The sequence below is a fragment of the Phodopus roborovskii genome, unplaced genomic scaffold (genome assembly GCF_943737965.1).
Source record: "Phodopus roborovskii unplaced genomic scaffold, PHOROB, whole genome shotgun sequence".
NCBI classification, from domain to species: domain Eukaryota; kingdom Metazoa; phylum Chordata; class Mammalia; order Rodentia; family Cricetidae; genus Phodopus; species Phodopus roborovskii.
Genome location: NW_026126480.1, coordinates 41,064,860 through 41,209,038, shown reverse-complemented (window position 1 = coordinate 41,209,038; position 144,179 = coordinate 41,064,860). Strand labels below are relative to the sequence as shown.

The 144,179-nt window shown below is 42.6% G+C and overlaps 2 protein-coding genes and 1 non-coding gene across 3 annotated transcripts; 2 read left to right on the top strand and 1 right to left on the bottom strand.

Annotated features, from left to right (window-relative positions):
- Positions 1–38,622: 38,622 nt before the first annotated feature.
- Ctbp2 (C-terminal binding protein 2) lies at positions 38,623–63,882 on the top strand. The gene is made up of 9 exons (XM_051193212.1): positions 38,623–40,321; positions 52,769–52,923; positions 53,151–53,295; positions 55,861–56,067; positions 59,391–59,605; positions 59,933–60,063; positions 60,540–60,667; positions 61,042–61,159; positions 62,535–63,882. Exons 1-9 carry the CDS (start codon positions 38,638–38,640, stop codon positions 62,713–62,715), a joined length of 2,964 nt encoding a protein of 987 aa, XP_051049169.1. The 5' UTR covers positions 38,623–38,637; the 3' UTR covers positions 62,716–63,882.
- A 1,881-nt stretch (positions 63,883–65,763) lies between these two features.
- Zranb1 (zinc finger RANBP2-type containing 1) lies at positions 65,764–125,665 on the bottom strand. Its single transcript, XM_051192128.1, has 10 exons — positions 125,222–125,665; positions 125,051–125,171; positions 84,582–84,769; positions 81,156–81,309; positions 78,482–78,553; positions 77,262–77,460; positions 68,986–69,106; positions 68,434–68,563; positions 68,023–68,252; positions 65,764–67,022 (listed from the first exon to the last, which is right to left on the bottom strand). Exons 1-10 carry the CDS (start codon positions 125,663–125,665, stop codon positions 66,804–66,806), a joined length of 1,878 nt encoding a protein of 625 aa, XP_051048085.1. The 3' UTR covers positions 65,764–66,803.
- Positions 104,474–104,576, top strand: LOC127228996 (U6 spliceosomal RNA). Its single transcript, XR_007835087.1, has one exon. It is a non-coding gene; the product is annotated as a U6 spliceosomal RNA (small nuclear RNA).
- Positions 125,666–144,179: the final 18,514 nt, after the last annotated feature.

Genomic DNA, 144,179 nt, shown 5'->3' with positions numbered 1-144,179 from the left:
CATAGATGGCAGTGAATTCACAGGTTCTTGGCTCCTCAGACCGGAGCCCCTGCTGTCGACCTTTGGGCCACAGCTTGAGATCCACATCAGGTTCTTCCAGATGGGCCATGGCTAGCATTCCCTCATTCTGTAAATAATTTATGACTTCAGCTGCTGGGGGCATGAATGTCTTCTTTTGCCTTCTTTCCCCTTTTTATATTGCTTGTGTGCATCTGGGGACCTTTTGGCTTTAGGGCATTGAGTTCACTTTAGAAAAAGCCAGAGGGATTGTGTTTCCAAATGGGATGGACACTCAAGACAGCCCAGATGTCACCCCTAGGTGATGCTGGAACATCTACGGGCCCCTGTGATCAATTGGTCCCCATTATTCTGTAGTGAGGAGGATGGTACCCAGAGGTATAGTAGAGAGGTGTACTGTGAAGACCCAGGCTCTCTCCCCACTACCCTAGTCCTGCTGGCATGTTCTGTGCTTGTTAAAAGAGTTAGTTAGACCTTGGTGGAGGGTGTAGGCACATGTTTGCTCCCAAGTCCACAGAGACTGGTATATTTCTCTGTAAGTTTTGACTTCTGTTTCCTTAAGTAGACTTATGGAAGCCTGATTTACCTGTCCCTTAGTGAAGTTAAGCAGAGTGTAAAATGCCTTCATGGTAGTTGGATTTACACTCTGTTAAAATGATTTGTGCACTTTGCAGGAAGCTGTGACATTAGATGCATAAATATTCAGCAGTGTTAACTCGGGAAAAGATTTTATTTGACGGGATCACGGCAAGTGCTGAGGTACAGGCAGGTTCGGAGCTGTTTAGCAGTGGTGCCCAGTAATAGACATAGAGAGTGCCAGCTCGGGCTTTAAAATTCTACCTAAGACATTCGCCATCAACAGGAAAGGGTGTAAGCGCTTCTCCACTGGTGCCTCGTGGTGGAAGTGGTTTTCGGCAAAGAAGAGCTTGTGGTTTCCATGTTGGTCTCACTGTTTCATCTGAGAGGATGCCTGCTTAATAAAATCACAGCCGAGGTAATCCCTTGCTCTGACTTTGGAGCTGATTCTATGAAATGACTAGCCCTGACAATTATTTGGATCTTTTGTCAGTCTTCTGGGAATGGGCTGGTTAGTCCATACATTTCAGGATAATTAATAGTTAATAGACTGCTGTTCTTAACCCATCATGGTGTTCATGGCAAAATGTTGATTACATTTACACACACACACACACACACACACACACACACACACACACACACAAAATGTTTCAAAATGACATTTTTCCATTTCTTTGTTTTCGAGTAAAGTTAGTCACTGTGTTTCTCAGTCTGTGTAAATATAACCTGATGGCATAGGGTCCCAGTACTGAGGGGACTATAGCTTTAAGCCAGGAAGGTTACCCAAGTAAATCATAGACCACGTAACCCCTCTGTCCTGCTGGAGGTATACATGCCCTACCAGCCTGAGTTGAAAGGTGTGCAAAATTTACTGCAGTTACTGCAGCCGGGTGGCCTGATGAACCAGGACCTGCCCACAGAGCCAGGTGACATCATACTGGCCCCTGAATCCCAGGGAAGGAAGTTTGAGAGGGCTTGGCCATTGAAGGCAGGTGATAAGTGTGTGTTGTCTTCCCCTTTGTCTGTAAGATACACAGTTTCCATGATTGGGAAACAGGTGTAAAGAGACAGTTCCATTGATGGTGTTGAGATGAAGATTCAGGGGAGAGTCAGGAACACCCTTAGGTATCTAAAGATCCTCATGAATGTGCCTATCTTTGCAACATCCACTGTGGGCTCTGCTTGCCTTTGCCTCTCAGTTATCTCCTAGCCTGGCCTGCCTTGGACACTCCATCAACTCAAAGCAGAATGTTCCTGGAGTCAGAGGTTGGAGGTATGCTTTGAGTTTAAAATGCTGTAGGAGTTAGGAGAATCTATCTTGCCCTGGTCGTAGGGCCAGTAGCTCTCAGAATTGGGGTGGCTTTGAGAGTAGACTGGTCAGTGGAGTTCACTTGAAAAGAATGTGTGTGATAATTGGTAAAACAGCTCCAGAGGCTAAGAGTGCTTACAGTAGACCTGGTTTGGTTTCCAGCCACCCACATGGTGACTCAGTCAGTAACTCTAGTTCAGAGCACCCAGTGTCCTCTTTTGGCCCCCTCTGGCACCAGGGATGTACACAGGGCACAAATAAACATACTGGCAAGATGCTCACACAAATAAAACAAATTATTAAATAAAAATTATAAAAAGATAAATGGTACCAAGATCTGGGTCCTGGATTTAAAAAACCAACCAAGCAAACAAACACAGTCTTCTCAGGCATATTAGAAATCCATGGTCCCATGGGAGCAGTTCCCTCTAATGTCAGTCTCTATATCTTGAGGCACCTTCCTGAGAAGGGAGAGCTCTGCTTGTATCTGGAGGAGTTGTGATGACTTCACTGCATAGTTTTAGGATTGGGCTGGAGAATCAATGGTGGCAGCAGAATGTTCTTTCCATCCCTGCTAGTGCCTGTTTCCAAAGTGAGGCTTGGTGTTTGATTCTCATTGGCCAAGATGGCTGATATCGGGAGACTCCAAGCTGTAGCCCTCTTTGGATTAACCGCTTGGGACGAGTAAGTCTATGGTACACAGTTTCCAGCCTCACCAGTCTTTTCAAGGTAAATTTTATCAGCTAACCTGGGTTTCTTCTATTCTTCTGGGCGAGTTCCTGTTTGTCTGCTGCAGAGAAAGCCTTTTTTGTTGAAACTCCCAAGCATAGAATTTTCCAGAACATGTTATTGGGCACAGCTTTATTTTTTGATCCCTTCAGAAGATTAAACTCTGGTTGGTAGTGGCAGCCAGGTCAGGTGAAGGTGGGGGAAGCTGAGTAAAAGCTATTGTTTGAGCCCAGGCAGCTTGGAGCCTGGCCTCGGTCCTTGTGTCTAGCTCCTCCTCTTACTCTAGGAACATGGGCAAAAGAAAGAAACCCCTGACTTTATGTGTCCTTGTCACCCATAGCTGCCACTGTGCCCTGCAGGGGAAGGGGCTTCTTCAGCTTCCCAGGAGCCCCATGTGCCCATCTCCACATCATCAGTGTCCTCCTTTGTGGTGCATGTGAGTGCACGTGTCTATGGAGACCACCTGATTACCTCATCACTCTACCTTTTGGGTACGTGTGTCATATGTGTGCTTACTGAAAAGGCACAGTAGCCCAGTGGGTCTCAGCCTTCCTAATGCTATGACCTTTTAATACAGTCCCTCATGCTGTGGTGACCCCAACCAGAAAGTTATTTTCCTTGCTACTTCATAATTATAATTTTGCTATTGTTATGAATTGTAATGCAAATATCTGATATCCAACCCCTGTGAAAGAATTGTTCAGCCACCCCAAGGGGTTACAACCTACAGGTTTGGAACAAAAGAGGATGAGTGTCTTACTCTATACTTTCCACTTTATTCCCTTGAAGTAGGGTGTCATTGAACTTAAAGCTAGGCTGTCAGCATACCCCAGTGATCCAGTCCTATGGTTTTACACACACACCTTTGCAGAGTGCTGGATATTCAAACTCAGGACCTCAAACTTGGACTGCAAGCACTTTACCAAATGAGCCATTACCCAATCCTGCACACCTCATTTTCTGTGTGACTTAGAAAACTGTCAGAATGCCTCTGTAAACAGAGCTTTCATGGCATATTCAAGTCTGCATTTTGGTTTCCTTCCAAAATGGAGGCATGATGCATTCTGGGCATGGCCGTTGGCCCAACCTATTCATTCATTCTCTACAGGAAGTGAAAGTTTGCATGACATCACCATGGGGTTATTTCTCATTGTTGTAATTAGTAGGCTAGCAGGAAGTCTCTGGACAGATGATTCTTGGCAGAACAGACCATTTAGAGGGGGAAGGCCAAGAAGGAGGTCTGGGGAGGAAACAGCACTTTTACAAGTTTACACTTTTCAGGGGAAGAAATCTGGAGGGTCACAGACATTCCTGGAAACAGAGCTAGCTGCCTCTTGCCTGCATGAGCATAACCCTCTTAACCTTCTTCCTATGGTCACTCCAAAGCCATACTGCCCTGACTGGCATTGGTGTCAGATGTGTCAGTACCTCACCGTCGTTCAGTGAGCTGTGCTTTGGGAGCAGGCTCTGCCTCTCAAGTCCCAGGGCCTGATGTGGGTGAGGGAAGAGGCATGACAGAGTGAGGTATTCTTACAAAAGTTCTTGGAAGAATCCGAGGCTTCCAAGACCAAAAATGTAGCATTGGCCCATCTTATAGGTCAAGGTGCAGAGGTTGTGTGGGCCCTGCGCTGCATGAGGAATCCTTGTTAGGGAAACCGAGGCTGCAACTCTGGTTAGCTGCCCCTTTTCTGCCTGTCCAGGGTTAATATGGTGGTTTCCCCACCCGAGTGGAAGGCAGTGTGCCTAGTGTCTGAATATACCTGCTTGAGAGGCAGATTCTGGTTTGGGCAAGATAGGAGGTGCCCAGGTTGGTGGGTTGTGTCCCTGTTCACGAGGTTGTCTGGTTTATGGGGCTCTGGGACGTGGGAACAGAAAGGGAGATGAGTAGGCTGTGTGTGGTCTGCTTGGTCAGGCATCTTGTATTTCCTTTGAACGAAAATAGAACGATCACCTGGCAGTGGAAGCGGAGGCAGGTGGATCTCTGTGAGTTCGAGGCTAGCCTGGTCTACAGAGAGTCCCAGGACAGCCAAGGCTACACAGAAACCGTGTACTACAAAAGTAGTAGTAGCAGTAGCAGCAGGAGTAGTAGCAACAGCAGCAGCAGCAGTAGTAAGGTTCAGCCGTCATTTTAATGGTGTTTCTGTGGCTGCGCTACCATCAGTATTTCCATTCTGTTCTGTGGAGTTGGCATTGAGGCACAAGTGACCAGCTCTAGAGAATTCTTCTGCCACTTTACACTCTTGCCACCTCCGCACGGGAGTTTCTGTTCACAGCCTCCCACTTCTTAGCCCTCTTCTGAGTCTTCTGCATTTGTAGTGGTGTTTGAAAGCATTTTCTGTTGTGCTTTCCTCGTGCTATTAGGCCCCATTTTATGGCCTAATTGGCTGTGTTGGCATTCTCCTGAGTAGAACCCGCCAAACTTCAGTCTGTGTTAGAAATCGGTTCGTTGAGATTTTTCTTACCGTGCCATCATTTGCTCTATGCTGTTAGGATCGAATGATGTGGGCTTATAACTATACAGTGAGTGAGATTCACTGGCCTGTAACTCTGAAGGATGAGAAGTCCAAGAACAAAAGGGCCCAGCATGACGAGGCTCTGTCTCATGCTCAGCCATCCCACATCAGATAAATAAACAGGGAAGGAAAACTGATTTAAAAAAGGGGGGCGGGGTTCTCCCCCCCCTTGTTTTCTTGACTTTTCCCTTCATTAGGATTCAAACTCTTCGTTAGGTTACAGCTCCTTGGCCTTATCTGTCCTTGGATCATCCTTCCCAACTCTTGGACTGTGGAGGACCCTCTCAACACTTGCACCTAGGAAGACATTCCAGTCTTACTGTACTAGAAATGTAGGAAATCCTGGCTGATTCTGGCTACAAGGCTTAGGTTAGATGCTTATGTTAAAATATGATTTTCTTCTCTGTTCTCTTTTCCATTCTCACTGCCTTAAAATTTGCTTTATTTTTAATGATGCATGTGTGTGGGTATAGGCTCCTGAGTACAGGTGTCCACAGAGCCATCAGGTCCCACTTGAACTGGTGGTTGTGAACCATCCAGTGTGGGTGCTGGGAACCAACTTAGGTCCTCAGGAAGAGCTGTACACACTGCTCTAAACCAGATGTTCTAAACCAAATCTGTTGTCACATTTTGTGGCCAGTGCCTTTACTCATGAGTTCAGTTCAGCAATTGGGGTCCCGCCCCCCCAGGTGAGAGAGTGGTGGGTCCAGGCTCTCATTTTCAGTTTCCTGGGCTCTGCAATTGGTGGTGGGCAAAGTCAGGCAATTTCGTGATTCTGTAGACAGCTGCCGTCCTTGGAGCTCACATGTATGTATAGACAGGCCTGTCATGTCTCAGCAGATACATCAGAAAGCAAGCCAGGGTTTGGGGGAGAGAATCCAGGTGTGGAAGGAAAGGGCAGACAGACTCAGCTTCAAGGCAGCATGTCATTCCCAGACAGAGGCTAGTCCGGTTTGGCTAACTCTAGCTGTGTGGCTGTGACATCTCCCCTACTTAGATCTCTCTATCTTGTTGAATCAGCAACTGTTGAGGAAGAACAGCCTCAGGGTGATATGTAATACCTGGTAGAAAGGCTAAGGCAGCAGGAAGTAACGTGCAAGGTTCTTAAAGGAACAGCAAGCAGTTTCTGGAGGGCGAGAAAGAATTTAGGGCTTTGCTTTCACATTGTACTGTGCGCCACAGTTATTTTAGTGTTGAAAGGGCAGTGGTTGCTGTAAAGGATAGCTTCCAGCGTGGTCTTTATGGCCTGACTAACATTGCCAGCAATGCCAGGTTGTGTACAGCGCATCCTGTGTTGCCCCAAGTCTCACACATGCACACCCTGAACTAGGATGACCTTAAACTTCTGATCACCTGTTGTTTTACATCCCCAAGTACAGGGGTTACAGGTGCACACCAGCAGAGTTGGGGCTGCTACTGGCATCTAGGGTGTGTAGCTCAGGAATGCTAACACACACCATTATACATAGAACAGTCTGCCACAAGGAATTGTCTAGCGCAGCTCTCTCAAGCTGAGAAAGTCTTTGTTACTCTAGTGCTTGGAAAGTTCCTCAGCATCTCAGCCACTGACTAGTTTGAGGATGGGGCCCAAGGGGTCCACATCTGTATGTAAAGAGCAGAACCTCCTGTCATTTGAGGCTCAATGAGATGGCATCACACAGCATCCAGCTCAGCCATGGACCACTCATCCATCCTCATGTGTGGATGCTTGCACCTTGCAGAAAGTCTGAACACAGGCCTTTTTTTTTTTAAATAGGTCGGTCCCAACAAAACCATATATCATCTATGAATGTTTTTGAAGAAATCTGCCAAGCCTTCTTTTTATATCTAAATCCCTATATGAATCCAGGTTGTTTGCTTTGCTTCCTAAAAAAAAGTGTTTGCTGGGATGAAGGAACAGCTCAGTAGATAAGCTACAGAAGTGTGAGGACCGGAGCTTGGATTCCCAAAACCCATATAAAGTGCCCTATCTCTAATCTCAGTGATCCTACAATGAGATGAGATACAGAGATGGAAGAATCCCAGGAAAATCCAGCCGGCTAGCAGCAAACAAGACCATCTCAAACAAGGGGGGAAAACAAGGAACAACTCCCTGGGTTATCCTCATGCATGCTTGCACTCACACAGGCGCACACTCATAAACACACACACACACACACACACACACACACACACACACACACACGTCACATGCCTGATTCTTTCATATGTCCATTTTGTGTGAAATGCTTATTGGTAAACAATGTGGATTCCGTAGAAGTCAGGTATGTTTAAGCTTTTCTAAAACATGGGCATCTCCAATATTAAGTAGAATTTGCAGTGGCCTCTGCAATTTTGCAATAAGGAGAAAAGTCTTGAGATTGATTTATCAATCATGATCCCCTTAAGGCTGTGGTGAGCCTGTTTTGGATCCACTATGGCCATGCTCCTTCCTTACAGCATGTTCTCTGAAGGTAGACTCTCAGCGGTTTGTCCTTCTGCTCTATCTAATCTGTCTGTCTGTCTACTATCTACCTCCTATCTATCCATCTTATCCATCAGTTTAAGTAATGACGTAAATAATGACTGTTAATGATTTGAAGCCTCGTAAGATAATTAGTTGTAAAGAGCAATGTGCTGCATAGGGGCAGGTGCATACTGAGGCTCATAACCTTTTCTCTGGTTAGCTTTTGCAGCAGTGCAGAGCTTGTTCCCTGTTGCCTTGGGCTTGTTCCTGTGCTTCTCCAGAAACTTGCTTGTGGTTGGGGGTGGGGCACACCTCCATTGCTAGTCCATAGCTTTGGTGGGAACAACCAGAAATTGGTGTCTGGTACTTTCTTGTCCTTGCTTGTTGCCTTTTTTATGTAGGCTGGATTGGGGCTCGTTGTGGCATATGGGATTGTATCCTCACGATTTGGGAGGAACACATCCTCACCTCTGGTCTATCTGCGCATAGGCCCTGCTGTCTCTGTCACAACCATGAGCTGCTGACTGCACTGACCCACCCCCGTGCATATGAAAGTCACCAGATTCCTCCTCCTGCTTTCTCATTCTGCTTCTGGCCTGGCAGCTCTCAGTGGCCGTCTATGCAGAGGAATTTGGAAACAAGTTTTGATACGGTGGTCTGCATCCCTGTGTAATTTGCAAAGTTGAGTTAGTTTGCCAATCTTTTCGTTCTTGGAAGGAAGGTTATTGGACTCTGTGTCTAAAGAGTTGTCTGTTGGCTAGAGGTTTTATTTGCCATCACTTTCCTCAACTACCATAGTGAGCCTGACTTTTGTCGTTTCCTCTTAAAACCTGGCCTACTTGTCCATTCTTGGGCTTGTTGGCCGGCTGTTGTGGCTGTTTGCTCCGTTTTCCTGGAGTCTTGGGATTTGTATTGCCCTCTCTCCACCTTGTTCCAACAGTTGGCATGCTGGATTGACTTCCTGTGCGCTTGGGCTGGCGCCAACCACACAAAAGACTGACTTTTGCTTACTGACTGCCCCTTCCTCGGACAGCAGTTCAGAGTGTGTAGTGTATATGTCCAGGTTTCTCCAGGGTGATCCAAATCCCTGGGCTTCTAGCGCCGTGCCCGAATTGCCAGCCCAGCTCTTCCCTCACACCAGGGCCTCTGCTGTGCCTACAAACCACCTGCAGGACTTACAGACCACTCCTGGGACCCTGAGTATTCAAGTGTGGAGGGAACAGCTCCTTCACAAAGTGAGCCTGAGGGGAGAAGTCACCACAGGACTGCAGTGGGAGGAAAACAGGCCACATTTTAAAAATTGAGACTAAAAATTATTTTAAAATAACCGTTTTTAGATCAGTTTGAGACTTAACAAGAAAAAAAAAATGAGAAAATGGTATGTGTCTCCTACCAAATTTTCTCATTATTAGCCTCTTAAGTTAGCATCATGTTTGTTAAAATTAATGAAACAGCATTCACCCACTGTTAATAACTAAAGTCTATATTTAGAGAGGGTGGCCTTCTCTGTCAGCATGGTTCAATTTCTCTGTGAGGAAAAGGAAATCATCTCACATCCTTGGTTTCTTTCTGTTCAGCTACCTGTTTGGGGGGGAGGGGTGGGAGCGAGTCAGAAGGCCGTGCAGGGTGATCGATCCTCCATGAACTTGGCATTGGCTAAAGTGATCAGAGTGCTGTCTTTACCCTAGGAATCTCACATAGGAAGTAAGTGGAAACTTTGGTTGTCTTAGATACTTTGTGGGCTAGACCACCCCGACTCAGATTTTAGAAAACCGAGAAATCTTGCGAAAGTTGGTTTGCAGCCATAATTTTAAATCAGCAGAAGGGGCTGTTAGCCACTGCCAACTGTCCTGAGGAGGGTGGGTATTGCCTTGGTGAGACTTGGTAAGGGGGGGGGAGGGTGGGAGTGACTAACCTTCAGGCTGTCCAGAGATGATGGTGTCCAGTGAGGGCACCTGCTTAGCCGCAGGCACTTCCTGCATATTGGTACATTCCTGTAAGTTTATCTCCCAGCTGTAGACCCAAGAGACAGAATGAATATTAAGTGTAATTGAGTTGCATAAGGTCACATGCAACGATCTACAAAACCTAAGAATTAAATGCCAAGGGAAGTGGATGCAGTACCATGCTGGGCAGGATTTGAGAGCTCACAGGGTCAGTTCCAGGTAAAGCTCGCAGGTACATGCTGCGTGCTGTGTTTCTTGTTCATTTGAAGCCCGTCTTTTTTGGGGAAGAACGTTGTTATTTTCATTGTCCACTAATCTAATATGGCAGTCCACCCAGGGCCTCTCCCTCACATGCCAGGCAAACACTACCACAGAGTCACTTCATATTTAAACTGTCCTTGTATTTGAGCAGACCTTGAAGTTACTGTTCTCCTGCTATAACCTCCCAGGTAGCTGGGATTACAGGCTTCCACCACCCTGCCCACCTTTTAGAGTGGTAACTAGAAACAGTCCATGTGGTCAGAGGAGACATGGCCTCTGCAGTTGAGGAAGGTCATTGGAGCAGAACTCTGGATCTACCATAACCCTTCCCAGAATCCTCTGGAGTTGGGGTCAGCAGGGCTTATTGCCTGGCAACAAAATTCACCTGCAGTGTTTCATCTTCCTCTCCTTGTGGCTTCTTCTTACTGAATATGCCCACTGAGGTGAGGACCTTCCAGTTATATGGGGTGGTGGTGCTTATCTAACGCTGCTTGCCACCACAAGATGAGCTTCTAAAGTGATGGGCCCTTCTAAAGTGATGAGTCAGATGAATGCCCACTTGGGAGATGGTTTCATAGGATGCACATTGGGCTCCTATCTGACAGGTATCTAGGACTTAAGGGGCTGTCCCTTTAAAGCAGCCACAGCTGTCTAGAGTTAGGGAGAACAAAACATCTTGGAACTTCATGTTAGATTCAGCATAGGGACAAGTCAGGGCCTTCTTTGAACTAAGCTTGCTAATGAGACATTGGCGGCCATCACAGCCAGAGCTAGATGGCAAGATCTGAATGGTTTGGGGATTGTAAAAGAGCTTAAGATTGTGCAATGAATAATTTTATTTCTCCTCATCCATTTTCCCTATAGGTAGCATTTCCCAGTAGTGTGCTACTTCTGTGAACATTGTTTATTCATGCAGGTCTGGAGTTCGGGTGATCTGGGTTTTAAGTATAATCATTTAGTCTCTGGGCTGTCCTGTAGTTTGAAGTCTCTCATGATTAGCCCGGGCAATAGTGTGAATTTTATAGGAGAGTTTTCCTATGAGAAAAAACTCATAGTGCTTGGCCAACTGATGCCAAGTTAGTTGTTGCCGCTGTAATAGGTAACATCTGGGAAGTTGTTACCATCCAGAGGGGTTGTACCTGCATTGAAGTCCTGTGGTCAGCCGAGCTTTGGGAAGTCGGGGGCCTCACCATTGGTCAGTTCTTGCTAGAGACACCAACGAAATCTGTGGGAGCAGATAGGGAGAAGTCATGTCCTGCTGTCCTGAGACCTGTTCACCTAAGGCATTAACCAAGAGACACTAGTACTAGTCTCTTGTTGGACCACATTTAGAAATCTTGATAGTTTAGATGACACCCAGCATCTTGTGGCCAGAGCACAGTCATGTATGTCTAACTGTTGCCCTCCTCCACTATCTAGACTCAATCTTTCCATTGCAAAGATGCTGCCCGGAGGCCATCATCAGCATTGCCCATCTGTCTTGCCAGTCTCTCTGTGCCTTCCATCCCCCTGGCTTCACATGCATGGCTGCATCACTTCATTTGTGACTCCACACATATCCCTCTACTATTAAGGGGTGTATACCTTCTATCGCCTGCCTGGTACATGTACAGAAGGGGCTCAGTAGAGGAGTGGCCTCTCTCTCCTCCACCATGCTAATAGATACTGAAGTGGGTGGAGCAAGTTCAGATATCCTTCCACCAGAGCCCTTGGTGGGAGGGGATGCCTTTCGCCTTTCCTCTCCTTTACTGTGGCCCTCAGGTAGCATGGCTTCTACTCTCCACTTTGTCTGGAGCCCTCACTTACTTCCCACTCCAAGACCCACCCACCTCCACAGGCACAAACCCTCCTAGGAGCCTGCTTGATTTAACCAGAAGTAGCTCTGCTTTGAGAGACTGTAAACAGCTGAATGAAGGAAGGCATTGCATTAACCATGATGGCTTTTCCTTGGATTCTTTGCAGTATTTAAAACCCTACCACACGTACCCAGAAACACACACCAATCACAAAGGGAACACAGCACACTGAATTATCACAGTATTAACAGGCCCTTATTGGGTAGGTTTCACAGCTTCCTTTGGGTTCTAGTGAGGCCTTCAACCTCCCTAGGGAGTTTGTCAGTCTGAAGCAGCCACCTGACCCTAAGCTGTGTTCACAGGACCCTGAGTGTGGGAGCAGCGAGGGAGAGCAGAGTGGATTTCCTAGAAGCAGGCAACCCATCACCCAACATCAGTTCTCTTGGGCATTTCTTGATCTATGCAAAGTGATGTTGGTTAGCTGCAGGTATACTGGAGACAATCATTCCAGAATAGTCTCTCTCTATTCATTAGGTAGTAAAACCAGTGGGGTGGAGAACCTTGGGAAGCAAATGTTAAAATGTAAAACTTCACCAAGAAAGAAGAACAAAACCGCCTTTGAGGTAAGGAACCAAACCAGAAAGGTCTCATTCTTTTATTCTTGCTTCCTATGGCCCCAGGCAGAGTACCTACCTCCGCATTCTAGGGGCAGAGAGGAGCTGAGGTTGACAAAGGGGCAAACAGAAGTGACTAGAGACGGGGAAAATCAGCACATGGTTAGTAGCCTGTGACCACAGGGAAGTTGAATTGTTCCCAGCACTACTTCAGAAGCCACTCACAGGGTCCTGGGCCAGTGGGATGGCCTGTAAGTGGAGGTGCCCACTGATGGGACTGTTGGCAGGGGTTCGATTCCTAGGACCCACGTGGTAGAAGTAGAAAGCTGACGGTGGCAAGTGACCTCCACGTGGGTGCATGTGCATCCCACTCAATAAATAAATGTAATAAAAACTTAAGTCAAAGACGGTGATTAGATGTTCAGTGGGAAAAGATGCTTGCCACCAAGTCTGCAAATCTTGAGTTTAATTCCCCCAGAACCCACATGAACGATGGGGAGAACCGACTCCCATGAGTTTTCTTCTGACTTCTACATGTAGACCAGCATGCATGGGTGCCTACTTCTTATACATAAATAGAGGTTTATCTCTTTTTTTTAAAAGAGGATGTGGGATGGGGGGGGCTCTTTTTTTTTTTTTTTTTTTTTTTGTAAATAGCATAATCACAGCAGAGATCTGAGCACCATGGACAGAATCTAAAGCAAGCATGACATCCATGACGCCACCTTCTCTCATGGGTCTTCAGTGTGAGATTATAAAAGCTGTTTAATTTGTATCATCCTTACTGAGGTCTGTGTTTCCAGAGGTTCTTGCAAAATCCTTTCTCTGAAGGCTTGCATTTGCTGAGCTGGGAATACGATGGTTGTTTTGTTCCAAGTGACAGAGTGGAGCTGCCTGGATCAGGTTCCTTTTCTCTCTGCCGATTAAAAGGCAGCAAAAGTCTGAACTGCAACAGGTAGCAGCAGAGAAATCTCAAACACTGCAAACAGAATCAGCTGCTGAAGAAGGGCATTTATTGGGAGTGAGGAGACACATGCAGCAGAAACAGACCCTCCACAAAGCACTATCTTCTTGGGCTGGGGGCCTCAGAAGAGACTTCCTCCCCTAATTTATTTAGTGTTGGTCAGTCTGAAGACACAAAGAGTGTTTGATTGGTCCGAAACTGTGTGGGACATGAACTGATCCAGCCTTGTCCTTAAGCCATTAAGAAGCTGGCCATCTTAGAGATTCACAGCATTCTCCCCCAACTCTCCCCACCACACACATCAGTCTGCCTACCAGGAAGTCTTTCACAATAACTGGGAATGGGGGAGGGGAATGGAACACATGTGCTCATGCTTGCCCTTGTTCACATTAGAACAGAGGACCGCATAAACGGAAATAGCCCAGGAAATGACAGTGAGGCTTCTACTTTCCAGCAGGTATATCTAGTAGAAATGGCCTCTGCCCCTTCTGCCCTTGTCTCTCTGTCTGTCTGCCCTGTTACTCGATGTCTAAACACCTCTCATTGTGTGAGATGTTTATAAATTCATTCCTCTTGCAGGAAATAAAACAAGCTATTGCAGTGATAGTAACTGGATTTCTATACCAGGGGGACAAGCAGGGAGCTATAGATTTCCAGTCACCGGAGGGCAGCATCGCTGTGCAGGGTGATGCTGGGTGATGCTGTCCCTTGGAAGTGACCAGTGGCTCTTGCATATTGCATATGAGCCCCGTCTGTCCTCCACCTTTGGGGGTTTTACCAGAGAAGGCTCTGAGAGGAATCTAGTTTTGAGAATCCAGTGTCCAAACTAGCTACCAACTTACTTTGTAAGTTTGTCCTACCTATCATGAATGAATTCACAAAACTTCTGTCGTAAAGTTGTCTACCACAGAAAACACCACACTATTTCAGGTGATGTAGTTGAATCACTACTGTTAATTTTGTGCTCTCCATGAGTTGATACATTACATGGCTTCAATTTGGCAGGAATCAGCAATTGTATTTGGCTTCTGCTGGACAGAAGCCAAAGGTTGAGAAATTTGTCTTATCTCTGTGCTTATTGGGAACTGAGAAGTCCTTCTGTGTAAGGAATGTCCTATGCATTGCTGTGGTGGCGGCCTCCCTGGTGGCCTGGTATGCTCCATGGTTTCTTCCTGTCAAAGAGCAGAGGCAGTGAATGAGTGAATGCTCACTCCTCTTTGAGATATGAAAGGCTTTGTGGCACATGTGTAGCCCTGTGGCTTGCAGATAAATCTAATCCAGACTTAAGGAAGATGTGCCCAGAATAACTTAATACCTCTCCATCAAGCTCTATGGAGCACAGTGTGGCTGTTAGTTCCTGGGTCTTTCTTGCTGGGTTGAGTGGCAGTTATGCAGTATAGTGGGCCATGACAGCCAAGGTCTGTCAGGACAGCTGTTCCAGGCTCCCCAGGGCATTGCTGAAGGGGCTGAGTGCACTCTGCAGAGCCCTGGTCCAGAAAGTTGATCTGAACTTAGCCAGCTTCTCAGAGGCAGTTGGTGCTCAGTATGCCCTTTCCTGAGGTTCAACACTCAGAGCCCACTAGAGCACTTGGCCCACTAAACTAGAAACTCCACTATGTGAAGAGAGTTGTGCCTGCTCCTAGCAAGTGCCCAAAGTAACGACACTCTCCCCATTTCACAGTTAGTTCCTGTTCATTCACGCTCTTCCATGAATGTGTGTTGTGCCAGAGGATACTTACAAAGTGTTTTGTTCCTCAAGCACCGCCCCTAGGCACCCCACCCCCTCCCCTAAGATAAGGTTTCTCATTGGCCCGAAACTTACCAAGCAGGCTGGGCTGGTCGACTGGCTGACCCAGGAATCTACAGGTTGTCCTGGGATTGCAAGGGCATGCCACCACACCTGGCTCCTCAGGGAATGTATTGGCCCTCCTGCTTACAAGGCAGGTGGGTCACCAACAGTCCCATCCCCAGCCCATAGACAGATAGTTTTGTTTGTTTATAGGAGCATTAAACACACCAAGGGCTACTCCATAGATTAGACTCCTCCTGCCCTGCGATAGTGTTACAAAGCAAATCTTACTCATCTCGCCATGGCAGCTGTTTTGCATTGTGAATTATTAAAGGACAAGGGCATCCTCCTTTGGTTAAGTAAACCCACAGTATGAGTTTGTGAGCACCTGTGTACTCCTCACCTCCCAGTTCAGGGAACCCCTCTTTGTAGTTCTCTAGAACTCAGGGCACAGAAGCCAGGCCTCAGCTGGCCCCGGAGCACAGACTTCCCCCTGAGTACAACTGCAGGGCCACTCACATTTGCCTCTGCAGTGGTGCAAGGCCTTTCCGTCTTTGCATTTAAAATAAATGAAGTGAAATGTATGGGAGTCTGGGTCCTATTAAGCCTGGAGCCTAGACACAGGCAGATCCCCTAGGTTCGAGGCCTCTCCCACTCCTAGGCTGTGTATCTGAGCAAGCTCTACCATGGTGAAAAGGATAACAATAGCTATTTATTAAGTTTCTAGAGAATGAATGAGTCCATTTGAGGGGCCCAGGACTCTCTGGGCTCTGGAATATTCTCATCAGCACACCTGTTGCCCTCAGGCTTAGGGTTGAGAAGCAGTATGGCTATTGAATGAGCTAGGGGTGAGAAATCACTTCTCTGCCCCCAGGGAGTGTCCCTGAGGCTGTGCTTGTTACCAGCTGCTCCAGCAGAGGGGGCAGCTCCACTCCTGAAGCCCTTTTCACAGCAGAGAAAAAGTTGTTGGGTGGTTTGTTTTTTTTTTTTTTTTTTTTTTTTTTTTTTCTTCCTTCTTCTTCCTGTAGTGAACTCTTGAGATTCCCCAAAGCGATCCCAGATACCGCCACTAGCCTTGTGCTCAGCTAGTTGGGTGAGCTCCAGGAAGGATGTTTTGAGTGCAAATAAAATGATACATACCAGGGCTGTTTGCCTCTGCAGGAATCCAGCAAGAGGCTAGCCTTGCAAGGCCAGGGCCTAATAGGGGCTGGCTGTGAGGTACCCTCAGGCATACCTCCTGGGCCAGCTAGAAGATTCCAGAACAGCATACAATCATGCACAGATGTAAGCCCTTCTTCCCTTTCCTTGGCTAGATTAATCCTGGACCAGGTTTTCTATCTCCTGTGGGAAAGTGGGTTACTTGGTTTATGTGACTTCATAAAACTAAGGTACCACTCTAAGACCCCCTCCTTGCAGCTTCCTGGCTGCTCCTGACCATGGTCTGCCCCCATGGTACCTCAGCATCTCTCCCTTGGAAGTGTCCTGTCGGCAGAGGGGAGATGGAGGCTCTGGAACATCCCTGCTGAAGCCTAAGCACAGCAGGTGGAGTATGATGCGGGCAGGGTGAGAACTGGTGTTTTCATTATTCAGTCCTCCCTTAGATTTCCGTGCCCAGTGACTTTGTTTGTGTGAGTGGTCCCTGAGACAAGGGAGCGGGTGGTGTGGCACGATTGAGTTGTTTAGTGGAAGTGTGAAGTGGAGTATCACAAGAGGCTACAGCCTTTGTTTTCCTGTGTTGTGGATTGCCTTGGCAGTGTTTCTGTGAAGGGTAAAAATAGTACCCCGTGCTTTAAAATAAGTGCTGTGGGGAATGCTTGTGTGGACCCACTGCATACATAGCCACTTATGTTCACTCAGAGAATGACTTGGATGGCGGGTTCCCACCCACCCTGCAAGCTGAGTCCAAAGAAGAAGCCTGGAGTGAGGCGATCCCAGGATGGGGCAGTGGGCCTTGCTTAGAGTGTGCTGAACTTACTACTGAACCGGGAGGTCCTGAAGCCAAGTCTGTTTTCTGTCCCAGCACCCAAAAGATAAGCAAAAGCCAAACCCTACACAAGTCCCCCAATACATGATCTGTCCTGTCCCTTCAGCAAATCAGACAAAGGCTGGCAAGGTGGCACCTGTGAGCCACCCCCTGGGGCTTCAACTCACATACATGTTTGTTCCCACGGTCATGGTTGAATATAAAGCTAAGGTTGTGGACTGTTGGTAGGGAAGGGTGTGATGGTGTCTAGCCCAGCATCTTCCTATGGATCCAGCGATGTAGGTGTGAGCCAGCATAAATGCTGACACTTCTTACAACCAAGCTAAGTTACATCCTACGGCCTGTTCACTCCCCTTTCTACATTTCTAGAAACAATTTTCCACTTGCCTGATAAGAAATTATACGTTACTCTTTGTAGCTTTCTTTCTGTAGCTATCCTCCTGTATATAATAATAAGCCAGCAGAACCCACTGGTATCTGGCAACATCTGGCATTGTACATGCGCTGTCTGTCCATCCATCTGTCTGTGCTCCCCCACTCTGTGTGTGTCTGTGTCCGTGTCCGTCCACCCACCCACCTACCTCATTCCTTTTTTATTTAAACCTTTGATACAAGAACAAAGTGTCTTATCCCCAGGTAGGTCACACTGTGAGCCTCTGTGTATAAAACCTCTTTCCATCTGCACGTCAGGCATTGACTTTGATGGCATCTAGTTTGGCCCCCTGGCCCCCAATGACTCTCCGTATATGTGGTACATCACTGAAAGGATGCACTGGACTTATAAAAAGATGGCAGGGCTGGCATAGTAGCTCAGTTGACAGGGTGCTTGCCTTGCATGCACTAAGCCCTGGGTTTGATCAAGTACTGCACACAGGCAGTGCAAGCCTGCAATCCCAGTTCAAGGTCTTGATTGGCAACAGATGGAGTTTGAGGCAGCCTAGCCTACCTGAGACTCTGCACCTCCCCACCTCTCCTCCAGAATTAAAGACCATTGATTGAGAAATGATTAGACAGTTGGGCTGCAGGCAGGAGTGCACACCAAGTGCTGCCCAGGAGCATCTTACAAGGATCCATTCACTGTATGTGTGCTGTTCAGGCCATCAGTGGAAGACTCTCAGTGCTTGCATCCCTTAAAGCTAGTACTGTTGGGGAGAAATAGATGCCATTCCTGTCTTCTTCCTGCGTAGCTTATCAGATGTACCCAGCTTTGCTGCACTGCATGTTAAGTTAAGGCCATGGAGACCTATTTCTTGTTTGATTCTGAGACAGGGTTTCTCTGTGTAGCCTTGGCCATGCTGGAACACAACTATGTAGACCAAACTGGGGCCTTGAACTCACAGAGATATATCTGCCTGCCTCTGCTTCCTGAGTGCTGGGATTAACTAAAGGTGTGTACCACCACTGCCCATTTGAGCCCTGTGTCACTGATAAACAAAAAAGGCCTGTGGTCATAAGATGCAAGCATGCCTCACATCCCTGTTAATGGAAAGCACCAGACATGATCCCTGCTGTGGGGCTGGCCTGACTTCCCACCAGGCTGTTTTGGGTCTTGTGAACAGAAAAGAAGAAGGGCCAGGTAACAAAGACCACTCCCCTGAGCCCTTGGTGGGGGGTGGGGGGATGGGGTGGGTGGGTCAGCCTGGGTCCCCTAAGGAGCACTGAGAGAGGTAAGCTGGCTCTGAGGATGCAGCTTTGTCAACAGATGAAATGAGCCCTATTTTAAGCCATGCTGTGTACCAGCACTTCCTGTTATTCCAAAGGAACCTCTTGTTTTGGTTTTCATGGGGATGGATTTATTGAAACAAGTGCTAGTGGAGTGGCCTGACCATGTTCTAGAACAAAATGAAGCTGGGGATGCTGGAGCCACACCCCAAAGACTTCTGCTTCAGAGGGCTTTAGTCCCAGTGGCCCTCTGTGGGTGAACAGAGACTGTGCCTGTCAGGGTCCCAGACAGGGGACCCCAGAGGCCAGGCTGGTCAGAGGACAATTGAAAATGGTTTTGTTGGCCCTCAAGGGCTAAGTTAAGCCATGTGTGTCTCTTTCCAGGAGTATCAGCCCAGCCAATCAGAGCCATGTAAACCCCACTCACTTCCTGCTGACCTTTTGACATCGCCAGATGTTTTTTCTTACAACCCTCATTAGGCCTCCATACTCGCTGACCTCATCAAATTGTATTGAAGCCATTTTCATCCATTTTGTTCTTAGAACCCATTTAACCCTTCCTGAGTTCCCTCTGGCTGCCTTGCCTTCTGAGTTATCAGCCCATGTTCCATAGTATTCCATTCCTCATGCTGAAGAGAGGGGATACCGGAGTTTTCTTAACTAGTGGGGTAGATTACAGGGTGGCAAACACAGAATATAATAAGGGCTAGAGAAAACCTCCCTGAACTCAACGAGTGGGGTGTGGCCTGGGATCTGGGGCTCTTGTGGCTGTTATCATGTGGTTCCTACAGGATTTGAGAATGACCATCTTAGAGGTTCTGAGCCCACAGGAGTTAGTTTGGTAGTACCTCTCATTCACTCGAGTCAGAACTTTAGAAGTCAGAGTTGGTTCTCAGCCTTTCTGTGAAATAAGCCACAAGGTTCATTAAGTAATTCTCTCCAACTTGCAGTAGCCTTTTCTTAGGACATCTGGCGTAGCGTTGGGATGCCTGTGCTTTTGCAAACACCTGAGATGTGTGGGGCTCAGCTATGAAGTGATAGTCACTGCATTGGGTGGTCTTCTGTGTGCCATGGATGCCTTAGATTTGGGGAGTGTCATGTTAGTGGCTGTGAGCTGCTACTGCACACATGTAAGTGAGCACCGGAACTATTCAGAACTGTATACACTAACTTTTAAAATACAATGCTTGCCTGGGTAAAGCGTTCCAACCACTGGGAGCTACCCCCTTTTACCACAGTCCTGTCCCTCAGAGAAACCTCCTGCCCACATCAGGTTGGTGTCCCCCTTTGTCTTCCTATGGAATGCCTTTTCAAACCAGTCTATAGGTTCTAGAGAGCATGGCCTTTGAGTGGTTCTAAGCCACAGGGTGGGGCTCCTTGGGAAGTAGCTGGTCACTGGGGCTGGATCTCACTCCCTGGATTGCTTCCAGGCCTTTTCACTAGTCAGCTTCTGCAGAGAGAGCTGTTCCTGTAGAGGTGGGGTCAGAAGAAAGCATGGACTCTGGGTAAGCTGGCCTTAAGAAGACTGGTTATTTGAAGGCAGCCAGCTTGTTAGGTTTGGTGACTTGTAAGGAGGAGCAGGCTTCAGGGATGCCATGCCCCCACGATGTTATGAAAGACCCCACAAGGGTTGAAGCCTGTGATTGTGTTACTTGGCACATGTTGACTCTTCTGCGTGTGTCTGTAACAGCCCTTTGGGCTTCTTTGTTCATCCTGGGTTTCAGGCATGGCTTTCAGCATCTCTAACCGTACACCTATGGTTTCCTATCACAAGAATGCTTGGCCATATTTGTTACTGCAAGTTTGCAGGCTGCCTAAAGTGTTTACCTGTATCTTAATGCCTCTGGGAGCTGACCACTTCCAAGGAAGTCAGAGAGCCTGTTTACCTAATACATTGTCATGCAGAGGAGGGCCTGGGAAATAAATTCTTAGGGTGGGGCCCAGGCTCTGATAGCTCTTGCTAATGTTCCCAGGTTTAAGGGTGTGCATGAGTCAATGCAGAGACCTCAGGGTGCCTTGGTACAAGTGGAGGTTAACCCTGGAATTAAAGTGTTTGGGGTAAGTGAAAATAGTAGCAGACACCCCACTCTTGGGGCCACTAGGTAGTGCTAATGTGATCAGAATAGAGTTTACCCCAGGAGTTCATGGAGTGGATATATTACAGACCTAATATCAGCGTAGGCAGCTGGGATTAGGTTTGTTCGTATTCTCCAGTCTGTAGATGCTTGGAGCTTGGTGTCAATATGTATTACGAATGGATCCAATGCTTTGTCTCTTCTGTTGAACTACACTGTATCAGTGACCATATATAGTACATTTATTTGATGGGCTGCATATTATTTATTTGTCTGTTGCTTTACCTATTGCTCTGTGACAAATTTACCTCAGAATGTAGAGATTTAAACCACAAAGCCATGATGTCCTTGAGTGAAAATCTGCACAGTTTATCTGGGTGCCTGTGGCTAGGGTGTTCTCCCTCCCTTCTCTCTCCCCCCCCACCCCACCCACCCCCACCCCCCACCCCCGGCTATGGCAGTCTGGATATTGACCATGGTTTCCCCACTAATGGTGATTGCTCAGGCCTCTCATCCATAGAACTTTTTTTTTTTTTTTTTTTTTTTTTAAATCCACAGAACATCTTAAAAGATAATTGCTGGTGACCCTGCAAGAGTGCCAGCAAGAGCCTGGCCGTGCTTGAAACCACAGTTGTCTTTCATCTTCTGTCTGAAGTGATGTGCGGACCTGAATCTTCTGCCCGTTATGAGCAGAGATTGCAAAAAGGATGTGGATGCCAGGCAGTGGGAGTCCCCAAGGGACCAGAGCCTCAGTGTTTCAGTGTTTTATTGAAAAGTTTTGTTTGTAAATTATTTGACATTCAGGACTTTGTTGTGGAAATTCACCATCCCACAGTACAGATCTCATAAATGGTAGTCCCGCAACAGTGCTTCGAATGTCTGTATTTTTAAAAGAGATTTATGTATGTGTGGACTTCTGGGTCTGGTAGAACCTGTAAGGAGCTGGATAAATTGGTAAGCCCTTGTCCTTGGAGACTCAGCAAGTTCCCCCAAAAGGGGGACTGCTGTCATGATGCAGCCTCTGGTCAGTGCCCAGCTGCCTCAAACCAAGGCCGAGTGTCTACTTCTCCACTTGACTGTTCCTCGTATCCAGCCCCCAGGCGGACTCCAGAGCCAGGTGGGGCTGACAGAGGTGCTCTCTTTGCCTTCTGTCCCCTCACAGGGTACCTTCTGAGATGCTCACCCACAGCACCCTGGGATGCTGGCAAATCCAACACTGGCCATTTCTTTGCTCCTTTCTGTCCTCTGAAGCAGAGACTTGATTTTCCTCAGGCCTTGGGATTTCGGCAGCCACACATGGCTCTGGACCCTGCCCTGGGTGAGACTTGGGAAGGTGACTGAAGAGGGCAGGAGTCTTTGATGGGAGTGACATTGTCACCAGGCAGACAGGCTGGGCAACAAAGATGAGGATTTCTCTCATTGTCCCTTTGGAATAAGGGGGAGAGCTGAGAAAAATAGACTCACCAAGTGCCTTTTCCTTTCTAAAGACCCTGCAGTAACAGAACTGTCATCCCAGCTGCACAGGAGGTTGAGGTGGGACAATTGCAAATCCTTGATGATTGAAATCATGCCACTTGGTCCCTTTTGTTTTGCTTTTTGAGACAGGGTTTCTCCTCTGTGTAGCCATGGTTGTCCTAGAACTCACTCTGTGGACCAGTCTGGCCTTGAATTTGGAGATCCACCCACCTTGCCTCCAAATCGAGTGCCTGGATAAAGGCGTGTGCCACCACACCTGTCCCACTTGATCCTTGCCTCCAGCAGCTTCTGTTATGTGAGAGCCACTGCAAAGGAGATGGGAATTCTTCCTTTGGAGGTTGCACTGAGATGAAACTGGGGCTCTTTGGGACTCCTTGGCATCTCCCACATTTTGGAACATTTCTTTCCAAGAACTAAGTCTGCTATAGCATATTAAGAAGCAGCTATGTGATCTAAGTGGCACCCCGTTGCCACAGCAACTGTTTGAAGTAATGGTCAGAGAAGGTGGTGGTTCTGTGGAGAGTGTGATGTTAGGTGAGGCTTGGTGTCCCTTTATAACATCATTGGACTAAGCAACCCTGCATCATTGGGGGCTCCTGACTAGAAAAGGTGGTGGGCAGGCAGGTGGAGGGAGACTCTGCTGGCCTCATCCCTCCCTATGTAAGACTGGGAAATGTAGGCCAATGAGGTAGTTGGGTACATAAGCTTGACATCTGGATGTTTAAACCCAGGCTGGTTGGGAGAACCCAACTCCCAAGCATTCTACACATACTCAGTGGTATATGCTTCCCCTCCGGATAAATAAACTAATAAAATACAATTATTTTAAAATGGGAAATCCTTTTTGCTTTTCCTTCCTCCACTTAATATCTGCCATTGGGGGGATGGGGATCTACTCTGAAGTCTTACAACAAAGGGGCCTTAGGGTCAAGGAACAATTGCTCAATTGTGCACACCCTCCTCCATCCCCAAGTTTCAGTTTGATGGGAACTCTTATCAGGATTTAGCAGAGCTGCAAAGCCCCACACCCCCACAGTTCTTCTATCTCGTAAACCCCATCACTGTCAGTTCCCTTCAACCATCACCATTGTTCACACATCTTTGGGTGAGAATTGCAAGCACAATGGAAAATCACCCCATAGGGCAGCCCATGCCCCTCTGTGGGCCAAACACACCGCCCACCCCAGTCAGGAACCTTGAACTATCTTTCCTCAGCTTGAGCTATGAAGTGGGGGGAGCACTTAGCTCCCAGTGCAAGTGTGAGATAATGGGGAGGGCTTGGCAGTGCTGCTCTCTTCTCTGCTAGTCACATTCCCACCAATCAGCATTCATGGCTAGAGGGAGGCCAGGTACCTTTGGTCTGGTCTCTCACGCTTCCCAAAACACGCAGTGGTCAGGCCTTTCCTTTCAGGATAGCTGATAACATTTTCTGTGGGGTCTCCTGCAGTCTGCATTGAGACCCAGGCAAAACTAGCTGTGTGCAGCCTGGGATGGCCAGGCAGGGTGAGCAGTGCCCTCTGCTGGCTGAAGAGACCCATTGCTGGCCACTATGTTTCCCCTAGGCTGATCTTGCTCCCAGCAAGACAGAGGATGGCCACAGGGCAGGGGTTGGATGGGGGCGTGTCTTGTCTCTGTTGCTTTTGTATAGATAGTAAGATGCAGGGACTATGAAATATGTTTTGGACCCCACATGTCAATAGGTAAGCCACTAGGATCTCTTAAGGGGGTCTCTGTGTACTCAAAACAAAATCAAAGTACAGATGTTTTTAAAATAAACTAACTCAGATATTTTAGTTTGCTTTCTAATGTTTTTATCATTATAATTTGTAAATGACCTTCTAATAGATACTTAAATAGACATAATTAATAAGAATTAATTTGAGCCAAATCAGAGTTACATTAGAACTCATAATTTCTACAGACAAATAGTCCAGGTTAACAATGAGCCCAAATATTTGGTTATAATGACTTGTGTCCACAATATATTTTAATATATAACATTGTTATCTAGTATGCTGTAATTTAGTGAAAGCCTCTCGTCAGTAGCCTGTAATCTCCTTGCTGTTTGTTCTCACTGTGGTCCGTCTCCTGGGTCAAGGTTGCTGGTGGCTACCCATCCCTTGCTTGCACACAGCAGGCCCCAGGAAAATACACCGTGTGCATGTATTTTTGTCACGGTCTGTCACTCTGCCCTCCGTTTCCTTTGGGTACAGGGTCACCATCCCCACCCAACAGCTGTGTGGTAACCCCTCTGCAAACATTCTGTTGGCACTTCCAAGATTGTGGATTCTGTCTCTTGATGGTGGCATCCTCTACTTGTTCAAATGAAAACATTTGGAACCACGTCTTGCACTGAATATGTCACCAGAGACAGCTATTCTGTCGCCTAGAGTACAAGATTGCCAGTCCCATTATATTGCTTAGCCAAGCTCCTGAGCTACAGAGCATTTATCCTGCGCCTGGGTGGGAGCAAGTTAGAGGCTCTTCAGACTAAGCCGCTGGAGCACAAGCCATCATTTCTGTGCCTCTTAATTTGAATAGACGTTTGTTTGTTTGCTTTTATCCCCTCTGTTCTGCCTCTATTATTAACTAAAATATTTGTTTTTCAAGGCATATTTGGAGGACAAGGGCTGTTTAAATGTGTGAAAATTCTAGAGAGCTTCTGGAGAATGGAAGACCCACGGTGGATTCCCAACATGACCCAAATACAACAACCAATTAGGAACATTGCTCTCTCTGCCCAATCTTCATGCTTTGGTTATCACTTTTAGCAAATGAAAATATTTAGAAGTCTTGAGGCTCACATTTAACACTGGGAAATGTATTTGTATGAACTGAGAATCCCAGCGCAAAGTAGCAATGTACTTGCTTATTCCAGGAAAATCATGGTTTTAAAGTTCATCCCTTCCCCCTGCACCGGGACGCCTCTGGCCTGGTGGATTCTTCATGGCACAACTATGTGACTTTTCCTCTCTTACACCACAGCTCAAACCCAGGCCACATAAAAGTTAATAGAGGCCAGCCTTCTGTCACCAAGGAGTACCCTCCAGATTCTATGAAATAGTGATAGAATCTGGGAGACCTGGCCTAAGTATTGACAGTTTGTTTTATTTTTGCAATCTGGATTAGTTTATCTACTTGAGTTGATATGATCACATGGTATGATATTTTGTCTTTATTTTTCTAGTATGGAATTATAGTTGTTGGCCTAGGGACAGGCAAGCAAGTAAAAGGTGATGAAAGTAATGTTACCTTTATAAATCCCCAACTCTTGTACGTTCTTCTGGAGCTACCCAGATTGGAAAGAGGCTGTGTGTACATTCCAGGGTAGGGGAGCTCAGAGGTTCACTTGAATGGTAGGTACCTCGTGAGGAACATGAAAGGATTTAGGGGACATACAAACGTTCTGTTCATAGCAATCATTTTAGAAATTGACTAGTAATTTCTTTGCAAACTAAGTAATTTTGTTAGCAGTCTTTGGTTGTACTTGGCTCCTGAAGCCCATGGAATAGCTTTGTTGAGGCATGAGCACCTTTTTCTGCCTCCAAACGAGTATTGCAGGTATTCTTGTTAGAACCATCATTGAGAGACACTTTGCCTGCACCTATGCCCACAACAGGGAGTCCTTTCTTCTCTTCGATAGGTATGCGTGCATGAGCACACTCCCGGATGCTGCCTTCTCTATGTTTGGACCCTTTTCTACTTGAATTAGATAGCCACAGCGCTGAGGTTTTTAAGTCTGCACCTGGTTTGTGATTAACAAGGAGGGGTGTCCACTTAACTACAATGTTGCAAGACTGGATCCTTTTTTTATTAACATGATGCATAAGGAGGTGGGAAGGGAAGCTGTCTGTGGTGTTAAACGGGTTAGAAGCATTTTCGTTTTGAGAGACAGTGTTGAAGAGGAACACTTGCTCTGCAGTTGACTTTCTCCATCTGGTCTTTGTAGAGTCTAAAGTAGAATGGAGACAGAGAACCCTCATTAAAAACAGATTTGTGAAGGCTGGGATTTTTGTGGTACAATTGCATGGTGGCTTGGCTTGGCCAAGAGGTAGCCGTTGGTGGTAATTGGTGGAAAATGCTTATCATCCCAAACAAGTGGTTTCTTTTTAGTTTAATGTCAAGGGTGGATAATTGTAAAATGTGTTGGTCTTTTTAATTTTTGAACTTTTCTTGAATCTCTTTGACACCGCCATGAAACAGTGTCCTGCAAAAGCTGTCTTATTTAAACATCTCTTTGGCTTACTTCTCTGCCTGCTTCTTCCAGGTCTGCTGAGTCTTAGGGCCTGCAGTAAATGCCTGAGGAGTAGAGAATACCGGTCTTTGTTTATCCTCAGCATCAACATTCCCCTTCCTGATCAAAGGAGGGACTTTTGGCTTTTGTTTGGCATAACCAAATTGCCAATGTTGTGATTCTTGCTGTTGATCATTAAGCAGATTCGTTGCTGAACACATGGGTTTCAGCAGATCAACTGGCTATCAAAATCTAGTTCCTGAGTAACTAATGGGGAAGTGGCATATACTGTGTGGATACACCAGACTGCAGGGAGTTTTACCATGCTGCTGCCCAGGACCATGTGTGGGAATAATAGCTTTATTATAAGTTAAATTTCACTTTGAGCAAATAGTTTTCAAGACATTTTTATCTCTGGGTTGGGATTTGGCCTGGTGTTCTCTGGTTCTCTGCTGTGAGGTGCCCCTCCATGAAAAGACACCCCGCACAGTCCTACAGCCATACTGAGTTTCTCTGTGTAACGGCCCTGGCTGTCCTGGAACTTACTACAGACCAGGCTGGCCTTGAACTCCCAGAGATCCACTTCCTCTTGACTTTGAACTTTACTGGCATTTGTTTCCTGCCTTAGGCCAGATGTACTATTGGCATTTTGTAGGAAGTGTCAACACCAAACCCAAGCAGGTAGAACAGATCCAATGTTTGTCTTATAGACTTGGTGGCATACTAGGAATGACTTCCCCGATCCACAAGCAAGGGAGCAGCTTCATCAGGTCATTCTGTAGCCCACCCATGGCTTTCCTCCTGCTAGGATTCAAGAACCACAGCACTTTTTCTTTCTTTATTCCTTATGCATACTTTTGTATTTTTGTTGAACATTTTGACTAATGATATCAATAGATGACTATTACAAATTCCTTTGGCTGGAAGATTATGACTTGGGAATGAGGACTGACTTAAAGGGCAAGCCTGGTTTTTTTTTTTTTTTTTTTTGTTTGTTTTTTTGTTTTTGTAACAACTCGAGATTTATTTGATATCTGTGTGTGATGCCTGGGAGCCCAGAGCCAGTATAACTGGTGCAGTGTGGGCATTTCTGGTGTGGACACACGCCTGAAGTCACTGTGCAGAGCTCCATTATAAGGCGTGTTTTGTGCCTGCCATTTGTACAGTGGCTGTGTTAGTCTTCATAAAATAGCTTCCTTCTTGGAAAGGAAAAGTGTCTTTCATATTTTTGGTCCCCCCCCCCCCCATTCTAAAGCAAAGTATTGTAGGAGGGGGTAGTAGCTATCTCTTGTCACTGCCCCCAGGCTGGGCAACACTACCACAAGTCTATATTCACTGCTGATGTGATGGGTGGTACCCCCACTCAGGGTTTGCCCTGGACCCCACAGAAGAGCCCCAGGAAAGCCAAACATGGGAATCGGTCACAGAAGTAAGACACAGACATTTGTGTAAGCTGTTGGCTGATCTCTGATTGCATGATCGAGATTCTGCTTATCAATTTTTCAAGAAGCCGTCTAATTATACAAATTAAAATTCAAAGGAAAGCAAAAAGAATGATTACGCCTCACTGGAGGAGGAGGGTGCAGAGCCCATCTTGCCGCTGATCATAATGCTGGCGGTTTCCCATCTCCATTGCACTTCACAATATTAACTTGGCCTTTGGATGAGGTAGACAACGAGGCTTGCATTTATGCTGGGAGGTTCTACACTGTAGTGTGGACATCAGAGCCTCAGCCTCAGCAAAGTAAAAGGGCTAGCCCAGGCTCTCTGATGTGCCTGTGGACTTGGGTGATGTTTCTGTGCATTTGTAGCTGGCATAGGTCTTGGTCCCTCTGTCCCACTCCATTTTCCTGGAGCTAGGGTCTCTCTCTCTCTCTCATACACACACACACACACACACACACACACACACACACACACACACACACACGGCTACCTTTGTGAAAGCCCACAACGACACTAAGAGTTCTGTGTCCATGTGGTGACAGGCTTGTTTTAGGCAGCTGCTTGTGTTAAGAGAGTCCTATAGCCTTTGGATACTGTGGTCATGATTTATATGGTTAGAAACTGCTTTTCCCTATCTCCCCCTCACCCTCAAATTCACATAATTATTGCTATAAATCTTTAAGATGCCTTACGAGCCTCATTGCTGGGAAATTAGCCATTAATTACCAAGAACCTGCCTACCTTTTACTAGTCAGACCTGTGCCTGGACCTTTGATAAAGTAACTCCTGGCATTCGGCATAATTGATGTCCATATGCCACCAGAGTTTCTCATTTTAACCCCTGGCCTTACTTTTCTGTCTTCTCCTTTCTCTGCATAATTCCCTGATAGTTGAGAACAGCCATGTGTGTTCAAGTGTGTGTGTGTGTGTGTGTGTGTGTGTGTGTGTGTGTGTGTGTGTACGTATTGCCATTAGATTTAAAACAACACTGGGTTTGATGTTTTGCAATGAAGAACAGAAAACCAGCGAATATGAGTCCCTGCTGTTCTGGCAGTGACTGACAGACTACAGTTCTGAAGGAGAGACTCCATAGTGCCTGGCTTACAGTTTTTGATCTGGTGCTTAAAGAGAAGGGGGTACTTCTTTCAGGGCAACTGTGATCTGTCCGGGTCTTCTGTTCTGATCCTGATTCATCACAGGATGCTTAGAAAGGCACAACAGCCCTGCTAATCCAGAACTACAGTCCAGGACCGTAGGGTTAAATGCAAGGTCAGTCATTGACAGTCCCCTCTGCATTTAAGGAAGGTTCTAGAAGATGGTGCGGGCCAGGCCGAGCCCATGTTGACACAGTGTAGCAGGGAGCTTGTGTTGTGCTGTGCTGCGCAGTGCTGCAGCATGTGGTTTTGGTGGCTGACCCCTTTGAGTCCATCATGGAAAGGAAGCACTTTTGAAAAGTGGCCTAGAGAGAGCCTCTGGGGACATAGTCACAGTGGCCATGGACCCCCTCCCCCCATGCAGTTATATAGTAGGACCCTCAGCCTAGTGTTCCAGAGCTGTCGGTGAGGCTATTTTCCTGGTGGTGTAGCATTTCCGTGGTTCAAAGCAATAAATGGCAGATCCAGCCAGCTGTGTCTTGGTCTCTGGCCTTGGAGTTGAAATAATAATAGAGGTTGGTCTGTAATTGGTGTCCATAGCCGAGAAGCCCATGCACTGCCATTTGCTGTTTTCAGCAACGTGTGTGGCAAATTTCCCCCTGCCTGCTTGCTTTCTGAAGGATCCAAGGTAGAGAACAGGCATTGGCTGAGGCTCACGTGGAGCAGCCCCCACCCATGTTTTTGGGGGGGGAGAGCAAGCACCGAATGCCAGAGCAGCAGGTTCCCTCTTAGAAAGTGTCAGGAAGTCACGAATGACCTTGTGTCCTGGAGGTCTCCAGAGAGTTAAGGATTCTTTTCTCCTTGTTTCAGGGTTCATAGTGGCGCAATGCACGCATACTCCTGCGAGTTCCCCTAAGTTCTTAGCGGACTGCTTTGCCTTTTGAATCAGAGAGTTGCAAAGTTCGATAAAGAATGGCCCTTGTGGATAAGCACAGAGTCAAGAGACAGCGATTGGACAGAATTTGTGAAGGTAAGAGCCAGCATGGCTGAAGGGTTTTCATGAAAGACACATAGCCCCTCATGCAGATCCCCTCCAACCTGCTCATTTGAGATAGCTGGACCTGGCTGTGTCACACTGACACTAGGGCCTCCAGATTCTCTTCCTGTGCCCTACCTTTTCAGGCACTGGCTACACTAAGTCCTTGGCTAATCCTTTTGACTTGACAGGGTTGGGCAGAAAGTGAGGGAGGGCTGAAGACTGTGAGGTCCCTTTCTTCCATATACCTAGGGTTATTTTGCATATGAAAGACACCACATATCAGGGCCAGCTTTTTTAACTTCCTGAAGTTTCAAGACTTTATCTGTTTTCCATTAAGGATATTTACAACAATGAATTCCAAGATATTTCTGAGGAGCCCAGTCCTGCCCCTCTTGGTGTTTTCAAGTCCTCGGTATCTTTGAAAATGTCTGGAAGTGTTTTATTCATGAAAGGGAAAATAAACATAATTAAAATCTAATGGAAACCTGGGGATAAAACTGAAACATTGATTAAGCACTGTCCTTTCCTAATTAGTACCAAAGAACCCTGGGCCTGCAACTTGTGGATTTATATGGATTGGGTCAGCCCAGAATCGGTGCTTCGGGGTTATCCTTGTCTAGGGGAGTTATTGGGAGTGTTTGCAGGGCTAGCCTTGGTTCTTGGTATGGTAGGTGCATTTCCTATTGAGTACACATGCAATGGCTGCCCTAGCAGCTCACAGGCAGGCATACACACCCCCACACTCTTCCCTGCAGCCACCCATATGGAATTGCTTGTCCTTTAAATAGATGTAGCTCAAGCCACATGGGATGGGGGGACATCAAAGCCATTCTGCTTGAGACAGCCCTTGAGCACTCTGTGCAAAGTATGCAAGAACCCCACCCCCTAGCCAACCATGTCCCTTGGGTTCTGCTATAGTTTAGTTTATGGAACTTGGCATTTAACTGGCTTTTAAAAGTAAACATTAAAAATATTAAACTTCTGCTATTGGTCTCTGACAACATGATTTAAACCCTATAGAAAGATTGATAGACTAGTGTCAATGAATGCCAGTATTTTTTTCAATTGTGTTTACTAACATAGTATTTTGATTGTTTTTTATGAGGGGTGTGTGTGTGTGTGTGTGTGTGTGTGTGTGTGTGTGTGTGTGTGGTTTGCTATGTGAACTGTTTCCAGAAACATCTGAAACAAGCTTGTAGATGGCAGTGGTTTCCTGTCACCACCCCATGGCATGTGTCTTCTGTTAGGATAGTTTCCTACATAACCACAATAGCATAATCATTCCCTAAGATACCATCCAATGCAGATTACATGTTTGTGTCTCCCATATGGGTCTGTTTGTAGCTATCTTGTTTTTATCGTGTCCATTTGTGTAGTAAACCAGGGTTGCGTATTGATTTGGGTGTCATATCTCCTTAGTCTGAAGAGAGTCTCATAATAACTTGGCCTTTGATAGACTTTAGGATCATTGTTGTGATAGAAGATTTGGGACTTAGTGTCTCACAGAGCAGTCTAACAGCCTGAACTCTCCTGATAGTAGAAATTGACTGATTTCTAGCAGAAAGCAGCTTCTTGGAGGGTAGTTGCTAAATCCTCTTTCCAGAAAGCCTTGGGGAGCCAACTTGGCAAGGTTAGCATCCGGGAAGACTCCTCCCATAACTCTCCCATTAAAGATGACAAATCAGAAACAAGAACAAGATCGAGGAGCTTTTATAACTCAGTGAACCAGATTTGGGCCAGCCATTGATCATGTCCTCTGTTCTGATGTCATTCACCAGCATTATTACTCATCCCCATAACTTTGACCGAGGTTGGTTTATAACGGAAAGTTCAGTCACACATTAGTCATCTAGAGGTGCATGGTCTTGCAGAATCAGGAGAAATTGTGTTTTCCAGGTTTGCCGGGTATAGCTCTTTTTCTGTGATCCCATTTACCCCATGTCTAAGGAAGTCACAGCTGTTGAGGTTGTGAACCGAATGTCCTTGCCATGCCGGCCATAGGTCTGGATGGGTAGGGCCCATTTTATTGATTAGCTGGTGATTTGTGCTGGTTCCCAAGACAGCTGTTTTTTCTTTAGCCATTCCCAGAGCTCAGCTCCCTGGACTGAAGGCCTTGTGCAGCTACCACACAGCACACACATAGCTTTGCACCATGTCTGTTGAGCATAGATTTCCAGAGAGCTTGTCCTGTTATTCTGCCCTTTCCTATAATACTTCACCCCAAGGATAATTCCTGTCTGTCTCTTAGGGGCATTGGGTGGGTGGGTGGGTGGGTTGTTAGTTGGTTTGTTATTTTTTTGAAATAAGGTTTTGCTGTGTATACCAGGCTGTCCTTGAGCAATCCTCTTGCCTTTAGTCTTGGGTTTATCGGTGTGTGCCACCGCATCTGCTTGGTTTTGTTTTTAATTGATTGAGTGCATACATATCCTGGGTTTTGGAAAGCTACCTTTTCTTCTGGTTTCAGACAGTGCTAACAACCCCTTAAATCTCTTTGATCACAAACCTGCTGACCACCTACCTATTTCTGGGATCCCTTGCCAGAGTTGGGCAAGACTCTCTCAGTGCCATGGGAGAGCTGGTCAGATAAAATCTTAGCTTTATCCCTATGAGAATCCTTCTCCCAGAACTCTCCACTGGAAGCCCTTAGCCCCTTCTAATCTCTTTCTGGGATGTCTGTGTGTTCTGCTCAGAGTTAATGCCAGGGACCATGTCCTGAAGCTCTGTCTTTCTTTATACTGGGACATGAAATGTGGGCCTACACACACATACATACACACACACACACACACACACACACACACACACACACAGAGAGAGAGAGAGAGAGAGAGAGAGAGAGAGATCTCCATCCAAATCAACTGGAATAATAAAATCTTTCAGGCCGACTTAAAAGCCAGATTTGAATGTGCTTTTGTAATCGACCCTTTTTGATATCTGTAATTTGTTCTCTGCTGGTTTTCTTGATGCCTGCTCTCAGACAATCCTGGAGTACGTTGTATGGAATAATTATGGAACAGCCTTTGATCACATGGCCTGTTCATCCCTAGATTGCAACCTGCTTTCCCTCTGATGTATAATTTAGGTACTGGCTTTCTTCTTTCTGGTTTATGACATAATTGACACAGTCCATTTGTAGATTTTACTAACGTGTGGGTTTGAATACCCTATTGGATCATGCCAGGACTAGTTTGGTTTTCTCCAAAAATTTGTGGTTGGGTCACAGACCAGGCATGCTGTCACCCAGCCTTGCAGAGTGGAGCCAGGGTTTGGGTTTGTAGAACTCCACTGCAGCTTTGCCCATGACCTTTTGTTAGGTCATCTTACAATGGATATGGACAGAATCACACATATCCTGGATACATTCTTTTCCTATAGTTGTTGAGGGTGTGATTTGGAAAATAATAAAACGAATTATGGATTTTACTTTACGGTGTTCAAGTATTTCTTTAGAAGTGTGGAAAAAACAGTTCCAAGAATGGTACCAGCTGAGTTATGATTAGCTAAACAAATGCATAAATAAATACAAGGAAGTGGTATGAACTGCCTTTATATAAAAGTTCTGAGCACAGAAGAAAAGAAAGAAGTATGGCTGTTCTATGTCTACTTGGTCACCAAGAAGGACACAGTGGGTGCTGTAGATGTGGGACAGCGTGCTTTTACAGGTAGTGTTTTCCACTCTTGAGTTGCATATGTTTGCCACTGTGTAGTACCTCAGCATATTTCTCAAGAAGGTACTTGTGTGGTCTTCCCATCCTTAAGATCCCTAAGCTGTTTCTGGTTTATTGAGGGAACCTGAGTAGCAAAGTGCCCAAATCCCCCTGAGGGTCACCTAATGGGGTTCTCTAGCAGGCCCATCAGAGCCCACTCCACCTGGACCAGGACCAGGAACAGAACCAGGATCATTTTGTTTGTGGTTAGTTTCCTTGTTTTGAATTTCTGTATCCAAGATGCTGTTTGGTTTCACCTGTCCTTTTTGTGATTGAATACATTATGCGTTTGTGTTTTGTTGGGTTTTGCATAGGAGCAGGCTTGAACCTTACTGTCCACAGATACCCCTGATCATTTTTTAATAAGCTGTCTTTTGAAGGCCCCCCAAACCTACAACTTAAAAATGGGATTCATAATGTTGCTATACATTTTAATTATATGTTGAGATCAGGCAATTATGCACATTTCCATAATTAAGTGATTAGCTGCAATTACTTTAGCTGTGTAAATAAATATACAATAGTCAACTAGATGTGGCTCCAAACTCTACAATACAAAAAAAGTCCCAGATAATGCTCATCATTGTAAAGAAATGCTCACATGGGAACACCAAAGCAATAATCTACATGTTATAAAAATACCATTTTGTCTTATTTGAGTCAATGAGTTGGAGCAGTGACCCTGCCTGTGGAAGTTCAGTCTTCCTATTCCCTGGCACCTGAGGAGTGGGGTCATAGTCTTGTCTGCTCCTGGCCAGGCCTTACTTGCAGCTAAGATTCTAGTTGCATGCTGAATTCACTCTCCCTCAATCATTGGTCCAATGCAAATGCAATTGTCTCTTTGCACTGACTTGTCAGTTTGCTTCTGGATGGTTGTCTGTGCTCATCATATCTCTAGTTGAATGTGGGCTGCTTAGGTTTTGTCTTGGGGCTCAAGGATGTATGGTGCCATTGGAGACCCTGGCTGTCTTCTGGTTTGGTCTTTGGTCATAGCCCACACTTTGGGGTGCTTTGTCAGGTCCAGCCAACTTTTCCAAGCAGTCCCTGAGAAGGGGAAGTGTGGTTTGAGGAAAGGAATAGGCAGAAGACAGATAAAGTCACAAGTATCTCCAGTGAATACTTGGAGGGGGGAGGAGTCAAGTTTATTACACAACAGTCTGTATATCCCAATCAAAAGTGAGGGAAGACAAAAAGACTTCCTTACCAAGATACAAAGAACAAGCAAGTATAATTAGCTTCCAAATACCCAAAGCATTTGGGACCCTCTGCTGCATCTTGCCCTGCTCCCCTTTCAGAAGCTGCAAATGTTACAGTGGACAGCGAAACCCCTGCAGCCCAGCTTAGGTCTTCTTGCTCAGACTGTTATGTGCTCTGGCCAGTGATTGGAGCTCTTGCTAAAGAGCTTACCTGCTTTGGCTGTGTTCCTGCTCTTTCTGTCTGCAGGGAGAATCCATGGTGTGCCTTTCTGTTTCTGTGGCTTCCTTTCTCTGTCCAGCAACACCCACCACTAGGCTTGGAAAGAACCCTCAAAGGTGGCCTGTGCTGGTGCACCGTGGCTCTCCACACCGCTGGCTTCTCTCCTCATGTGTCCCACTTCCTCAGAGTTTGGAGCATGTGTTGGTTCCATCCTCGATGTCCTCGTAGGAGTAGCATGTGTAAAACATGCTTCTTCCCCCTCCCCACTGGAGTCTGAGAAGTGGATTCTCCCAGGACCCACAAAGAGGGTGGATGCTCATGCTTCCAGGTCCCACGGAAGATCTTTGCAGCCTATGCCCTCCCCCGGGGAGCAGGGTATGTTCCCTGGCCTTAATGCTCCAGGCCCACAAATAGTGAGAGTACCGCTGTGTGCTTTACCATTGAAGAGTAAACCGGCACGGTCCACAATTCTGTTCATGTGCTCCTGTCACCTGAATAAAAGTGGCCTCCAACCCTTTCCTTAACCCCCCCCCCTTTTAAGTAAAGGGCATTATGTGCACAAGAAATAACCCCCACCCCCAAGTCAGAAAGCTGCACTCCAGCACAAATGCTAGATCACTGATCGTCACAGTAGAATAGGCTTTTTTTTTTTTTTTTAAGCCAAGCACAACCTGTCCACATTGAAAAGTAGGAAGTAGGCACAGCTTGGGCCTATTTTTTACTCTGTCTAGCCGGAAGGCAGTGTGTAACCCACTAACCTCCACAGCAACCCTAAGAAGCTGCTGGCTCTGGGGTGTCATGGCCCCACTCCCCCCAGCTACCACTACCCTTATTCTCAGAGCTTTGTTGGCCTCATGCATTCAAGAACAAGCTTCCAGCGAACGTTACCTGCAGCTCTGTATTGGCCATTTGGATCTTTTTTTTTTTTTTTTTTTTTTTTTTTTTTTTTTTTTCACAGTGAACTCTTTCTTATTTTCTGTCTTCAGAGCATGAGTTGTTTCTTACTTTAGACAAGCTTTGTGTGTTTTTACTTTATATCATCTTCTATGGAGGGGATTCTTGTAGGATTAAAAAGTTACATCCATGAAACTCATAGCCTTTCAGAAAGTGGGCCCATCCTGCCCTTTTTAGGCAGACAGTTCTCAGAAAATCAATACTTTCGCAAATGCTGGGGGTGGGGTGTTTGGAAAAGTCTGTGTCCAGATACAGGTGTTAGTCTAACAGAAGAAAACATCTGTCATAATATTTGGTGAGTTGTAGAGCTGAGGCTTCGTGAGTTTGGTTGGCTTCCAGGCAGAACCAGCTGGAGGCTGTTGTGAATGGAATCTGGGCCTCTTGGTTCTACTGCAGAGGGGACACCAGGCTGGAACCTGTGTCCTCCACCACTGCTCCACCCTTGTGATCATGCCTTCATAGTGCTTCAAGGGATGCCTAAGAGGCATTGCTGGTTTGTTGCAAGCTCTCCAGTTGGCAGTTTTCTGCATCGTTTTAGATTTGTGAACTTGGCCATTATAAAACTCCTTGCAGTAAATTGGTAAGGCACCTAGAGCCCCCTAGAGTGAGAGATAGTTCCCAGACAGCTACCAAATTAGTCTAGTTATATCTGGAGGGTCCTGTCCACATTACAAGTAGATCCTTTTGGAGCTGATGCTGTATCACAACAGAGGCTAATACCAAAGCACTGAGCAGTTGCTACCATTTGAAGGCAACAGATATCCGTGTGTGTGCTTTTCCCTGGACCCTACTAAGTAGTGAGCTGGAATGTATAGCTTTGCACTGTATGTTGTAGCTTTTTGGGGGGGTGGGGGTGTGTAATATTCTCAATGAACCTTCTTAGAGGTAGAGTTGTAAATTCGAGCTTGGGTGTGTCCTGGCCGGTCCCCTTGGTCTTCCTTACCTGGTCCTCTCTGCTTGTTATCCCCAGTGAGCTGGCCAAAGAAGGTATATTTCATGTGTGGGAATCTGAGCTATGCACAGGCTCTTCACCCTCTTGCTGAATCCTAGGAAATGGGTCTCTTTGTCAGGAATGGAGGCAGTGCTGTTATCACGATGGTCCCTCCTAGTCTTTGGGATCATGTGCTCAGGTCAATTGCACCGTGGTCCAGCATTGGTCGCAGCTGCACTTGGCAGGTGCCATCTGTCAGTGGAAAGCTGGTTCGGAGGGATAAGATCTCCTTAAGGCATATCAGCCGTTTACACAGTTCCTGTCCCAGAATTTGATATGAATTGTCCAGGACTGGGTGAAAGCATGGCATCTCCATAAACCCGCTCCACAGAAATGGTACTTCAAATTCCCACCCCACAGTATGTTTTCTATGCTTGTTACATTTAAATCTTTTCATGGCATCACCATAAACCCGCTCCACAGAAGAAATCGTACTTCAAATTCCCACCTCACAGTATTTTCCATACTTGTTATATTTAAATCTTTTCATTTAAATGGTTGGTATTTCTCTAGTTGAAGGTTCTAGTTAAATCTTAGGTTAAGAGGGAAGTAGGTGAAGGCACATGATTCTTTGGTCTCATGGCTTTATACAGTTATCTCATTTAAATATACTTCTTGATCGCCACCTTGGTTTATTTTGTGAAGTCTATGACGCAGGTGTGGGGCAGAGGCAAGGATGGTTGAGGCTCTCTGCACATGTCACACAGGGTGACATGGAAGCACAGGAGTCCCTGGGTTTCTTCCTTCGTGGCTGACCCTTGTTGACTGGGTCTTTTCCCCTGGACGTATACAAGAATTTGTCTTTCGATCATCTTAAGGTGGCGAGTCTCTTTAGATTAGAGCAGTGAAACCTGTTTAATCTCTAATAACCAGACTCTAAAAGCCAGGGACTGCAGTCTGCTTCTCAGAACACCTCACATTCGGGAAACAGCCGCAAGGCTCTCCTGTACACCTCCATTTGATGTTCTAGCTGTGTGTTTTCGGATTAATGTCTCATGGGTAGACAGCTAAGCAGTCCTGGTTTGCTTCTCTTGCCATCAGTGGACAGGGACTGGTCAGGGGCTCCCCCGAGAGGGATTTAAAAAAAAAAAAAAAAACTGGACAAGGGATTGGGGGGGGCCTCAAGCTCAGGGGGAGAACCCATGTGGGATCATTCCCAGCTGCCTGTTGTAGGCCTGGCTAAAGCAGGCGGCCAGTTTCATCAGTCTGAGATGTCACATGGAACAAAAGCTTTAGGGGTTTTATTTAGCTCCTAATCCTCACGCTGCAGGAGCTGCGGGCCATGTGAGCACAGACACCAGAAAGGGCCCGGAAGGCTGGAGTAGAGCCTCCTGCCTGGGCTAGAGTCACACAGGACAGACCTTGCAGGCTACCGTTGGCGAGTGAGGCAAAGTTACCGTGAGTCTGCTTTTTGCCTACTAAGGTTTCAGAGGATTAATAATTTAGGTCGTGCCTTGAAACAGAAACCCCCAGTTGGTTGTTCCTGCCGTCTCGGGAGGGCTTGCGTGCGGCCAGGTCTGGTTTTGATGTATGTAATTGAAGATTTATAAAGAAAGGCTTCCTCCCTGCCTTTGCCGTAGTCATTTGCTCTGCCAATGCCGGTTCCCAGCAGGCACATCAATATTGGCCGTTCTCAGAGCTGGGATGCTGCTGGCTGGTATGAGGTCCCCTGGGAGAATGCTGGGCCTCCAGGGAGGAGAAGTTCTCTGACGTGTGGTCCTGGAGAAGGGACCTGGTGTGAGCTGCTAAACCACTACGCACAGGACACTGAACCTTACCTACCCCGAGAAGCTTTCTATAACTCGCTGCCGTCAAGAAAGGGCTCTGTGCCTGACTTCGCCTTCTACGACAGCAGACAGGCAGTGATGTCTGGCCGTGGCTCCATGCTCCCACAAGACTATTATGGCGACCCATCCAGGGGCACCAGGGTACCCAAGGAGCCTCCCTTCTATCGGGACCCAGGAGCCGGCCGGCCGGTGCCCAGCTACGGAGTACTTGGCAGCAGAGTGCCGTGGGAGCAGGTACAAGGCCAGTTACCAGCTCTGCAGGATTCTGGCCAACTGTACCGGGAATCTGGGGGTAAAACCATCCCGCACGGGCAGAGGGCACATGGCAGGGCTCCATCTCCTGGGAGGTATGGAAGGGAACAGCCTGATACAAGGTTAGGGATGGAGGTCCCCACCCACTCCCCCACCCCCAGTCAAGTCTACAATGATGTCTGTGAAAGAACTGTTGATTCTACGCCTACCAGACAGGTGGCCCCAACATGCCTGGTTGTAGACCCCAACTCAGCTGCTCCTACCGAGAACAGCACAGGGGCAGCCCCAGGTTCCCTGAATAGAGGCTATGGGCCTACCCGGGAAAATGTCCACTCAAAGCTGACCTATGAGAATTATGAAGCTGACCTGTCTACGTTCCAGGGGCCTGGGGGCAAAAGGACAGTGTACCCCGAGTTTCTGGCCCTGCTTCGGGCAGAGGGTGTGGCCGAGGCCACCCTGGCTGCCCTATTACAGCAAGGTTTCGACTCCCCAGCCGTCTTGGCCACCCTGGAGGATGCTGACATCAAATCCGTTGCACCCAACCTGGGCCAGGCCCGGGTCCTGAGCCGCCTAGCCAGCAGCTGCAGGACAGAGATGCAATTTCGGAGACAGGACCGGACAGGCCCTCCATCTCGTACTCGGTCCAGTAGCTTCAGCCACCGAAGTGAACTGCTGCCCAATGATTTGGCCTCGCTGGGTACCACAGCCCTGCAGTTTCACCCTGCTGGGCCTTTGCAGGCACCAACTCCTCGAGCTGGAGATCTAGCTCGCCGCCCCTCCAGCGCACCTTCCCAGCACCTCCTGGAGACAGCAGCTACTTACTCTGCCCCAGTGGTGGGGGCCCAGCCCCCCTACGTACATTTGAACTCTGGGTACAGTTCTCCTACTCCTTGTGCCCTAACAGCACGGCTGGCTCCCTCATACCCTTCACAAGCTGGGGTAGCCTTGACTAACCCAGGCCCTTCTGTCCCCCTTCAATCGAGTCACAGAACAGCCTACTCCACTTCGTACACGGTGCCCATGGAACTGCTGAAGAGGGAGCGCAGTGTGACCACCCCTCCACTGCCCAGCCCTCATGGCAGCCCCCAGCTCCTGCGGAAACCTGCAACGGTCCCCATGGAGCTGTCTTCTCTGCCACCAGTCAGCCAAAGCCTCCACACACCTCATTCTCCGTACCAGAAGGTGGCTCGGCGGACAGGGGCCCCCATCATCGTGTCAACCATGCTGACTCCAGAACCAAGTAACTTAACCCTTCCCGACCGGGAGTTCAAGGGGTCAGGGGAGGGTACAGAGGGTTAGAAGGGAATGGTTTGTTGGCACTGGTGATACTTACAGAGTAGATAATGTGCCTCGCCCCCCCTGCCCCCCTTCCCCACCCTATCAGATAGATCATCACCAGGGTGAATGCTGGGGTCAGTTTCCTCCTCCCGTGGTCTGTTCTTGATCCTACAGATTTATGTAGCAGGTTAAGCTGCAGTTTGCTGATTTCCTCTCCTACTGCTGAAACATAGCCATTTTCAGCAGAGGATCAGAAGCCATTTGGAGAGACTGTCTCTCCGCCCCCCCCCCTTTTTTTTTTTTTTTTTTTTTTTTTTTTTAATGTGTGAGACAGGTGGTTCTCAGTTCCGTTGAGTAGATTTGGGAAAGCCAAGAGTATGTGGTGGAATGCCTACTATAAATTGTGCATGGATAATTTGCTGGTAAAAATGCCTGGCAATGTAGTCAGCACCCCTCTGCAAGTCCAGCACACATATCAAAGGGAAAGATTCCCCACTGCCGATAAGAACACGTCTGTTTCCACAGTTATGGGCTAAACAAAGCAACATGTTGAAATCCCTTAGAACTGTTTGAAAAAACAGATTTAGCCTCTCGTTTTAGAAAATACGGTTGGGAATTCTGCTTGTTTGTGAGGAAGATAATAATTCCACGTTGAAGGGGGAGGGAGGAATTCTAGGTGGTTTTCTTCCCAGCAAAAGCCGGGCGTGATTGATTCATTGCATGTTTTTCATTGGACACCATGGTTAAACTTCTTGGCGGGCGTCCTCTGAGCAGTCTTGACTGAAATAAAAGGTCAGTTCTCATCTCACCTTTGCCATCCAACATACATAATTTAGAAAATGACACCATTTTATATTAATTTTTGTTTTGGTTTGGTTTATGTGTATGCACGGGTGCCTGCGTATTTGTATATGTGTGACAGGGCTCCCGAAAGCCAGAAGAGGGCATTGAATGCCCTAGGACTAGAGTTAAAGGTGGATGTTAGCTGCCTGATCTAGGTGCTAGGAGTCGAACCCAGAGTCACTTAGCAAGTACTCTTAACTACCGAGCCCTCAAATACATCCTAAAATGCATTCTAAAACTATCTAGCATGGAGATGAGGAGTAGTGGAGTGGAAAATGCTGTACATTTTCTACAGTGTCCTTTAAAACGGTCTTGGAGGGACCTGGCCTTACAAGCCCTAAGATAGATTTTTCTATAAGGATGGCATAGAGTGACTGACATGTCAGGCACTTTGTTTTCATAAAGAGACTGGCTAACTGCTTGGGGGTGGTTTCCTACTCCACCCTGTGTATTTTTCCTTTTTTTCTTGTTTTTCTCTTGCTAGTGATTTTGTCTTTGCACCCCCGTCCCTTGCCTTTTTTTTTTTTTTTTTTTTTAAAGTCTGATTACATATTAACTTTGAAACCCATGTGAGCCAGGAGGGGAGTCGATAAGTTTGGAGGGCTTGAGCCTTCTTTCTGTCTCAATCCAACATTCTTTCTTTGCAACCAACTAATTTGCATGGCGATGACATTTGTTGCTCCAGTAATTTCATCTGATAATGGCTAGGCTTGCAAAGCGGATCTGAAAACATATTCCTTAATTATGTGTTGCTAAGCAACGGAAGGGTTTGGTCATAATCACAGAAAGATTATCTCCTCATTGAAGTCCTGGAAAGGTTTTGCTGAAGGAGGAGGTCCTGCAAAACTGCCTTGTCCCCCCCACCCCCTTTCTGTTTATTTTGTGCTGTGTTAGAACAAAAATACTCACTGCTATTCGGGTACAGGGTGAGGTATGTTATATAAGTTGTTTGGAGTGTGATTGTTGATACACTGTTTTACAGACCCAAGGATATTGATTTTTATTTCATTTGCATGGCAGCGAGCCAGTGCCGAGCAAGCCTGCAGTCGGAAGTCTGCCAGCAAATAAATTTCTCTGTCAAATGATCTATCCCAGAGCAGCAGTTGCCATCCTTGTTCCTTATCGTACACTCCGTGTGGCATTATGGCTCTACCCTGTCAGGGCTGGGGGCAGGGCCTTGGCTTCCTGGCTGCCTTTCAGCTGTATGAATGGCATTTGGGTGACAGGTTTGTTTCATGGAGTCTACAACCAGATCGGGGTGTGCCGAAGGCAGCAGGAGACTTCATGGAGTGTCTATAGGCATGCCTTCAGGCAGGGGGGTGCTAAGCCCCAGAGAGGTGAAAAGCACCTGAGACCCGAGGCACATTGCTGGGCAGCCTGACTTGCCTTTGGGCTCAGAGATGGCAACCTCTGATCTTGAAATGGAGTCGTCATGTATGTTACTCATTGTGGCAGGGTTAGTCAGCCTGACTGATTTGTTCATTTTGATTTCACCAAACTGTTTGTTTCCACCCATTATGGGAGATCCTGGAATGCCTGGAAGTTAACTCCTCCCCCCCCCCCCCTTTCTCCTGCCCTTATGGTGAGGTAATGTCAAATATTTGCAGCAGCAGAATTGTTTTGGGTGTTTTTTAAGGGTCTTGTCTGGCTCTTTAGACACAATGTGGATACTGGTGTTTTCTTTGTTTGGTATATATACACAATAGGCTTATTTGCCAGTCCTGTCCCAGCCCATCAACCAAGCAGTTCAAAACAGCAAGGCAAGGCAGGCAGATGCACAGGATTAGCTGATGGCACCTGGTGGGTCGGCTCTCCAGCCCACACTGACATGGCCCGCTGACACAGTGTCTTGTCACGTGTTGTCACCAGTGGCCAAGAGTCTGAGCCTCTCTATACTAGATGCCAAGGAGCATCAAGCAAAACACCAGTATGGCAGTGGCCGTTTTCCATCCCATCTTTCCTAGATCCTACAAAGCACATTTTGCCAGTGCTCAACCAAGGGCTACGCTCAGGGTTCAGTTTCTTTCCTGTGTGTGATGCAGTCACGCACGCACCTCCCTTATCCCCAGCTATTTTTCTTAATGTTAGCTGCACAAATGAAGTACCTGAAACCTACATTCTAGTTCTCTCGTTGCCAGGGCTGTTACTAAGGACTCTTTAAGTTCAGTTGGAAAAAAAAAAAATATATGGCTGTTTTTATCCAATGGTGTGGTGTACCATGTGAACACATGATCTGATTAGAAATGTTGCCTTGGTGCTATCAGAGTTATGATGTGGGCTGCTCCCACAGGGCCCCCGTGATTCCCTCAAATGTCTCTCTTTGAAGCGCTTTCTTCATGCTGAGGGTGGGCTTTTGGGTTTGTAAGGATGCAGGACATGGCGTCCTTGAAGTTTCGAAGCTCTGCACTGTATCCATTCACCACTCTAGGTATCTTGAGCCCAAGGAGGGCCTATGTGTGGCTCTGTCCCTATCTGCTGCCTGCATCAGGGCTACATTTGGTCCTGAGCTGCTCTGACCACATGACCAAACTCTTTGCTTTATAAGGAGTTGGGGAATTTCCTCCTTAGTGAAGAGCAGTCTCTTCATTAAATAGAAGGCAAGCTGTTCTTTGGTCCCTAGAGGACCAGGACCAAGCTATCAGCAACTACAACAAGGACACTATTAAATGGGCAAAGAAAAAAAAAAAAAAAATGAAACCAGGGAACCAGGACAGAACACAGATCATTCCTGGTGAGCCTGAACACAAGGAATAGATTATTCTTCTGGGACCAAACCCAAGAGTTTTTATTACGGGGGAACCTTCTCTTAATGACCTTGATGTGTCCTCTTGATTGGACACCTAGCTAACGAGTTGCTGGCTCTAGGGTTGAAGTTTACTTCCTTGAAGCATCTCTCCTGTGCATTTTTGGCCTTCCTTGTCTTACAGCAGGTGCCTGTGTTATTGTCTTTGCCATTCAGGCTCATCAAAGCCCCTCTCCAATTGAAGTTACTTGACTCTTCCTGGTAGTTTTGGGCCCTGGAGAGTGGCTGCTCCCTCTGTAGTTCCCCCACATCCAGGCTAGACTGGACAGTAGGAAATCTTGTCTAGACAATTGAGAGTTTAGTGGTCCATTTCCTGTATCTACACTGCTCAAAGCTGGCCTCCCTCCCTGCTTGAGGACTTCTCTGTCGGATGCCCTTAATACAGAGAGTGATAAATGTGACTTGGTACATTCTATCTAGTGTTTCCCTGTATGTGGGAATTTGAACCTAGAATACTTAGAAAAAGTGACTTTGGAAAGGAGTGGTAGAGCCCGACCAGCTGCCACACTTGGGAAAGTCAGCCTTCTGGCCTCACAGATGGTGAGCCTACAGAAGAGTCCTCAAGAGTCACCTTCTTTGTGGGTCTTAAAAACTCGTGCAGACGGGGCCTCTCCTCTCTCCTGCTGGCCCCCAGGGGCTGCCTTAGCTTCAGAATGACAGTAACATCTGTGCTTACTTTGGTGATATAGAGAGAGTACTGAGCCAGGTCTGCCGGGCACCGGCCCCCTTTGGAGGGGCAAGATAACATGTGTTCCATTCCCAGGGACGAGGCTGCCCACAGACAATCCTAGTCCTCGGGCATGAGTTAGCTGTGCCTCTCGCTGTGCCTTTGTGGGTGTGAGCACAGGGGGCTCCCAGGCCTTTGCCATCCCAGTTGCTGCTGCCTCCTGGTTTTTGCACAAAAGGCCCTGCAAGTGCCAAGAGAAACTGGCACATACATCCTCACAGATCCCTTGGGCTGGCCAAGGCTTCCCTTCCCCACTCTATACCCTAGCTTGTGTTTAAGCCCTGTGCTAGGTCCGGGACCCCAGGTACTTAAACATAGTGGGTGCTCTCAGCCTTCAGTAAGGACAGTCTGAGCACAATGACCTTGACATCAGGGTGAGATGCCAGGGTCCCCCCATGGGCTCTGCAAGTTCCTGTGTGGGTCCCATCCACTTCCAGATGCCTTGGGCAGGTTTCTTTTCTGTTCCAGTCTTCCATGGTGTTTATCTCTGGTGTTCTTCTGTGGCCATGGGCACAGTTTTAGCATTTAAGGGCTACTCACATCCTGTCACGATGCTCCTTCTTAGAAGCATCCAGGGCTGCACTGCAAGGCAGTGACTGGAGACCAGAAAAAGGCCTCCAGGTTTTAGCTACATGGGTGACGTGGGAGGTTGGAATTTTGTGTTCTTTAAAGCCAGGAAGGATGTGCCTCGGAACTAGCCAGGCCTTGCTCTGGGACCACACAGGGCATAGGCTGTACTCAGGGGGAAGGTATTTGTTTGGTGGTTCCTGCCTGCAGTCAGTCATGAGCAATGCTACTCTGTTGCGTTACTCTGTCCTGGCTTTGCAGAAGTGTGTGGCTCTTTCTGTCTGTTGGTCACGAGCTTGCAAGAATGGTTTCCCACTTGGCTGGCCTGTGCACAGTTCCAACAAAATCTGGTAAATGAGTCTCGTGACAGGAAAGGGGAGAGAGGTGTCTTGACACACATTCCAGGCTGCACTTTCTCTAGAAAACTCTGCTAGTGCATCAGAGGGAGGTGGAACACATCTTTCTTCTCTGGCCTGATTGAAAGTGGGAGAAACAGATGTGCAGTAAACGCCCCACGTGCCACATGGAATTACTAGCAGAAATACACAGGGAGCTTTGATTGGCAGGTACTTGATTTGGGTCCTATCCTTTGGAGCCTTCTCTTACAGTTTCTGTGTGGAAGGGTCACCTAGGCTACAATGAGTGGCTCTGGGAAGTCTCAGAGTGTGGCAGTCTGCACCCCTGCCCTCCCGATCTTGCTCATTATGGCAGAAGTGTGGTCCCTGAATTCTCTCTGCCTGAGGCTTTGTGGGAGGATGTGCCTTCTGAGTCAGTGCCTTGGCAGAAGCCCAGGAGTCCCCTTGCTATCTCAAGGTTTCATCACACCTTGTCTGGCCCATGGGCCAGTGGTGCATGCAAAGCTCAGGGCATCTGAGACACCAGCCACAGGCTGCCTCAAGGCTGTTCCTTCAGAGGAAGTCACACACAGCTTTGTGGAATCCTGTGTTTACTCTGGGCCAGGGTATATCTTATCTGGTGCGGCATCAGTACATGTTGAGTCACAGGCCACTGTGAACAGTGACCAGGTATCCCCAGTTCAAGCTTGGGGAGAAAGGGCACTAAATCATATATCTACAGCTCTGAGGACTCCAGGGACCAGCTCCTCAGGGGTGAACCTCAGAAGCCTTGTAAAATCAAAAGGAGTTTGAAGTATTTCTCTTCCTTGGTGCTACAGAATGATAGTTTTTCTCTTAGGGCTCAAAGCCTAAGACCCCACCTAGGGAAGAAACCTGCCTGGTGAGATCTTTGGCCCTGTGTGGTTCTGAACTGGGGACTCCTGTCTTTGATGGGTGGGTAGGTGGGTCTGCTCAATGAATGAGGAATCTGAAGACCAACCTGCCCCACTGAGGCAGCAATAGGAGGTGCTTTTGGTATTTTTTTCTAGAAGGCTTGATGTGTTTTCTTGGATGCATCCCTGGCATGAGGTTTAGGTCACTGTTCCAGTGCTTGTGAATGCTCCTGTGGGCCAGCCAGACAGCTTTACACCACTTCTCACTCAGGCTCTAGAGTAAAGTGGAATTGAGTCAAGCCCTCCTCTGTGACCTTGAGAGAATTCAGCATGCTCCTTGCCCTCACTTTCTTTTCTGTGTTGGAAAATTAGAACCTGCTTTTGAAAGAGTGATGTGGGAAGCAGTAAATTCCATCACTCGGCGTCTCACTCATTGAGGAACTGATTCATCTTCCCGCATAGAGATAACCAGACCCAGGACCTCATCCTTCCAACCCATCTTCTGTCCTTGGCGCTCAGGGACCACCCTGGTGAGGCAGGCCACCAGGGATGTAGGACATGCGGCCCATCTTAGCAAGAACACCAGCAGAGCCTATGTCCTTGGCTGAGAACTTTAACACGCCATTCCTGGTCAGTGCTCTTCAGGGACCCAATACTAGTCTGCAGTCAGCAGAGATGTGCTGTCTATGGGCTGGCTTCTGGTGACAAGGAAATTATTAGGAGTCATTTCATTTCTGAGTACCAGCAGCTGCTGGAGACTGGCAAGTGACAGAACCCCAGTACCAGAAAAGTGCAAGCATGGCTGTCATGGGAGGAGAAAGTACCTATCATTTTCCTGTCTGCGTGCTCTGGACAAGCTATGGAGATGTCTGTCTTGGGGTTCTGGGTGGAGCCAGATGAAGTAACAGCAGATGCTGGTCTCTTTGGGGTGGGAGAGTATTCTAAGTTTGCTTTCCTGTTACTGAGCCAGTGTAGGCTCCATATTCCCTCTGGAAGGCCTCCCACCCAAACATACAGGTGCACATACAGGAAGTCTGCAGGGCCTGAGTTAACTCCTGCCTTAAGAAGGCCTCAGCCTCTCTCCTGGAGAGGTCTAGTGACTAGCTAGCCCCTTGGGACTTATGCAGTAGCAGTGAGTCCTTTCTCAACCATCTCTGCCTGTTCCTGGGCCCAGCTACCTTGCCCTTCTGGGGTGCACCTAAAGTTTTTTGCTCCCTAGCTGATCATTCTAGAAATAATGGAGACCTCTCAGCCAGTGGTTCTTAATCCTAGGCATTCTTCTCAGAATCTGGCACAGCTTAGCGCTCGGGTTTGAGGGGATTATGGGATTTCTTAGCAGGTGTCTGCCCCACTGTGCAGCTGTTGCTGCCTTCCTCTTGTGTTGGTGGTCCCTGCCTCCTCCTCCTGTGCGGGTGTGTCCCCACATGGTTTCATTCCAGGCTCGTCTTGTTTCTGTGGTGGGTAAACACTGACTGACCTTGAGGCACCTTCCCTCCATTCAAGGTCACTAGTTCCTGGCTGGGAGTTCCCTTGCCCTGTGGTTGCACCCTGGTGCTGAGACACCAGATCCACAAGGTCTGCGAGCTCAGAGCTATGCCAACAAAAGCGGAGGCTCCTGATCCCTGTGGTGTCTTCTGACTTTTCAGCTGGTGTGACATAAAGAGGTGACTCTTAGCAAGATTTGCCATCTGAATGGCTGCCTCTAAGATTCTCCCAGGCTTCCTGGTGCAGAGCTGGGCTCCACTGCTGCATTTACTGCTCTGAGAACCTTCTTATATCCCTACACTGGCAGGACGGGTTCTATGATGTGCTTAAATGTGTTGGCAGAACAAAGGCACCTTCCTCTCCACATAGTCATATGCCGGGGTGCACTGAGGCTGAGCCACATGACCGCTGTGTCAGCATGGAGCCCCCACCCTGACCTGAGCCTCAATTTTGGGTTTGCATTGTGAAATCCAAGCCTTTGATATGTGTACATACATACATACACACACACACACACACGCATGTCACATCTCAGTTATGGTTTTCCACCTGACTTTCTAGAAATGAAGAAATTGTGCTCAGCCAGGAGGGTCAGGTCCCACTTGGAAAGTGACCATGTAATAGGGAAAAATCCATACCAATGGGGAGGCTGGTCTTAAGACACTGGGGGATTCCATTGGGCCTTGTGAGGGGTATACCTTGCAGATGGTAGCACCTCCTAGATCTCTATCACTGGTTCCGCCTTCTAGGCTCTGTAGCCCTGTGGATGAGTCTGGGAGCCACCCATATGACTCTGGTGCTTTACCAGTTATCTTGTGGGTCTCGGAGCTGGTAATGAATCATTTACAGACCTAACATCATGCCAGGCACATAGCACTCCATGGACGACACGTTTTCATCTTGAAATCTCTGTAGGGGCTGCTTAACTCCCTGTCAGCTTGACTGCCTTGACCTTGCCATTCCTGTGTGTATCCCTTAGGTTTTGCAGCACAGCAAGTTAGTTTAAAATCAATGGCCTCTAGGTAGCAATCTGATGCTACTCAGAAAGTGGAGAGCTGATGGGAAACATCTAAAGTTCCAGCAAACTCTCTTAAGCATATAAGAGGCTGTGCCTCAGTGCCACCCCTGAGTTCCTGGTCTTTGAATCCTGATTCCAGCTTGGCCAGTGTAAAGTGTTAGGGCTTCCAGAGTACATTGCCAGCTTCTGTCCCAACAGCAGATAACATCATGTGCAGAGTGTATACAGAAGATGGTGACAGTACCTGTAATGGGAAGCACAGGACTGGCTCACATATATAACATCCTCTGCAGAAACTCAGAAATCCTTACTCCCTTCCAAGAACACATACCCCCGCTGTACTAAGAACCAAGGACCAAAGTCCCAGAGAAGAACCCTTAGGGAACATGCTTACATTATGGCCCACGTCTCAAGTCCTACTTTGCTTTGGAGTGAGGTATTCAAATTCTTGGAATCCAAAGGCAGCCAGGTTTTTGTATGTATGGGTATTTTTGCTTGCATGTGTATGTGTATATGCCTCAGGTGCATGCAGTGCCCATGGAGGCCACAAGAGGGCAACACATCTTCTAGAACTGAAGTTACCAGATGTAACTTCACCATGTGGGAGCCAGGAATGGAGAGGCCTCTGTCCTCAACAAGAATATGTCCTCTTAACCACAGAATCTCATCCCTCCATCCCTTAAACCTAGGTTCTTAATCTGCAAGCAACAGAAACATATTCAGACAGTATTTTAGAAATGGATTCCTGTCTTTCTTCATCTTTATTCATACAATGTTCAAAAAAATGGAAAGTGGGTCTCAGAGATAACAGGGCGCAATTGTGGAACAGGATCACATTTCCCTTCTGGTACTGCTGCTTTGGGAAGCATGACAGCCACGGGTAGATCCCAAGCCAGGAGGTAACTCCAGCCTTTCCATCCTGGAGGGTCATTCTAATACTTTAAGGGATTTGATGGTGTTTTCTGCTCATAGATTTGGGTGTATGTTGGATGAGATCATGTGTTTCTGGACATGCAGTGTCATACAGTGCTTTTTCCATCTACAGTGACTCAGCGTCTGGTTGGCCAGAAGCTGCCTATGTCTCTTTTCTAGAGGTCACTTGGGGTCTGCAAGGCCTTTGAACCTGGTATTAGCCAGATGGCCAGTGTAAATGTGACCCGCTTGGCTTCATCTCCAAGCAGTATTACACCCAGGGATTTGTAGCTCTGTGGCTCCAGAGAGATAGAAGAGTAAGATCCATGTTGTATAGAGGCAGTCCTGGAGCTGGCTAGTAATTGACACCAAGGGAACTGAGTTCTCAGCACCACCCATCAGGCGGGCCACTGCCCCCATTCCCATAACAAGCCTAATTGTTGTTGGGCAGAACAAGTCTGTGGAGGGGATAGAGGGATATATCATCATTTTGTGTAATCACTGAACACTTTGTCATCAGGTGTCTCCCGAGTATGTGGGAGGTGGAGGATCATGGCGACTTCATTGCCAGGTCCTTGTCAGTCTCAGGGTTTGACTATGTGGAAAAGGCATGAGCAGTATCCTAGTAACTGGCATCCTAAACAACATTTTGGAAGGCATTCTCATTAGGTACTCTGCCTTGGGCTTCCTTCTCCCAAAAATTCCCCTGCCAATTGAAGAAACGAGCCATGGCTCCAGGCCAGGGGCCAACCAGAGGACAGATTCCCCACCTCTGAGGGCCATATGTGTGTCATTAATGTACTTTACCCTGGGATGTTCCCATGGCACCCTAGTCTGTAAAATGGGGCAGTTTGTCAGAAGTGTTGAAAGAGTTGGGAGGTGGGTCTGCTGGGAGTTGTATGCTAAGATCACCAGGGCTCTCTCTACCTCTGAGTTTGTGTCCCTGATATGAAGTGGACAGGTAGTCCTCAGCTCCTCTGCTAAGTTCCAAGGTATCATCCTTACCCAGCCAACAGGTCTCTGTCCCCCTCATTCTCCCACCCCACCCCGTTCAGAGTTTAATCCACAGGGATTCATAGTTCAGGCCTTGGCCAGGTGTCCTGAGGGTACTGTCACCCCTCCTCAGCCAAAGGAAAGAACAAAGGACAGGATTCACCAAAGAAAAAGGAGACCGAGTCAGGGAGGGAACTGATTGATTGCTAGGCAACCTGGAGTCTGTTACCCGGGTAACAGATAACATGCTCTGGTACTGTGGATGGACATTTTAGATGGTGGCTCTCAGCCACTCCAGATGTACTGGATGGCTCTGGTTTGTTCTTGGCACTGTCTTGCTCATTGACAAGGTAAGGTAAACTACTACTTAATTAATACCCAAACTTCTGACTTGTACAAGGAACCATCCTGGTAGCACTATCCAAAGCCAAGCATCTTGGGAGTCTGGGGAAGGTGTCAGCCCATGTTCTTAGAATTTGGCCATTTTACATGCTCCCTTAGTAAAAAGAAGGCAGGGTAGCATCAGAACCTTATATACTTCAGCTGCTCATCTGGTGACAGTAGGTATCTCCAGGAACCTCACCTGGACGTACTATGGACAGAGGGAGTACTGAGGCGATTGTTTTCTCTTAGTACCTACCAACCTGTCAGTTACCTGAGCCATGGGCCAGTGAGGACTTGGGGCGTGCCCTGCTCACTACTTTGCCATTGGCCATATGAAGGGATTGAAGAACTTGGGACTACTCATGCTTCAACATCAGGGTCTATCTGGCTGCCATTAGGACAGAGATGGCCTATGAGTCCCTTTTAATGAAGCTTGTTCTCCTGAGACTAGGACAAAGACACACTCTGCTCTGGGCTCACTGTCTGTTCTAATTGTGTGGGTATGGTGTGAGGATGTCTTGGCATGCAAAAACAGTGACAGTACCAGCGGAAGGTGGACACAGCTCTCGAGGAAACATATCTTTCCTCATTCTCACTGTAGTATGTGGCTAGCTCCATGAGCCTGTGTGATGCAAGAGGATCCCACATGCCCAGGCCCCTCCCAAGCAGTTCAAAGGCAGCCCAGGAGCTTTTGTTGGGAGGGTTGTATTAAGGGCTTCTATTGCTGTGATGAAAACTGAACTGTAAACAATTCCAGGAGGAAAGGGTTTGTTCTAGTTTACAACTCTCAGGTCATAATCCATTGCTAAGGGAAACCCAGGGCAGGAACTGAAGCGAAAGCCATAGAGGAATGCTGCTTGCTGGCTTGTTCACAAGAATTGTTGATGACTCCTTCTAGCATCCACGACCACCAGCCCAGCAGTGGTATACCCCGTAGTGAGCTGGGCCTGCTGTGTGGCCTCAGTCTAGGGGTCTTGGTTTTTTTTTTTTTTTTTTTTTTTTTTTTTAACTTCATATTTCTTGAAAGAAAGAGGGGTAGGGGTGTGTTGTGTGTGTGTCTGTGCATGTTCACATGTGGAAACCATAGGACAACTTGTAGGGGGTCAGTTCTCTTCTGCACTGTGGGAGTCAGTCACCCTGAGGCTGCATCAAGCTGGATGGCTAAGTGCCTTTACCCCCCTGAGCCATCTCACTGGCCCAGAGTTTTACTTCATGGAGCAACTTCATGGAGCAAGGGCAATTCAAGTGAGCTACACAATCGCCCCTCTGTGTCTTAGAGAGAAGCAAGTTCATACCAGAACCCTGTACTATTAACCTCTAGTTATTAAACCTGTGACCTAGGAACACCATCATCCCTCATTCCCACTCCATCCCCCCCACCCCCCACCGAGATGTCCCCTTACACCCTCCCCACAGTGTACTTACCACACTTTTCCTCTCTCCTTATAGGTATCCGCCCCCAGATCATGAACGGCCCCCTGCATCCCCGCCCCCTAGTGGCACTGCTAGATGGCAGAGACTGTACTGTGGAAATGCCCATCCTGAAGGACCTGGCCACTGTGGCCTTCTGCGATGCACAGTCCACTCAGGAAATCCATGAGAAGGTGGGTTGCACCCCACCCTACCTGGGCCCCTCCAGGCCAGCTGATGTCAGTAAGCACAGTAGTCATATACAGGAATGCCATGTTTGGAAATCCTGATATCCTTAGCCCGCTGTGCCGTCCTCAGGCACTTACTCCACTGTGTCTCCATCCTAGAATCCTAACAACAGCTCCGAGCCCTGTGTACCCAGGAACTCTGTCTGACCTGTGACTCATGTCCCTGCCCACAGGTGTTGAATGAGGCTGTGGGTGCCATGATGTACCACACTATCACCCTCACCAGGGAAGACCTGGAGAAGTTCAAGGCTCTGCGAGTGATCGTGCGAATTGGCAGTGGCTATGACAACGTGGACATCAAGGCTGCTGGTGAGCTCGGTGAGTCGGAGAGACATACTGGTTGCCTGGAAGCCATGCTTTGTGGACAGGGGAATGGACAGAACTCAGAATGCTGGGCAGTTGTCCTAGAGAGTCTTGTTTCCATTTTCCCATGCACCTTTGCCCAGCCCCAGAGCTCCCGGCAGGTTCAGAGGCTGGAAAGATCTTGATAAGATAAGCAGTAGACTAATGAGTTCCTCACAGAGCACACCAGAACAAGCTGGCCACTGCCCACCATCCAATCCTAGGGTGCTTCCCAGAGGAAACCATAGACGGCGGGTAGAAAGCTAAGAAGGAAGGTAGGGTACCTGAATGTCCACTCCCATGAAAAGTAGTGTACACTGGCAACACAGGCCCAAGACACTGAGCCTGGGCTTAGAGGGTCACTGGGAGGAGCCTCAGAGCCACAGTATATGGTCTGTTCCTGGAGTGTGCCACCTTTTTATTCACGAGGCGAATAACTGGAAACCCAAGTACCAATGTTGCCACACTACCCTGGCCATAGCAATGCTCATACCATTGGCCTGCTGGTGCCACACCCCCAAGGGCTCCTGGGATTCCTAGACTCTGTCTATATAGCCCAGATACACTTGCCATGCTGGCCACCAAAGCAGCCCTGATACCCAGTTTCCCTTCAGAGTTGAGCCTTTGAGAGGGGTGGGTGCTTGTTTTAGTTTTCAGTTTCTTTGCGTTTAGAGCAACAGTTATGGGCTTGCATCCCACAGTAAGAAAAGGGCAAAGGAAGCAGTGTCCGGTGGCACCAGCCTATGTTCACAGTATGTTTGTAGGACAGCCTCACGGGGAAGGCAGAGACCCCAGGTGAAGGGGAAGCAATCATAGTCAGTTTTTTCTCCAGAGTCCTGGGTAATGACGGCTTTCTATGTCCCCAGCTTGAGCAGCCATGTTCCTTTCCAGTTACTGCCCCTCTGAGACCTTTTGGTTGATGTGGGGCTACATACCTGAGTTTAATCGAAAAACTACCTGGTGTGGTGGTGTATACCTTCCATCATGGCATGGGGGATGAAGACGCAGACAGATCTCTTAAAATTGAGGCTGCCCTGGTTTGCAGAGAAAGTTCGAGGCTATCCTTAGCTACTGGTCTGTCTCAAGAAAAAGAAAGTGAAACGATGTTTCCAGATAGGAACAAATATGCCTGTTTTCAAATATGTATCTGAGCCGGGAGGAGGCAACAGCACTCTGGGCAGGAAGCGGCAGGTGGATCTCTAGAGTTGCAGACATATCCACATTGTGGTTTTGAGTTGAGCAAACACCCTGCCTTGGTTTCCCTCTTTTTATAGAACTCTTACCTTGCCTTTATCATATGGGGACCTGCTTGCACTGATTGTCTTTGGTCAGCTAAGCTATGACATCCCTGAGCCACAGCTGGGCACACAGCTGGATCTGGTTACCCACGGGGCAGTAATCAGAACCTGAAAATGGTCCTTAGTGCCTAAGGTTTCTTACATGTCATTACAATCTAATAATAGCCTGAGATCCTGTGCTGAGTCATTTCAAATGCACAGGGCCCCTGTCTTTTGCAGGATTACTGCTCTTTGCCTCATAGGAAAGATAGCTTCTACCACCAAGGTCCCTTAGCAAATTTATCTGTAGCCCCGAGAAGCCAACTGCAGCCAGGCAGTGAGGTTGGCCTGCTCATGGTGCCATCCTTCTTAGTGAGCCGTCTGTTTTCCTAGGAGGTGGTCCCTTATCACTGGACCCCAGGACAGCCATAGTAGCAGGATGAGACATAATACCATGGATCTAAGGCATTTAAGGGGCTATCAATGATTTTCTTCCTTATTCCCCCATACTTGAAAAGCTAACAGAACCCAAGGCCCCCTTGAAGGTAGCTGCACCTTGCTGCCCAGATGGCACCTGTCAATCAAAATGGAGCCTTTTGGCCCGAAGAATGGCAGGGAAAGCTACTACCCTTTCCCAACACCCCCTGCTCAAGGGAAGTTGGTGCTCATTACCCCTCCTAGGGGCTTAGTTCGTTGTCTGACAGGTCCACCTCAGGTGCCCTCAGGCCTCTTGCTTTCTGCCAGAATCAGACAAACCATGAGCTTTAGGACCATGGCTAACTCTGAAGTCAATATCCTCCTGCCTCAGCCTTCGACATTAGGGTTAGAGGTGTGTGTCAGCACACTTGCATTGAGCTGTGTATGAACAGTAATTAGTAAGGTGTTAGAGTTTACATTAGGGTACATAAGGTGTAGTCAGTCTCTTGCCTATAGCTCCAGAATGAGCCTGGAAGAGTGGATTTCTAGTCCTTCCTGTCCTTGCCCGGGTAGAGCTGGGACTGAAGCACCCACTAGCTTCCTGTTTGCTTCAAGACTCCTTTGGGCCTAAGGCTGGAAAGAAGGGGTGTTGGGTTGGCTGTGAGTTAAGACATGAACCTATATAAGCCATGTTGGATTTGGGTGTAGTTAGTGGTAAGGACTCCTGAGACGAAGAGGGCCTACCGAAAACCTGACCCAACCCTGGACATAGGCATCCATTTCTAAGCAGGGTGCCTGGGAATCCTGGGGCTTTGCTCACCTCTGAGCCTGGCCATTGCCCTTTCAGGGATCGCTGTTTGCAACATCCCATCTGCTGCAGTTGAGGAGACGGCCGATTCCACTGTCTGCCACATCCTCAATCTGTATCGGCGGAACACATGGCTGTACCAGGCCCTACGAGAAGGCACACGGGTGCAGAGCGTGGAACAGATCCGCGAGGTTGCCTCAGGAGCTGCTCGGATCCGAGGGGAAACACTGGGCCTCATCGGCTTTGGTATGTGCCTCTTGAGACTGATTTGGTGAGAGGGTTGGGGTGGGGAGGTCAAGGATCAAGAACAGTGAGAGAACGTGGTGGGGGGCTGAGATCTGGGCCCGTGCTACCAGTCTGTGTCTGTTCCTGGTCAGTGACACAGCAGGAGTGCACCCTCTACTGTGGCAGGGAAGAATCTCCCTGAGGCAGAGGGTAAAGGGTTGGCTGTACAATGTGTGAAACTCGTGGTGAGAGGCAGCCTAGGCCATAGGTCCTGAAGGCTCTTGAATACAGATGACACTCCACCCCCCCCCCCCCCAGCAGTAGCATGAAGTCACTTAAAGATTCAAGCCTCAGGGTAATGCCAGGCTGTGGGCTTGGAAATCTCTTGTGAGAATGGGACAAGACACAATCTTTCTGGACCTGGTTGTTGCCATGGAGATGCTTGAGCAGAGGCCCTGGGAGTCTCCAGCAAATGTGGCAGGGGACTGAGGAAAGTTTGATCGGGATGTGAGGTAGACACGTGCTGTTGCTGTTATCCACACGGGCTCCAATGGGACTCCTAGCTGGTTGCCACCATTTACTAACTCCATAACCTTGAGGAATTATTTGGCTTCTCTGCCTCCATTTCCTGTTCTGTAACTAGAGCATGAGGTGGGAGCAGGGGATACATGGCTGCTGCTTCTTGGCTCAAAGACAGCATAAGGAACACATAATTCAATTCTGGCTTGCAGAAAACTTCCCGATTCACAGCACCTTTAGCTCAGGGCTGGCTTCTGAGAGGCTGTCAAGGCTTCTGAGAGGCAGTTTGAAAAGAGGGGGGATTTGCTGGGTGACTCCAAGGGAACTTATCTTTCTACAGAGCATCATCCCACTCCAGCCTCTGGAGCAGTCAGGGTCTGAGTTAATTATTCTGGGGAAGACTCCGTGGTGTTTCACGGATCTTCAGATATGCAGGTACTAAATATGAGCAGACAACCATATGCCTCTGCCTCTGCCTCCACCTCCCAAATCCTGGGATTAAAGTCGTGCACCACTACTCTTGGTTTGAACAGGGTTTTTAGAAAAGGTATACTTTGGAGTTTGCCTAGGTAGATTCCAGTCCAACATTATACCTCAAACCATTTTGTTTTCAAGCTAAAAACCATCATTTAACAGGAAGTACTGTTGGGATCAGGAGTTCAGGTGCTTTCCTGTCCTGCTATCTGACATACATTATAATATGGAAAGTTTGTTTGCCAGCCTGTTTGCCAGCCTTAGGGCAATGGTATTTTGACCATCATACTCCCCATAAAGGCAAATCCAAGACATTAGTCTAGAAACATTGACATTTACATACTGAGAGAGCATCAAGGAATGACACTCAAGTTAAAAAGTCCACTACGCAAACAAAGATGAGCAACTGTAAGCATAGTAGTGATATTTGGACCTGAGGAAAGGGCACGTGACGTCCTGATGGACAGTTTTGAAAATGTCCCTGGTTAGGAGGATAATTTTGGGCTGGAGAGGTGGCACATCAGCTAAGGCTGTGAGTGGCTCCTCAGAGGGCCCAGGTTTGGTTCCCAGGACCCACACTAGGCAGCTCACAATGCCTGTAACTCCAGTTTTGGGGTGGCATTTTCCCAGTTGAGGTTGCCTCACTTCTTAACAAATTCATGCACATTAACATTTTAGTCACTTTTAAAATAGCTAATCTCTTAAAAATACAAACCACGGTCTTAACAAATTCAAGCACATTAGCATTTTAGTCCCTTTTAAAATAGCTAATATCTTAAAAATACAAGATCTTTTAAAATTCAAAGCCTCAAATGTATGTTCCAGTAAAGTCAACAAATAAATACTCTTTTATTTCAAGAGGGAAGAACCAGGGCAAAGTCACAATCCTCCCGTCTGAGCAAAACCGAACTCCAACAACATAAATAACTGAGTGTCCAGTGTCTGCAACTCACTTATGATCTTTTGGGCATCCCTACGGGGGCTTGGGTCACTTCTCCAACTCTGCCCTGCAACACGCACAGCTTCTCTTCTAGGTTCCTGCTGGCACCACTCCAATGTGAATCCTGTTCTTGGTGGTCACACGATACTGGCATCTCCAATATGCTGCACTTTGACCAATAGTCTCTCATAGGCCTTCCTTATGGTGCCAAGCCTCAACTTCTACCCATCACCCCTTTAGTCCTGGGCCTCCAACTGCCACTGAGGCTGCACCTTCACCAATGCCCTTTCCTGGCCTCTCACAGTGAGTCTTAGCCATTCTCCATGACCCTTTCATGCCTTAATTAATCACCACTTATTTCTTAGCTCCTGTTAACCAATTATCAATTTTCCCAGTAACACAAAGATTTCATTTAAGTCTCTTATTAATCACAGCTCACCAGAATGACAGAATCTTTATTCAAAATAGCCAACATTTATGACAGTCTTTAAATTTCCTTCTGAACCTTCACAAGCCAGGTCTCTATCCTCTGCATGTCTCTCAACATTCTTTTGTGGTTTTTCAAGACAGGGACTCTGTGTAACCTTGGCTGTCCTGGAACTCACTCTGTAGACCAGGCCAGCCTCCAATTCAGAGATCAGCCTGCCTCTGCCAACTGTTGGGAACAAAGGTGTGCAACACTACTGCCAAGCTCACTCCCAACGTTCTTCCAAGTTCCTACAGAACAGACAGCTCACTAAGTGTTAACACTCAATAGCTTTTCAAGCTCAAGGTTCCAAAGTCCTTCCACAATCCTCCCCAAAACAACATGGTCAGGTCTGTTACAACGATACCCCCACTATCCTAGTACCAACTTGCCTTAGTTATCATTACTATTGCTGACAAAACACCATGACCAAAAAAGTAAGTTGGGGAGGTAACACTTTCTATCACTGTTCATTACCAAAGGAAGGCAGGACAGAAACTCATAAACAGGCAAGGAGATGATGCAGAGACCATGAAGGAGTGCCACTTACTGGCTTCCTCAGCCTGCCTGCTTTCTTATAGAACCCAGGACTACCTGCTCAGGGATGTCACCACCCACAATGGGCTTGGGTCCTTCATCAGTCACCTTCTCAATTGAGGTTCCTTCCCTTCATGTAACTCTAGCTTGTGTCAAACTGACGTAAGACTAGCCATAGCAGCACAGATGTGCTCTTCTGGCCTATAGATACCTATGCTTAAGTGTACAGACCCACAGACACCTTTTATAAAGCCCCATGGCAGATATAACATCATCACAGTCAGGGACACACTTTGGTAACTTGGTAGCATTTCCCAGAAATGCAGACTATCTCAGGTCCCTGGACATAGGGGGACAGCACACAGGTTCTGCAGGCCTTACTCACCTGAACATTCTGTCTCTGCACAGGTCGCACGGGGCAGGCAGTTGCAGTTCGAGCCAAGGCCTTTGGATTCAGCGTCATATTTTATGACCCCTACTTACAGGATGGGATAGAGCGGTCTCTGGGCGTGCAAAGGGTCTACACCCTGCAAGACCTGCTGTATCAGAGTGACTGTGTCTCCCTGCACTGCAATCTGAATGAGCATAACCACCACCTCATCAACGACTTCACTATCAAGCAGGTAACTGGGAAAGCAAGTTTGCCCAGATATTCTGCCAGTGTTTACAGCACCTGCCATGGGCAATGGAAGCAAGCTCATGGGCACAGTTGTATGCAGGGAAATGACCCTGGGACAATCAGTAATAAGGGTTATAGCCCAATTGGCTCCCATCCATCCCTTCAGGCAGCCAAACGACAGTTCCAGCCTTCCATACCTCATGGCCCTGTGAAGAAGGGAACAGTCTGGCCTCCATTTCTTCCCAACCCCTTTCCATGAACAGCCCCTCATAGTTTAAGCCTCCATTCCAGAGATTCCCACAGTATGACTGCTTCCTCTTTCCTTCTGCAGATGAGGCAAGGAGCATTCCTTGTGAATGCAGCCCGAGGTGGTCTGGTGGATGAGAAAGCCCTAGCTCAGGCCCTCAAAGAGGGAAGGATACGAGGAGCAGCCCTTGATGTGCACGAGTCTGAGCCATTCAGGTATGTGTGTGGCTGCCACGCTTCTGTCTTCCTATCAGGAATCCCGTCCAACACTTTGAACTTGAAACACTTTCTAACACAATAACCTGGGTAGAAAATTATGCAAAAGTGCTTAGATCAGGGTCCTCGAGACACTGCAGTGTTGTAGAAAGATCCCCAAAGGACATTAGAGAGGTCTGGGACAGAAAAGCAAAGTGGTGGTGTCGTCTCTTATGTGTAGATCCTGGAATATTCATTCTGACTGGAAGGAATCCCTTAAGTGACTCCCCCCCCCCCCCCCCCCAAATCTGGTATACCTGCTCTCATAGTTATGGTGACTTGTTCGCCAGTTCCCTTCCTAATGAAATCTGACACAGGGCTTTTCCCTTTTCTCTGCTAACATACACAGCTACTGTTCCAAATGGCCTCGAGGCCTCCCATAATGAGTAGTAATTGTATTAAACTCCATTTTTATTGACTACATTTCCGTTCACCAGCTTCGCTCAGGGCCCATTGAAAGATGCACCAAATCTCATCTGCACGCCTCACACAGCCTGGTACAGTGAACAAGCATCACTGGAGATGAGGGAAGCAGCTGCCACTGAGATCCGCCGAGCAATCACAGGTGAGCAGCCTCCACCCCCAACATGGTGCCGTCCTCTCTAATCCTGCTAGTTAAAAGTATCTGAGTTATATGAACTAAGAACTAAATTTCAAAGAGGAATCCAGCTTCCCTATTACAGAGGGTAGCCAAAGACAGAAGAAGGCCCTTGTCTTAGTGGCTTAAGCCAAAGCCGCGAAATAGAATAGGAACATCCTGTGGCCTTAAAAATGCAAGTATGGCTCAAGCTGCTTAAAGGAACAATCTTCCAAACCTGAGTTCAATCACAGGAACCCTCACAGAATTGTCCTCTTACTGCCAGGCATGTGCCATGGCGCACACACACTAAGCACATGCTTGTAATATGCACATGATTAATCATAACCCTCCCACTCTAGGTCGCATCCCAGAAAGCTTGCGAAACTGTGTCAACAAAGAATTCTTCGTTACTTCAGCTCCTTGGTCAGTCATCGACCAGCAAGCAATTCATCCTGAGCTCAATGGTGCCACATACAGGTGAGAAGGAGAAGTGAAGTTTTCTGGACCTGGTAGCATCTTATCCCTAAGGACAAGAGGAGGCAAGAAAAGCCCACTCATATTCCATGCAGGGGAAGGGCTCCATAGTTCTTTTCTGGAGTTTTAAGGTGATATAACCCCTGCTAAAACCCCCTCTTAAATAATGAGACCAAGTCTTGGGGAATATATTAATAATTCCATGTTCAACTCTTCTGTCCAAGGAAAACCTAATAGGAAGAGATACACTTAAAGGAAGCAATAGTGTCATTTCTGGAGGTTCCCATGATCCCCTTTTACCATTATTGCTAGGCTCTAGGGAAATTAATTCCACTGAGCATAGATAGTGGGGAAAGCCACAGCCCAGCTTGTGAACACTTAACAACATTCCCATCTGGGGCCCAGTGTACTATGTACTATAATGTTGAGTGATATTCCCACTCCCAGCCAAGACAGCTAGAAATCTGATAGGGCATTGTCACGTGTTCCTGGTTTTATATGTAACAGAGCTCTGAAGAAGCTATGTATATACATATAGAGCACATGAGTCTTCCTAGTACACTCAGTCTGGCCTTTGTTTATCTGAGGGTGCTGTTTGTTGTCAGATGGTATGTATCACTCTAGTGCAGGTTAGCCTCCAATCAGTGGAAACTCCTATGCCCCCTGCCTTGAGTTCTGATGAACCACCAAACCTGGAGCCAATCTTAAGGACTTTTGCCACTTGTGCATGTTTGTGTTTACCCTTAAGAGCCTTCTCAATTCCTTCAACAAATAAGACTTTTTGGTCCTCTGAAACATTTCATGGGACTGCTAAGGGTTAAAGCTTAGAAGGCACTTAACAAAGGTCTGGAGAGGTGCTGGTGTGTCCAGTGTGAGACACCATCCTTGCTACCTCATTTACAAAGCACTGGTCTGAGTTTATGCCCTGGGTCACACTGTACCCATAGACCCATATGCTCTGTAGGCAGCTCACCCTCATACACAGTACCTCGTGTTGTTTCCTCATATAGAGATACTAGACCAACAGCCTACTACTGTACCAGCCCTCCTCTTTGAGCAACCATCATATCAGTTTCTTCAGTAGCTAATGAGCCACATGTCTGTTTTTCAGTTCCTGGAAGCTTAAGTCTAACCTGTACAGAGTATTTGGATATTTTTAGATTGTTTTTTGTTGTGCTTTAAACAAAACCTCCACAAATTAGTATATACAAAAACCTTCCTGTTGTCTATGGCTTTTAATTAAAACTTCAGTGTGCTACATTCCACAGTTCTATATAAAAACCTAGTTTTTCTTTGCTTTGGGGAAAAAGATAACAACCCTTTATGAGAATTTGGTAGCTCTCCTGAACTTAAGGCCTTGTTTCTGTGTGCTCCTCAGGTATCCCCCAGGCATTGTCGGGGTGGCTCCTGGAGGGCTTCCTGCAGCAATGGAAGGGATCATCCCAGGAGGCATCCCGGTGACTCACAACCTCCCCACAGTGGCACATCCTTCCCAAGCTCCCTCCCCCAACCAGCCCACAAAACATGGGGACAATAGAGAGCACCCCAACGAGCAATAGCAGATATTGCTACAAGGTAATCATTCAGATAAACTTGGGACCAAGAGACAGTAGCAAACAGATGAACTAAGAAAAGGAATTTGATGGTCTTTAAAACTGATCCTGGACATCACTGATGTTGCCGTGTTAAAGCTACAAGAACTAGAATCCTGAAGATGGTGTCTGCTTCTGGAAGTGTGGAAAGACTAGGACGTGACTTATTAACGACCAACTTCTGTTATTGTGTGTTAAGTTTTTCATCTGTGCATCAAATCACAAAGAATAAATAGAGCTTTCCTTTATCAGTCCCTTGGGCACAGCAGGTCCTGAGCAACTTGCTCTAGAATGTTGCATCAAGAGCTCCAAATATTAATAAAAAGAGAGAGAAAGGAAATCCCCATCAAGACTAGTCCCTTTGCTCTCCAGGGGCTGGTTGCCACCTTTGCTGGTAGGAAGATTAAGACAAGATGGGGAGGACATGTTTGCCTGTGTAGACATCTACATGCACAGGATTGAAGAAGTACACAAGTGACAACTCTGAGCAGGCAAAGTTGGTTGTGAGTTCGGTAAAAAACCCTCTGATGATGCAAAAACAAAACAAAAAAAAAAAAAAAAAAGGAAAAGAACAAAAAGAAAAAAGTATTAAGTTTCACAAGCTGTTTGTACTCAAATATATTTTCTCAGTTTCAGATCCTCAGCTATTTTATTGAGTGGAAAGTCTTGGACGAGAAGGGTTCAAGAAGAATAATGTTGCATTTCCTTATGTCTCAGGAAACACTTTTTATGGTAACTTGTCAGATTGTCTATGAACAAACCCACTTTTTTAGACATTGATAAATTCTTTTCTTCACGTGATATTTTATACAAGAACACTTCAGATGTGCTATTAGATGTGACTGATTTTAACAAATCCTATTAGATTTGTATCAGCTAGTTATATGTTCTATTCATAGTCTTTTGTGAATCATTGCCTTTTTGTTTCTAAAGATGGCCTATTTTGAGCCTTTGTATAGGTACATTCCTGTTTTTGTGACAAAAAGAAAAAACTTTAAACTGTCCCAAACAGAAAAATAATGGCTATCAGAAGTATGTTTTGTTTTAGTGTGAGTTACCGTTACTGTATTTGTTTGTTGTAAAGGTGGACATTTAGCATTCAGTGCAGTTTTCAATAAAAGTAATTAAAATTTCTGTTAAGTCCTGACATTTAAGTACATCTCACCTATAAAAGTTAGTTAGCCCTTGAGATGTCATCACATTGTTTCCAACTCTTGTGGTGACACTGTCTAACCTCACAGTCCAAATTAGATAAGGCAGTGCATTAGAGTGAAGTAAATTCTAGAAACTGGTCAACTTTTAGAATTGTCACCCTTTTTTTGGGGGGGGTACAAAATAATTATCATTGTGGCCACAGAGAACTTCAAAGTTCTACTTACCTTTTAAAATACCATTGAACACTTTAAAGTCCCACAATTCCAAGTTTTATACTCTAAATCTTTCCTTATCCTTCCCAACTTCCTGGCCTGCCTTCTTTTCAAGAGTGCCCCATCTTAACTGCCCTATAAAATGACCACACATGGAAAGCACAAAGGTAGTAAGAACACTCCCTTGACAATAACAGGTCTTCTCAAAAACATGGAAAACATGGCCAATGAAAAAGAGGTCCCAACTGTCTATACAGCAGCATTTTACTTTATAGTCATTATGTCTGGCACAGTGGGCCTAAAGATCAGAAACAGAAGAAGTCAGATCTGAATCCATGGTGTGCCTAGGTTTTGTTTAATTAGATCATGATTGCTCAAACAGTCCTTTAGAAATGATTATATAAACTGACTCCAAAGAACAACATCAGAATAAAAAGAAAGTACTGGTTTCACCCTAGAAAAAGAACCAGAGTCCACACAGTTATAAAAGTATTACTTTTCAGAGTCAGTCTAAAGATACCTATACCTGTCACCCAGCCACGTATAATCTTTGACAAGGGTCAGCATACACTTTTTTGGGACAATAATTATGGCTGTTGGTTTTAGTTCAAGAGCTTAACATAGCACTGATTTACCAAAAGTGTTGGCCTTTCACAGCCAGGCAGTCTGCTACAGAAACTACATAAAGCCCCATTTCTGTCTTTAGCCTGAGAAATGGAACCATCGCTAATTCTTTCCCACAGGGAAGAGTGTGATACCCATCAAATTATATGTGGTCAGAGTCACCGGTCGGTCATAAGTCATAAATAAATAAATACAGGGGGGAGCTTGGGAAAAGATACTCAGGAAACCACAGTACACAGAACAAGGCTCAGTCCTGAGCCTGACTGCACCACAAGGTTTGGGTGCAATGCAGATTTAGCCAGAGAGCAGTTTTCCACTGTTCTCTGGCTTCTTCATTTGGATGAGGTGTCTCTGCTCCCTGAAAAAAATCTCAACTTATTACAGATGGTATGGATGCTAAGTACTTAGAATAGAAGCCTTTCTATAGACTTGGTTATCATTCACTGGTCAAAATGAAAACCAGATAGTCAATTTGTAGGAAAACATTAACCACTGGAACAGTAACATTTACCATTATTCATACCACAAATCATTTATATGGCGGGACCTACTGTGAAAACTACTTTCCCAGGGTTTAGCATGCAACAGAAATGACCTTTCATCTTGGGAACACCTTTTTTACTAAGTGTTCACAAGGGAAAGGACTAAAGACATACAGCTCATAGGTGCTTTTCTCTATTTTGGAACTCCAGTAAACTGAAGGTTGTGCACACTTCAATATCATCTGATCAGAAAACAAGATTTAAAGGTTTCATAGCCTTTTCATTAAAGGGGAGGAAAAGGGAAGTGTATATTTGCTACATAGCAACTGCTTGCCACGTCACTCTTAAGTGCTGAGCAGGAAACTATGTGTCATATTCCTGAGATAGGTCAGACATGTTTACACAATACTAACATATTCCTGAAGTGGTCAAATAACTCCATAAAATTTTTCTAAGATTATAGAATTAACTTTAAATAATGGCTACAACTAACCAACATGCAAAAATTCTCAGACTACACAAGAGAAATCGATCATACTTACTGCATTTGAAAATCTTTATTCTGTACTGAACTGTATTCCCAATCAGCCTAAGCAAAGGCATGCCCTTAATACAGCATCTGCTTTAGAGCAGAGGTGACAAAGACAGGAAGAATCTGAAAACCCTCTATATGGCCACCTGGGAGCTGAACAGTCAGTCTCACAATCCACCCTGTGACAAATGGGCCATCCATCCATCCAGGGACTTAAGTGCAAAAACGCACCTGCCCAAAACCAAGTAAGAACCCCTTTTACTGGGCACTCTTCCAAACAAATAAATATCTAAATAAAGAAAGGGGCAAGTCAGGAAACTTGAAACAGAGAACAAAACCCTCTTCCAAAAAAAGGACAATTTCTATGTAAAGATCACTCCCAAAAAAAAAAAAAAAAAAAAAAAAAAAAATGCTAGTTTTTCTTGCAGTTTGTTCCTAAGGATTTGATTTTTATTTTACTGGGCACAAGAGGAACTAAATTATTAATAAAATAAAGGCTTGTTTATTTTTTATCTTGCCGTGGGTAATTTGTACAAAGTTTCCAAATCTCTGAAACAATGGAAAATGGGTCTTTTATGGTGGGAGCAGGATGTCAGGTTCTAATGAGAGTATCTCAATAAGGTTATCTGCCATGTGCTTTTTATGAGTGCCCATGCTGGGAATATGTTCTCAGTAACATGAAGATGCTGGTGCACTTTTCCTAGTACACAACTTCTTACACAACCACATGCGATACATTCATAGACAGATTTACAATTTGAAAGAAAAAAGTTCTGTCAATAAAATTAGGGTTTGGTGGGTTTTTTTTTTTTTGTTTGTTTGTTTGTTTTTTCTTTTTTACAAACTAGTTCAACCAAAGTTCTCCATCTCCTCATGCAGACGCACTCGTTATCTCCAATGGGTGTGGAGCAGAAAGATACTTGGGAGCAGATCCTGCAGGGAGGGTGTGGCTCACTCCATGCTGTATATTCTGCTGAAACTACCACACTAATTTTGGGGTCATCTCAGATCTGATGCCTTGGTCTTTTTGTTCCTTAAGTGCATTTGTCTTCATTCATCCTCCTCATCCTCATCTTCCTCTCCATCAGACAGAGATGTACAAGGCCGGATCTGTCTGTAGCGGTCAAGCCATTTTTCTACCATTTGTGTGACCAAGGGGTGGTTTCTCCGCCGTGAGCTTTTCTGCATAGCCACTAGAACTCCCCCTTCTGTCACACAGCAGTCCAGCCACTCTCTGAGTAGTTTCTCTTGCTGCTCCTCATTACCTAGCTTTTTTTTTAGAGGAACATGAAGAGAAGGCAAAGCAACACAACAGCAGGTCAGACACTTGGTAGGAACAACCCGAAGCTGCTGCTATGATAATGAAAAAGTGAAAGCAAGCAACTGTTTCAGCTGACTTCAACCTTCTGTCAGTTGTATCATTAAAAAGCCAGGTTTTTATGGTTACAATTATATGAAGAAATAGCCTCCTAAAAACTGGGGTTAGAGAGAAAGGACATCCTACAAGGTAATATACTTGACATGAACTTTACAGAAAGTACCAAGAAAGGCATGACTACAGACATGACAAGGTAAGTTTCCTGGTTAAGTTACGTTTGGGCTAGAATTGTACAAGTCATGGTCTATGGATTATTTTCTTTGGTACTGTGTATTTTGTGGTCATTACTAGAATATATAATAAACAGCAAATAATTTTCTAGAAAGTGGGCTTTCTGGTTCTTCTGTTATATCCTCACTGCCTGGTTTATACTGCTGCCTCTCCCTTGACCCCATGTTTCTGGACTAAACCAAAGACTCAGAACTTGACAACTCACTCAGAGGACAGAGGACAAAGTTCTATAAAGCCTAAGAGCCATACCCACACCCTTTATCTATACATGATGGTGCACTCCTTTAATCCCGGCACTGGGCAGACAGGCAGGCAGATCTCTGAAGTTCAAAGCCAGCCTGGTCTACATGACTTAAAAGCTAGGGGTACACAGGAACACTGCCTCAACCAAAAAATAAAATTTTAAAAATTATTAGAAATCCAAGACTAACACCATAATACTCCTCTTTTAACTCTCTTTAAGCAACAAGTCCAATAACTAGCCTGCTGCCTTTTCAATTTTGAGAATATCAGTTTCAGTCTCTGACTGGTGGTGTGGGGGAGGGGGGCACAACACCACTCCAATCACTACTCACAAGTATAAAGCACTAAAGATGCCATAACTTCTAGAAGGCACAGAAGGTTGGTTTCTGGAATCACAAGGGACAACATGCTACTTACCTCCTGAGCAGAAAGGAAGTGCACATGAAGGAGCTTCCTTTCACTGTCAACCAGAGGCAAAAATGTGATGGTGACATCATCATCAGTGTTCAGATTAGCACCAGCACCTCGGTTGCCATACCCATCATTCTCCATGGCAACCAAAGCAGAGAAATGGCCCCGTGTATAGCCCAGAGCAATTGGACTTTTCCAACAAAAACTCTGTTCCCACAACAAAGGCAGATAAACTCCTAGAAAAAAATAAATAACAAGAGCACAAGGAACAAGTGCTTATCAACCACCCAACCCCACCCCACTGTTCTACTTCCTAAACCCAACGGCTCCTCTGACCCTTTCCCCCATGAGTGCTCTGAAGCTACTATATAATCATAGTAAACAAGACTGCTAGAGGGCTCTTGAGAAATGGCTTACCTTGAAACCGAGTATATCCTAAAGTTTCTCCCCGGAAACTCTTATAATATTTTACTCCATAAACTATAATTGGTCGTCTAAGAATATGTGCGAGTACAAAAATGTGTGTCTGTTCCAAACTTGCTCCGGGCTGTACACACACACAAAAAGAAAAGACAATTTCTCTTAAAAACATTCATTACCAGTCCTGGAAAACTGCTGGGTAAAAACAATACTATCTCACTCCATTTCCAAGAAGAAAGCCTTGGCAGAGAAACTGACTCCCAAAGTGGCAATGTCCAACAGAAATATAATAAAATATCCCTTGTTTACACATAAGTATCATTCATATCCAAACAAACAGAAGAGATTTACCCTTAATTAAGTGGCAGAGTTCTGCCGTGATAATCTAATAGTCAATACCTAGAACCCAAATAGACTACCAGCAAGGAAAGCATCTTTCCTTCTCATTCACATTGTTTTCAGCATAGTCTAGTCAAACAAGACCAAAGAATTTAAGGACATGTGGATTCTTTTAAAAAAGAAAGGAAAAAAACCTTGATACAACCTTACCTGACTAGCAAGTGAGAGTATAAATGCCCAGTCTTCTTGCCATTGTTCTTCCCTCAGTGAAAAATGTAAACCGAAGCTCTGGGAATACCATGATTCCCAGTCTTTCCAGCGTGTGTAAAACCTAGCAAGCAAATCACAAAGGCAATCATGATAAGCAAGCTTTGAACCAGCAATACATTGTGTTTATTTTTTTTTAAGATTATTATGTACATAGTGTTCTGCCTATATTATGTACACAGTGTATGCACACCCAAAGAGGGCACCAGATCTCACTATAGATTGTAATATATAGTTCCCGGGACCTCTGGAAGAACAGTCAATGCTCTTAACTGCTGAGCCATCTGCCCTGCCCTAGGTAGGTTTTTGGTTGGTTGGTTGATTAGTGTTTTGTTTTGGCAATTTCTGTCAAGAAATCAATGCCTATGTTCTGGAAACAGGCATCTTTTAGCATATCTCTACCAGAATCAAGTTTACTACCTATCTAAGTGATGAAAACAGTTTCATTGTTATTAATAGTATATATTGGTTAAATAAACTCAAACCACTCAAAACCCAGCCATGGTTCTGCACAACTATGACCTCAACACTACAGAATTTGCAGCCAGCCTGGACCATGCAGGGAGTCTGTCTCTAACACAGAAAGAGGTCAAAATGTCAGTTTGGGTATTAAACACAAAGATACCACATTTCCCCAGTGATGCATCACTGTGTATAAACACAATGCCTGAAACATTCCATCATGTTCTTAAGAATATCAAGATCACATCAGTCATAGGAGGATACGCCTGTAATCCTAACATTTGGAGACTCGGGAACTCAAGTATCGTCGTTAGCTATGTAAAGAGGTTAGTCTATATAAGACCCCAGAATTAAAAAAAAAAAATAACAAATATCACCACCACCTGAGATTCCTTTACATCTATAAAAATCTCATGATTACATATTAATACAAAAAGTTACTATACCTAGAGAAAACAATTCCTTCTTTATATTAATACCTTTAAAATACTCTGATACAATAGACACAAATTTCACTAAAATTATCATGTCTTCTACAGAAAAAAAGGCCTCTGAAGTAAAGACACATGTTTAAATTTGAAAGCCCACATTTTCCTCTAATGAATGCACTTAAATTCGGGGGAGGGGAGCATGCAAAATACAAAAGCTACAGCAGCAAAAAGTTAAGCATATCTTCAATTTAGTGCAGGGTTCGGTTAAACCTGAATTTATAAACTTTATAGAGTTTCTAAAACATAATGTTTCAGAGATTTAATTATTAAGTATTTTCAGGGCTGGAAAGATGGCTCAGTAGTTAATAGCACTTGTTTTACACAAGATCCACAGCTCACAACTGTAACACCAGTTCCAGGGGATCCCATGACCTGACCTCTGTGGGCACCAGGTACACATGTGATGCATAGACATACATGTAAGAAAAGCACTCACTCTCTTACACACACACAATAAAAAATAAGTCTAAAAGGTTTTATGTATTTTTCATATTCAATAGCACTCCTAACACAATAATGTGTTTTTAAAATTAAGCATTGTTCATAGAGCTCCATTTGAACGATTGAAGGGCAATGAATATACTGTTTTGAAAAACAAGTAAATATCTATTTTTTTTCAAACTGAAGATGTACAGTTAGAAATTTCTTTTCGTGTGTGTGTGTGTGTGTGTGTGGTGTGTGTGGTGTTTGATGTGTTTGAGTGTATGAGCCATAGTATATACAGTCAAAAACAACTTTCAGGAGTCAATATTCACCTTTCACTGTGGGGACATTTTGTTTATGATCTAACAAAACCTGCCAAAAGATCAGAGTACAAAGCTAGCCACACTAGTTAGCTACAGAGGCCAGGCAGTGGTGCTACACACCTTTAATCTCAGCACTCGGGACACAAGAAGCAGACAGATCTCTGTTAGTTCAAGACCACCGTGGGCTATATGAAATTGATCCAGTCTAAAAGAGAAACTGTTTATATAAAGTTGATGCCAGCACTTGGAGTGACACACCTTTAACCCCAGCACTAAGGAGGTGGATACAGGAAGGGATATGGCTGGACAGACAGAGGAATATAAAACAGGAGCTCAGAGCAGTCTGAGGAGCAATACAGTCTGAATCAGCAGTGAGTCTGACAAGCATTCAGTCTGAGGATTCGTGGAAGCAAGATGGCCCTTTCAGTCTCAGGTAGAGAGAGGTAAGAGCCAGTGGCTGGCTGTTCTGGTTCTCTGATCTTTCAGCTCCCCTGCCCCACCCCCACATTAATATGTGACTCCAAGTTTTTAATTATTAAGACTAAAGAGAATTTGTGCTACATCCCACCATGGGTCTCAGGGATTAAAGTCAGATAGATCATCAGGCTTGGCAACAAGTTCTTTTACTTGTGAAGCCATCTCACTGGCCCAGAAATTTCATGTTATTTTATGACTAAACAGGTTAAAAAAAAAATAGTCAGAAATTAAGCAATGGTTGCAATCAAAACTCAAGGAAACTACTGAGAGGTCAAACTACACATACTCAAATAATCATATACACACCAAAACAAATTTCTCAATCTTGAAGCTAGTGGGCCCATAAGGACAACTTAAACCTAATGTAGAACCAAGCAGCACCACTAATATTTGAAAAACCAAGTCCCTGTCCATGGATTATAAGATTAAATGCTATCAGAACTGACAATATTCTTGCCATTAATATACACATTCTATGCAATTACAATCAAAATCCTGGCTGGCTTGTTATACAAATTGTTAAAAAAGATCCTAAAGTTTATACCAAAAAAAAAAAAAAAAAAAAAAAAAGGACTCCTTCAAACACAAGCGCTAAAGTCAAAAGATTCAAACTTCTGAGAGGAAAAAACAAGAGTTAAGGAAAAACAAAACCTTATATAAATAGCTCATTCTCTTTTTCTTTTCTTTCTTTGTTTTGTTTTTGTTTGGTTGGCTCCTCCCCCCACCCCAAACAGGAATTCTCTGTGTAGCTTTGTAGAGCAGGCTGGCCTCCAACTCACAGAGATGCACCTGCCTCTGCCTCCTGGGTGCTGGGATTAAAGGTGTTGTGCTACCACTGCCTAGGTATAGTCAGTTAATTTTCAATTAAAAAAAAAAAAGTCCACACAACAGAAGAGAGAACAACAATCTTTTTAATAAACTGTACAATTAAGATTTCTACAGAATTAAGTTAGGTCATAATAAATGGATCAAATACCTAAATGCCAAAAATAAAAACTATAAAATTCCAAAGACAAAAACAGGACCAAATCTTTATGACCTTATCTTACTTTGGGTTTTGGTTTTTTCTACTGCTATGATAACACACCATGACCAAAGATGACTTGGGAAGGAAAGGGTTTCCTTCATCTTTTATCACTGGGGGGTGGGAGAGTGAGGATCTTTGTCTGTGTGTGTTTCTGGATGGAAACTCAGGTCAGGAACCTAAGCAGAAACCGATGAGCATTGAGGCCAACTGGCTTACTCAACCTGCTTTCTTAATACCATCCAGGACCACCTGCCCAGAAGTGGCACCATCTCTAGTGAGCTGGGCCCAATCAATAATCAAGAAAATGCTTCAGGCCAATCTGGCAAGGGGCATTCTCTCAATTGACATTTCCTCACCTCAAATAACTCTAGCTTGTATGAAGTTGACAAAACACTAGCCAGCACAAGCATTCAGCTACAGAAGATATTAGCTATGACTATAATAGCATGTATAATTTAAAAAATACTGACAAACAAGGCTTATGAAAACAATGATTTTAGGGCTAGAGTGGGCTAAATGGTTAAGAGCAGTGGCTGCTCTTCCAGAAGATGCAAGTGTGATCCTCAGCACCCCATCATAACCACCTTTAATTCCAGTCCCAGGTGAATCTGACACCCTCTTATGGCCTCCAAGAGCACTGCATGCATGTGGTACAGACATACATGCAGGGAAAACACCCATACACAGAAAATAATAAAATAAATTTACATCTAAAAAATAATGACTTTTGTTCCTCAAAGATATGAAAGCCACAGGGAAGAAAACATTCACAGATCATGTGCCTAATGAGGGACTTAATATATAAAGAATATCTACAAGAGAAAACACAACTCTTAAAGGCTGAACACAAAGAATGCTGGGGCCTAGCTTAGTAGTAGATGCTTGCTTAGCATGTTTAAAGCCTTGATTTGAGCACCGTTTTAAACATCGAGGCATTAGAAAAAGCAGGGAAATCAGATATTTCACCGAAGAAGATTTATGAACAAAAAGTACATGAAAAAAAAAATTCAGAACCATTAACCACAAAATACAAATCAAGTAAGTTCACAAATCATGGAACTTCACATGCATGAGAATGACTATACTCAGAACCATAACAAGTATTGGTGAGGACATGAAAAAAAATGGACTTTTTATTGTGTGTGTGTGTGTGTGTGTGTGTGTGTGTGTGTGTGTGTGTGTGTGTGTGTGTGTGTTTTGACAGAAATTTAAAAAGGTCCAGACCCTGGGAAATATAGCTTGGCCATTTCTTAAGATGTTAAAATATACATTTACTAAATGACCCAACAATTTCATTTCTCGGTACCTACACAAAGAGACAAAAACATATTGTTCCATAGAAGCTTGTACATGTCACAGCAGAACTATCTGTAAAAGACAACTGAAAACAACCTAATTTCCTGTCAAACAGGTAAATAAAAATATTTGTCTATACTATGGAATATGCTTCAGTCATAAACTACATACTTTGAGATTCCATTTATATGAAATATCCAGGAAAGAAAAATGTACACATACAGAAAGTAAGTTAATAATCCCCTGAAGCTGGGGCTTGAGAAGCAGAAGGAACTAAAACAGACAAATGAGTTCTCTTTCAAGGTGATAAATGCTCTATAACTCTGTTACAGTGGTGGGTGTTACATATATAAATAATAAGCAGTGAAAATTATGTTTTAAACATTTTTGAAGGTAGATAGTACTTCAATAAAGTTACTGTTTTAGAAAATATATTACAAATTCAGCCTTGGAATTTCTAGACATTTTAGTCTTGCTTTTTAGTATTTTGATTGTAATATTCATGGCTTCCCAGTACTAACTATATGTATCCAGAGAGGGCAGAGCCACATATTTATCTATATTTCCAACAACATTTGTAGCAGTTTACACTGAAAACTGTAGTTAACTCAAAATGACTAAAAAATAAATAGTAATGACTAAAAGATCTGTAATTTTTCCCCTTATTGACCAATTACTCCTACCTGTTGTTCCTCTGAGAAAGTGGTTAGATATTTCAATGAAATAATTGTTTTCATTGCCAATTAGACACATTCTAGAATTACCTGGGAAAGGGAGTCTCACTCAGTGAGGGATCCTCAAGGCTGGTCTATATGGAATGACATTGATTATGTTAATTGGGTTGGCATGACCATTCCTTGGGCAAGATAGGAGGGTTGTACAGAGTGCACAAAGAGCTCAGCACTAGTGTGCGTGCACTGACTGACTGCTCTCTGCTCTTGACCATAAATAATGTGACCTACTGCTTCAAGTTCATGCCACCCAGACTTTCCTACAGTGATGGACTTTAATCTGGAATTATGGGCCAAATAAACTCTTTAAACTGTTCTTGTCCAGGTGTTGTGCAGCACTTTCCTCTGTGATGAACAATCTTTCATCTTGGAGGGAAATTTAAAACCAGATGTTTACAGGGAGGTGAAACAACAGACTGTTCTAAGGAGAGGTGAAATACTACATAAAGATGTTAAGATGAGCAGTTAACTCAAAATAGCTTCAGGAAGTCCCTGAAACTGACTGGATTCATTAGGCCCTCTCTCCCAAGAGTATATAAAGAGTGAAAATTGCTAAGAGAAGACTAAGATAAGCCCAGTTGCCTGTAAAGAAGCATAGACTAGGCAAATGGCTGTGAGAGGCTCAGATCACCTGAACCACCTGGAAAGGATCTTTTGAGCTGCCTACAGGCTGTTCAGTGTAGTCCAAGTTTCATTTTCATAAGCTGCCACCCAACTTAGCCTGGGCTTTGGTCCTTTCTGGTCCTATAAGTAATCTCTCATCCATATTCCTATAAGGAAACACAAAACTCATTGGTTCATCAATCTGGACTTTACTTTGGTTGGTTGTGGGCTAGTAAATGGGTGCTGTCTCTACAAGAAAAGTCAGTCACACAATATTGGGTTATCTGATCAAAGTTAGAGGGAAGGAAAGTAAGACAAAACCAAGGACAATGCTATCTATTATGTTTTGAGAACATCAGGCAGCTCAGATCACAGGTATCCAACAGAACTGCATGGCTACAAACAAATGAAGACATAAAAACAGTCTAACCAAAAGTGATACAAGTTCACATAATAGAGTACTGTTTTCTCAGATCTAAACTAGGGATTACAAGACTGAAGACAATCTTCCCCAGCTGATTTGGACTATGCAAATTAGCAACTCTGTAAAGAGCAGCTTTAAAGAAGGAGTTATACAAGTAGTATGTTGGCCCTTCCTCTCCTGGCCAAGATCAGGACCCAAGTTGTCCGATCTTACTCTGCCATGCAAGTCATGTGCTGAGTTTGATGAGCAAACGAGTCATTGAATACCAAATCAAGAACAGTAACACTTCATCTCTTCCATTATAATCTTTATCTGGGACCTATTCCCAAAATAGTAGAAGATCTCTAGGATCTGAGCTTTCAACTCAGCTTTCAACTAAAACACCAAGCAAAGGTATCTAATGGCAAAGATTCCAGAAGATGGCAACAAGGCATACTTTATATCAGGAGTCCTGTTCAAAATTAACAGCTCCAGACTGAAACATCCATTGGAATCAAGACTACTTCAAAGTTCTGCTGCGATGACACAATGTTCTAAGCGTCTCATGCTGTCTTACTCTAATGAAATGCCTCTACCTGGCTCATTTATGTGTACCTCTTCCCACCCTTGTACTAGACACTAATAACCTCAAATGACTCAGTCCAGTTCAAATATAAATATCATAAAATCACTTATGACCACTTTTAAGAAATGGGCAGAATAAGCCCCAAACTACAATTATTAACAAAAAATATCTTTTAAAAATTAAAGAGTAAAAAAAAAAAGCTATTAGGCAAAGGGGTAAATCTACTACTAAATTCAATTTATTTCCAGTCAGTTATTACCAAAGGAAAATTCCCAAGCTGCCTTGGGTGATGTGTTTGGTTCTGTATGAAGCAAAAATTTGTGAGACTGGGTCTTCATACATAGCTGAAAGGTGGCCTTGAATTCAGTCTTCCTGCCACTTCCATCCAACATAATGGGGTTACAGGTATACCAGTATGCCCGATTCAGGCTGCTTTTCAAAGCATATTTTGTAATCCACAGTTTGGATCTGGCTTTCCAGCTAAGAAACTAAATTTCTTACAGAGCAATCACATTTAACTTACAAGGCAGACATATAAAGAAAAGTAAATAAGGGCTGGAGAGATGGCTCAGCAGTAAAGAGCATTGGCTGCTGTTTTGGAGGTTCTGAATTCAATTCCCAGCAACCACATGGTGGCTCACAACCATCTGTAATGAGATCTGGTGCCCTCTTCTGGCCCTGCAGTCATATGTGCGGACAGAACATTGAATACATAATAAACATTTTTTAAAAAATAAGAAACATAAACAAACAAACAAAGCTGCCATCACAAAAAGCAAACCAATCATTCCCACAGTATAGGCACACACACATATACATATACTCTTTTTCCCCTCCCGCCCCTCTCTCTTTCTCCCTCTCTCCTCTCCACCCCCTCATTAAAAATACAGCTCTTAAAATGTTTTATGTAAAATAGGTTAGAGAGATGGCTCAACAGTTTTTTGGATGGTTGGGTTTGTTTGTTCGTTTATTTTTGAGACAGGGTTTTTCTATGTAGCCCTGGCTGTCCTGGAACTCACTATGTAGGCCAAGCTATCCCTGAACTCAGAGATCCACCTGCCTCTGCCTCCCAAGTGCTGAGATTAAAGGTGAGTACAACTAGTGCTGGCTGAGATGGTTCAATAGTTAAAAGTCAAATACTTGCTGCTCTTTCAGATGACCTGGGTTCAATTCCTAGCACACACATGACAGCTCAAACTGTCTGTCACTTCAGTTCCAAAGGATCCAATAGTCTGGCTTCCTTGGGTACCAGACACATACATAGTGCAGAAACAGAGGCTAGAAAAATGCCTATACACATAAAAAATGATGTATGCGCAGAAAAGTAACCCACTATTATAAGGAAATGATCCAACCAGTGCAGTTCTAAACTGAAACAGGAAAAGGTTCCAGCTCACCAATGTGAACAGTCATGCAGGCTGTCATGCAAGGCTTTCCGAAGCACCGAGTCTTTGTCATAAATGCCCCAAGTAGCTTGTAGTACTGAGTCAAGTAAACAATCTCCAGCAGTCCGGTTCCAAAGTGCATACAGTCGACTGTCCAAACGTGTAGCCAACTCCAAGGACCAGTTTATAATTGGAGATTCTTCCTCTAGCTCTAAAAGGAATTTAAATAATACATTCATTTGTATGCCTACACAATTATAAAGTATTTAATGGACTGAAAATATGATCTACATAAGAACGTTTTATATTTTATTTATTTATTTTTGGTTTTTCAAGACAGGGTTTCTCTCTGTAGTCCTGGGTGTCCAGGAACTCACTCTGTAGACCAAGCTGGTCTTGAACTCACAGAAATTCATCTGCCTCTGTCTCTCAGGTGCTGGGATTAAAGGCATGCACCACCACTGCCTGGCTTATAGTTAATTTATTAATGTAAACTTTCTAAATATGTAAAACATACGGTGGTTCTGGAATAATTTATTTAACTTCCAAATTCTTTACAATCTTGTTTTCCAAAAATGTTTAAAAGAGAAATATATACATTCTAGAATAAGTAATAGAAAACCAAGGTTTTGATTTTTGTTTTTGTTTTCCAAAACAGGGTATCTCTGTAGCTATGGAAGCTGTCCTAGAACTCACTCTATAGACCAGGCTGGCCTCAAACTCACAAAGATCCACCTGCCTCTCTGCCTCCTGAATGCTGTGATTAAAGACGTGCACCACCACCGCCCGTCGAAAACCAAGGTTTTTAAGCTTTAATTAATATATGCATTTGTTCATGCTATCACAGACAAAGGCTGTGGATGTCTTTTTTTGTTTTGCAAAATCCAGGGCCTTGCATATGAGACAACTATGATACTGCTCTTAAGGACTTTACATTTTTTAATTTAAAAGGCAAGACAATTACATTGTGAACCACTTCCTACATAATAAAAACTGAAACAAGAGAAATGGGTCAGAGGTTAAGAGCACTGGCTGAGGTCCTGAGTTCAATTTCCAGCTACCACATAGTGGCTCACTACCATCTATGAAGAGATATGGTGCCCTCTTCTGGCATGCATGCAAGCAGTACACTGTATACATAACAAATACATCTTTTTAAAAAAATAAGATAAAAAACAAAACAGTTAAATGATTAGATAAAAAGGAAATTACATCATTCATCATCTACTTACCTTTCTGAACATCTCTGTCAAGTACCTCATCAAATAATTTTTCTTGAACTGTTGGAGGCAAATCTTCAATATCTGCACAGAAAAACCAGGCTTAAAAGAAGTTCTCCTGTTTAATAACTTAATAAATAAATGCCAGTTTATAATAAAAATGCCCCCGTGCTATTGATGTTGTCAGATATTTATGTTTAATGCCATATGTAACCTGGCTATGTATAGAAATCCTTTTTGAGTTTCATTACTAAAATTCTTAAAGTTAATATAAAAAATAAGATGTAAACAAATACTTAGAGATTTTCATTTGTTCTTTCTCTTCATATGGGCTGTCTCTGCATAAACCTGTTTTGTTTTTAAAATTTGTTTGTTGGGTTGGTTTTAGTCCCATGTCTGTCTCTCTCTCCTCTCTCTCTCTCTCTCTCTCACACACACACACACACACACACACAGTTTCTTTGTGTACCCCAACTGTCTTTAGTCCTGTGTGTATGTGTGTGTCTGTCTCTTTCTCTCTCTCTTTCTCTTTCTGACACACACACACACACACACACACACACACACACACACACAGACACACACGGTTTTTCTCTGTGTACCCCAACTGTCTTGGAACTTGCTCTATAGACCAGTCTGGCTTGGAACTCAGAGATCCACTGGCCTCTGCCTCCCAAATACTGGGATTAAAGGTGTGCACCACCATCTGTTATTAAACCTGTTATTTTTAAACTCAGGAATTTTCTCATAAAAGTTAATGAACCATGCATTTTGACACACAATGTTTTTGTAACCTTCAAGCATTCTGTATTCAGGTTACTTAATAGAACAGTCTAGTGTAATAAAAAGCATTACCCTTAAAAGCCTCCCCCGCCAAGTCAGTGGTTAAGAGAAATGGCTGCTCTTGCAGAGGACCCCAGGTTCAATTCCCAGAACCTACATGATGGATTATAACCATCCTTAACTCCAATTCCAGAGAAACTGATGCCCTCCTTCTGACCTCTGAGGGCACCAAGCACACACTTGGTGCACATGTACACACATGGGCAAAACATTAATACATATACATTAAAATTCTTAAATCTAAAAATATATATTTTAATTTTAAAGTGCTTTGTGTTTTTAATATCTTAATTTTTAATGGCATTTTTTTCAATTCTAAAAAAAAAAATTGTATGGTTTGGCAAGATGACTCAGCAGGAAAAGTCACTTGCCACCAAGTTTTTATTACCTTCAGATTCCCAAGACCAACATGATGTAAGGAAAGAAGAAATTTAGGTAAGCAGTGATCTAACCTCAATAACATGCATGATTAATATGCATGCACACAATAAATAAATACAATTATGGTTTTCAAGTTAACATTTTGAGATGTTTACGTGAAATATACTGACTTTAAAAGACTCCATTAGCCAAGCAGGGTAGCACACACCCTTAATCCCAGCGCTCAGGAGGCAGAGCCAAGAGAGTATCTGTGAGTTCAAGGCCAGTCTGATCTACAGATCAAGTTTCAGGACAGCCAGAGTTACACTGTTGTCTCAAACAACAAAATAAAAAACAAATTTTTTAAAAAAAATTTCATTATTAACCCTTTCCATGTGTAAACACATTTGACTACAAAAGATTGAAAATACTCAGGTAACTGATAGAACATTTACTTTTAAAAAAAAAATGTTCTTTGGTATATTTATTCAATATCAATTCACAAAAGACAATCTCTAGACATTTTCAAATACGAGAGAATAAAACATTAACAAATGTTTCATAAATAGAGCAGAAATTAATGAATGAAAAACGGTGACATGATCAAAGGTATCATTCTTTTTAATTCAGATAACCTAACCCATTAAAAACTTATATCCTAATCCCAACTTTTAGTAGTAGCCAATGGGTATATAGTTTCAAAACAGACAAGACTTGAAAATAAAGGGAAAAATTAAAAATACTTAAAAAAGGATATTCTAAAATAAGAAGGGGAAATGAACGGATAATATATATGCATATATATGTATATCATATATATATTTACTTATAATACTCCAGGTATGGTGGCACATTCCTTTAATCCCAGCACTCAAGAAGGAGATCTCTGTTAGTTTGAAGCTAGCCTGGTCTACATAGCAAGTTTAAGGACCATCCAAAACTATACAATGTGATCCTGTCTCAAAAAGAACACCTAAGGAATAGAATACGGTGGCTTCGCACCTATAATCCCAGCACTCATGTGGATGAAACAAGAGATCCATGCAGTTCTAGATAACCTGAACTATAGAGTGAAAACCTGTCTTCAAATAAAACTAAGGCCAACAACAACAAAAAATATCATTTACTGTCTTCTAATCACCAAAGTATTTGTTTACAAATATTTCTTGCATAAATGACTTCAGGCATAAACAGAACAGTCAAATCTAAAGTCCTAACCTATGGGGATAGTGAGATGGCTCAGCAGTTATTGCATCCATATGGCAGCTCACCATTGTCTCTTCCAGTTCCAGGGATCTGATAACCCTCTTCTGGCCTCCACTGGTGCCATATACACATGCAGGCAAAACACTCATACATACAAACATAAAAATGTTAAAAATCCCAACTTACTTGCTTTCTTACAGAAACTTATTTTTACCTCTATTAAAAAAAAAACTGTAAGAAAATAGAGATTGCTTTTCAAAATAAATTTTTGGGTTACCTGCTGGCAATGTAAATGTTACAAGGTCAGTCAGAAAATAGCAAGCAAAATCTCCCTTTCTCTGGTGAAGAGAAGCAGCTATTTCTCTCCGGATTTGTTCTGTCAGTTCAGGACACACCATTGCTGGAATACATTTTGCTGCTTGTTGAGACACCTTAAATACAGAAAGAAACTCCCTTCTGTATCTTATTTATCATTAATAGAAACAAAACACAACAGCACTTAAATTAGCAAAATTTCCCCCTAATTCTTTTTTTTTTTTTTTTTTTAATTTTAAATGTACTAGGTATTATTTCCTTGCCACTAGACATTTGGACAATGGTTCAAAGAAGTTATTACAAATAGTACAGACCCCAGCTAGCATTCCAATTGTATTTAATGTGAGGAACAGGGATTGGCAGTGCATACTTGTATTCATAATCACTAGAAAGTCAAAGGTGGGAAGATCAGGAGTAAGAGGTCAGCCTGGACTACATCTCAAGCAACACCCTCACCCCACCCCCACCCCCCAAAAAAACCACTTCTATGGAAACCAAATCACAGAAAGGATATCTGCTTGGAAGTGGACAATGAGTGAGCCAATCAGCTTTGTTCTCTGCTGTTAGAAATCTGGTAACAACAAGCTAGCTATCACCTTACTACAAGTCCACTTCCTACAATATAAATGGGACCTGGAGCAGCATGTATTACAGAAATCTACTGAAATGGTGTTTTGATAACAATGTCATTTATGCCATTACTGCTGTTAAAGTAAGGAGCCAGAGTTCTTAGCTCAGTAGAATTAACACAGCTACAGGACTCCTTATTTTGATCTTATCATTGATTTCACTGACTGCCAGTAACTGAAAATTTTCACTACATTCTAGCTCCATGAACCCAGAAACTCAAAAGTTCAAATAACTGAAAATCAGCAACCAATTAATTATCAGGTATTTTTTAAATTACAATGTCAGAGAACACTGCTAACATGAATAGCCATAAATCTCTTTTTAACAAATGGAATGAAGTTTGACTACATTTCAAGAGAAACATGAAACATTACCTTCACCACCATTCTCAAACCTCAAACCATTCTCCTTAGGCCAGTTGTACTTAACTTGGAATCACAAGTACAGAAAGATCCACGGAGTTTACTTTTAATACATAAAAATCTTTCATTTACCTTAGCTAATGGTCTAAACTGTAAGACATTTTCTTGCAATGAACATGATAGCATGCTGTCTCTAATTTTCAGCATTCAGGAAATGGAGGATTGTAAATTGTAAGCCAGCATCAGCTACTCAAGCACATGCATTCTCTTCCTTTCTCCTCCTCACCCTCTCTTCCTTTCTCTCTGAGATAGGGTTTCTCTGTGTAACACCTCTCGCTATAGATCAGGCTGACCTCGTACTGACAGAGATCCACCTGCCTCTGCTACCCGAGTACTGGGGTTAAAGGTGTGTGTCACCACCACCTGGCCAACACACACGCACTCTTAAAAGTCACAAATTTGGTTAACTATTCTGATAGCTATATTTCAATAACTAGATTTCCATTGTTATTTCTTTTTTTTTCTTCATTAAAAAGCCATTTTTCCAGGAGTTCATAAGTACTGCCTATCTACAAAATCCATTATACAACAAAACTCAAGTGAAAATCTTTGCCCCAGATACATATCCTACAATCAACATTCTCTTCTCATTCCAAAAGAACTTGATTTTGTGCTTTTTTCTACAGACATACCCTCTTATGTGAAATTCAAACCCTACCTTTCTACCCTCCCCAATGATAAGCTTCCCTTCCCTGAATCTACCCAACGTCTTCCCATGATGTCACCAGAATCTTGCTAAAGTAAACATAATGGGTGTCAATAAAATCAAATTTTCATTTATCTTGCATATTTTCACTTCCCATACAATATATGTACATAATGATTCCCAGATACTGGCAAACTTGAATTGTCAATTTATACACTTATATAAAGTATAACCAGAAGATGTATAATAACAATCACAATTATCTGACTTTCTGTACTTTCATTATAGTTCTCTTATCATGGAGAAGGAGAAGGAGGTGGAGGTGGAGAAGGAGGAGAAGGAGAAGGAGAAGCATCTCTTGTGCAAATAAAATTCCCAGGGATCATATTCCTAGGGACATGATCCCTTATACCTTCATAAACAGTTTACTTAACTCAATTTTCCACCATGCTTGCTCACTTCATTTGCATGCTAACTTCTATCCCTCCTCCAAAAATCTGATGAAATGGGATTTGGGATATAGCTCTGTGGGCAGACTGCCTGCCTTTCATGCACAAGGATTATCCCTAGCACAGCATAAACCCAGTGTGACAGGCCATGCAAACCTATAATCCCAGTGCTCAGGAGGTGGAGGAAGGGTTAGAAATTCAAGGTTATCCTCAGTTTCACAGCAAGTTACAAACTAGCCTGGGATACTTGCAATCCTGTGATGGGCAGAAGGATGAGGAGCAGGGGGACAGGGAAGCTTGATGAAATGTAAGCTACTAAGCAAGAAGGGAAGATACCTCCCAAGCTCTTTCCTAAGTACTCAAATGGTCATTTACTCACACTACCTAGGAATACCCATTCATTTCTCTACTTCTCTAGAAACTCAATAGTCAGCATTCTTAAAATTCTATCCTCCTCAGCCACGGAAGTAGGCACATGGCTTAGGCACTAAATAAATATTTCTTAGTTAAATAAACAAATAAAAGATAAATCCTGCATCAAAAGGCTATATTGCAAGCGCATGGGGGTGGAGGGGGCAGTGGTGCACATCAGTTGCTTCATCAACTCAGGAAATTATATGCATATGCATTTCAAAGATAGATGATGTATGTATAGAGATCATGGCCAGTCTAGCCAACACAGTAATACCTTATCACAAAAGGGAAAGAGCTGGGTGATGGTGGCATGTGCCTCCCAGCACTCGGGAGGCAGAGGCAGGCATATCTCTTGAAGTTTCAGGCCAGTCTGGTCTACAAAGCAAGTTCCAGGACAGCCAGAGCTGTTACACAAACAAACCCTTTCTAGAAAGAAAAAGAAAAGTAAGTAAGTGTGTGTGTGTGTGTGTGTGAATGGTAAGATGGGCCTACAATTGGGAGTTAGACAGAAGATTAGGAGTTCAAGGATATCCTTGGCTACCTACAACAATCATTCTGGGTTAACCAGACCCTGTCTCAAACAAACAAACAAACAAACAAAACAAAACAAGCACCCACCACACCAGAAAAGGAGTGCCCTTTAAAGTACAACTGAAGGGCTAGGGCATGAGATGGTTCTGTAGTTAAGAACACTGGCAGCTCTTGCAGACTTCGTTCCTAGAATCAACTGTAACTCCAGTTCCAATAGGATGTGACATTAAAGCTAGTAACAGTTCAATGGAAACACATTCAAGCCCTGGGTTCAATAACCAAAATGCCACACTTACCTCTGTGAGCAATATTGCTAGCATGTCCTGCCTCTGAAAGCGTATGGCCAAGTGTACCAGAGTATAGCCAACATCAAAAGCAGAAGGGCGGTTCAGCAAGCGTACTTCATCTGCAGTGAGCTGGCGTGCAATGTCTCCTCCTGATGACTTGTATGATTCTATGGCTGCTAAATCACCTTCCACAACTCCTAAAACAAGCATCAAGATAGAAAAGCACTTAAATCTATTTTTCTTCAAAAGGCATATATAGATGAAGCAACCATGCTAAACTCTTTAAGCATTCCTTTGTACTTCTTGGATCCTGGACATCATTTATATGTCCTAAAGAAAATAAGGAAAATTAGTATATTCCTACCATTTTAAATTTTCTTTCCAGAACTAGAACTGCCTAGTTTGGCACTTACCTCACCACATGGCTAGGCTCCATACTCTGGCAGGCTTCAAAGAACTAAAAGATGACCTAGTTTGAGAAACAAGACTTTGCAGAAAGAAGAAACGAGCTATTACTGTCTTGAATTCATCCTGAGAGCAAAACCCAAAGAAATACACATATGTTTCCAGCTGGTCCTTTACTCTGCATTTTTAAAGTAGAATAAAACAAACATTCACACTATCCGCAGTGCTGTGTAGCTCAGAAATAACTTTCATTTTAAGTAAAAACTGACAGCATATTAAAGTCAGAATCTCCCAGTCAAGACTTCCTTATATACACTGCAAATCATTCATAAATAGCTGAATGTGTCAGTTAAGCACTCCACCCGGCAGGCAGTTAAAGGTAGGAGGGCAGTATGTTCATGACAAGCCTGGGCTACACAGTGAATTCCAGGCTAGCCTGCGTTAGAGAGCCAGTGTTGCTAAAGAAAGCAGGTGGTGTACATCTTTAATCCCAGCACTTAGGAGGCAGAGGCAGCCAGATGTCTGTAAGGCCAGCCTGATCTATACAGTGAGAGAAAGGGAAGAATAATAACTGTTAAAAATAAAACTTACACTACGCAACTTTAAATATGCTAAATTGAAGCAAACAAAACAGGAGCAGGAACATGAAATAACACTTTTTTCAAGGCCACAAACCTTCCATTCCCATTAAATCATTTTTTTAAAAAGGTTTATTTATTATGCATACAACATTCTGTCTCCTGCAGGCCAGAAGAGGGCAACAAATTTCATTATAGATGGCTGTGAGCCACCATGTGGTTGCTGGGAATTGAACTCAGGACCTCTAGAAGAGTGGTCAGTGCTCTTAATCTTTGAGCCATCTCTCCAGCCCCAAAATTTCATCTGGAAACATCTTTTATCTTATTTGCATTGGTGTTTTTCAGGCACGTATGTCTGTGTGAGGATACCAGACTTGTAGTAACAGACAGTTGTTAGCTGCCATATAGGTGCTGGGAATTAAACCCGGATCCTTTGGAAGAACAGTTAGTGTTCTTAACTGCTGAGCCAGCCCCCCATTAAATCATTTTATTAACCTTAGCACAAATTAATGTTAAAACAGTAATTACTTACAATATGGATAATAAAAAGTTCAGGGGGAGGGGATGAGAGTGCACATTAGCTCCTAATAAATACAGTAAAACAAATTACCAGACCAACTACTTTTCAGTATTTCCTAAGTATATCAGAAAAAATTACCTTCTGAGTAAAATACTAAGATTAACTAAAAATATTAATGTATTTTTAAAAGGCATTTTAACTGCCATTTTGAATTAGGAATTGAAAAAAAGTCACTCCTTATACCTGGTATAATAAAACAGTCCTCTTTTTATTAAAAAAACAATCTTAAAGTTAACCATTTAATTCCCACACTCACTGAAATGTTTGTTGTGTGCTGAGTACTCTGCTAAAGCAATGTGAACAAAAAAGACAGTAAATAGATGATACCTATGTTCCCCCCAAATACTTTTAAATCACATCTTTGAGGAATGAAGGTCAACTTTAAAAGTTTTCAAACTCTAAGAGTCATGGATCTTTTCTGCAATTTTAAATCCCACCCACACCCCAACATGTACATACAAATTTCTTAGGTTAAAGACTCATGAGAGAGTAGACATGATACTGTGTGAATTGTATAGTCCCAGTTCTTAGGTGTCTTAGACAGGAGAATCCTGAGGGCCTAAGAGCTTGACAAGAGCCTAAGTAACAACAGTGCAACTTTCCAACTCAAAAATAAATAAATAAGAGCCCATTATGTTGGGGCTGTGAGTAGAGCTTGCTCCATGGTAGACCCTTTTTGCCTAGCATGTATGAAGACCTAGGTTCAATCCCATTACCATAAAAACAAAATCAATTGTAACCCTGGTATTATTAACTAAAAACGTCTTCTTACAGAAATTTTAGTTTGTATTTTGTGTCAATACATTGCTTGCCACATATCTCAACTACAAATCAACCCTAATCCACTTTAAGCATTAAGGCTTTAAAACATCCTTGTGAAGAAAAGTGCCCTTGAAGTCACTAGAACCATACTATAGAAGAGTTAACATGAAACAACGTAACATCTTCCCAAAGCACAAAGCTCAAGGACAGACATAAGTAGTGCAACTTATTAACATCATCATTAAACAGTTTTCTATATCTAATTATGGGTATGCTCAACTCCATCTCCTTTTATTTCTGTAGGTGTTTTGTTTGCTAGGGCCTCACAATGCAGCCCAAGTCTAGAACTCGCTATGTATCAAAGAATGACCTCAAACTTGAAACAATTCCCCTACCTCAGTCTCCCAAATGATGGGATTGCAGACATGTACCACCACACTTGCCGCTACAGTGTTTCTTTACAAAGACAACTGTTTTCCTCTTCAGTCCTAGCAGAGCCAAAACTAGGGCTGGAGTTAATTCAGTGATAGAGCACATATCTAGCAATCAAAAGGCACTGAGTTTAATCCCCAACTCCAGAAGAAAAACAACACTGTATCTCCGCACCTTTTACAAAGTTTTGGGTTAAAACCTAAAAATATTAACTATTTATAAAATACACATTACATAAAATTCTCCAAGTTCTTAAAGTAACCCAAGAACTTGATCAATTTACCTGAATGGACAAAGAGGAAGATTTGTGCATACATGTACAAATGTACAGGCAGTATGAAATTGCTGTGTTCAAGTGACTTCTTTCTTTGATTTGGAAGAAACAGATTCTCTAAATCACTGCCTTTACTCTTCAGCTAAATCCCTGTAGAGCTGACATCTTAGAAGTTTGTAAGAATTCATTTCCTCACTAATGTTTCTGACAATGTCTGAAATTAGCACTGGCACATGGGGTGGGGACATGAAACCAACCATCACAGTGATCTGGGCAAACCACACCTGGGACTACAAATGACACTGCTGCCTGCCTGTCTTCAAAGTATGCAGAACCTCAAATGCTGAACACTCCATGTTATATGTATCATACCTCAGAAAGCTGAATCACATACATAAAACAAGTCAGAATTTCCATTAGATTTGAACATTAAGAATACTGAATGAACTCTCCCCCTCCCAGTCTTTGTTAAACTCAAGCAGCACTATGCTGTTGCTCCCCAAAACAGATTGGGGCCAGATGGAGGAGGGAAAAGAATTAAGACTCCATATTTCCCCAGCATACAACTGACACATACATGAACAAAATACTTCTTTTTAATAACACTGCTGTCTAATACTTTGGAAATATATATATTGTGTTCATTAACCATAAGAACTCACAGCTTCAATAACTGGTAAATTAGATTAAAGTCATGAGAGCATCATGAAACTGTCTAAGTTTTGTTAAATTTTACCACATAGTAATCAAAAAGAGCTACTGATCAAGTTTAGAGTTTCTTCACATGAGTTTTCACTATAGATTTGATACTTAAAAAACCTGGCTTGTGTCATATAATTAAACTTTAGCCACCAAATTTTTTGGTTGTTATTACAATAACAAAGATGTTCCCAAGCTCTTTGCATTTTTAGCAACTTCTAACATCTAAAAGTAGAAAAAAAAACAGAAGCACAAGAAAGCAGGAAAAGGCAGCAAATAATGTTAAGTGTTAAAACCTTACTTTATAGAACAGAGACTAGGGGTGGGGGAATTGATCCATTCTAACAGAAGAGACAAGTATGATCTATACCTGCTCTTTAGGCTTGTGACTACTAACAATGTCTCCAAATGTAACTGAAGTGCCTTAGTATTCTTTAACAAATTTACATTGTGTGTTCTGTTCCCCCCTCCTCCTTTGAATTATTATAAAGGCAAATAAAGACAAGTGGAAGCATTCTGAAACTAACTCCAAACCAACCAGCAACCTAAAACTGACCCACAAGGACTATCATACATTCAAAATTAGCTAACTACAGGCAATTAGAGGTAAAGAAAATGTTAACATACTTCTGAAATTATATAGTATTTAAGTAAATGAAAGCATATAGCATATTACTAGCTAGCAAATAAAATTTTTAAGAGGCAGCTGCAGCAGGAAAGCTCACATAATCTGTCATATGAACTGGGCCAGAGTAGAGCTTAACATATTTTGAAGCCACAGGTCAGAAACTCACTGGGGACTTCACAGCTACTATGGAACTCCATTGGTTAGCATCTGGAGCTGGCTCATTAGATGTTTAGATAATAGACTTATTTTTCCCCCATATATGGCACAGTTTTCAAAGTTTTGCCTTATTTTCCTTTATGATATAAAATCATAATGGAAACTAACTTTGAAAAAAATGCCAAATGGTAAAAAAAAAAGCCAGACTTACCTGAACCCACATGGGCCAGCTCAACACTACCCTGGAGTTCTATGGTAGCTGTGTAACATCACAGCATGGTTTATGCTGTGGGGTCAGGGTGGACATGGAGACAGCAGGCACAATTTCAGGAACCCTTAAAGAGAAAAGTTAGTTTTAAATGGTAGTGTTCAGAATGTCCTGAAGGATGGACAGTAGAAAGATGCAGCCATAGCTGGCTATATTGTCTAGGCAGTTTCCTCTACCTAAAGCCCTGGATTTGACCCGCAACTCTGAAAACAACAGTGCAAAACAAAGAAAGACATCCACGGCCTTTGTCTGTGATAGCGTGAACGAATACATACAGTAATTAAAGCTTAAAAACCTTTTTTACTACTTACTCTAGAATGTATATATTTTTCTTTTAAACGTTTTTGGAAAACAAGATTGTAAAGGATTTGGAAACTGAATAAATTATTCCAGAACAACACACTTTACATATTTAGAAAGTTTATGTTAATAAATTGTAAGCCGGGCAGTGGTGGCATATGCCTTTAATCCTAGCACTTGGGAGGCAGAGGCAGGTGGATCTCTGTTAGTTCGAGGCCAGCCTGGTCTACAGAGTGAGTTCCAGGACAGCCAAGGCTGTTTCACAGAGAAACACTGTCTCAAAAAACAAAAAATAAATAAAATATAAAATATTCTTATATGTAGATCATATTTTAAGCCACTAAATACTTTATAATTGTATAGGCATGGAAGTGAAAGTATTATTTAAATTCCTTTTACAGCTAGAGGAGGAATCTATTCCACCCAGTAACCATTTTTTTAAAAACATACTTAGGTATAGTTTAATCATAACTCTTTAAATATTCAAGTAAGAGTTGTATTTTCTTTTTGAGTATGTATGTGTGTATGTATGTATGCCTACAGAAGCCAGAAGAAAATGTCATTGAATGCCCTGCTCTACCACTCTCCATTTTATTCCTTTGAGACAAGATCCCTCACTGAACCTGGAGAAAGGCTGGTAATCCAGCAAGCCCACAACCTTGAATTATACAGAAGATGAGTTACATGTTCGTGGTCACTCCTAGCTTTTTACATGGGTGCTGGGATCTGAACTCAGGTCATCATGTTCACACAGGAAGCACTTTTACCCACTGAGACATCTCTCCAAGATGAAAAGCTGAATATTACTTTAAAGCCCTTAATATTTTTAACCATGCCTTCAAATAAGCACAAGCAGAGGCAAGTATAGAAATAATTTGAGCAGACCAAACAAACTGCCTCCTCGTTGCATTTTTCATATTATAACCAAAGGAATTAGCTCAGACCAGCCATTTCTATTCCTAGAACAGTGTCTCACTGACCTTTCAAAAAAAAAAAACAAGAAATCAGAAACTGAAAATCATTTTAATTATTAATTTGTATTTTATGTGTATAAGTACTTGTTTTGCCCACATGCCTAAATAAATGTGTCCTATGTGCATGCCTAGTGCCAGAGGAGACCAGAAGAAGGTAATGAATTCCCTGGAACTGGGGTTACAGATGGTAGTGAGCTGCAATGGTCCTCTGCAAATGCAACACATACTCTTAACCACTAAGCCATCTCTTCAGCTCTGAAAATAATTTCTTAAATCTAATTATAATTAAGACTAACTTCTGAGTTCCATCAAGCAGCAGAACTTGGAAGCTTTGATCACATGGTTCTGGCTTTAGAGTCAAGGATAGAAGAAATGGGTTTTGGAACCTTCCAGCTTGACTAAGGAAAAAGGCTATCAGAACAGGCATGTGTCAGGAGTGTCCCTGAATAGAGACCTAGAGAGACCATTGCATGAAGCTGTGAAGGTAAAGCCTGAATTGCCTTGGAGATGCCAAGATGTCAGAGTTGTGGGGCACCTGTCAAGGAAAGCTGCTAACAGGGAGTAAACCAGCCCAAGAGAAAGAAGTGTGTTACAGTCAACAAATTGACATCAGACATGGAAATAGAAGAGTTTGAAGTTTGCTTAGATGGTTTTTGGTCTTGCTTGGTCCAATATTTCCTCACTATTCTCCCTTTCCTCTACTTTGGAATGGTAATGGATATCCTGTGCCATTATGTTATAAAAGTATGTGATCTGCTTTTTTATTTTGATTTTTACAGGGGATTACAGTTAAGAAATTGAATGACTCTCCAAAGAGACTTTTAACTTTAGTTTGAGACTGTTATAGATTATGGGACTTTTGAAGTTGGACTGAATGCATTTTTGCATTATGATATAGCAACAAGCCTGAGAGTAGAATGTAGTAATTAGAAAGAAAATGCCCCCCCCCATAGGGAGAGGCACTATTAGAAGGTGTGGTTTTCTTGGACAAAGTATCACTTTCTTGGAGGAAGTGTATCACTATGGGGGTGTGGGCTTTGAGGTTTCCTTTATGCTCAGACTGACACATAGTTGCTTCTACTGTCAATGTGATCAAGACTTAAAACTCTCAGCTCCTTCTCTACCTGCCTGAACACCACTATGTCCTGTTTGTGATAATGGATTAAAGCTCTAAACTGTAAACCAGCCCCAATTAAATGTTTTCCTTTATAAGAGTTGCCATGGTGTCATGGTGTTTTTACACAGCAATAAAAACCCTAACTTACTGTGCCCAAGTCTTGAAGATCACCAAAGTCCACCAGGAAGAGACAGACCCACCAAAAACAAAACAAAAACAAGACTAACTTCTTTCCAATCAATCCCACAGTTGGTTAAAACATCCTCGTTAGGAAAATAGAAGGTTCAAGGAAGTAAGGAAATCAGAAAGTTCCTAATACTTTTTAAATGTTCTACTAACAATTATAGTATCAAATATAGTTTATACCTCTGAGCTCTTCCTTTCTTCAGACTAATAATCCAACTATTATGAAAATATAAATCCCAAAGTCATCAATAAACACATGACCTGACAGGTAGTTTCACAAGAAAGGGGTCTTGCTGGGCAGAATTACTACAAAAAACACATAATGGAAGAATTTAAAGGAGCAAATTACAAAATCACAAATCACAAAATCACAACAGAAGTAAGCACAAATATTACTAAGTCAAAGAAATGAACATGACTTCCAATTTTAAGATAACCTAAAACATCACTGAGCTAAACAACTGGAGGAAGCTTTTTTAATAAAGAATTCTAAAAGTAATCTTTTAAAATATGACAAACCCACCACTGCAGTAAAATCTAAAAGTTTTCTGACTCCCAAACAACAACAAAAATTTCATCCCAGGTGTGGTGGTACACACACTTGGTTGTGAAGCAGAAGCAGGTGGATTTCTGAGTTCTAGGTCAGTCTGGTCTACAAAGCAAGTTCCAGGACAGTCCTGGCTACAAAGGAAATCCTGTCTCCCCCCAAAAAAAACAAACAACAACAACAACAAATCCCACACACTGCAACAGTATCTTGACTGACTTTATTTTAAATTACACTTTTTTAGAAAGGCCTGGGAGTTAGGACACTAGGATACAGTACTATCATCTACAAAGTTCACACAGTCAGTCATGAACCATGTAATCAAGTCCAGGGAGGAAGGGGAAGAAATCAGATGCAATTGCAATTTGTGTTGGGCCACATTCATAGGTATCCTTGATAACATATAAGGGCATGAGCCGGTATTCCCAAAACAGTGAATCACCAAATGAGTAAACATGTTATAAAGTAATGAGTTCATCTAGATGAGCACAAAGCTATCTGCTTTTCAGCCAACAACAACAAACAGCAAACTCCCCATCATTTCTTGCAGCAGGAGAAGGCTCCACAGCTTAACTCACATATCCATCCATATATATGCCCCATATATCCATCCATATTCTGCCCAGAAGTTTAAGGTCCTTATGCACAATACACACATTAGATGCCCTCACATCGAGTCTAAAATTATCCTGTTCTTTCCTACATTCTATCTATACTACTATCCAACCCCAGGTGGCCAAACCAAAAGCCTGGCTATTTCCTTTAACTTCTCCTCTTTTCAGTCCAATATAAAGTCTTCCAGCTTTTGCCAGTTCTACCTCTGGCCTACTCCTCCCAAGGGTTGGTCCCACTCACTTTTTCCCTGTATTATGACCAGGATGGTCTTCCTAAACCATCAATTAGATGGAGGCACTCCCTTCTGAGGTTTCAAAGGTTCAATGCTGTCCTGACACCAAAAGCTAAATTTCCTTATCCAAGTGAACAGGCCTCAAATGGTTCAGCCTTTCCTACAGATTACCTCTCATGTTTTATTCTACAGTTCAACAGTAATAAATTCCTTTACTCTGTGCTTTCTTGACTCTTAAGTTTTGTATGTGTACATGTGAAAACCAGAATATTTATTTAACTATGCAAAGATATGTTACATTTGTTTAATTACTTAAAGATGTGTTGCTGTTTTATCTTGCCTACTAAGGCACCTGACTGGTCTAATAAAAAGCTTAATGGCCAATAGTGAGGGAGGAGATATAGGCAGGACTTCCAGACAGGGAGAGTAAATAGGAAGAGGAATTTAGGCTTGGGGGAAGACAAAGAGATGCCAGGGGGATGCCAGGGGATGGACAGACGGATACAGTAGAAGCAGAAAAGTAAGACATGAAGCAAAATGTAGATTAATACAAACAAGTTAAATTAGATTAAAAGAGCTAGTAGGACAAGCCTAAGCTAAGGCCAAGCATTCATATTAATAACAAGTCTCCGTATCTTTATTTGGCAGCTGGTTGCCAGCCCAAAGAAAATTCCAACTATACCAGAGGCCAACTTTCTTGATCATTCTCTACCTTATTTCCCCCCTTTTATTCCATTAATATGGGGGGGGAGTGTAACATATGCCACAGACATGTGTGGAGATCCAAAGGCATTTGGTAACTGATTCTCTCCTACTATCATGTGGATCCCAGAGACCAAGCTATAGTGCCATGCCTGCCTACCTGCTGCCATGCTCCCTGTCATGGCATTCATGGACTCGCCCACTAACAATGTAAGCCCACAATAAATTTTCTTCTATAAGTTGCTTTGGTCAAGGTATATTATCACAGCAATAGAAAAGTAACTAAGACAGTAACTCGGTTTTATATTACATATTTAGTTCTTTCAAGTATTTATTAACTAGTGTGTTTGCTGTGTATGTGTGATGGAGAGAGGAGGAACATATGTGCCACAGTGACAACTCTATGGAATCTGTTCTCTCTTTCCACTTTTACATGGGTTCCAGGGATCAAACTCAGGTCCAATAGATTTATGCACAACAAGTGTTTTTACTCACTGAGCCATCTCTCTGATCCATATATTTAGTTCTTAAAAGATAAAAACTTTTTTTGAGACAGGGTCTCGTGTATCCCAACACACTACACATCTGGAAATCTTAAAACTGCTGATCTTTCTACCTCTACTTCCCAAAGTATTGGATACAAGAATGAGCCACTATGCCTGGTTTGCGTGATGGGCAGGCATTCTTCTAACTAAGCCATAACCCTAAGTCCAAAAGATGAAAATATTTTAATCTCTCTCCCCACCACCACTGTGTGTGGGTGTACACAGAGCAGGCTGGCTCAGAACTTGCTACATAGAATATGATGGTCTGTAACTCATAGCAATCCATTTGCCTCAAATTCATTTACCTCAGCCCAGACTTCCAAATGCTAGGAATATGGGATGGACCACCATGCCAGACCAAACATCTAAATTTGATGAAATAATATGTCCAGTAAATGATGAACAAATAAATAAAACATGATATATGTATACAATAGAATATTACTGTTCAGTCTTTAAAAGGAAGAAAATTCTGGGTTAAGCGACATGACTCAGCAGGTAAGGGTGCTTGCAGTCAAGCCCAACAACCTGGGGACCCACAAGCTAGAAGAAAAGTGACTCCTGAAACTTGCTCTCTGTCCTCTACCTTCATAATGTATGGCCCATGGGCATATGCACACACTTATATACAAAAGTAATTTTAAAAATTAAGGAAGGAAATTGGCACATGCCAAAACAAATGAACCTTAAAAGATACTGTGCTAACTAAAATGGACTAGTTACCAAAACATCATATAATCCCATTCATGTGCAGTTCTTAGAGTAGTTAAATCACAGACTATAGAATGCAGTTGCTGGGGTGGGAAAAGAGTCACCGTTTAACATAAGATGAAAGCAGTTCTGGAGGTGGAAAGCTGCACAGCAATGTCAAACTAACACCACCAAGAGTGAGGCAAGGGGTGGCTCAGTAGAGACTGCATGCCCAGCATATGCCAAGACTCAATTCCCCAGCACCAAAAATTAGACCAAAATGGTAAAATTATATGTATTTTACCACAATTAAATTCTTTTTTTTGTTTTGGTTTGGTTTTGGTTTTAAGACAATGAGGGGACTGGAGAGATGGCTCAGAGGTTAAGAGCACTGTCTGCTCTTCCAGAACGCCTGGGCTCAGTCTCAGCACATGGCGTGAACAACTACCTGTACCTATAACTCCAGCTCCAGTGGATCCAATGTCCACTTTTGGCCTCCTTGTATACTGCACACATGGTATAAAACTGTAAGCAGGTAAAAACACTCATATACATAAAATGATAAATCTCAAAACATAGAGAAAGACAGTGATACACTGTTTTCAGAGATATTAGAAGCACTGCTAAAATAACTTCACCTTTATAATATTCCTCCCTCTCCTAAAAGCAATTCCTAACTGAAGCTATATCACAGAAAAACCTAAAATTCCAAATTGAGTCTCATTCTACAAAACTAAAATTTTTAAAAACAATGTCATGAAAGAGTAATTTTTTAAAAAAATGGCACTGCTCTTGACTACAAAACTGAACACACAAAACAACTGAACACAATGTCATTGCCTTGATTCAACATAGTGGGGCAAAGCACTCAGAGGACTGGTCAATGTGGACTTCAGTATTCCATTTCCTATGTAATTATATCCTGCGATTGTGTAGGGAAAAATTCCTGATATTGGGACATACATACTAAAAGATTAAGGAGCAAAGTGCCATATATCTTTGGCTAACTCAAGTGTTTCAGAAGAAACAAGGCAGTGAGAGAGAGGACAGGTACCAAATATTAACAAACTAGACAATGGAAAATCATGGCAAAGTTTTGTTAACCCTGTTACTCTGCTTGTAACTTTCATACAGACTATAAAGTTTTTCCAGAATAAGCTGATGATGAAAGGTAGCTGTCTTCAAAGTCAGACTGAGAATGAGGAGAGAAAAGAAGAACAACGATTTTTATTGTTTTGTTTTGTTTTGTTTTGTTTTTTTTAAAGAAGCCCAACCATCAAGCCAGGTGGTGGTGGCACACACCTTTGATCCCAGCATTCGGGAGTCAGAAGCAGGTGGATCTCTGTGAGTTCCAGACCAGCCTGTTCTACAAAGCTACATAGAGAAACCCTGTCTTCAAAAACCAAAAAAAAAAAAAAAAAAAAAAAAAAAAAAGGAGGAGGAAGGGGGAAAAAAGCCCAACTATCATATTCTTGGATTTGCCTACAATATACACAACCTGCTTTAATAAGGCTTTTTTGTTTTGTTTTTAGACTGTAACACTGACTCTAAGCACATCCTTTTATAGTCCATTATGTAGCTCAGGCTATCCTCCAACTTGTGGCAATCATCCTGCCCCAGATTCCCTAAATGCTGGGACTACAAGCACATACCACTACATTCAGCTAATGTCCATTTTTAATGATGCATATTGTCATGTCGTATAATCATACACATAATAAAGAATCGTCAGCACAAGGCCCTGGGTTTGAGAAACAGCAGAAAGGAGGTATCCATAAAGTCTGGCTGGCTAGTCAGCCACATTTCCTTTCTCAGCATAGGAGGTACAAATTGCTAGTTGGCAAGCCTATGTGATCAATCATTCCTGGAAGCCAGAAAACATGTCTCAAACATACCATAAGTAACCAGAAGAAAACTTCCAGGCTCTATGTCTACTACCAGCACCAATCATCACTTTGCCTCCATTCCTGAAAGTTTTGCTTTTTTTTTTTTTTTAAATCCTTGGTGTCAAGAAGTATTCAAATATCAAAATAAACTACCCAGCATCAATTAGCAGTGGAAAGGAAGGGGATGTTGTGTATACCTACACAGGTATGTGTTCCCTACTTCTTTAATTAGGACCTTTTTCTTAATATTGCTGAGAACTCAGTTCATAAAATTATGATTTAAAATGCTATTTTATATTCAAAGTTCTGAAATCATATGAGAAAATCCTTAAAACTCTCAAAGAAGAGACAAAAAAGTTCTTTTATGGCGCTAAATATAAACTACCTGAGATAAATAAATCCATGAGCAAGTATGTGTATAGAGCAAAAGATACTGGACTGTTATTTTGACTTTTTTGTTGTTTTGCTTTTTGTTTTTGAGACAGGGTCTCACTATGTAGCCCTAGGTAGCCTGAAACTATATAGACTATGTAGAAACTTTGAACTCACCAGGCACGGTGAACATTGTCAGTAAACTCAGGGAAAGTGGAAGCATAAGGATCAGAAATTCAGTCACCCTATACTACACAGACAGTTGACAGGAGATCTGGGCATGTACGTAAGAATCTGTCTCAAAAGAAAGAATAAAATAAAATAATTAAATTAAATTTCACAATTTAGCACTCAAATAACCACAAGGTAGTGGATGGTTTTATTAGTTTCCTCTCTAAAATTACTAAAAGATGATTTCTAAACTGACATATTTGTTCAGATCTGCTACCAAGTCCACAACATGGAAGTAATGATTGCAAAGCAATTCCTTAAGAAAGATAAAAAAATATATTGTCCAAATGATTGTAGTGTATATGGTATATATACTACAAGCAGTCAAACAGAACAAACAGCACATAAAACATTATGTGTTAATAATCTGATTGACCCCAGAATGCTGTAACCTATCAGAATGAAACAGACTACCCTAGGATACAACAAGCTTCATATAGACATTTTTATTTTACTGCCTTCAAAAAAAAGAGGCAAGACTGAAAACATTAGCATTCATAGGCATCAAACATATTTCAAAAGTTCTAGAAACTGATCCTTCTGGTCTAGTGCTCTAGCAAAACAGAAATCTCTACAACCTCTGTGCAGAAAAGACTAGCAGCAGCATATCTCAAATTAGCTTCTACACAATGTCTTCCAGACAACAAAAGACTCTAAACCACCTAAGAATTGATGCTAACTAAATACAACTTTTCTGGGTTTCTTTTTTTCCCAATTAGTGGAGAGCTAGAGAGATTGTTCAGTAGTTAAGAGCACTTGTTGCTTTTTCAGGACCCAGATTTAGTTCCCAGCCATCCATCTGTAACCCCAATGCCATCTCCTGGCCACTGGGAATACTAGGTACACACATGGTGCATATATATACATAAAGAGAAACACACATATATAAATGTCTTAATTATTAAACAAAAATATACTCATTTCCCATTGCTGCTCTAATAAATTACCACACACTTCCTGAGTTACAACTATAAAGCTATTTTTCTTAACATTGAGAAGCCCCAGGGATGAAGAGATGGCTCAAAGGTTAAGAGCACTGACTGCTCTGCCAGAAGTCCTGAGTTCAATTCCCAGCAACCACATGGTGGCTCACAACCATCTGTAATGAGATTTGTGCCCTCTCCTGACCTGCAGGAATACATGAAGGCAGAATGTTGAATACATAATAAATAAATAAATCTTTAAAAAAAATGAGAATGATGATACATTCCTCTAATCCTAGTACTCAAGTTTTAGAGATGGGAGGATCCAGAATTTAAGGCCATCCTAAGCAACAAAGGCAGCCTAGACTCTAAAGAACCAATGAACCTGAAGTACCTTCAATAGTTTTATTTTGTTTTCTTGATATAATAATCTTATGCAATCCAAAACTGACAGTAATCCAATCTCTCAAAAACTAATCTTTCTTCAGTGTAATTTACCCTAATTTTGTTTGTACTCTTATAAAATATATTTTTTATTTAACTAGATAGGGATTTCAAAACTAAAATTTAAATTATATGAGACTGATTACATTGTGCACGTTTTGCTTTCCAAAAATACCACTAATAAAATTTTACCAGCTTACTTCCTTGAAAAAACTCCAATAGGCAAGTTGAAAATATCCACTTCTCTACAATTAATACCAAAGTAACTTGTATTTTATTTATAAGTGTGTTATATGCACATACATGCACATGTGTGTGAAGATGCTTGCTTTGTGTGCATTTGTAGAGATCAGAAACTGGTCTTCCAGGTGTCTCCATTCTTTATCACTACCTAATTTTTTTGATGCCTATTCTGCTACACTGGTTGGCTGGAAAAGCACCTAGAATCATCTTATCTGCATTTCCCATGTATTACAGGAAGGATTTTTGGTTTTTTCCATGGGTACATGGAATCTGAACTCAAGTCCTCATGGTTAGGCAACAAGTGCTTTTTTCACTGAGCCATCTCCTCGCACTGGAAACATTTATTATTTTTTTTTCAATGTAAAAAAACCTATATGCTACTTTTTTTTAATAGACAGGGTGTTTGTAAAACTAAATGAACAGACATATTCTGACAAATATAATACCCTGTTGTTCTCCAGTCACAATCTGGCAAGCACAGGATTTTAGCAAGGGGGTAAAAAATCCAATTGGCATCAAGATGGAAAACACCTCAAATATTGATTTTTCACGGAATTAAGTTATAAAAGATGGGGTGCTCCAAAGCAACAGAGAAACTCTGTCTTGAAAAACCTAAATAAGTAAATAAATAATAGATGTTGGGGTAATACTAGATCAAACATAACAATATATTTGCAGTTGACAGAAAAAGCAGTTTAATACCTTTCTATATTAAAAAAAAAAACCCTAAACATGCACATAATATTGAATACTAAAGATGAACTGGATCCTCCTAGACACAAGGATATAACTATAAAGAAAACAAAATTCCCGATGACACCCATGAAGCTCAAATTTCAAAGAATATATAAATAACAAGATGAACAAATCCATCAAAAAGTGACAAGTGTGGTTTAAAAAAAAAAAAAATGGGAGCAGTGGGGAATAGGGCAAGGATGAAATTTTAAATGTAATAACTAACTAGAAGGGCTTTCCTGAAAAGGCATCATCTGAGAAAGACCTAAGGCTGGCTTGTGATTAGCTTAAAGCATTTACTAAGCAGGCTCAAAACCCTGGATTTTATTCCCAGCACCAATAAATTAGTAGAGAAAAGACTTGAAAAAGGCAATTTAGCGAACTTGGCAATCCAGACAGACGAAAGGTCTGAAGTTAGTCTATGAAAAACAAAATAAAGCTAGTTATCAGGTACGGTGGTACAGACACTCTGAAGACAGGACTATCACATGTGAAGTCCTCCTTGGGCTACACAATGAGTTCAAGGGTAGCCTGGGCAACTTTTTGAGGCCTATCTCAAAAGCAAAAGTAAAAAGAGGTTTGATGATATAGTTCAATGGATAAGCACCTGCATGCACAAAGCCCTGGGTTCAATCCCCAATACTAAAGAAAAGAGAAAGAAAGGGAGAAAATGGAAAAAAAAGAAAGAAAGAAAGAAAGAAAGAAAGGAAGAAAAAAAAAAGAAAAGAAATGGTTGCCAGAATGCTATAAGCCAAGTAGGACAGCAAATAAATCCCAGGTTAAGTAACGCTTTGTTTGGGAGGAGGAGGGTCATAGATGACCTTGTAGAACTTTGAAAAACTTTAGTTCTTACTCTGGAGCACATGAGTATATTATAATCAGCACTCCCACTCCCACCACTTCTACTCAGAAATAGAAGCAGGACGATTAGGAATTCCAGTAGCCAAAGCTACATACATGGTCAGCTCACTGTCAGCCTGGGCTGACTGAGATCTAGTTCAAAAAAAGAAAAAAAAAAAGCAAAAGAGGACCCTGAAATGGTGGCACACACTTTTGATTCCAGTACTGGAAGGCTGAGGCAGGCAGAACTCTGTGATTTAGAGGCCAGCCTTATCTAAAGAATGAGTTCCAGGATAACCAAGACTACATAAAAAGACTTCATCTGAAAAACAAAAAAAAAAAAAAAAAAAAAAAGAAAGAAAGAAAAAAGAAAAAGAAAATTAAAAAGACATCTGAGAGATGGCTCAGTCGGCCACACTGGCCATTTAAGCATAGGCCTGAGTGCATGAAAAATCCCTGTAATTCAAGAACTAGTGAGGTAGACAGGAGGATCCTTGGTGCAGAAGCCACCCAGTCTAACCAGCTGATGAAGAAACCCCATCTCAAAAAAATAAGATGGAAAAGAGATCAGTCATTGACCTCTGGCCTCCTCAACTACATACTTGTGGGCAAGTGTACGTACATGCACACAGCACACATGCACAAACCTGAGAAACAGACATTAAGAAACAGAAAAATAACAGCATGCTTTGAACCAAACTAATGAGAAATGACCAGATTCTACAGATTTTGAAGACGGAATCAACAGGACTTTCAGACAAACAAAAAATGGGTGGGGGGGGGGCACCACAAATAATGACTTAGTGATTAAGAGTTCATATTGCTCTTGGAGAAGACCCAAATCCAGCTTCCAGGACCCATGCTGGGACGCTCACAATCACCTGTAACTCCACCTCCAGAACAGCTTACACTTCTGGGCTCTATGAGCACCTGCCCTCATGTGCAAATACCACAAACACAATTAAATTAAATACACAATTAAAAATAAAAAATAAGCTGTGCATAGATAAAGCTGGACCTTTAATCCCAGCATTTGTGAGTTGAGGCCAGCATGGTCTAAATAGTGAGTTCAAGGGCATCCAGAACTCTGTAGTGAGACCCTGTCTTGAAAAAAAAAAAAAAATTAAAAAATAAATAAATAGCTGGGCATTGGTGGCGCACGCCTTTAATCCCATCGCTCAGGAGGCAGAGGCAGGTGGATCTTTGTGAGCTTGAGACCAGCCTGGTCTACAGAGCTAGTTCCAGGACAGCCTCCAAAGTCACAGAGGAACCCCGTCTCCAAAAAACAAAACAATAAATCTTGAAGGAATGGAACAGAGAGAATATGGTATAGGAGAATAAAAGGTTAACAACAGCTTCTGGAACATAGATTCCCATTGATGGAGATGGGAAACCGAGGGCTAAGGATGTATGTAGCTAAGCTGAAAGAGTGCTTTTCCATGGAAAAGCTCCACACAAACCAAATATGGTGAATACTTCTGATCTTAAATCAATGAGGGAGAGGCAGAAGGATCACAATTTTGGTCAGACCCTATCTCCAAAAAAACAAAACAAAAAAAAACAAAAAACAAAACTGGGGGAGGGGGCACAAACCAAGGAAGATCCTAATCCCTTCGCTGGCTCTGTGGTGAGTCTAAAATTTTAGTAGATAGATAATGGAAGTCTAGACTTCAAGTACATGTGATATAAAAGCACAAGTTTAACTTAGGAATTATATGAAGCTTTGTGTCTTTTCACATGAGTCACAAATTGAAGCACAATTTCACTCAACATGGCTCCAGAACTGTGTCTTAATTCAGTATTCTGCTCTATGTTCTAGCTACATGCTATCTAATAGGGAAAAACAAAAGACCTCTGCTTCTACCATCCAAGCTCCTATCCCCAGGTAACACTTATACTGACAGCACATTTGGGCACTGCCATCCCAACATCCTCTCAAAGCATTGTATGACTTATGTGAAATTAACATCCAATAATCACAGAAGTTTGTTTGCTCAACACTGTTGATGCTTTCTCAGTAAGTCAACCTTCTTCAATTTTATTTTATCAGCTTCAAAGCTGGCCTGACTATGAGAATCTTTTTCAGTTTTAAGTGAGAACATCTCATAATTTACATTCAGAATACATTTTTATGCTCAGTGTCCCTGCTGTATACACACACACACACACACACACACACACACACACACACACACACAGAGAGAGAGAGAGAGAGAGAGAGAGAGAGAGAGAGAGAGAGAGAGAGATTTTCTTTCTTGGAGACATTCTGTAGTCCTAGATAGCTTGGAGCTTACAGAAACCCACCTGTATCTGGCCTGAGTGTTAGGTTGAAAGACTATGTCACCATGCCCAGCCTAGAAACGATTTTTTTATACAAAGTATTATAACTCATAATGTACCCAACATCTAATAAAACCTAGGGAACATGCTGACAGTGGTGACACACGTCTTTAATCTCAGCACTAGGGAAGCAGAGGAAGGAAGATCTCTGTAAGTTGGAGGTCAGCCCCATCTATAGAGTGAGTTCCTGGACAAACCAGGGTTGTTACACAAAGAAACCCCCCCTATCTTGAACAAAAAAAAAAAAAAAAAAAAATCTTTTTCAATACTGCCGGTGCCCACAAAGATGGATGCACTCTATCTTGGCACAAAGACAGGGAGTTCAAAACTGTCCTCAGCAAGTCATAAAACCTAAAGGTCAAAGGTATGGCTACAGTAGGATGCTTGGCTGTCTTATTCTAACTAGCAACAGACCTGAATCTGAAGTGTGGCTACTCCTGACTCTTAAGACTAGGGAACAAGAAGCTGAATCTGAGGTGTGTCTATTCCTGATCCTCAAGGCTAGGAAACAAGAAGTTGGAAGCTAAGGTGTGGTTACTGAACCCTTAGAATAAGCAAGGAAGAAAAGTCTGTTTGCTCCATATACATGATACTGTGTTCCCCTTGTTTGGATAAGGTATATAAGAGTGGTGAAAATAAACTCCTGGCATTTCAGTATTGACTGATCTGCCCTCCTGACTTTTATTCTGTCTCTGTCTTTTCTTTATCATCTACAGCTAGCCTTTCCCTCATTCACACTCCCCCACTCAGGTACAAACTTGGGGCTGCTCAGCTGGTTCCGATTGCAGCCCCTCAAAGACAGCTCCCAACACAGTACATGCCACCTTACTGCTTAGGTGGTTTTGTCTTTTTAATTAATATAACATAATGTAAACAAGTTTTGTTTTGTTTTTTAAGTTAACACAACTGAATGATATTTATACATCAGGATATGACTATCCAAAACACACAAGTTCCTAACTTTTGACCTTACTGTTAACATCATTATTCAACTAACAGCAAAGGCAGAATCCACCTTAGCAAGAGCTGTACACAAGAACCAAAACAAAAACCTTAACAACAAAGAAACCTGTAAATGAATTAAGATCAGATCATACTGGTCATACATTTTTGCGTTATCATTCAAAAATTAACTCACAGCTATTAAAATGCAGAAACTGGAATGGTAATTCAAAAGAATTAAGAATATATAAAATAGTGCTTGCTTCAGTGCACATATACTAAAATTGGAACGATACAGAGACCAGCATGGACCCTTAGAAAGGATAACATGAAAATTCGTGAAGCGTTCCATGTTTTTTTAGAGACATGAGGGAAGGCCTAGGTCCTACCCCAAATGACTTGACAGATTTTGATGATCCCTTCTGGAAGGCCTCACCCTCCCTGGGGAGTGGGACGGGGGGGGGGGGTTGGGGAGTCATGGGAGGATGGGAGGGAGAAGGAACTGGGATTGATGTGTAAAATAAGAAAAAAAAATTGTAAAAATAAATGTACCAAAAAGAGTGAATAGCCGTAAAGACATGAAATACTAGCAGCCATTGGTCCACCTTGCATTTACAGAGGAAAAAAAACATTAAAAAACATTTTTATCCTGGAATCCTCTGACTTAAGAACTATAAACTCTTGATTCCTAAAGGAATTCTATAATCCTCCAAAAAGGAGTAAAGAAGATAGTTCAATTCCATCTGTAAGTTTATATACTGTATTTTAACCACAGGATTAAATACAGATAATAGCACACTACCACAGCAAATGTGATTTTAAGTACTATGAAGGCATACATGTAATTAAGACAATCACACTTAACACAAAAGGTTGTATAATTCATTAATATGAATGATATATTCTGAAGGTCAATATAATACTAATCCAATTTCTTGGAGTCACATATTTGTGATATTGTTAACAGGATAGGATAGGAGGGAAGAAGGTATTAACTTCCTAATGGGTAAAAGATTCCCCTTTGGTGACAAAAATCTTTTAAGGCAAAGCAAAGCAAACATTAATGTATTAAGTGGTAATAAATATATAAACTTGACCCCAATAGGAAAAAGGTAGCGAATTTCATCACAGGGTGAAATTAGACAACAAAGACAACAGAATATGGTTCACAGCTCAAGGGGGGAGAAAATTAGAATAGCCACTAAGTGATATGACTAAATTTCAAAGGCTCAACTGCTAGGACATACTTTTTGACATTATAAATTAAAAAAAAGCAAAACAAAAAACCAGATTTCAGAGCTAAAGAGATGGGTTTAAGAGCACTGGTTGCTCTTCCTGATGACCCGGGTTCAATTCCCAGCACTCACATGGCAACTCACAATCCTCTGTAACTCCAGTCCCAGGGAATCCATTGCCCTTCTGGCCTGCACAAGGGACTACACACATGTGGTGTACAGACATAAATGCAAGCAAAACCATGAAATTTAAAAAAAAAAAAATCATATTTCTTTTGTTGTCAAGATTTATTTTTCTTATTTTTAATTATATGTAGGGGGGCTATGTACACCTGGGTGCAGGTGCCCATGAAAGTCAGAGGCGTTGGATACCCTGGAGCTGGAGTTACGAATGGTTGTGAGCCATCTGATATGGGTGCTAGGAACCAAACTCAGGTCCTGTGGAAGAAAACAAGTGCACTGGCACAGAGCAACGTCTCCAGCCCTAAGAAACCTCAGATTTCTTGAAGACCATCTATATCTTACATATTCATAGGACTACTTCCAGAAGGATATATCATATTGGGAGGCGTTATTGCTCCACACCAAGTTTAACCTTACAAATCACTCAACTATTTCTAAACAAAAGTGAGTATTGGGGCTAAAGATAGGGTTCAGTGGTTAAGAACACTTGTTTTTAAGAGAGGATCCATAACTCCAATTTCAGTGGACCCAATGCAAAACAACCATACACATAAAATGAAATCAATGAAAATTAAAAATTAAAAAAAAAATTTAAAAAGGTGAATGTTAAAGTAAGCAACCCACAGAAATAATTTAAATAAAATCCAAACGCTAATCTCCTGAGGGCAGGGGATGTGGAAGAAGAAAAAAAACTTTTAAGAATCAAGTAACACTTTATAATGGTTGGGTCTCTGTGAGTGAGAGGCCAACCTGGTCTACATAGTGAGTGTCAGGACAGAGACCCTGTCTCAGAACAAAACAATTAAATAGCACTTTTATGAATATAACACAAATTATTAATTCATCAAGTCAGTAGCTAGAGAAAAATCCTCCTCTCACCCTCTAACATCTCTTAACAAACAACCAGGCCCAATATTATGTGTTTATGAAAGCATTAAAAACACAACACACATAAATCATAATCTGAACTACAATCAGCTATGTGAAATCAGCTCCACCAAGTGTGTAAATATTTACTACATGACATTCATGTTAAGTTAACATCAGCATTTTCAAGGTCAATATTATGTTCGTTCAACTTCTTGGAGTCACACATTTTTATGATATTTTTAACTTCTGACTAAAGCCTCTATCATCACAAGATGCTCACACTGTTTACAAACATCCAGAAACAGCAGCTGGTGTTCCTCTGTCACATCTTGTTACAATAAATGGGAGAAACAATTTTAAACTTCAGGTATATACTTTCTTGAGATATGCTAACAGTAACTTACTTAAAAGCTTTTTCTCAAGCTGATATAAAGGCATGGACACATATGAGCACTTTGGTACAAGGCAGACAAGGTAAAAAATACAAACCTTTATATATGTATACTTATTTGAGCTATCACGCCAAAATGAGTCAAATGCCAAGTAATACTGATCTGATTCTCCTTTTATTTTTCAAGCCAGTTTCAATGCCTTTTCCCATCTCACTCAAAATAATGTAAAAAATCAAACAGAAACTTACCCACACAGGCATTGAGGAATAGCCAATCAGTCTTTTTCAGCCTATTTTTAATCTGTTTTAGTTTTTTAAAGTCCACTTCAAGTTCCTCCTTGCTACCAACAGCACCAGCCAATTCGATCCTCTGAAAATCCATTTTCACTTCAGAGTCTCGTTTGGTAGTTGGAGGCGATCTTCTTTGGCTATTACCACTACTGCAGCTTCCCCTCCATCGAGCTCTGTCTTGTTCGTTTATTATTGAAGAAGCCTCTTCAGTCTCTGCCAACTCTATTGCTTCAATGTTATTAGGTCTGGGATGATCACAAACAACACATTTTTTAGCCTTAGCCCAGTTTTCATATGTGCAAACAGAACAAGTCCAATGCTGGGTCCTTGTATTTAATTTATTTCTATCATTGTATTCTTCACAGGGATCAACAGAAAAAGCAACTGGTCTTGAACCAGATCCTGAGGATTGAGGAGATTCCGTGGGACTCCTGGTCCTACGCTGGGATAAGCATTGAGTACATCTGATTGCTCTTGGCCAGTTCAAATATGTACACATGTGGCATGACCATTTATTTGTGTTTTCCATGCTGTATGAAGACTTAACCCTTGGTCTTGCACTAGAGTCTGGACATATCAAAGGACTACTTCCACCTTCAGTACTGGAAGGATCCCAATCTCTACCAACATCACTTGAACCACTTTTAAATGGATCTTCTGTAATAATTGTTCCACTGGGTCTCTGGGCACGACACATAGTACACTTGATTGCAGATGGCCAATTTTCATACGTACAATATTCACAGGCCCACTTAATCCCATGTTCTGACATTGTGTACTTCTTGAAGTGAGTTATGTCAGGCAGGAAGCTATAAATAATTAGGATACTGTTATTAAAATAATAGCTACACAATTCCACCTCTGAAAATATGCCCCCGAAATAAAAATACACTTCAACTTAGAAGATATTTATTTCTTAAAAGACACATGTAAAATTTCTTATTGGATTAGTCTACTTTTGGGATTTCCAGAGAAATACTGGAGATAAATTCCCAAAGAAGCTCTTAGACTTCAGGATTTAATGAAAGATTACTTTGGACTGCTCAAAGTGAAAGGAGATGAATACAGACTTGTTCTACAGAGGAAGGAGATAAAAATAGGTAAGTCATTAATAGAAATTACTCAATTTCAGCTCAGCTGTCACATTAATTTAGAAGTTAAAAAGACCTGTAGGCAAGGGAAAGAACACAAACCAAATAGTACCTTAGACACATAGCCACTCTCAAGTTACAAACAATGTGGATCATGCTATTTATAGTATGTTTGATCCATGAATTAAGGAGATCAAAGTTTTACCCAATTATCTGCTAAGGAAGAAAAATAGCTTGAAAGTGCTAATTATTCACTGCTTTTAATTAGCACAGATAGAAAAGAAAGATGCTGAAGAGCACTGATCACAATTAACAAAATAACATGATAAACTAGAAATAGTTCTGATATTCTGTATCCTCAAAATCTGATTACATCGGGAACAAAAAAGAAAAACTCCCCATCACCAATACTCTCAGGAAATCCAAATGGATAAAACATCTCTAAGAAAACTATTTGCATAATCATGTCAATGTTTTTAAATGTTTATATTTGATATTTGAAAATTAATACATTAAAACTTTAGCTAATATTAAAAACATACTTGCTATCTAAAAAGTCCTAGAGCTGGGAGTGCTGGCACATGCCTGTAATCCTAGCACCTAGAAGGCTGAAGCATGAGGATCTTGAGACTGATGATAGCTTGGGCTACACAATGAGAGATAAGCAATTCAATAAATATTTCCCAGGCTCAAGAGTGGGCTTGCTAACACTACACTATAAAGAAGACTTTACTGTTTAACAACTAATTCATAAGTGAAACAGTTTACATGGCAAATTTAATGACAATTTAACTACTTAAATTACATTAAACAACTTCTCAATTTTTCAACCTGTTCTAAATTTAGTACCTCCCCCCCCATGACCTATTTTAATTATGAAAGAGAAGTTTCCTAGGCAGAATGATCGGTATTTTTCCTTCTTTCTAAACCTGGAAAGTCAAATCACTTTATAATTATATTCTGTTCCTGCCTATCAAATCTACACCCCATATACAGAGTGACCTTTGCCAAGAGGACAACTTCACCATACAAAGGAAACTATTTAATAGCTAAAATAAAAATCACACTTACTAAGATTTTAGTTTCCATGCTATAACCTCCACCTTGCACATGGTTACAATAAAGGTAAATCAGACCAAAGACAAGATTCAATCTTCATGCTGGCTCAGACTCTGACTTCCTCAGGAGATACTGCAAAACGTGTAAGTGGTTCTGTCTGACTGTGAATAGCTATTCCTGTAAAGGAGACCAAAACTGAATTTCACTTACAGCCTTCTATATTCAAAAGTTACTGTAGAAAGCCTAAATTTTAATCAATTCTATTTTAATTATACTATTTTAACAACAAACTAGAATATTTAGAATTTAACTTTAACATAGCAATAAAAACAGCTAATTTATTGGGCTGGTCAGCCAAATTAAACATGAAGTTTTCTGCATAGTGTGTTGTGTATGTGCACAGGCGTGTGTGCATGCATGTCTCATTTTTTGGAGCCAGGGTCTCCACATGTAGCCCAGATTAGCCTCAAACTTACAGTTCTTCTACCTCAGCTTTTCAAATACCTGGGGTTATAGGCATGTACCAATACAACCAACAATATTATCATAAGTATGAGCAGTGCTGAGTCAATTCCAATCTGTACTACTGTAAAAGAAAAGGTGAGATGATCCAAGTAAGTAAAAAATAATCATTTATAATTTAGTTTGAAGTATTTTTCTCTTGTAATTGCATTTGTTTGGGGTTCCCCCCACTTGTTAAATTATCTTGCTTGGACATTTTTAAACTGTGTGTGTGTGTGTGTGTGTGTGTGAGATCATGTGGCAGCAAGACAACTTCTTCAGGAATGCCATCCTCCTTTGAGACAGGCTCTCTTACTGGCCTGGAGCTCCCCAATTAGGCTAAACTGGCTGGTCACTGAGCCACAGGATTCTCCTGTCTCAGCCTCCCCAGCTCTGGGGTTCCAAAAGCACACCAACATATTGACTTTTTACATGGGTGCAAATGATCAAACCTGGACCCTTGTGCTTGCAAAACAAATAAATGCTTTACCAACTGAGGCACCCTCCCAGCCCCTTGCTTAGATTTTTAAATTTTACTTTATACACACTGACTATACACAATCTAACAGCAATCTAAAAGTGTGTTCAATCGCAGGGGCTATAATCATACAAGCACACAGGAAGTAGACAATAGAAATTTTCATATTCATTAGGCATTTCCTTTAGTTTTTTCAGAAATGAAATAAATTATTCGTGCTATTTGAAAGTATAACAAGCATGCAGAAAGTTAGCATAGCAAGAACACATGTCATAATAAACATATACTAAACCAATTACACTATTTAAAATGTTTACATTCAAAATTCATGCTTGTTTTGATGCATTTTTATATGTTGCCTGCATTGCATGCTCAACTAACAGCTGGTTATCTTACTTTAGCTAATCTCCATGCACCAGTGAACTGTCTATACTTAAATTTTCAAGGCTAACAAAAACAAAGAGCTGCCACTGACACAATTATATTGGATCAAGACGGCTCAGCAGGTATAGGTGCCTGCTGCCAACACTGATGACCTGAGTTTATTCCTAGGATCCATGTAGTAGATGGAGAGAACTCCTATAAGCTGTCCTCTGACTTCCCCATACTTGCCAAGACACGACTCACACAAGCACACAAAATGAAATTTTCAACATAATAAAATTCAAAATAGTAATAATATCAAGACCAGCTTGGAGGCAGCTTGGTGGAAAGCATAACACCCATATGCAAGACTGCATAATAATCATCATGACCATTCATCATAAATGAAAACCAAACAGGGGCCTAATTTCCCTACCCATTCTGGAAATGCAAGTAACTGCAATTCCAAACTGAAATTTGAGGAAGACAAGAGAAGCACACTAGACTATTTTCTATAGAGATACATACTCCGGAGATATGAAACTCAACAGAACACTATGTTTTAGTAACCGAAAGCTACAATTCATTAGAGATCATCTGAGTGAGCCATTTTTATCTGTGGTAATCAGTAAATTAAAAGAATAAGGACAATGTGTGATTTTACATTCCTAAGAATTAACAGAAAGTATCCTTTTTCTTCCAGATTTTCAAGGCAAATAGTTCTAAGAGGGTTTTTTAAAATTATGTGTATCTATGTGTCTATGTGGGTGTGTGTACACCTAAGTGCAGGTGCCTGCAGAGGCCAGAAGAGGAATTACAGATGGTTGAAAGCTGGAGACCAAATTCAAGTGCTCTACAACCACTGAGCTATCTATCCAACCACCTAGCTCCTAAGAGCTAATGCTAAATTTTGAAATAGAACAGTGACTAGATATCATGATAGCCAAGTCATTTAACTTAGTAAGTCTAAGTCTGTATGCAATCTAGGTTTCCAAATTCTATTCAATGACTCATATTTCAATAAATTGGTAAAAATAAAATCTGCGTAACAGAGGTTTTTTTTTTTTTAAGTTCCTTGATTTACTTCAACACTAAACTGTATGTGTTACACTTGAACAAGCAACATTTTTGTCTTAAAGAGTCAAAATTATGTCCATTTCTTCTTAAGTCTTTATTGGGGCTAGAGAGAGAGTTCACTGGCTAAGAGCAGTTGGTGGTTTTGGAGAAGATTCAGGTTCAGTTCCCAGCACCTACATTGTGTCGTCTAACATAACTCAAGTTCCAGGGGACCAATGCCTTCTGACCTTCACAGACACCAGGCAAACATGAGATATAATATATATATATATATATACACACACACACACACACACACACACACACACACACACACACACACACAAAAACACACCTAAAATAAGCCACATTTAAGTCATGCCTCAAAGCAATAGGTACCATACTACAATCTCAACCCTCCTGGAGGTTTTGGGCATGCCAGGCCAACATTTCACCATCAACCCTTATGGGGCCTGACATGGCCAAAAACTCCAGGTTTGGTCACCTGTATCACTGTTGAAAATAAAAAAGCAAAATATACATGTGAATAATCCTCATCAAGCACAAACTCTTTAAGAAACAAACTATAAGTTCAGTTGCCAATAGTTTAAAATGAGAAACTACTCAAAAAGATTAATGACAGCAGTCTTAAAGTGATTTTTTTTAACATTCTTAACATAAACTATGCATAATATATAGTTACTAGTAAAAACTGTGGAGATTTATAAATGTTCGCAAGACATCTTAAAGAACTATAGAAAATGAAAGAAGATGCTTCACACACACAATTTTCAAGTTTTCTTAAAATATTACAAAGTAATTCTGAATTACAAAATTTATATAAATAAAAAAAATTGAAAACATAGCTTGAGCCAGGCAGTAGTGGCACACACATTTAATTACAGCATTTGTGAGGCAGAGGCAGGGAGACTCTGAGTTAAGGCCAGTCTGATCTACAGAGTGAGTTCCAGGACAGCCAGGGCAGCACAGAAAAACCTTGTCTAGAAAAACAGGAGAGGCTGAGGGGAGAAAACACTACTTGACTCTTAAACCTAAATTCCCATTCAATTTCTCTTTTCTCATCTTCCCACATCACAATCATCAGGACAACCAATGGTGCTACAGCAGAATCCTAATGACATGAACAGTCAGTCCACTAACTACAAATCTAATCCCATTCCAGGGCTCCGTTAACTAATCAAACCCCCCATTAAACCTCTTATCTTCTTCTCATAAGGCACTCCCACCCTGACTTCTCCAATTTCCACAAATGACACCCGCTCATATCCCTGAACCCAGCTGAGAATCTCAGAATCAATTACCTTGAATTCTGCCTTCCACTCAGTTTTTTCCTAATGGTTCCATCTAATCAGTTATTTGCTTCCACTCATTGGCTCAATCCTTCCTCAGCTCAGGTAAGAACTACCATAATAGTCTCCTACGCATCTTTGTTTTCTAAATACAACCAGCTGACTGTCATCACAGCAATCCTCTTTTCTGAAGCTTTTTCTAATAAAACCCTCCGGTAAGACACACAAGCCCACTCACTCACTCCCAAACTTACTACACATACCCTTAACTTACAGTTGAGGGAGTTACAACTCACTCCCAAAGATGCACACATGAAGTCACTGCCTTAGATATGCCCATCCTTAACTCAGTTACCTCTCATTGCTTTCACAGGAAGCTCTCAGATGATTCCAAGGACATTTCAAGCAGTCATGCTTTTATTAACATGTGGGCTTACTGTATTTCCTCTTAGGATTAATTTCTGGAATATAAATTCCTAAATTTTTCTTACATCATTCACTCCTACCAATTTTCAATTAGGGCAGCAAAGGCTTTCAAAACCCCATCTCAGGGACTTTAGAGACAAAGCCTACAGACCAGTACACTGTGTTTTATAAGACCAACAAAAAATACAGATAACATCAGATTCAGTGGCCTAGGAAAAAACAACAGTGAAGCTTCTGAGCAATCTCTGTGGAAATTCTAGAGAGTGAGATCAACTCGATAGGTAAAATTACAGAAGTACCAAGACCCTGGAAAATGTGCTTGCAAGACAATGTTAAGTAGGAAAGGGTAGGACTCTTGATTTTTTTAAAAGCCAAACAAGGTAGTCTACATCTAGAATCAAAGCAGTTGGAATCAAGAGATAAACAAGCACAAGGCCAACCTGAGCCACACAGTAAAAATGTGTCTCCAAATCCCAACTGTTGGGGACATAGCTGAGCAATATTACATATACCTGGCATGGTCCAAGGCCCTCAGTTTAATTTCCAGCACCCAGCACTATTTTTAAAAAGTTCCAAGGCACAGGCACTGGGAGCCCATAGTTGGCAGCAGAACCAGAGAAACCCTATGGAGTACAATGAAAGAAAACACTTTACCTACAGAAGGTAAAATGCATAATGCTAAAGTTCTTAAAAATAAATAAACCAAGAACTAAGATTGAATTTCATGTCAAGAGATTTCAAAGTTCAAATCAAGTTGATTCAAACAAAGCAAATGAAGTATACCCTTTCTACCTGGGTTTTAGGCTGTGGTTCATGTTTGAAATATCTGAGATATATTCCTAACTAGCTAGTCAAATTGTAAACCGGCAAAAGCTAGCTATCCTATTTTTCCCTTGTCTTAACATAGAAGTTATGTATATTTATGTGTCACCAAATATCTAAAATGTGTCACTGAAAATCATGGTCTTTACTATGTCATCCTCCCATTCCATCCCCCATCAAAATATAAATAATGGGCTGGAGAAATGGCTCAGCAATCAGAAACACTGCTGCTCTTCCAGATGACCAAGGTTTCATTCCCAACAGTCACATGGTGATTCACAACCATCTGTAACTCCAGTTCCAGGGGATTCAACATCCCTCTTCTGGATTCCACAAGCACCACACACACAAGTGGTGAACAGATATACATGCAGGCAAAACTAAATTTTAAATTATAAAAACATTAAATAAATACTGACCAGTATGCAAACACATGCCTGAAATTCCATCACTAGAAAAATATAAGCAGGAGGATGTCAAGATGTCAATTTCCAGACCAGCATGAGCTACAGAGACAGTGTCTCAAAATTAAATGGATATATATTGCATAAAAATGTAATGTATAATAGAAATAATAACTTTCATAATAAAATTATAAAACATTTTGTCCCTGATACTTTAATATTTGGAATACGAATAAGTTATGGGAAGACAGAACAACAATAAAATTTGTCAAATAGCTTAGTCTAGAGCCTTACGGTCCTGTGACCCACAACTAAGCACACTGTTCTCACTAAACTTCAGGACATCCTTTGGCTTTCCTCTATTTCTTATTAGCTATTTTCCCTCAACCTTTGTTGGCTTCTTTTTATTTCTGATTTCAGGCACCAAGAGCTCCTTGATTGACACAGCTCTAACCACCAGCTCACTCTCTTAGGAATTTTAATCCATGGAGGCAGGGGGGAGTTTCACTTTTTATTACTTATTATTTATTTACAAGTATATGTATATGTGCATACAAGCATTCAACAGTACACATACAGGTCAGTTCTCTCTACTATGGGTGTTACAGGGATCAAATTCAGGACATCAACTTTGAGAGCAAATGTCTGCACTTGAGCCATCTCACTGGCCCCAGACGTCTACTTCTGGTCTGACACTTCCCAACTTCAGGTTAATGAATCGAGCTGCCTACAGAACATCTACTAAATTATTTAACATACATCTTAAACTTACCATATCCAAAACTGAATTCTCCATCAGAATTTCATGTTTCTAAAGCCTCAGTTTAACTACCAGCAGTTTAAAGGGACTAGACTACTAAGAATAAACTGTTCATTAAATACTTGTCCCAAGCCGGATTGTAGTGATATATGCATTTACTCCTAGCACACAGGAGGCAGAGGCAGACCGATCTCTCTGAGGTTCGAAGCCAGCCTGGTCTACAGACCAAGTACCAAGACAGCCAGAGGTGTTACAAAAAGAAACCCTATCTTAGTAAGCAAACAAACAAGAAAAAACAAACAAATAAAAACACCTATCAGAATGACACTGGTCACACCAGCACTTCACCATTAATTAAATGAGGTAATTACCCATACTACAACTAGAATATCTATCTTCGTTCCATAGAATCCTCTTTCTTTTAAATATTTTATTTATGCCTGTGTACATGTTGAATACTGGTGCCCTTGGGAGCCAGGCACATGTCCCATGAAACTGGAGTTACAGGAAGTTGTAAGCCACCTGATGTAGATGCTGGGAACACAACTCCTAACCTCTGCAAGACAGTACATGGTCTTTACTGCACCATCTCTCCAGCCCCATTGAAGTATAATTTCAATCTGATATGAAAGAATTAACTAAACTGGGCATTGGTGGCTCACACCAATAGAGAGAAACCGTGTGTCGGGGAAAAAAAAAAGTATTAACTACGGGCTGGAGAGATGGCTACACTGGCTGCTCTTCAATAGTACCTGGGCTCAATTCTAGCACCAATGTGTCTGTGCACAAATGTCTGTAACTACAGTTCCAGAGGATCTAGCACCCTCACACAGACATACATGCAGGTAAAACATCAACACACATAAAAATAAATAAATCTTTTCCTTTTGGGGGGGAAGGTTCAAGACACTGTTTCTCTGTAGCTTTGGAGCCTGTCCTGGAACTGGCTCTGTAAACCAGGCTAAACTCACAAAGATCCGTCTGTCTCTGCATTCCAAGTGCTGGGGTTAAAGGCATGTACTACCACCTCCCAGCAAAATAAATGAGTCTTTTAAAAAAAGAATGCATTAGAGGAGGAAACATAATAAAGGAATTATAACAGGTTCCTCCTCTTAATTAAAGAGGAGTTAGCAATCCACTGATAAGAATGAAAAAGACCTAGAAGACAGTTATTTACGGTTGTATCCAATCTAGTATATAATAATAATGACATTTCTTTTCATCAATCTCCTAATCATTTCAGGAATTCTCTTTACTTATTATCTTTTGTCTCTTTAAATATAAAATCAACTTTCTCTAAACATTTCAGTTACTAGATAGTGTAAGAAAGATACATATATGTCCCTAAATTATAGTAAAATCAATTTTACCATAACTATAGAATCATGCACCCCAAATTACAATCTCAAACAAAACTAATCAATTTACAACTCTGAAATAGTGGACAAATATAACTAGATAAAACATTCTCCTTGTACTCAGGGAAACTATAGAAATGAAATATTACAGCCTCTTAAATGTATATGGGAATGGGACAATTAACCTTCAGAGTCATTGCCAATTCAGCATTTAAAAATAAAAGAGGAGTGGGGCAGTGGTGGCATCCAACTTTAATCCCAGGTCTTGGGAGTTGGGATTAAGCTGATCTCTGTGAGTTCAAGACCAGCCTGGTCTGAACTAGTTCCAGGACAGGCTCCAAAGCTACTGAGAAACCCTGCCTTAACAAACCAAACAAACAAATATTAGATAGACAGATAGAGAGATGGGAGAGGAAACACACACACTATAATCCCAGAACTCTGGAAGCAGAGGCAGGTGGATCACTGTAAGTTCAAGTACAGCCTGGTCTACAAAGTAAGTCCCAGGAAACCAGGACTACAGAGAGAATCTGTCTCACTGAGGTAAAAATAAAAACCTTGGAGTTAATTCAGTCCAGTATGCCTGAAATCCTGGATTCCACCCTGAGAATCATAAAATAGACTTTTTTCTAAGAACTATAAACAGGCTTAAAATGTTCAAAACTGCTTTCATTAGTCTATTCTCTGCTGAGATTGAAAACAGATTACTCCCAGATTACAAAACACCCAAAAGAAGGCCTTTGATAAGTAGTACATCTAGCTCACTAATAGCAGCTGTTTTTATATGTTAAAGGGAATACCTGTTTGACAGGGGAAGGAGGTAGAAACCTGGAATTTTTACATAAAAGTAAATGATACAAGGCTGTGAAAAGGTCTGAAGCAAATATCTGAAATATTCCATGGCAATGCCAACTTAGATTTACCATTTGGTTCAAAAATACCAATCTCTCAAATCAATTCAACTTGTTATTCATTTGAAAGTTATTTGGATTAAAATTATATAAAAAGATCAGGTGTAGTGACACATATCTATACCCAACACTCAAGCAGAAGCAGGCAGACCTCTGTAAGTTCAAGGCCAGCCTAGTGTACAAAGAAAACTCCATGCCAGCCAGTGTTATCTCAAAAAAAAAAAAATAATAATAATAATAATAATTACTTAAAATTTGTTACTTAATAATGTAATCTAAAGCTGAGAAGTGATGGTGTATGCCTTTAATCCCAACACTCAGGAGACAGAGGCAGACAGATCTCTTAATTCCAGGTCACCCTGGTCTGAGTGAATTCCAAGGACAGCCAGAGCTACAGAGAAAAACCTTGTCTTGGGGGGAAAAAAAGTAAACAATGATTCCTATAGTATAAGCAGTAAGAACAGAATGAAGATTTTTGTTTTTGTTTTTGTTTTTTTCCCATTGTAAAGACAGCAAAGGGCATCATGCAAAAGAACAACAGGTTGAAAGCACTGTTTGTTCCAATTGTCTGAAGTGGGTGCATAGCTAGGCCAACTTTGTCTATTTCACAATTTTGCCAAAGTTAACCCTGTTCAACAAGTAAACAGTAATAGCTAATAAACCCTGCTAAGCATTGTATGAAACATCTTACATATATTAACCAGTTCACCCCTCAGTACTATTATTATGCCGATTTTAAAGACTAGAAACAAAGCACAGTAACTACCATAAAAAAAAAAAAAAAAGAAAAGAAAAGAAAAAGAAAAAGAAAATCATGATCTGCTAAATGGTACAGCCAGAATTGAATCAAGGCTTTCTATATGAAAGCACACATACTCAGTTGCTCAGTCAGTCACCTGTTCCCACTATTCAAACTTGAACTATTAACTGAGTTTTTTGCAGCGAAATCCCTCTGAGACTACCAACAAGCAATACCCAATCATTTAAGAAAATAAAAAACACTTGGTGACACACATTTTATTCATGTTTTCCTTTCTAGATTGAGAACTATAAAAAAAAGAGGTCTAAAAAGTTGAACAAGCAAGCAGAACCTAGAAATTCATTTTTAAGAAAATACATTAAATTTAGTACCTAGAATGGAGGTGGGGAATGGAGGTAGGGGGACAACACATTATAGGCAACCTGACTTTAGACTCCCTCACCCTCCCATCTTCTCCTATTACCCCATCAAACCCCAGCCCATCCCCTTTCTGCTCCCCAGGGAGGGTGAGGCAACTGGGATTGACTTGTAAAACAACCTTATTTCAAATTTAAATTTAAAAAGAAAAAAACCAATGAACTTATTTTGCAAACACCTTATTTCCAAAGACAAAGGAAAAAATAAATTTTCCCTATTTCCACTGTAATATACTGAGTTAAGCTCAAATTTTAAAACTTAACTAGCTGGGCAGTGGTGGCACATGCTTTTGATCCCTTCACTTGAGAGGCAGAGGTAGGTGGGTCCCTGTGAGTTCAAAGCCAGCCTGGTCTACAGAGCAAATTCCAGGACAGCCAGGATACACAGAGAGACCCTGTCTTTAAAAAAAAAAAAAAAAAAAAAAAAGAAAGAAAAAAAAAAAAATTTTAATTGGTTACTACAGTAACAGAGCTGAGCAATATCAAAACCTGTCTCTAATGCTTTCATATGCCCACAAACTATACTACCATGAATTAAATGTACCAAATAATATAACCGGCAATAGAAAGAGAATGTGATCAAGCCGCTGATATGACTGTCAAGTTATAGGACGTAGACACAAAGGCATAAGCCCGCTGTCATTGGATTAGTTCCAGTGGGAGAAGGAAATCAGCACTGATATATTTACATTATATGACATATTTACATTATAATCCCCAAGGAAGGGGTAAAAAAGTTAGAAATGAAACAATCTGGTCCATGTGTTGATAATGAGGTTATGAACACATGAGAATTTATTGTCCTGGTCTCTATGTGTAAGTTTGAAATTTTTCATAATAAGGAGTTTTTAAGGGCTGTAGATGTAGTTCAGTGACAGACCACTTATCTAGTATATACAAGTCCCTGAACCCCCAACATAAGGAGTTGGAATGGTAAATAGATCAATAAGCTATTCTAGACTGAGAATTAAGGCACGGATGGATGGATGGATGGATGGATGGATGGATGGATGGATGGATGGATGGATGGATGGAGAATGAAATGCTTTGGAGATTATTAACACAATCCTACTGAAAATCATGGTTCAGGGACTTACATTGGTCTATAAGCTGTTCGCTGGACTGTAAACAAATTCAAAGTAAATGTTTAAAACACTGTTTTTGCAATTTTACAGAATAATTTTAAGTGTTAAAGACTGTAGCATAAAACATGCAGTTTGGGTTTGGAAATTAATATTAAATTATTTTAAAAACAATATAGCTGAGATGATAGCATATGCCTAACAAAGCCAGCACTCAGAAAGCTAAGGTAGGAGGATCACTATCCACAAGTTCTAGGTCAGCCTGCAAAGTATTCACCAAACTAGCCTGGAATACACAGTAAGACCCTGACTGATAAAGAAAAGAAAAAACAAATTATTGTACACCTTACAGGTATGGTTTAGAAGTGAGAAATACAACACAATACAAACCAAAGTTCCTTTCATCCTAAACTTCCACAAATGAGTATACTTCAGAAAAATGAAGTAGTAAAATGCTGCCTTCTCAACAGTTTGGTACTACAGAGCTGGGGAAGTAGCTTAAATTGGTAGAGGGCTCACCTAACATGAATAAGGCCATGGGTTACATCTCCAGCACAGAATAAACTAGGCATGATGGTTTATTCCTGTAATTCCAAAAACTGGGAAGGTAGAGGCAAGAGAAATCATTCTACATCCAAGTTTTAGGGCTACATGAGATCCTATCTCAAAGAAGAAAGGAGGAGGAGGAAGACAAAAAGAAAAGGTTCATGAGTATAGAAGCACAAATCTACAAAACTGAGCCAGGCATACTGTGATAACTTTAATCTCAGCAGTCAGGAGACAGAGGCAAACAAATTTCTGTTAAGTTCAAGGCTGGACTGGTCTACATAGCAAGTTCTGGGCTTGCCATGAAACATGGAGACCCTGTCAAACAAACACAAAAACAAATAAGTGGGCCTGGTGTTGAATGCCTTTATTCCCAGCACTTGGGAGACAAAGGCATGTGAATCTCTTAAGCTCCAGGCCAGCTAGGTTTTACTAAGTAAGTTCCAGGACAGCCAGGGCTACATGGAGAAACCTGTCATGAAAAACTATTAATAGCAAAAATATTAATGACAAATAAAGTAAGTAAATAGAAAGAATTATATATCTGACATAAATTGGACCAATAAACTGGTTCAATATTTGTTTAATACTAAAAAAACTAACATAACCTTATCAAGTTGGTTTGTAAAAAGCACTTTCATAGACCAATACCAGTAATGAGATTGAAACCTAGATCAGTTAGCATTCCTACTAATAATTAAGTTGGATCCCTTACTTTATATCATTTATAACCTTTTTTTTTTTTTTTCTTTTTTGAGACAAAGTTTTTCTGTGTAGCCCTTGCTGTCCTTGAACTCACTCTGTAGAACAGGCTGGCCTTGGAACTTAAAGGCATGTGCCCACCACTGCCTGGCTGACCATAAATACAAATTTAAGAGCTAAAACTATAAAATATTAGAAAGAAGTCAGGGTTCCAACTTAATTTTTTTGAATGTGGCTATCCATTTCTCCTACTGTATATTGAAATTTACTGAACTTTAAGTCTAATTATTCTCAACTATAAGCTGATTATTTTGAGGCAGCATTCTTTAGATGTATGCCAAAATTCCTGTTGTGTAGATGAAGGGTCCTTATTTAGTGCTGCATATTAAGCTGTAATAACACACTGCGACTGGAATTCAGAAGACAGTATATAATGGCTGTGGGTTTTTTTGTTGTTTTGTTTTAAACAAATCACTTCAATTCTTTGCTTTTGTGTTATTTCTCTTTGTATTTAATGAAGCTAAAGCTTAACTATTTATTATTTTTATGGTACTGGGGATCGATTTAGGGCCTTGTACTTGTTAGGTAAACATTCTAGCTCATCACACATTCCCCTGCTTCATTGGCCTTTTGATCAATTATACATACCATCAGCATCTGAGGTTCGAAATACAAACTGAAGCTAGAGTATTGCGCCTTCCCATGTCATCTGCATACAAATACCGAATGGCTACCCTTCTTGTCACTAGTACCAAATCCAAAGCCAAGTAACTGCCTCAGACACTATGAAGGAAACCAGAGATTTTCATTTGAATAATATAACATAGTCATTGGAAAAATACCAACACTTTGTACTAGTTTTGAAAAAAAAAAGTGCTAACAGATGTAAACATATTAAGTCTTTTTTAAGACATGATCATAGTTTCAAATATTTTGTCTTGTTAAGTCACCAAAAATCCTAGAAACTCCAATAGTAGAACAAATGTAAACTATATATCCTGGAACACCTCATAACCAGAAATACTTTGCCAGACCATATTTTCAGGTCCAACTGTATTGTCTTCATAGACACAAACTCATTTATCTGATCCTTAAAAATACAGTTGGGAAGCAGAAATTGTAATAAGAAATCTACATTGCCACAGATTAAGGGGAAAAAAAGATAGAAAGTTTCACACAAAATAAGAGCAAATATATCCCTCCAGGTTAAGTTCTTAAGGGGGTTCTTTTTGTTGTTGTTTTGTTTTTCAAGACAGGGTTTCTCTTTGTAGTCCTGGCTGTCCTGAATTCCCCTTATAGACTAGGCTGGCCTCAATCTCACACCTCTTCATCCGAAGAGCTAGGATAAAAGGCATGTGCCACCACCGCCCAGCTTCAAGAGGGTTCTTGGAGACAGCACTTAAGTTGGCCCACAGTAAGAACCATGAAAGCAGAAAGAGTGGATTAAATAAAGACCAAGACAAGAGACTTCAAAGGAACACAAAATTTAAGTTTGGCTGGACTGAGTTTCACTAAGGGAAGAAGAAAAAAAATTTAAGACTAAAAAATATATCAACACCAGACTACTGATAAATTTGAGCAGCATAAAGGAGTTCGAATTGTTTTCATTAATTTCTGTAGGCTTATATATTGTGGTAAGATGTGTGTTTAAATACACAAAATATAATTTACCCAAGGCATAAGTGGGGCACAGTTATTTCAAATAAATTACCACAAATCTGGAGAAAAATGTTTAAATAAAAACCCGAACCATGTTACATAAAAAGTTAGCATCTGCTGGGCGATAGAGACCCATGCCTTTAGTCCCTGCACTCGGGAGGCAGAGGCAGGTGGATCTCTGTGAGTTCGAGGCCAACCTGGTCTACAGAGGTAGTTCTAGGACAGATTCTAAAGCAATAAAGAGAAACCAAAAAAAGAAACAAACAAACAAAGAGCATCCTACTTTTGCAACTACATTTACTTCAAAGTTTAAACTTTATAAAAGCAATATAAATAAAAATACATGGAATGGCTCTCACTGTGTCAATTACACATGAATCAATTTACCTCAAATGTTGTACAACTGAATTATGTTAATCCTCAGAGTTTGTTTATTTATTTATTTATTTATTTTGAGGTAGACATGTTTTCTCTGTGTAGTCCTGTCTTGGAACTCTATCTGTGGACCAGTCTGGTCCAGAACTCAGAGATCCACCTGGCCCTGCCTCTAGAATGCTGAGACTAAAGGCATTCACCACCATGCCAGGTTTAACCCTCAATCTTTAAAAGCAATATGCCATCACCCCATCAGTACACTGATCTGGATCAGGGCCATTAGCTTAAAATACACTACCATGAATAAGTTCATCATGCTATCCAAAATACATTTCAAGAGTAAATAAATAAGTGTCCCAACGCTGAACAGCATTAATAAAAGGTGTTTAAAAAAAAGCAACAAATAAAAACCTCCCAAAGCATTCACCAAATAACGTTCTCTCCAGAAAAAGTAAAATGTCATTACTGAGACATTTTAACCCCTCACAAACCAATAAAAAGTTACAAAACGTTAATGAGACTATTTTAAGAACCCCAAAATCAAGAGAGGCTTCTAAATATATTTTATAATTACTTCATTTAATTAAAACTAATAATTAACAGGATCCAGGGTTTCTCTGTGTAGCTTGAGCCTGTCCTAGAACTAGCTCTTGTAGACCACGTTGGCCTCGAACTCACAGACTTCCGCCTGCCTCTGCCTCTCAGAGTGCTGGGATTAAAGGCATGTGCCACCACCGCCCTGCTTCACAGGACTTTCTAATGGCCCCCGTCAAACCCTTACTTGGGCCTCCCCTGACTTCTCTACATATACCAAGTCACCCATGTTTAATCAACAAAAGTACCATGGATGCTTCAAAAGTTGACAGAAAGTCAACTAAATGAGAGCCCACAGGGTGGAGGAACCATTCATTATATAACACTTCGAAGTATTTGTACATCACGTTTATTAACATCATCAAGGGTCAAACGTACGGTGAGACCAAACACTGGGAGCAGTACGAGGCACTTATAACAGTGAGTCAGGGGGTAACCGAAAGGGGAAATCGAGGGCTGAGATACAAAATTCTAAGCAAGGTGGTTTCAAAACACCAGTGTTTCTCCAAGATAATGGGCGGGTTCAAACTTCCTGCTTAACCTAAACTGCCTGTCCCCGGCGCTTAAAACAAGTATTACAACTCTTTTGTCTGTGCAACGACCGGCCTAATCTGAGTAGAAAAACAAAACAACAAGAAAAACACAAGGTAGTTGCACTAAGTGATCGTTACCAGAAGCGGAGTTCCAGGTACCCATCGCCACCCGAAGCTTCAACTCTCACCCTGATTTGCTTAAAAATGGCAACAACGGGAGGCCACTGCGAGGCGAAGAGAAAGCGAACAAGGGACCACCATACAAGTTTGGAGACCAGCACCAACTTAAAGCGACGAATCCGGGTGTTTACGGCCTACAGGGGAGTGGGCACAGGACGCACACACTCGGACTCGGGAGGAACCCCAGTCGCCGGAATGCGGCGGGCAGAAGGGCAGAGCCAGCCAGGCAGCCGACCGCGGTCAACTCAGGTCGGTAAACAAGCCGGGCGGGCCACTCTCCCTCAGCCCCCGGGCTGTCCCCGCGCCGGGAAGCCCAAGATGGACGCGCGGCTGCCGGCAGTCCCGGGCCTGCGATGCGCTTTCCCGCAAGGCTGCCACCCGGAGGCTCGGCTACCTGGGCCCCGCGAGGCCCCGTCAGGCCGCGACCAACCCGCGAGGGGCCTGTGGAGCGGCGCCCCCAGCCCTGGCCCGGTTACCTGGCGGCCGCGGCTCCTCCTCCCCGTATGACGCGCGGCGCCCAGCGGCCGCGGCGGCGGCGGCGGCGGCAGCGACTCCCGCACGGCCCGCGGCGACGAGCCGAGTCCGGCCCCTCTCCGCCTCCCTCGGCGCCGCCGCCCACCCCGCTGCTGCCGCCTCCGCCCTCCCGCCTCAGTCAGGGCATGTTCTCCGCGGGCCCGCGCGCGGCTCCCAGCGGCCGGAGGGGCGGAGAGGCGGCGCGGAGGCGGGGGCCGCGGCTCGGGGGCAGGGGCGGAGCGGACGTGGGACGGCCTCGGGCGCTGAGGACTCCGAATGGCGGCGGTCAGGACCCTAGAGCTAAATAAACCCCGCGGCGACCGCACAACGTCAGGGACTGGACCTTGCTGCTCGGCGTCCTGTGATTGGTTCCGAGGCCGCCGGAGGCCCAGCCAATAGACAGCTGCCTCTTTCCGGGCGCAGGAGGAGGGCCACGGCCGTGACGTCAGCAGCGTGCATCCTGATTGTGAGGCCGCGGCGCGCGCGCTCCCGCGACGCGTCCTCGGCGTTGGCGAGTGTCCTAAAGAGCAGGTGCCGGATGCTTTTGAAAGGCAGGAAGCAGGTACACGGGATGCCATGGAGCACTCGTTTCTGTGGCAGAGTCGCCAGATCTTTGAGTCAAACGCGTGTCTTGCATCTCAGAAGTGAACTGCTGGCGAACTAGGAGGCTGCTTCGAGGTTCCTTAGGCAGTTTAAAACCTTTTTCCTTTCTTTTTTTAAATGTCAGTATTTTGAAACAGGCTCTCATTCTGTCGCTAAAGCTGGCCTGCAACTCCTAATTAATCTTTCTACCTCAGCCTCCCAGAGAGTACTGGGATTACAAGCTCTGCTTCCTTTACATCATTTTCCCTATTTATTTATTTCATACGGGGGTCTCTTGTACTGCCTGCTTCTAACCCCACTAAACAGCTGAGACTGACCCTGAATGAACTCTTGAACCTTCTGCCTCAGCCTCCCGAGTGCTGGACTTAAGGTGTGTCACTACCCTTTTATACTCAAACTTTTTCAAAGTGTAAGTTGATTTAGAAGTAATGTGGTATGGGGTTGCTCAGCGGTAGAGTGCGTATTTCTCACGTAATGTGTTGAGGGGCTAGAGAGAGAGCTCAGAGGTTAAGAGCGCTGACTACTCTTCTAGAAGTCCTGAGTTCAATTCCCAGCAATCACATGGTGGCTCACAACCATCTCTAATGAGATCTGCTGTGCAGACATACTGCAGGCAGAACACTGTATAAACAATAAATAAATCTTAAAAAAAAAAAAAGTAATATGTTGAAGACCCAAGAGATGGTTCAGTGAGTAAAGGTACCAAGCTTAACGACCTGAGTTCCATTCCCACTACCTACATAGTGGAACAAGAGAACTCCCAGAAGTTATTCTCAGAGCTACATATACAATAAGCAAATGTAATTTAATAATAATAATATGGAGTCTGGAGAAATGGCCGGCATTTAAGAGCACTCTGCTCTTTCAAAGAACCCGAGTTCAGTTCCCAGCAGCCGCTTCAATGGCTTCAATGGGTCCTCTTGTACCATCAGCACCCACATTCACTTGCACAAACACACAGACACACATAATTAAAAATAAAAATGTTAAGCTGGGCATTGATGACTCACCTTTAATCCCAGCACTCACAGAGATCCACCTGTCTCTGTGAGTTCGAGGCCAGCCTGGTCTACAAAGCTAGTTCCAGGACAGGCTCCAAAGCTTCACAGAGAGACCCTGTCTCAGAAAAAAAAAAAAAAAAAAAAAAAAAAAAAAAAAAAAAGAAGAAAACTAAATAGATAAAAATGTTTAAATAGTACTGTTGAAGGGAAATTACAGCACTCTGGGAGGGCATTTAGTAGCTGTGTTGGATATATCAGGTATAAGAGGATGACCAGTTACTTGAAGTTTGATGTTTCCAAATTTGGGTAGGAACTCACTTTGTAAAGCTGTCTGAGGTATTCTGAGTTCTTTAATAAAATGCTATTTAAGATATACATACAACTGCTCTGTGGCCAGGAAAGAATAACACCTTGTATAATTTCCCCTCACTAACATCTTCCACAACCATTAGGGTGCATCCTCTCCATAGCCATTGCCTTCAAAAACCTCCATCTTGCTCAAGAACTCCATAAATTCAGTTTAAACAGAAATAGCCTTTTGCCTATAAAACAACACATTCTTGAGGATGTAATTAATTTATTTATTGAATCACACACCACATTATTATGTAAGAACAATAGTACGACTAACACTTTGGAAATACTTTCTTTAAGTGCTTTTGAATACTTCCAGCTTCCCCTTTCTGAATCAAGCTTCAGAGCATTTTACCTACTATTGAGCATCAGTCACATGATGAGTTGGATGTTATCATAGTAAGAAAAAGCAGTATGATTTAGAGGAAGTTTTATAATTCAACTGAAATGTCTATTGAAAACCTGTGCACCAAGGAATAAGCACACAAAGTAAGAAAGGCTCATTCTAGTGGCAAGAACTATAGCACAGAAAGAAGCTAAGTCAAAAATAACTACAGCCGGGTGGTGGTGGCACAGGCCTTTAATCCCAGCACTCAGGAGGCAGAGGCAGAGGCAGGTGGATCTCTGTGAGTTCAAGGCCAGCCTGGTCTACAAAGAGAGTTCCAGGACAGCCAGGGCTGTTATACAAAGAAACCCTATCTCAAAACAACAACAACAACAAACTTTTAAAAGACTTGACTCTTGCTATTTGTGATTTGTGCTATTTGGCAAAGATCAAACTACCATTTTCTTAGGTATATTTGTGGTTTGAGAAATAATCCATTTAAAGAATGAAGTAATATATTTCTTAGGGCCACCATGGTAATGAATAGGATCAATGTTATTGTACCTTTTCTGTTAGGTGTTTCCTGAGATACCTGTAGAAAATACAATCTTATCATGTTTTGCATTTGTTTTCTGTCTTGTTTTCCATTTGAGGATTTCTACTTAGTTCTATTAATAGTAGAAAGTTTGGACTGGAGACATGGTTCCAAAGTTAAGAGGGCTGGAGCCCAGTTCCCAGGACACATGTTGGGCAGCTCACAACCACATGTAACTCCAGCTCTTCTGGACTCCAGGAACACCTGCATTCATGTGCACATGCCCACACACATAATTAGAAATAAATTTTTTGAGGGGGGAGTTGTGACAGGGTCTCGAATTATAGCCCTGACTAATCTAGAATTTGTTATTTAGACCAGACCGGCCTCTTAACTCACAGGGACCTCTGCCTTTGCCTCCCAAGGGCTAGGAGTCAGGTATGTACCACCATGCCCAGCCACCAAAAGAGTTTTCACATGATAAGGTGTGATATGAGAACTACCTTCCTGGAATGTCTGTTACAGATGAGGGGGAAACTATAGAAATGAGAACAGGGAAAAACAATTGAGAGACAAGGAGCTAAAACCTGAGTGGCCTCGGGAGTGGAAAGGAGGGACAGAAGTGGAATGCAATGAGTGATGAGGCTCACTGGAAAAAGGTTTTGTTTAAAACCGTTCTATTTATGGTTTCCCAGTACCTGAAACTGGAGCAATAAGAAAGAATCAGAAGTGAGAGGACCGCACATGACTGTGGTATGAACAACATTGGAATTCACAGGAGGAACTAGATGTGGGGAGAAGCCCTCCTCAAATCAGTTGTATACAGATCCAGCCCTCAGAAGAATGCATCAGGAACTTGTTTAGAAGCTAGGAAATATACCAGGCTGATCCTGGACACAAACAACAGAGGTGTCAAGAGTAGTTACTATGGAAGTCCCAGAAGTAGGAAAGAAAGAAAACTGCCAACAGAGAAAAAAGAATAAATAGAAAGGTGGACATTGCAGCATGTGCTACATTCTGGAAGCTGCAGGTGTGCTTCAAAGTAGTATTGAGTATGCAGATTTTGAAGATTAGAACAGTGAACAGGTCAGTGTATTTGACAAACAGCCTCCCTGGCCTTATAAAGAACAGTTCTCAGCAGGATGATGAGGAGAGATGCCAAGTTTCAAAAGCTAAAGCCATTCATGGGTTTACAGACTACCATCCAGGAGTTTGGCCATGAGAGGAAGGCAGGAAATAAAGGGACAGCCACAGTGAGGGACTAGGCCCAGGGAAAGTTTTTGTTTTCAGCATATCTTTGCACTTTTGCAAACAAAGGAGAGAAGGTGGAAGGGGAATTGTTGGAGGGCCAGAGGGAAGTCAAATTCAGAGCAGTCTTTTGTTGCATGTTGACATCTGTAACAAATGACACTGCTTTTGGGGAAACTAGTACCTTCCAATAACCTTTCTGGATGTCAGCCACAAACCTGCACAGAAAATAAAATCTCCTGTGAGCAGACAAAATAAATTTGTGAAAACCACACAAAATATAGCTTATTTAGGGCTGGGAAGATGGGTTGGTGGGCAATAAAGGCACTTGCCACACAAGCGTGAAGACCTGAGTTCAAATACCCAAAACCTACTTAAAACTGGATGTGCTATCACACATGTGTACGTTCAAGGCCAGATGTGAGGAAGAGAAGTTCATAGTCCAGCTAGCATGGCATATGCAGAGGCAGATAACAAAGGGATCCTCTAAGTGGAAGGTGAGGGCCAACACCTGAAGTTTTCCACTGGCCTCCTCTTGAGTCATGACATGTACATACCTTTACTCACGTGAATGTTCATACACACATATACATCATACATAAATCTTCCTACTGGTACCTCTGACAGTCTTCGACTGTACTGCAACAAGCCTCACCTAATAGGCAGACATTAATAGTCATAGTGTGGTAGGGGAAAGGAAGCCCTAGAGGACTGAGAGAAAGAGCAACAAGTAACAGCCATGTGGATTGGTCAAGGTCCAGCCCAGGCATACATGCTAGTTGGCATGTACTCTCATACATAAAGACTGACCATATATTTCCCCTAGAGCTCCTTCTCTCCTCCTCTCCTTCTCATTTTAGCCATCTCTGTCTAGTAGTTTAAAACACCCAATCAGAATATATAGTTATATAGAAAGAGGACACCAATTTTACATGTATAAAAAATCCCAATCTCAGGGTATTAGGCGGGGTCGACCTATTTTTGGACTAATGTCTTCTGGGCTTTATGGCATGTAGCCAATAAGCAGCTTCCTGGCACACAGCTTTGGTGTGTCTTCTCTGGGTTTCCTGCAACAACAGGAACAAAGCACCGGCAGCTAGACTAAGAATGCTTCTAATAACTCTTTGGCCAGGTATCCATATAAACTAGACTCATTGAGTTGTGAGAGAATCGTTGCTATTTTATTGCTTCTTTTTAAGTGAGTGCAGCTCAGTAGACGATATCTTGTCTATTATGCATGAAAGCTTGAGAAAGTCCTTGCAGCCCTCACAAGTACTTGGTTAGCACCACTATGTTTGCTTGGTCTTTTATTTAAGGAGGCAGTGGTTATTAAAGAATCTAGAGCAGGCACTGTATCAAGAATTGGCAAGGTGGAGCCAGGCGGTAGTGGTGCATGCCTTTAATCCCAGCACTCAGGAGGCAGAGGCAGGAGGATCTCTGTAAATTTGAGGCCAGCCTGGTCTACTGACCAAGTTCCAAGATAGGCCCCAAAACTGCACAAAGAAATCCTGTTTTGGCAAAAAAAAAAAAAAAGGCAAGGTAGACTCAAAGAAGGCTGTCTCTGAATGGGGTAACAGGCTAGATGGGAACAGTACCTAATCCAAGCATCTTCATGCCCTCTAGTGGATCCTGAACTTAGATGGGAAGAAAATACATCTTGATCAAACAAGATGTAGTATTTATGTCACTTATCAGCACAATTATCAACCATAATATCATTAATAGACCAAAGGCTTGGCACCTAGAAACATAGATTCTGTCTGAGGTTATTTTATGGTTGAGGCTACCTCAAAATATGATTTATGTTCACAGCTACAAAGCCGTGGTGGCCATATGACCTGCTACTGGGTCTTGCCATATAATATGTCATTGAATCGCATGAATGAATATTACAGGGACTTTTTTGTTTTGTTTTTCGAGGCTCATGCCTAATCCCAGCATGGGATCAGAGGCAGAGACAGGCAGATTTCTGTGAGTTTGAGACCAGCATGGTCTGCAAGAACTAGTTCCAGGACAGCCTCCAAAGTTTCAGACAGGTTTTCTCTGTAACTTTGGAGCCTGACCTGGAATTCACTCTGTAGACCAAGCTTGCCTCAAACGCAAAGAGATCCACCTGCCTCTGCCTTCAGAGTGCTGGGGTTAAAGGCATGCACCACCACTGCCCAGCAAATATTGCAGTTTTTTAAAAATATTTTTAAATATTAGTTTTTAACTAATATTTAGGTGGTTTCCTTGTAATGCATTTTAAAAAATAGTAAAGCAGTGGTGGCACAAGCCTTTGGTCCCAGCATTCAAGAGGCAGAGACAGGCAAATCTCTGTGAGTTTCAATTTCCAAGATAGCCAGGGCTGCACAGAGAGATCCTGTCTTGAAAAACAACAATACTGATGGTAACAGTATTAATTCCAGGACCTGACAAGATGGCTCAACAAAAGCACTTGCCACCAAGACTGACTAATCTGATTCAATCTCCAGGACCCACATGGTGGAAGAAGAGAACTGGCTCCTGCAAGATGTCCTCTAACCTACACACACACAATGAGCCATGCTCACTTGCTATCATTTTCTCCCTCTTTCAGTCAATAAGTAAATGCATATATTTCAATTAAAAAGTAATTCTGGCCTGTGTGGTAGTGCATGAATATTGGTCCCAGCATTTGGGAGGCAGAGATAGATGGATCTCTATGAATTCAATCCTGATCTACATAGAATGTTCCAGGTTGTACAATGAGAACATCCCGTCTCAAAAAAAAAAAAAAGGTAAAGCACTTGCCACACAAACGTGAGGACCTGAGTTCAGATCCCCAGAACTCACATAAATACTGAATGAATAGCCAAGTAATGGTGGCACAAACCTTTAACCCCAGCACTATAGAGGCAAGGGCAGGCAGATGTTTGTGAGTTTGAGGCCAGCCTGGTCTACAGAGTAAGTTCCTGGACAGCCAGAGCTACACAGAGAAACCCTATCTCGAAAAAACAAAATAAAACAGAATAAAAATTAAAATGCTGGATGAGTATGGTGGTCCATCTATAATTCCAGTACTCAAAAGGTGCAGAAGGGATTTCCAGACCAAGCCAGCTGGCTAACCAGAATTTTCAAGCTCTGTGTTGAGCTTCAATAAAGTTTAGAACAAACAAGGAAGGCACCTCCATGTACATCTTTAAGTGCATCTGCATATATATGTATGCTGACATATTCATACACAAACACATACACACAAACCACATACTCAGACAAAAGGATAAAAAAAAAAAAACCATAGACCAAAACCTAGGCTTAGTGGTACATGCCTGTAATCCCAGTACTAAAGGGATGGAGGTAGCAAGATCAAGGGGGATATTTACTTGCCCAGTTGTTTTTGTTTGTTTTTTCAAGACAGGGTTTCTCTGTATTGCTTTGGAGCATGTCCTGAAACTCATTCTGTAGACCAGACTGTTCTTAAACTCACAGAGATCCCCTTGCCTCTGCCTTCCAAGTTCTGGGATTAAAGGCATGCACTACCGCCTGTCATGCCCAATTGTTTTTAGTAAAACTTTTCATTTTACTACTGACATCTCTGTCATCCCAAGCACACATTCATGCTTACACACATGCACACATACCAAGAATAGACACACACACATGTGTATGTATGTATGTATGTATGTATATGTACCTAAACATATACACAAATATCATTCAGACATGAATGAATATATAACAATAAAAAAACCAAAAAAAAAAGAATAAAAACATTGATCTTTAATGTAATCTTCATCATCACGTCTTACCATGTAACACTTATGGAATTGAAAATATTCTGCCATTTTGCCAAGTGGTGCAATGGCAAATTAACTAAAAGTAATTCCAAAGCAGGGCAGTTAGAAATGTTTGGCTATTTTTCATTTCTTTCCTTTCAGTCATTTCAGAAATAATGCAGGCTAATGCTGTTTCAAAGTATTTGAAACTATCCATGATGTCATTCCAGTATTTCTTAAGTTAACTAATATGACTCATGTAAATGATTTCATTTGCTTCAGGAACAGTAAGCATGTTCAAACAGTGGACCAAAGAAAAGAGCCTGTCTGGCAGCCTCTGGGTTAATATGGAAATCATGAAAACCAGCATTTTGTGACCTTTGATATGGCAGATTTATAATGGCTATAAATATTTATTAAATATACCTTTCTTCCCAGCACAGACTCACTTGGTTGTTCATATAAGAAATAAAGCATGAATTGTTCTATAGTGAACTCCAGCCTCCTAGTCTTTACAAATCATTTAGAACTTACTGCTATGAACAAAAATGCCTTACCCCTTGTTTGTAAGTTTTGATGATTACTGATGTGTCCTGGACATTTCGATAGTACATGATGCATACAGGTATTAAAAATAAAATATTGAATAAACAGATAAACTTAATTTTTTTTCCTGAAACAAGGTCTGTGTTGCTTTGACCAGCTTTGATCTGTTGTAATCCAGGCTAGCCTCAAACTTCCAATCAATAACAATTTTTAACTATTTATTTATTTATGTGTTTGTGGATGTATCTGTGCATGTGTATATTTGCCTGGTGCGTTCATCTGTGCGCACTCATGCAAAGAGCAGAGAGAAGGCATCAAGTGTAATCCCTAGTCACTTTCCACCGTTCTTCTAAGGGAGGGAAGAGAAGAACCAGCCAAGTCATCAGGAAGAGCCAATAGAAAGGCAACCTCATGAGAAGTTACTTGGAGAGTCACATTTAAGCACATTCTTTGAGGACAGTATCCCTGTCCCCTCCCAGACACAGCAAGCTGTAGGGACAGCCTTCTGTTGTTTGGCAGATTTTGAGGTCAAATCAAATCTGTACTAGGTAATCGGCTTAGTGGAGAATAAACCCAGAACTCCCATGTGCCTGCTGTCAGCAGTCCTGATGCATGGGGTTGACTCCATCTCCACACGTGTCTGGTAAATTATATATAGAGTGGATAAAATGAAAATAACCACATGAGCATTCTTTAAAGTGATGGTGCATTCACTATAAAAGTCATTCCAAGGCCTAAGTTTTTGTTTGAATATAGAATTTCATAGATGAAAAAGACTATGCTATTCACAATGACTTCTGAGATTATCAATGCTAACCTAGATAATCCTGTCCACAGATTGATGCTCTGTCTGGGCCCTGTGGAAGGGGATTTGGAATTCTGTTTCAGTTTGAAATTAAATCAGCTAAAGTTGAAAAATAGACAAGAAAAGTCAGGAAGCACTTTCATCACAAGAGCTGTTGAATCTAAACATTAGTAAGCCACATTTCATATCCAAATACATGCAAAAAAAGTTACAGAAGATAGGAAAAATATTTATCTCTGTATGGAATGTTTTATAATTTCAACATGCTAACAGAATTCGGAAAATTGATTTCCAACTTTTACTTAGTAACTGATGGGAGTGCAGTGCTGGAGAGCGCTTCAGAGCACCGGCTGCTCTTCAGAGAACCTGGGTTCAATTCCCAGCACCTACATAATGGTTCACAACCTGTAATTCCAATTCTGAGGAATCCAATCCAATGTCACCTTCTGACCTCTGTAGACACTAGACACAAGTAGTTCAGACATACATGTAGGCAAACACCCATACATATAAAAATAAACAAACCATTAAAACACAATGATGGAGCTGGGGAGGTGGCTCAGTAGGTAGAAGTTTGCCACACAAGCTTGAAGACCAGAATTTGAATCCCCAGGATCCACAAACTGACCAGCCAGACTAGCCAAAACAGTAATCTCTGTGTTCATCATAAGACCCTGCACAGTATGCAAGGTAGAAAGTGATCAAGAAAGACACACAACATCCTCCAAATACATACACACAAACATACACCTGCACATGTGCATGCAAACATGAATGCATGCACGCACACACACACCCACATACACACACACACACACACACACACACACACACACACACACTCCACATTATTGGCTCAGATTGTAAGCAGCAAGCAACTGGTAAGGTGAAGTACAAAAATATCACTGTTGCTTACAGGCAAATGATCTCTGAATTTTGATGAAAATGTGACTGTGGAAGGACCTGGTTAGCTTTTCAGTAAGCCAGCTGCTTAGCCTGAGGTCCATGCCACTGTCAGTGCCAGCCTTCATCTGTAGTGGCTGAGCTGAAGTGGTTACTAAAATAAAACATCACTAGATGACAGATGCCAACATATACACCTACACAGAGAGATGGGCAGCATATAGACCCCTCCTTGCCTCAAACTTCAGGTCACATCACTATCAATATTCTGCTTCCTACACCATTTTATGAGCACCCAGACATTTTCTTTATGGATTAATTTCATTCACTTTTATGGAAGTTTATTTGTTTTGTTTTTTGTTGCTTTTGTGTTTTGTTTTGTGAGACAGAGTTTCTCTGTATTGCTTTGGAGCCTGTCCTGGAACTTGCTTTGTAGACCAGGCTGACCTCAGACTCACAGAGATCCTCTTGTCTGCCTCCCAAGTGCTGGGATTAAAGGTGTGCACCACCACTGCCCCGCCCTCTTTCACTAGACAAGTGTTTTGTGGCGGGAGAGATGGTTCAGTGGTTAAGAGCACTCACTGCCCTTCCAGAGGTCCTGAATTTAGTTCACAACACTTACATGACAGCTCACAACTACCTTTAATTCCAGAGCCAGGCAATCTGACACCTTTTGACTTCTGTAGGCTCCTGCTTGCACATGGTGCACATACATATATTCAGGCATACAGGTATGCACATAAAATCGAAACTGAAAAAGACTGGTACTTCATTTCAAACTGCAGTCAGGATATCGGGAGACTGAATGAACTTTCTGTGGGAAAGGTGGGAAGATGCTCCCAATGGTTTATTCCTGCTTTCACTGTTACCGCTTGTGCAATAGGAAGAAGTGATAGGGAGCCTGCTCTAGTCCCCCACATAATACCAGCTTGCGGTTCTAAGCCAGACTTTAAATTGGGTGAGCTCTGTTTATTCATCTGTGAAGTGAGAACAATGGTGTACTTGTTTTGTACATTTATTGTGAAGCCCAAACAAGTATGTGTGTCACCTCTACCTGCTAAAGGTAGCCTGATAAAGAAAGTAAAACAGAATTAAGCTTCAGAAAATCTCCAGTTATGCATTAACTTACAACTCCTCTGCTCAGGCCAACCAGACATGTACCTCAAGTCTTCTAGAGGGTAGACAGAAGGAAGGATAAGGGGAGGGAGGGAAATGGTAATGGATATATTTTCTTTCAGGCACATCGCTCTATTAACTAACCCCTTGCAAAACTATTGTCCCACCATAAAACAGTGTGTAAAACCCTTCAGCATATGAAACTGATCAAATGCTCTAGAATTTGCCTCCCCCTCCATAATCAGTCTACATGTGGGAAAGTCATGTGTAGGGTATTAAGATGGGTCCACAGCAAGGGTGGCTGGAGCCCTGATGACAGACTTTGAGTTTATGAAACCACAAAGACATATACTTTTTTCCTCAGCAGTGAGGCATTTTTACAGGAATTAGTGTGACTTTTTAAAATTTTTTAAAACTTGTTTATTTTTATTGTATGTGCACTGGTGTTTTGCCTTCATGTATGTCTGGGTGAGGGTGTCAGGTCCCCTAGAACTAGACACAGACAGCTGTGAGGGCTATACTATGAGTATAAAGCCAGGTCCTCTGGAAGAGCAGTCAGTGCTCTTATTCTGAGCCATCTGTCCAGTCCCATTATGTTCACCTTGATATGTGGACAGAGCCCTCCCTGGGCATGAAGTGATAAATCTGCATACGCATTAACCTTCATTTCTAACATATTAGACTGCTGAAAATCATTGAGCTGGCTATTGAATCTTAACAGGCTATACCAACTCTAACAATTCCATAGGATCCATTTTATCATGAATCAAAGAATGAATTCTTTTCTAGAAACTCCAACTATTCTGGAGACCCTGAGTGCCTCTGCTCCAGCAAAGTTGAAGCACCTCACCAGGCACTGGTAGCCTTTAATCCCAGCACTCAGGAGGCAGAGGCAGAGGCAGAGGCAGGCAGATATCTGAGTTCAAGGCCAGCCTTGTCTACATAATGAGTAAGGACAGCCAAAGCTACACAGAGAAACTCTACCTTAAAACAACCACAAAAAGCTGAACCTCAACTGGGGATCTACCAAAAAATCATCATGTAACTGTTGAGAAATCTTTCACCTGCATTGTTGAATTGTGTGTGTGCATACAAACATAATATGTATACTGCATTAGGTCTAAAATAGACCTTTTGCAGGGCTGCAGAGATAGCTCTGTTGGTAAAAGTGCTTGCCATGCAGTCGTGAAGAACCAAGTTTGGGTCTTCCAGCACACACATAAAAGAGCTTGGCATGGGCTGGCAAAATGGTTGAGAGAGTAGAGGCACTTGCTGCCAAGCCTGATAACCTGAGTTCAATCCCCAAGTCTCACATAAAGAAAGGAGAGAACCAACTCCTGAAAGTTGTCCTCAGACCCCCGGAAACACACACACACACACACACATACACACACACACACACACACACACACACACACACACACACACACAAAGAAAGCTGGGCATAGTGGTGTATGGCATAATCCTGTACTAAGACAGTAGAGATAGGAGGGTTCCTGGGGCATACTGCCATTCTTTACAAATTGATGAGCTTCAAGCTCAGAGAGAAACCTGCCTTAAAACATAAGGTGGAGCCTGATTGAAGAAGGCACCCCACACTGAATCTGGCCTCACTGTGTGCCAGGAGGCATGCATGAACACATGCCTATGTATTCACACACAAACAATTGTACATTATGTTTTGCATTTAATGTCATTTAACTTGAGATGCATTTCACTGTGAGACTCAGCATTCTTTCTTAACTTCATGTACAAGGTTGAATGGTGTCCCCTCAAAATATATCTATCTGTAACTACAGAATGTGACCTTATTATGCAACTTTGTAGATGATATCAGTCAATGTGTTTAGTAGGGTTTACTCTAACACCAGTGAGTGGTATCTTTCCAAGTAGAGGGGAAGGCACACAAAAACACAGGAGACACAGACAACCATGTGACAAAGGGAGCAGAGGTTGAAGTGATGAGCCTAGAGGCTGGGGAACCCTAAGGATGGCTGTCAAATGCCAAAACCTAGGAATGAGTAAGGAAACCTCCTCCCCAGAGCCTTGAAGGGAGCATGGCCCTGCCATGACTTGATTCCCAACTCCCACCCTCTTAAACTGTGAGAGAAGATGCCTTTCTGTTGTGCAAATCCCTTAAGGTTATATGTTATGATAGCCCAAAGAAATCAAGGCACATACCCTGCAAACTGTGTACACATAGGAGTGTTCGCACACTGTGTGCATGCAGATAGGGCTGGTTTTCATTCTTTTCTCCTTATTCATAGGGGAAGGAATAAAAAAGGAAGCTCTTCCAAACTACCAAGCACATATTGGGCTCTATGCCACAATAAAGGCCAGCTCATGGAATGTCCCCAATGGTCAGCACCCATTAACAGAAGGGGATCTGGCAACAGGCTAGGCTGGACCTGATCACAGAGGCAGCATCCTTATTTAGACTCTAGGTTACTCCCCCCCTGTGTACAATAAATGTGTTTACCTCCACTATGCCACCAACAAATGATTACCCAGCTAGCTTGTGGGTAAAGGATCAGGGTAGAAAAATGAGGCAATCCTGTTGTAGAATATTTCTTTAACTATGTAAAGGTGTGTTGCATTTGTTTATGTTGCATTTGTTTAACGATGTAAAAGTGTTACCTGTTTAATTATGTAAATATGTATTGCTGTTTTACCTTGTCTACCTAAAGCACCTGATTTGTTTAATAAAAAGCTGAAACGTCAATAGCTAGACAGTAGAGGGATAAGCTGGGCTGGTAGGCAAAGAGTATAAGTAGGAGGAGGAATCTAGGCTCAAAGGAAGAGAGAAGAAAATGAGGGAAAAAGAGAAGGAAATGCCTGGGACCAGCCAGGCACCAACCGACTAGCCAACCAGACACAGAGTAGGAAAGAAAGGTAAAACTCCCTAAGGCAAACATAGATGAAGAGAAACAGGTATAATAGCAAGAAACAAGCACTCTTAACTAATAATAAGTCTCCATATGTTATGATTTGGGAGCTGGTTGGTGGCACAAAAAAAAAAAAAAAAAGCCTACTACACAATCCAGCGAATCTTTCATAGGATATATACATCTTCTAAGACCTGGAGTAGACTCTGTCTTCCAAACACAAGGGTATCATGCTGAGCATGACTGATAATGGAGTTAAGAGACTGCTGCTGTCAGCTGCAGTGGTACATGCTTTAATCCCACCACTCTTGAGGCAGAGGCAGGTGAGTTCAAGGCCAGTTTGGTCTATATCATAAGTTCCAGACCGGAGCTACATAGTAAGACCCTGTCTTGTTTGTTTTTCAAAACAGGGTTTCTCTGTGTAGTTCTGGCTGTCCTTGAACTTGCTTTGTGCTGGAATAAAGGCATGAGCCACCACCCTGCTAAACCCAAAGCAAAAAATTGCTGCTGCAGGAGCAGGCAAATAGATGGATGTCTGAGCTAAGCAGGAAGTGGTGCATCTGAGGAGATTTATAATTGCCAGTGTCAAAGAAGAGACACTTCTTGGCTGATGCCCTAACAGCCCCAGAGTAGAGGTACCATGAATGATCAAGGCCAAGAAGGACTTCATCTGGCAGCTGTGGCTCAGCATCCCATCAAGTGATAGATTTTGACTATTTGAAGCATCCATTGCAAATCAGTCAGGAAAGCCATCAAATTAGCATCTAAAGATGGTGCCTGGAAGGTGGTCTCTGATGTCAGTCACTCAGTGAATAAATCTTCACATAGCCCCAATCCTTATGGACCGACACTGTGAATTATTCGAGGGTCTAGTGCAATCACAGCGTTTCAGCGTTTACAAATCATTTGCAGTGCCATGGCAACAGAAACTGTACAGAAGCTCCCACGGGAGCTGAAGCCTGAGTCGGGGGCCCAAAGGAAAAGTTAGATGGCAGCATTTGGATGGCACAGCACTCATCTAAGGAACTAAAATCAAGATGTAAAATATGAAGGCTTGATAAGATATTGGCATAGAATTTTCCTTTCTGCAATCTAGAAGAGCAAACAAAACAGAACATGTGTGTCTGGTCTTTATTTTGACCAACAGCAGGTTGACTGGTTGCAGAAAAGAAAATAGCATCCTTTTGATAACTAGAAGGCATTGTATAGAGATGCTGAGCCTGGATAACTGGATGGTTCCTCTCGACTCAAGGGAGAAACTTTCAAGATGTGTAGAGAAAAGAGACATGTGGGGCTGAATATACAGCACATTTATTAGTGTTTGCCTAGTATTCCTGAAACCCTGTGTTAGCCCTCTAGCATTGTATAAATCCAGTATGGTAGCACATACTCATAATTCTCAAACTCAGGAGGTAGAGACAAGAGGATTAGAAGTTTAAGTCATCCTTGGCTACATGAAGTTGGAAGCTAGCCTGGAATACATGAAACCCTATCCAAAAGAGAAAGAGAGAGACAGAGAGAGAAAGAGAGGAAGTGAGAGAGAGGGAGAGAGGGAGAGAAAGAAAGAAAGAGAGAAGGGAATGAAGGGAGGCAAGGAGAGCAAGGAGGGATGGGTGAAGAATCAACAGGGGAGCACTCTGACTCAGCTCTTACAAGGCTCCAGATGCAGAACAATGGAATCCAGTAGCAGCGTTGCCACACAGGAATGAGATGTCATCAGCAGAAGGAATGGGTCCAGGACGTTCAGAGGGGTTATGACAAGGCTCTGCATGCCTGGGCCAGCCCCAGGCTTGGGGCCACCAAAGAGCAAAGTAAACATGGAGCTCCCTGATAGAAAATGCTTTGCTTCCCAGATCCTCTGGGCTCCTGAGTCCTGGGTAGCTTGAGACTTTTGTCCTATACTACTGCTACCACCTTCATGATCTCCCCATCACTTTCTGGCCTTGAGTTTGCACCTTTATATCCTGCCAATCTGTGGCTCTTTGAGGCCATGGCTCCTGCTGTTGTCACTGACGCTGGTCTTAAAGTTTACAGAGACTTTGCCAAGACAGTTGAACATGGTGCTTCATAGAGACAGCAGGCAGTGTTGTCTATCAGGCCAAGACAGAACAATAGCTCCTGTGATTACACTTGCCAGTATTCCTACAATTGTACTGTATCTGTTGAGACAGTACATTAACAATGCCTTTTCTGGGCACATGTGAGGCTTATTTAATCATGCTTAGCAAAAGCCTATAGCATCCCTCACCCCATGTGCCCAAGGGAGTAGCCCTTTGCTTCCCTCCCCTGTGGACTCTATCTGGTCTCTGGATTTCCTACTCTGATTGTTCTCCATGCTGGACTAGTCCAGGCAATAACATATTGGCAGCACCTCTGGTATCCAGCCTTTCAAGTTGGATCTAGGGCCCAGGAAAACAGCCCATCCAACCCTGTCTGGAGCTCTGTACTTGTAGAGAAAAAAAAAATTAGAATGTTCATTTCTTGGGCTGGAGACATAGCTCAGTGTTAGAGCACTTGCCTGAAAGAAGCCTGGTCCTGAGTTCACTTCTTCATATCACACGCAAAAAGAGGGGAAAAAAAACTAAAAAATTTTTAAAAGATTTTATTTATTGCATATACAGTATTGCCTGTATTTATGCTTGCAGGCCAGAAGAGGGCACCAGACCTCATTACAGATGGTTGTGAGCCACCATGTAGGTGCTGGGAATTGAACTCTGGACCTCTGCAAGAGCAGTCAGTGCTCTTAACCTCTGAGCCATCTCTGCAGCCCCTATAAATGTTTTTTTAAAGGGGGGGAAAAGAAACCACCAGGGTCTCTTTTACCAAACCTAGGTCTTTCTGGTTGGATAGACTGGCTGATCAGCAAACCCAGAGATTTTCCTGTTACTACCTCTCCAGCTCTTGCTAACTCTCCTGGCAACCCCCCTACCCCCATGAAGGTGAGTGTGCAGATGTATGTGTACATGTATATACCATAAGAGGTGGACATTTCTTTTCACCTTATTGCCTTGAGAAAGGATCTTGAGTGAGCCAGAAATTGTCTACTCTAGCTAAGTTCAGAAGTTCACCATTTCAGCTAGGTTGGCTGACCAGGGAGTCGCTGGGATCTACCTGTCTTGATCTTTCAATACTGGTTTTACAGGCATGCATAGCTGTGCCAGGCATTTTATACGAATGCCAGGGATTTGAACTTAGGTCTTCTTGCTTACAAAGCAAACACTTGCCCACTGAGTTACCCTACTCAGCCAGCTTTTTACATGGGTTCTAGGGATTTGAACTTAGGCCCTCATGCTTAGAGAGCAAACACTGTCTACTATGCCCTACACCATGCGCTATATTCATTACTTAATAAAAAGAAAATAATAATTATAGATGTATGCCAAAACAAGAGAGATAATTATAGATAAAATATTTAAGATATTTCCACAAATATACTATTTTAATATATCATTGTTAGACTTTGAGTTTTCCTTTTGTTGTTGTGATTGGGTCTTTTTTTTTTTTTTTTTTTAAGTCATTGTGTAACCCTGACTGTCTTGGAAACACTCCCACCTCTTGCCCTTGGGACATTCTGATGAGCGCTAGGGTGTTAAAGAAGTCCACATAGAATTTGGAAGCAGCATTCCTGAGGTGACTTTGACAGCATTACCTCCTACTTCCTATGTCTTGAACTTATTGCTTAATCCCTCTGAGCTCAATTTCTCCATCTATAAAATTTAAATTAAGATAATAATAACATCTGCCAGGCCTCTTATACATATGGGATTATGTGCTTATGCACATGGGCTAATGTGATCATGGATGTGATTAGCAAGCTCATTATATTCCAAAAGAGCATGGCACACATTTCTTTTTTTTAAACTCAGGCTTTTGATTTCTCAGAAAGGCATGAGATGAGTATACATAGGAAAAGAGGTCCAATAAGCTGAGATGGGAAATTACCCCTCTTCATGCTGACATTTCAGTGAACATCTGTAATCCTAGAGCTCAAATGCTGAGCTGGCAAGACCGTGAGTTTCAAGCCAGTCTGGGCTGTACATTGAGACTGTCTCAAAAGAAGGAGGTCTGTAGCTGACGAGACAGCTCACTGGTAAAGTGTTTTCTGAGCCAGCACGAAGACCTGAATTTGGCACTCCACGCTAACATAGAAGTTGGACATAGCACCATACATCTGTAACCTCAGCACTGGGGCAGCACAGACAGGAAGATCCTATGGTCAACACAATTGGTGAGCTCCAGGTATAGCGAAATAACCTCTCAAAAAATAAGGTAGAAAGTGAAAGCAGACACTAGACATCAACCTCTGACCATCTCACTCACACACACACACACACACACACACACACACACACACACACACAGCATGGTGGCCTACATCTGTAATCTTAATATTTGACACACAGAAATATGGGGGATCAGAAGTTTAAGGTGTAGCCTTGATACATGAAACTTGTCTCAAAAACAAGCAAATAAACAGAAGATAATTTGCTCATCAGTACTGGCTGCTCTTCCAGAGGACCCAGACTCAGTTCTCAACATCCACCTGGCAACTCACAACCATCTGTAACTCCAGTTCCAGAGGACCTGACATCCTCCTCTGGCCTCTGAGACCACTGGATGTACAGACATGTGCAGACAAAACGCCAGTACATAAACTAAAAATAGATTTAAAAAAATCTCAAAAGGGGGGGACTGAAGGGAATTGTTCTCTTTAACTCACAGGGTAATGCTAAGTAATCTATTTCTATAAGGACACTTGGGATACAGGGGATGGACATGAGAAACCCTATGCATCTGTACTCTCCTTCACAGTAGCTGATCTTTTATGGTCCTTAATACTAAATGCCCATCTTCTGAAGATTCTCTTGCCAATGGGTCCTGACTTTGCTTTAGGATTAACAGTAGGCTCTTAGCAACAAAACCTGCATTTTCATAAAAAGAAACTGTCAGAAAAGTATTTTTCCTCTTAAGCTGATGGTTCTGGATGAGATTCTTTCTTCTTTTCAGGATATTTTTATGGCAATGGGAAAAAAA

What these genes read in the sequence shown, in the direction of transcription:
- Zranb1 (XM_051192128.1), bottom strand. Translation starts at nt 125,665, where the DNA reads ATGGCATCCCGTGTACCTGCTTCCTGCCTTTCAAAAGCATCCGGCACC. An exon ending in GGAGGAGCCGCGGCCGCCAG is followed by an intron (nt 84,770 to 125,050) that starts GTAACCGGGCCA and finishes TGCTTGTTTTAG; the next exon opens with GAGTTGTGGAAGGTGATTTA. An exon ending in TAGCAATATTGCTCACAGAG is followed by an intron (nt 81,310 to 84,581) that starts GTAAGTGTGGCA and finishes TCTGTATTTAAG; the next exon opens with GTGTCTCAACAAGCAGCAAA.
- Ctbp2 (XM_051193212.1), top strand. Translation starts at nt 38,638, where the DNA reads ATGCCGGTTCCCAGCAGGCACATCAATATTGGCCGTTCTCAGAGCTGG. An exon ending in CTCAGGAAATCCATGAGAAG is followed by an intron (nt 52,924 to 53,150) that starts GTGGGTTGCACC and finishes CCCTGCCCACAG; the next exon opens with GTGTTGAATGAGGCTGTGGG. An exon ending in CAAGGCTGCTGGTGAGCTCG is followed by an intron (nt 53,296 to 55,860) that starts GTGAGTCGGAGA and finishes TTGCCCTTTCAG; the next exon opens with GGATCGCTGTTTGCAACATC.